At 40.4% G+C, this 144,179-nt stretch overlaps 2 protein-coding genes, 1 long non-coding RNA gene and 1 pseudogene across 7 annotated transcripts; 2 read left to right on the forward strand and 2 right to left on the reverse strand.

Annotated features, from left to right (window-relative positions):
• Positions 1–2,157: 2,157 nt before the first annotated feature.
• Positions 2,158–96,190, reverse strand: Poc1b (POC1 centriolar protein B). Of its 4 annotated transcripts, XR_015443510.1 has the most exons (13): positions 95,893–96,024; positions 95,524–95,608; positions 78,682–78,853; positions 74,516–74,695; positions 55,129–55,236; positions 54,889–55,004; positions 53,583–53,716; positions 51,277–51,345; positions 50,155–50,307; positions 39,803–39,883; positions 9,137–9,188; positions 7,932–8,150; positions 2,158–3,681 (listed from the first exon to the last, which is right to left on the reverse strand). XR_015443510.1 is itself a non-coding variant. In XM_013072306.3 (12 exons), exons 1-12 carry the CDS (start codon positions 95,905–95,907, stop codon positions 3,577–3,579), a joined length of 1,437 nt encoding a protein of 478 aa, XP_012927760.1. In that variant the 5' UTR covers positions 95,908–96,190; the 3' UTR covers positions 2,158–3,576. The 4 variants fall into 4 exon arrangements, 3 of the variants coding, with proteins under 3 accessions (XP_012927760.1, XP_087048706.1, XP_087048707.1); XM_013072306.3 differs by lacking the exon at positions 9,137–9,188 and having other exon boundaries at positions 95,893–96,190; XM_087192580.1 differs by lacking the exons at positions 9,137–9,188; positions 39,803–39,883.
• On the reverse strand, positions 9,195–39,796 carry LOC110349209 (large ribosomal subunit protein uL24 pseudogene; annotated as a pseudogene). Its single transcript, XR_015443515.1, has one exon. The product of XR_015443515.1 is annotated as a large ribosomal subunit protein uL24 pseudogene (transcript).
• Positions 66,803–69,173, forward strand: LOC106009397 (small integral membrane protein 3-like). Its single transcript, XM_087192582.1, has one exon. It carries the CDS (start codon positions 67,014–67,016, stop codon positions 67,341–67,343), a length of 330 nt encoding a protein of 109 aa, XP_087048708.1. The 5' UTR covers positions 66,803–67,013; the 3' UTR covers positions 67,344–69,173.
• On the forward strand, positions 94,967–118,620 carry LOC110349210 (uncharacterized). The gene is made up of 4 exons (XR_002395030.2): positions 94,967–95,055; positions 116,685–116,937; positions 117,037–117,256; positions 118,497–118,620. It is a non-coding gene; the product is annotated as an uncharacterized LOC110349210 (long non-coding RNA).
• Positions 118,621–144,179: the final 25,559 nt, after the last annotated feature.

Genomic DNA, 144,179 nt, shown 5'->3' on the forward strand with positions numbered 1-144,179 from the left:
GGGGACGGATGGTGACGGTCTTAGAACAACACCAAAAGGCTCAGGTAGCTAAAGGGACAGATGAGCAATGCCAAGCAGTGCAGGGGTGAAGACATCGGGGAGTGGGGTATGTTTGCCCTGCAAAGAGACCCCCAACCACCCTTTGTGCCCCTTTCAGCTCTAGTTCATTGTGGCCAGGAAGAATGCAGGGCCAATATTTGGAGATCTGATGTGCCAAGACAACTCAGAGATCTACATTTTAGTACAAAATCTCGGACTTGTAAATATCAGTAGAAAACTCAAAAGTTAAATCCAATTTTTTTTTTTTTTGGTACTGGGGATCGAACTCGGGACCTTGCGCTTGCGAGGCAGGTGCTGGAACCACTGAGCTAAATCCCTGGCCCATAAGTAAAAATAAGTCTATAAGCAAAACAGCTCAGCAGCTGAATGTGGGTCCATCTCATAGGCAGGTGACTTGCTTTATCTCTGCAGGCAAGTAGCTCATGTTCATCATAAAATCTCAACTTCCTTAGTAAAAAAGCAGAGATACTATCATATAAATAATCATGTATAGTGAGAAAGGTAAAGGTAAAGCATATCAAAGTCGCCTTCTTTCTACCTTGTAGTTTTTAGGTACAGACCAGAAACAATGTTTACCAAATAAATATTCCCAAAGATTATTTTGCACATTTTACCAAAGCTCACTAACTGAAATTTCTAAATTACTCTTTTCTATACTATTTGAAAAAATTAGTCTTCGAGATTAAAAAAAAAATCTATTTGTAAATGAGATGCAAACTACCTTTAGCATGTGAAGATAACTTAGACTGAGTCAGCTCTAGCACCCCGAGATTCTCTGCAGACAACACAGAAGGAACCCCAACTCAGGGCAGAGGGTCAGGCCCAGGACAACCAAATTTAAGCTTAACCAATCTGAAACTGCCACCTAGCCTTTAACTCAGCCCTGCAAGGCTACTGTCCCACTTTAACTATCAGATATTTTCTGTCTTGCTTCCTCAAATACCTTATAAAAGCTTCCCTTTGTGCTCCCTGGTGAAGCCCAGAGGAGTAGCAGCTTGGCACTGCCTGATTCATAAATTGCTGTCTGCTCAAAGAAATAATAAATGTTGAAGGTGATGGAAATGTTAATTTCCCTGATGTGAACATTACACATTGTATACCTGTACTGAATTATCATACTGTACATCAGAAATATGTACAGGGCAGGCACCCTTGAAGAGGCTGTTTTGAGGGCATCTGGGGACAGAGTTCCAGGCAGAAGGAAATGGGGGGCCCCTATGGCAGGAGGGCAATGAGTGAGGGTGACCCCTGGGAGTGGAGAGACAGATCACGTACAGTTAAGATCTGAGCTTTTGCTCTGAGTGAGATGAGAGGCCTGGAGGGATTTAGCAGCAGAGCCACATGCTGGACTCAGGCTCTGCAGGCACAGCTCTGGCCTGCTGGGTCAGGCTGGCTGAGGGGAGACCAGTTAGGAGGCACAGGCAAGAGATGACGGTGGCTGGGGCCATGCTGGGCTGGAGGTGGTGACAAGAGGGGAGTCGGGAGCACGCCAGGTCTTCAGCTTGAGCAAATGAAAGGGAAGGCTGCCATGCTATTGAGATGAAGGAAACTAAGGAAAGAGCTGCTGGGGATGCTGGAGGTGGCCAGGGCCGGGGAGCAGCAGAAGTGACTCTGGCCATGGTTAAAGATGCCTATTTAAGACAGCAATCAGGCAGTTGGATGTTCAAGTGGGGCCAGGATCTGATGAAGACCAAGGACACTGCTCAAGTGTAAAAAAAGGAAAATTATAAAATGATCCTCTTGAAGAAGTTTCAAGAGCTTTTCACTTATATCATCATTTTATATCACTTATAAAGTTCTGTGATGACTGTAAAAGTATGTGGCAACATCATGTTGTTAAGAAGTGGCCAAAGCTAGATCACTGGTTCCTAAAATGTAGGCCTCAGGCCGAAAGCATCAACATCACCTACAAGCTTATGAGAAATGTGAATCATGGGCCCCATCCTGCCTGGTGAGTCATAAACTCTGGAGATAAGGCCCAGAGGAGGTATGGGCAAACCATCCAGGAGATTGTTAAGTACACTGAAGACTGAGTGAGCCAGAGGAGAAGCAGTGTAGTGTTTCCAGGTTTTAAACACTTAAAAGAAAGGGAATTACTTTTGTTTTTAAAAGAAAAATCTCTTTATTGTTTGAAATATAAAAAAGAGTAAACAAAAGTTGGCATGACATTCTTTCTCAATGAAGTTTTGCAAGCTCTTGAAAATGTCTAGAAAATCACATTTAATATGATACAAAATGTATTTACAACATACAGTGATGATTAAAAAAAATTTCATCTCATAGGTACAACTAAAATTGCTTTGAGAAAAATTTCTAAATACAGATTCCCACATAAAAAATATTTTAATTTTCCTTGTTTTCTAAAATATAGCATTTTTCCATGTTAACAATAGAGATTATAGATGTGGTCTAGCTTCTCTCACCTTTGTTCTTGATACAGGTAAATGGAAAAGCAAGCAACAATTAACTTGCCTGCTTTTTAAGCTTTAATCTCAGTTTTGTTTAAGATAAAATAAAAGTCAATTTGCAACCAAGATCTTTAAAATGCCTGACTCATTTTCATTTAGTTTCAAATCATACTTCATTAAAAAGATAGACGATGACACAAATATATTTGGGTTTTTGTTTTTAAGGCATTTATTATGCAGCTGCCAAAATCACACATGCAGCAACATTTCTGAAGTGTGTGTATACACATGTGTGTATATTTTTAAATATAGTTGTTGTACTATTCTGGCTTTTTAGCATGTTGAAATCACACTAACATAATCTTTGTGGGCTGGGACCACAGGTTCAGTATGACCTAAATCATTCTGTGCACTCCTCTGTGACAGCAAAGCTAGACGGGCTACATGTGCTTCTAACTCTTCATTTTCCTTCTTGTTGGCCGCTGGAGAAAAAAATGCATACATAAACTACATGAAAGCCCACTGCCCTATATTGTGTATGTGCTTGTTGCTAATTAAAATACGTGTATTTATGCTATGGAAATCCTGTGGCCTAGAAATTCTTATTAGATTAACTTTTCAAAGCATTAGTAAGAGGATACTATTTTTTTTCTTTGAGCTGAAAGAAATAGATCAATAACTCATTCTCTACATTTAGGATGCTGTTTTAGAAGCAAGTGAGTTATTTTACTCCAAGAGTGTGCTCACTAAAGAAATACATTAATTAAGAAATTGCCTGAGTGTGGTACTTCTGAAATGATTGAACAATGAAATACAGAGATTTGGTTACTTTCCTGGCAGCGTTTGGACTATAAATGAAAACTGACATTTAAAATAATATGGGGGGAAATGCAGAGTCACTCAAATGCTTATCAGTTTATTACTGCAGTCATAACTGGGGATTTAAAGTACTCACTGACATTGATCCCTGTGTGGAAATTGTCCTTTATGGCTTTCTGGCCTTTTGTTCTGCCGCTCGCCCTCAGAGGAAACGTGCATGGTGTTTGTGTTACCTTCCTGAGGCCATGTCCTGTGTTCGCTTACTATACCTCCGCTCACACCTTCCCATTCAACTTTTCTGTTGGACGGCACCGAAAAGCTTTTGCTGATTTTCAAGGCAGTCTTTCAGCTTATCCTCTGTCAAAGTCAGTCGCTGCTCCAAAATTGAAACCGTCTGCAAAAAGGAGGACAAAATAATACCTGGTCACCTGGTGGTGAGGACAACAGTGCTGCTCTCCGCACAGGGGACCCTTTTAGAACTGGGCCATCAACCTTCTGCCGAAAAGTTGGCTCAAAAGTGAGCCCCCAAACTTGCTTTTTTTGCTGGGCTCTACCTCAGGACAAAGCACTATCGAGCACTTTGAGGAAAAGAAAAAATCTGATGCATAAGAGGAAAAAGAAGTAAGAGATCAGGCCTCTGCAGATGACTCTTAGGCCTGATCTCTGAAGCCCTCGGGCCAGGGGAGAGGCCACACACAGCTTTCTGAGCAGAGCCACAGATTAGACGGTGATGTGTGGAGTGGCAGTGGGAGGAAAATTCTTCAGGCCTGGCCCAGGTGCTGCTGAAATGCCATCGCTGGTCATTCTGTCACAATCCAGTCCACGGAGAGCAAGACCTAAAGCACCTCAGTCAGATGGAGAACTGATTGCCATTATTCCCCTCACCCAGAAGGTGGTAACAGTAGCTTACAGGGCTTTTGGGAGGACTGACCCAAGTAATTAATGTGCAAGGCTTAAGATGGCGCTGGGCACGCAGGACTCAATGGATGTAGGCTGTTCTAACTCTGCTCGTAAGTGATTACATAGACTCATTTAGAACATGTACATATATATGTATGGCAAATTTGGGAAATCTAATTTTTTGTGATACTGACTGTATTGCTTTTGGTCTTTTATGTCTTTTATTTCTTAAAAATCTTATTATAAAGAAAAGCACACATTATTCAGGAAGTCACACAAAATACACGTGTCATTTACTGAATTCTCATAAGAAAAACACATATAACTATCACCCAATGGCAACTTTGCATCGCTGTGCCAAAACATCTGAAAAAAATCAGCTGAAAGGAAAGATCAATTTTGGCTCATGGTCACAGAGGAGTCAACCCACAGTCAGCTGACTCAACTGCTTCTAGGCCTGAAAGACCTAGAAGACATCCGGGCAGAAGCAGTGGTGGAGGAAAGCTGCTCCCTTGCAGCAGCCAAGGTGAGCAGGCTGGAGAGAGGAAGGGGCCAGCGACCAGATATATTCCCCCAGGTCGCACCCCCATGATTCACTCCTCTCAACCGGATCCATCTCCTGCTTCCATCCCCTCCCAGTAATGCCATCAAACTGGGATCTCATCCATCAGCAGGAGAATCCACTAATGAAATCAGAACCTCAGGATCTAGTTGTGCCAGGCTACCAGCTACCAATCAAGACTTCGACACAACGAGCTTTTGGGGAGACATTTTAAATAACAAATAACCATAACCTTGCCAGCTATCCCAGAGCACTTTCCATGTGTCTGCTACAATCACCTGCCCTGGGTCACCTCCACAATGGCCTCTCTCCTGACTATAACCACTTTCTAGTATTTTCCTATGGTTTTCTCACATGTACATCCCTAAATACTACAATTTCTCTTCACCATCTTCAAGACCTGATATGTTTTTTAATCTGAAGGTACCTAACCTTTCCCTTCTTTCTCTATTTTTCTTTCATCATCTCTCTTTCTTCTCTCTCTCTCTCTCCCTTCTCCCCCCCCCCTTCCCCTCTACCCTCTTGTTTGTTTGTTTGTTTGTTGTGCTGGATTGAAACCAGAGCCTTGTGCATGCTATGCAGGCTCTGTACCACTGAGCTACACTTCCAGCCTTCCCTTTCTTTGTCTTGACTGTTTCTCTGTTGAAGACTCCATCCATCTGCCCTATAGAGGTTCTACTGGTCTGGATTTTGGGGATTGCACACTAATGGTGGAATCCAGTCTACTTTTCCATTCTCTGTACATTTTGTAAACTGGCAGCTGGGCCCAAAGGCTTGGTCAGATTACATCCCTTGCTATGACTATAGGTCAGTGACAGCGAACCTTTTAGAGCTTTCAATGATACGAACAGCCTGCTGTGGCATGTGTGCCATAGCTTTGTCACCACTGCTATAGCTGGGGGTCTAATTTTTCATTAGAGGGCACATTAATAATGTTTGATCATTTTCCTTTTAATATGTCAACAATTCAGTGCCTGGGTCTATTAATTCGTTAGGAATGAAAATGATATGATTCTATCACTAAAAATTTATTAATTGGGAGAACTGGTAAATAAGACACAGTTCCTTCACCTATTCCTTGGTTACCAGTGGCAGAGTTCACATAGGAAAGGCCAGATAAATGCTTCATTATATTAGCCAACAAGTTTCAAGGCAATGAAATGATTTCCCGTCTATATTCTGAAGGTAACTAGTTTACAGCTAGCAGTTTACCATTATTTGAAAGCTTTTACTTTCATATTGCATAGGCTATATCATGGCTAATTAAAAGCAATAGTGACGTGGGTAATGTTTGCTACCATATCTTGCGTGCCCACGATGTGCTAAGCAGTTTGCCAGGTACCTCATATATATTACTCCAGTTCTACACACTAAAGCTGATGATACATATACTGTCAACATTGTTGACTCTGGTTAACTCCACTTATCTATCATCTAAAATACAATTTCATTTTAATTTATTTCTCCTTACAATTTAGTACCGATAGTAATAAATACCCTGCAATTTACATGATGTTAAGTCATTTGTAATTAAAATGAATCAGAACATATTTATGTTACTTGCTAGTTGCCCACAGATTCACTGCTCCTTTTTGGCAAGTGTGCTGGGCCTGCTCTAATCTCCTTAGTATGCAAAAGGAATCCAGCTCTTCAAAATTAAAAATAAAAAGTCATAGAGAAATTTAATAAAGCTTAAAATGATTCATTTAACCTTGGATCAGGTAAAAGGGAGAAATGGGTCATGAAACTGAAGGAGAAGGGAATGGAAAGTTCATTTGGGAGATATCCTAATGTGGACTGACACTGATAGGCGACAGGAGATAAAGATGTCAGGGTGATGTGGGAATAAGCCAACTGAAACTAAACTGGGCATGAAGTTAAGAGAGTAGCGGCCTCTAAATGAAAGAAATGTCTGATAAATACAGACAAAATCACCTCTAGCACAAAATGCAAAGTGAAAATGGGTGAGTTTTTAATACAATTTTCATTGAGCAAATCACACAATGACTCCAAATTCTCACATGGCTGTTTCCTATAGCCTGTCAGACTCCAAAGCCACAGACGTATCTCTTAACTTCAAAAGTTCTGAGATGGTATCTATAGGACAAAAATATTCATTTAATGAGTGGTTCTCAACATTGGATGTAAAACAGAATCACACAGTGGGATTCAATGACTGACACCAGGGTCTTATCCCAGATGGATGGAAATGGGCCCTCTGAGGTGAGAGACCTGGGCACATAAACGCTTTTCAGCAGCCCTGCTAATACAATGCAGAGCCAGGGATGAGACTGAGGCAGGTGATTTCTACGTAGGAGCTATTTCAACTGGAAATACTTACTCTGGACGAGTAACTGCCATCTCTCTACTTTATACTTTAGCCTCTTTCTGTGTATCTTGCAACAATGTCTGCTCTGCCAAATGTCCAAAGAAAATCAACAGAAGACTTCTCCAAAGGACAGGGACAGCAGAGCTGGAGGAGAAAGCTGCTTTGTATCCATTTCGACATACAGCTTTCCTTATAGTACATCTGTATCTCTGACCAAGAGTTGGAAGCTTTTGATACATTATTAAGATGTACTGTATTCCTTCTTTGCAAAGGTAAATTGGCGTCAAAGAACTAGTTATGATTCTAAAATCAGAATGCAAAACCATCACCTCTGGAAGAAACTGTATCAATATAAGAAGCTCTGGAATGAGAGGAATTATATACTGGACCATCAGAATCTTTTAGAAATACTGAAAAACCATGAATGTTGCCAGTATTTCACACTAACCTGAAATGTTTACTTCTAATACATTTTCCTTATGGCTCTAAATATTTCTTCAGGAGTAGCCTAATCTGAACATACTACATCACAGATTCTAATGGGAAAATATTACTGCCTGGAACCAAATACTATATTGAGAGCATGAAGTTCCACTACTGTTCTTCATGGCCCACACTGCTATTCTGGCCCCCGGGGCCAGAGGCAGAACCGTGTATGTGCGCATGTGTGAGCATGCAAGTGGTCTCTGACCCTCTCCACAAGATCTAGCCTCAAGCAGCTCAGCCCGGCATGACTTGTTATATGACTGCCAGCTGGTGAAGCAAAACTTCTCCCTGACCCATTCGTTTTGCAACCTCCTATAACCAGGACTGTTTTGTCTATCTTATCCTGATGCAAAGCACGCCAGCCCACCTGTGTCAAAACATGGAGCTGTTCCATAATATGCTCCAAAGCGTCGGTCACGGCCAGTGGAACGCTTCTTTGACTCTCAGAGGGCAGGTCACTCATGTCTTCTGCTTTCTTTTTCACAGTTGTTGGTGAGCATTCTGGTGACATTAAGGAAGGGTTTGAGAAGTATCCACAGATCTCTTCACCCTTGTCTGGCAGAGTTCTAACAGTGGTTTCTGTTCTCTTTAATGTCATAGAAAAGATAAGAAGACTCATGTTTTCCAAACTTCAAAATGATACATATGTACAAGTTTTAAATATTTCACCTCTAAAAATTCCAGACTTGCACTGATTTATTCTGAACTACAATAAATCATGGAAATTGAAAATATAATAAGGAAACAAAGCTAATAGTGAACAGAGAAAATCCACAATTTTCCTTTTCATTGAAATATACTTTGCATGCATCTGTCTCAGGGATCAGGAGTTCTACCTTTGAAGAGATTGTCAGTTGCAGTTTAATTCTTTTTTTTTTTTTAGTACTGGAGACCGAACTCGGGACCTTGCGCTTGCAAGGCAGCTGGAACCACTGAACTAAATCCCCAGCCCTGCACTTTAATTCTTAATTTAAAAACAAACACTCACATCCATTAAGATAACTATTATCCAAAAAGCGGAAAATAACAAGTTTTGGTGAAAATGTGGCAAAACTGAAACTCTCAAGGCACTGTTGGTATAAGTGTAAAAAGGGCTACAAGTGATGTGGAAAACAGCTTGGAAGTTCCTAAAAAAAATTAATCCTAGGGCCAGGGATTTAGCTCAGTGGTTTCAATGCCTGCCTTGCAAGCACAAGCTCCCGAGTTCAATCCCCAGAACCAAAAAAAAAAAAAAAGAAAATAAAAAATCATAGATTTACAGTCTGATCTAGCAATTCCACTCCTAAGTATATATCCAAAAGAAATGAAAGCAAAGGATGAAACAAATATTTGTACGCCAATATTCAAAACAGCCTTAACTCACAATAGCCCAGAAAAAAAACCCCCAAGTATCCATCAACAGATAAATGTATTAACAAAATGTGCAAAAACATAATGAAATATTATTCAGCAACAAAAAGAATGAAATTATGGTACATATCACAGCATGGATAAACCTTGAAAACACTATGCTAAGTGAAATAAGTCAGACACAAAAGAACAGCACTGCATGGTTTCATGTACATGAGGTACCTGGAATAGGTAAATTCATAGAGGTGGCAACTGGGGCAGAAGTTTCTAGGGGCTGCAGGAAGGGGAGGAAGATAAGAGGATGATTATTGCTTAATGGGTACAAAGTTTCTGTTTGGGATAATAATAAGGCTGGAAACAGTGAGGATGGCTATACAACACTGTCAAAGTATTCCATATGCTGAAACTTTGGGCACTGTTTTCCTCAATCCTCTTTGCCATTTTTTAGGAGGATGAAAACTTTCAAATTTCCTTCTGTGTAGCCTTAGTAATTCACCATTTGTTTAAATGTAATGAAAACAAACTCAGAGTCTACTATTATTCTTCTTAGGAACTGAGAACTGAACCTAGAGCCTTGTGCATTCTAGGCATGTGCTCTACCACTGAGCTACACCCCTAGCCCCAAACCACAGCTTTGTGCTCTCCTTCCACTAAGTGCACCTGCTCTTGGTCTCTGTTTGCTGTGCCGGCCGCTGTTCTAAGGGCCAGGACACAGTGTGGACACTGCCCTCCCAGCGCTCACACTCTATAGCCTTCAGCTGTTTGGGAACTTAACCTACTTTTCTCCTTCAGAGATTTATGAACTTCTATATTTTGTCATAATTTTGTTTTCTTATTTAGCCAATTATATTTATCCTGGAAAGCCATCCTGGTCTTTGAGGAGCTAAGCACTGTACCCCTGAATCTCCCACCTCTGTCGGGGCATTAAGCTAAGATACCTGAAGGAGAATGCCCTGTTAGGGGATGAAGCACCCATCAAATTCCACACCCTCAAAACAACCCATTACTATCACTTGGAATTACTCAACTCCACCTAACAAAGAAAAGCCAAAATTACACTGAAAATGCCCAGAAGAAAGCCTCCTGGCAATCACCGGTGAAAGAGCGAGTTGCTATGAATGGTATTTGACACTGCTCATTAGTCATACTCTGAAGCCTCCGTAGTCTACCTCCTGCGGGAATGGGGATAACAACATGCAGCCTCGTCTGCAAGGTTCCCAGCTCTGAACTGGTGACGAGGGCTGCAACGGGAGCAGTGCAAAGGTGAGCGCAGAGACACCAAGGCCTCGCCGGGAATACCTGTCTCAGGTCCGTGTGCATTTCAGACCACAGGCAACCACCTCGCTCACGGAAGCCAACACGTGGGTGCTCACAAGCCTCCATCCTCACCCCTGGTGAACAGTCCCTGCTCCAAGGACAAGCTCTTCTTTTCTCATTGCTCCTGCCCTGCCACAGTGACCTTTTATGCTATGCTACCACAGACAGCTGAGTCCATCTCAGCCTCCGTATCTCACTTCACTGTTATATGTTCAGTGCCATGCTTCTGAGGTAGGGCCTACAGGAACACAGCACACTGGTGCTTCTTCTGTAACCGGTTAGAGCCTGCATCTATGCATCTGCTGCTCGTCTACCGCCTGTCTTCTCCAGCAGACCCTACCATGTCTGCTCTTCTTGCCACTCCACCCCCGAAGCTAGCATCACGTCTGCTATTTGGCAGGACCTTGAACATCTTTGAAAATGTCAACTGCTTACATGCAAATTTCACTACTATTCTCCCAGATGGAAACCAAATTCTCTATCAGTTGGTTTTGTTTTAGGTACATAGCATTGGGTGGCTGAGGCAGGAGGAACTGCCAGTTCCAGGCCAGCCTGGACAACTTAGTCAGACCCTGTCTCAAAATAAAAAAGGGATGGGGATATACATCAGTGTTCCCTGGGATCAATCCCCAGTATCACACACACATACACACAGGCACACACACTCCACAACATACTTAAGTATGTACATACATGGCCACAATATTAGTATCATACTGTAATAATTTCCATTTGTTCATAGGAAAAGGTCCTAATTTAGATAACAAACCAATAATTGAACTCTGAAGGTTTGCAGTCAGGATGGCTGGTGAAGAAAGGACAATAAGAAAATGGGGGGAAAAAAAGAAGAAAGAAAACGGGGGAGGAGGAGAAGATTTAAGGCAATCTAAGAAATAAAAGAGCTCCGATATAGATAGCCTTCATAATCATTTCCTTGTTTGGGAGCAGAAAACAAACACATTACACTTGACATAAGGAGATGAATAAAAAAGTGGAATAGAATGTGTTGAGGGAAAAAAGGACCAGATTGTCATCCTGCAACATCTATCTGCTTTTCTGTCTCTCCAAAGTGTTGGCATCTGCGCATTAGCAGATTCTTTCCCACCAACCAACCCTGCCTTTGCATCTTGTCTGTACCAGGGAAGAATGAGAGAGACAGCTTAGGAAGTTTCAATGTGTCAATTTTTTTTTTCCCCCAGTACCTGGAATTGAACTCAAGACCTTGCACTTGCCAGGGAGGTGCAGTGCCACTGAGCTAAATCCCCGGCCCTCAATGTGTTTATCCTTGAAATTAAACACAAACTAATGTTTAAGAGTCTCAGCTAACAAAAGTCCAGCAAACGAGTCTACGTTACCTGCTGCTAGATTCACTCTTTTAGTAAATACTTCCTGCACAATGACATAGTACTAAACATTTACCATTGATAAATGTGAGTACAGTGTGATGCCTGCTTTCAAGGATTCTTTGTTGTGGGGACTGAACTATGACAGGGCAGGGACTAGATCCACCACAGAGCCTGAGACAGGTCTGGCATTGCTGAGTAAGGAAGGAACACAAGCAGACAAAAGACTGTTGGACTGCAAGAAGAACAAGTGCTTCAGTAGTTCATAAAAGCAAGAACTCATACCCTGTCCCCCTTTCTTATCTCACTTCTATTGCACATGCTTGAAGAACAGAGTGAATGGTAAACACTCTGGATTTGTTCAGCAAGCGAGTGCTTCATGTGGTAAGCATCAGTGCTACAGCAAGGGCACATAAGATACGGCACCTTCTTCCATGAAGCTTAAAATTCTCCAGGGAACCACTCTGCCCAAAGCATGCTAGGGTGATCACCACCCTACGTTCTCCTTTGGACGAACCCATGATCATCATCTCAAATACAGGAAATGCAGCTTCGTCAAGGGCACAGAGTAAATCTGAATAGCTCAGAAATCCTTAGCTTCACAGGTTAAAAGCCTCACTTTCCATCCAAACAAATAAAATAGAGCAAAAATACAGGTTTGACTGACATCAGTCCAACAAAGTACTCTGAAAGTCACATGCTGCAGATAAATTATGCTTATCTAGTTCTTTAAATATCATGATTGATTTTAATCCATAAACCCTCATTTGTCACAATTTTTAAAAAATATGTTTCAATGAGTACATAGCAATTATACATATATATGGGGAACAGGGTGACATTTCAATACAGGCATAGAATGTGTAATTATCAGATCACAGCAATAGATGTATCTATCTTGTGAAGCAAGAATGAATTCTTTTCATTCATTGAAAGTTTTGGTAGTGTCAAACACATTTCTATTAGGAAATTAACTGGTCAATAATACAATCAAGATTCATACATCTATAGCCATAGCAATCCTAAGCAACAAGAGCAAACCAGAAGGTACTACAACCCTGGATTTCAAGTATAAAGCCACAGTGATTAAAAAAAAAAAAAAGCAGCATGGCACTGACACAGAAACACACACATCGATCAAGGGAATAAGAACTGAGGATGCAGAAATAACCCCAGGCACCTTTAGCAATCAGATCTTTGACAAAGGGACCAAAAACATACTGGAGAAAAGGCAGTCTTTAACAAATGGTGCTGAGAAAACTAGTCATCGAATACAGAAGAATTAATCTAGATACATACCTCTCACCCTGTACTAAAATCAAATCAAAATCCACCAGCATCTAGATATAAAGACATAATGAGTATGCTGGAAGATAAAATAAGTAACACTCTTGAAGACACAGGTATAGGAAGAACATTCTGAAAAGAACCCCAGTCACACAGGAAATAATACCTGGTTATTGGTTATTGTTAAATAACCAAATGGGACCATATCAAATTAAAAAGCTTCTGCAGGGCTGGGGACTTAGCTCAGTGGTTCTGCTGCCTGTCTCGCAAGCTCAAGGTCCTGAGTTTGATCCCCGCTACCAAAAAAAAAAGCAAAAAAAGCCTTCTGCAAAGCAAAGGAAGCAACCAACACGGTGAAGAGACAACTTGCAGAATGGGAACATTTTTTTTGCCAGCTACTCCTTGGCAGAGAACTAACATCTAGAATATATAAAGAAGTCAAAAAAAGTTAGGCTCCCCCAATAATAAAAGATCAAATAAAAAATGGGCAGTTGAAATGAATACTTACCAAAGAAGAAGTAAAAATGGCTAATAAGTACATGAAAAAATGTTTGGCATCCTTGGCCACTGGAGAAATGCAAATTAAAACAACATGGAGATTCCACCTTACTCCTGAAAGAATGCCTATCATAGAGAACTCAAAAAACAACAAATGATATCTACCAAGGTTGTAAAGAGAAAGGAACACTTCTATGTTGGTAGAAATATAAACTATTACAACCATTATGGAAATCAGTATGAAGTTTCCTCAAAAAACTAAAAATACAAATTCTATTTGACTCACCTCTACTTCTTCTGGATATCTTCGAATTATAGATATCATATTATAGTGCTACATTCAAACCCATACTTATAGCAGCACAACTCACCATAGCTAAATCTTGGAAGTGGTCTATATGTACATCAATGGATGAATGGGTAAAGAAAATGTGGCATGTATACACAATGGAGTTACTACTCAGACATAAAGGATAAAATTTGAGTCATTTGTAGGAAAATGAATGTACCTTGAGACCATAATACTAAGTGAAAAACATCAGACAGAGCAGATTAAACATCACATAGTTTCTCTTACAATAGTCACCCCCCCCCCCATAAATACAGATACAATGTAGGAGATGGGTGGAGGGGCAGGGAGAGGGAAGTAAAAACGATAAGAGTGACATTTTTTTTGTACTACTTCCCCAGTACGAATGTACTTATTATGGATCTTGAGCAAATATATACTAATAAAAAATTATTAGAAAGAAAAGATTCACACATCTAAAACTATTATGATCTATATAATTAACATGGGAGCATTCAAGATACTGTGGTGATCCATGAAAGCTCATACACTATATTTATCCCTTTTCCTCCTCTCCTCTTCCTACCCTTCTCAATGACCCACTGCCAGGCTGGCAAGTAGAAGTTCATTCCTGGTATTACTTCACTCCTGCAGGACTGTGTGCCAGCAACAGAGTTCTTATCATTCCTCATTATGCACACAGTATATTTGTGTTCCCTAGTGCATTATGACGCCCTTGGAGCGTCAACTTTTTTCCTCGGGTGCCTACATAGTGTAGGAGACACACAAAAAATATTAGTAATCTGACAGTATCTGGACAGCAGCATAAACCCAAGGTTAAGCTGATGCCATTGTTTCCTGAAAATCACTATCCCGAATGCCTTCTCAGAGGCTTCATGATCATTTCTTGATTTTTAGCCACTAAAAGCATATCTGATGGCTTCCAGTGGGATGGCATGGAGATTTTTCTGACAAATGTGAATGTAAAAAGCATTTCACTTGTAAAGATAATGAGTGGCTTGAACTTCAGATATATCTCTGATAAACTCGTTAGAGTAAGTCAGTTTTTATTTACAACTAACATCTCTAGTTTTGATTTAATTTGTAAGTGGAGAATAAAACAGATAAAAGGCAGGAAAATATCCAAAAGTGATTTTGACCATTATTGAATATTCTAAAATAGACTTGGGATGCTCATTTTTCAGAGACAGTGTGAGAAAAATACAAATATCAGACCAGGAAATTCAACTGAATGCCCTTTTGTTCCTTCTACCCCTGACATTCTCAGATATTCATTCTCTCTCTCTCTCTCTCATATCAAAAGTCTTTTGTTACTTTTCAAAGGAAGAATCTATCATTTATTTTCAATGACAGTATTTAGAATAGGGTCTAGAAACCTCAATAATCTCTATATGGTTTCTAAGATAATGAAGACCATAGTATGTTTTTGTTTTTTTGGGTTTTTTGGTACTGGGGATCGAACTCAGGTCCTTGCACTTGCGCAGCAGGCAGTGAAACCATTGAGCTAAATCCCCAGTCCCAAGACCACAGTATATGTTCAAACAAAAAATTTTTATTTAGTACTTATGCCAGGCAAAATTCTAGGTGTCAGATATGAGAGTATATTACTTTCTTAATTTTGCTATAACAAATTGTCACAGAATTAATGATTTAAAACAATGCAAACTTATTATCTTACAAGGGTAAGTCAGAAGTCCAAAGTAAGTTTTATAGGGCTAAGATCAAAGCAGTGGTAGAGCTGCACTACTTGTTCAGGGTCTAGGATAAATCCTTTCCTTCTGCCCCTTAGGACTGTCCACATCTTTTGGCCCATGGCTGCTTCAGCCCTACCTCTGCTTCCACGGTGCTATTTCTTCTCTAATTTTCATGCCGCCCTCTTTCCCTTACAAGGACCCTTGTCATTACAAGAAGCCCACTCAGATAAGCCAGGATAATCTCTCCATCTCAACATCTTTGACTCAATCACATGTACCGAGCTTCTTTTGCCATGTAAGGAAACATATTCACAAACTCTAGAATGAGGACATGAACATCTTTGAGGGATCACTCACTGTTCATCCTACTTCAAGGAGTTAATAATCAAGAAAGCCTACTCAGGGTTTATTCCAGTATGCAAAGAAGAAAAAAAAAATATATATATATAATGTAATACCGGATAGGATATGGGTTGTGAAGGAATAAAGCCAGGGAAGGTGCTAAGCTGCACTATAACTACGCTCACTCATGATATAATTTTTAATGGAGAAAGGACAGAGAATAAACATTGGACATTTACTCTTAAGTTTGAGGGGCCTATTAGATTTCCAAAGGAGGAAAGTCACTAATGTAATTGCAAGTATACGATTCTAGGTTTCTGTGGAGGGGTTGGGGATACAGGAATAAATTTGGGAGATACTGGCATAAAGATCTTTGTTATATATCTTTTCGATACTTTCACTTTCAATTCTATTATCCTTTTACACTCAAATGTTCTGCATCTTTTTGTTTGAAAGCTTATAAAAGGTAACTTAACTATCTTTTGCTTTCCACTACACTTGAGGACACATCTGTCAATCCAGCATAACTTGAGAGGGAGTCCATCTTCATTCTACAGGTTTAAAAATCTTCTCTTTGTAGTCAGTATTATGCAGTTTAATTGTGAAATACTGCTATCTTTTTAAAAAATTTCACTTACTATCATTATTAGTTGTTCTTGGTTCTTTCTCAAATTAGCCTTTTAGAAGTTTCTCCTGTTTTTGCTTATATTCTTAATTCTTTTTTCTTTAAACATTTAAAAAGTATCAGAAATTCAGCTGAGTTGTCAAAGAGAGGGCTGAGCTATCAGGCAGAGTGGCCAATTAAAGATCGGCCTAAAACGGAAGAGTTAAGCCTTCATCATTGTCTGGGGTGACAGAACCAAGTCTAAAATTGGAGGAAGTTTCCATTCTCTGTTTATTTCCCCCAAGGGATGCATATAGGCAACAGCTTGAGGAACCCTGGAACAAAAGGCCTTGCCTTAGTCATTTTCTCCTCACTGAGACACAAGACCTGAAGCCCGCAACTTAAAAGAGGACAGGTTTATTTTGGTTCATTTTTCAGTCCACAGTTAGCTGTCTCTGTGGCAGGAAAGGCATGGTGGAAGGGTCTGACAGAGGAAAGCTGCTCACCTCATGGTGTCCAGGAAGCAAAGGTAGAGGCAAGGAGCCAGGGAGGGAGATACGGGTCTGTGATTGCTCAAGGAGGAGCCAAATAAGAGGGAGCTGCAAAGACTCGAGAGGGCGGGAGGGGGAGTTGAAAAGATGGGCGGTGGGCCTCGGGGGTCCAGGGCTGTAGCCCAGAAGCCAAGTGAGGAAAGTTTCCAGGAGGAAGGAGGGACCGGGTGCTGCAGAGAGCCTCTATGGGAGTCTCAGTAACCATGACACCTGGAGGGCGAGACAGAAGCTTGATGCCCGTGAGTTCTGAAGAACAGAAGGCGAAGAAGTGATGTGAGTGAATCTAAGCTACTCTGGCAAGAAGACTTTTGCAATAAAAGAGAGAAGAATACTAAGCAGCTGGATAGGGATGAAGAGTCAAAAAAAGGTTTTGTTTTTAAAGACAGGAAATACATCACAAATATGAGCTGATGGAAAATACCAAGCAGAGAGAGCGCACTCATAACCCAAGAGTGACGGCATAACTGCTTGCTATATGGGCTAGGCAGGGAGTGGCTGAGCAACTCAGAGCTCTGTAGAAATAAACTGGAAACTAGTCAGCATGGCTGTCTAGTCAAATTCAGGTTCTTTAAAAATTTTTTAGCAGTTTTTAATGAATGTTGTATATAAGATCCATTTATTCCTGCATTTTCTCAATTCCTTCTTTCTTATATTTGCCCTTTTTCTTTTCTACTAGGTGAGATTTGGCTTTCTGTTCAGCATCTTTTTTTGTGTGGTCTCTGTATCATTTTAGCCTGGCTATGACCACCTTGCCGGGGTGAGTTCCCACACGGACACTTGTGCCATCTACCTTTTCCTGTAGTACCCATTTGGTGTGGATTCCATACTTCTTCCTGGAAACCTGCATTACTTTGCCAATCTGCTGCTTCATAGTATCCTCACACAACCTGAGTCTCATCATCCTCTCGAATGGGTACAGATCAAATGGAAAGAGGGGAGGTACAATTTTCCTGCGAATGTGGGAAGGTGCATTGAGATGCCTTTTATGGCTCTTGCTTTTTGGTCTGAAGTCACTAAAGGATTGAACATCATTTGGCCACCGCAGTTTCTAATTTCAGCTCCTTGGGTGTAGGTGTAGCGTAGACAAACCAACAGACTTAACATAGGCTGGGTTTTTTCTGGGTGAGGACAATAGGGGATAAAAGGGACAAGATTGTGGCTGTAATGTTGGACCATACAATCTAAGTTCAGTCAAAGAGACAGGCAGCACGGACACACGGAATGGGCAGTGAGGAGGAAGATGCTTGATGGATGGGAGGCCTCTTCTGAGGCTGATGAATCATCCAAGTGGGAGGACTCGAGGAAGTGGTGGCCGAAGAGTAGGAGGCTTTAAGCTGAGTTTACTATCAGCACAAAGGATTCAGATGGTCACCGAGTTCATCTGGGAATCCTGCCAAAGAGGATGTTTGATTTTTCAAAAGTGACTGAATGTTGCTCTATGTTGATTCTTTTCCTACGGTCAAGAGTCAGTGTTGTCAGGAATAGATGGACTAACCAGGGAAACAGAAGAAAGAGCTACAGCATTCCCAGATGGGGTTGTCACAGGACCACTGCATAGAATTAATTCATTCTCCATTTCTGAAAGTTTTAGAAATGTAGGGTGTTGATTCTAAAGGAGATAATCACATCACTTCTTTTATACATGCACAGTGTATCACGTATTTCTGAAAGAACATACTCATCTGATGAAGTCTGACTGATTCCAGAATAAAACCAGAGAATGTCATGTGAAATTTTTGTCTTCAAAACTAAATTTACAGAGCTGAAAAAAGTCTTGTTTGTCCCTCATGAGCCATCAATTTTTCTCAAAAACAAATTTAAAAATGCCTTCAAGCTTTGCACATAAGGTTTTATAAAGAGTTTGATTCTTCTTCTTCCAATCATATTTACAAATTTAAAATTCCTTTCCTTTTTAAAAAAATTTTGTCTTTTTGAGACCGAGTCTCACTTTGTGGCCTGAGTTGGCCTTGAACTCACTAGGTACTCCAGGCTGGTGTCAAACTCACAGCCTCCTGAGTGCTGGGGTTTCAGGTGTGCATCACCATGCCCAGTTGAAATTTTATTTTTAATACAAGACTTGAAAAACACACTCCAATGATGCTATCAATTAGAATATCCAAATGATTAATTTAGTCCTCTTGGAAATGATAGCTGAAGCCAAAAACTTACTATCAACATTGTCTTTAATCTTTATTCTCATTTTTATGGAAGTCATTAATAGGTATCATACAACTAGGACAAATATACAAAAATGTCCTCCTACTTTTACTTATTATATGATTAAGAAAACCAAGTTATCAATTCTTTAAAGGAAAATCTATCTCCTGATGTCCTTCGCTATACTAGACAAACCTTAACGATCAAAGTACTAACTACACCTGTGGAGGGCAGGGAGGAACAGTGACGCAGTAGTGACACAGACAGAGCGCTGTCTTTTCTGAGTTAGTCTGGAACTAAAGTGGATGCAGGTACCTGCTATTTTCAACATTCTGGGCAAATATCACACCACAAAGTTTCCTGTAAATTCAAAACGGAAAATAAACAGCCATTACTTCTTTTGTCAACCTTATTATTGTACCTCAAAGGGCAATCAGGGTGAGACAGTGATCCTTTTTATCTGTTTTACATAGCATCCAACAAGAGTCATTTATATAGCATGTGAAATGTCTAGGGCAAAAAGTTACCATCCACTTTGTTTTTTGTTTTGGTACCAGGGATTGAACTCGGGACCTTGCACTTGTGAGGCAGGCAGTGGAACCACTGAGCTAAATCCCTGGCCCTTGGCCCTCTTCACTGTTTTAAAAGGGTTTGTGGGACTTAGCTTAGTGGTAGAGGGCTGGCCTAGAATGCATGAGGTCCTGGGTTTGAGCCCCAGCACTACAAGAAATAAATAAGAATACAAAGGTCTCTGTGTTGTGTGAGAATCTAAATTCTAAGGTAGGCAATATCTATTATAAAATGACATTTTAAAAAGTGGTAATTTATGTTCAAGTAGGTATTACTTCTTGGAAAAACTAGGCATTTGATCCGGAAAGCCAAATTTGGTTTAGCTTTACATACATCATATCTCAGAAAAGCCATCTAAAGGCTTGGCATGGTGGTGCACACCTGTAGCCCAGCACTCAGGAGGCTGAGGCAGGAGGATCACTGTGAGTTTGAGGCCACCCTGGGCTACATATTGAGTTCAAGGCCAGCCTGAACTACAAAGTGAGACCCTTCTCAGACTCCTCACCTGCCCCTTGCCAAAAAAAAGAACAGAAAAGCCATCTACTCACCTTTCAGAACGCTGCCCCCTTTCTGCATGCATAACAGCAATCAAGTGAAATTAACACACAAGTAAGAAAGGCAACCTCATCGCCACACTGAAGTTTCTGAATGAGTTAGTAATCCTTGTCTTCTTATCTAATGGATAACAACTGATTTTTCAAAAGCTCCAAGCATGCTTTTAGAAATTCAATGAAAAGGTATAAAGTAACAAAGCAGGCTTCTTCCTCTATCTTAAGTCAAATGTAACCCACCCCTCTCTGATCTATATTCTTTCCTTTCCCCCTTAATGGATACCACCATGCTGACTATGGTATGTATCATTCCATAAGTCGTATCTCTTTCCTTTCATTACACATGTAGACATTCCTAAGCAATTGTATTGTTTTTGCATGTTTTAGAACTTTACACAAAATAGTATTATTTTCTATTGACCAACACTCTTAGATTTGTCCATGGTGATACATGTAATTTAGTTCCCTTATCTGTACTGCCAAATAGTTTTCCACTGGCTATTCCACAATTGATCTACCCCTTCTACTGTTATGTAGCAATGACTGCCTCAGTGAGCATTCTTGGATACAAGTATGAGATTTTTCTCCACAGTGGAATAATTAAGTCACAGTTTTGAGCCAGATGCTATTCAAAATGGTGGAATCAGCTTACTTTTCTACTAGCAGAAGTCTCTCTTTTACCCACAAAGTGACTGTCACCAATACCGGACTGTTAGACACACTAGATTTTGCCAAAATTATAGGCAGAAAACCGTACCTCATGGTTTTAATTTCATTGTCTGTTTCTTTGATTATTGGTAACCGGAGCATGTTTTATATATGTGTATCAAGGATTTTCTTTTTTGTTGGTACTGGGGATCGAACTCTGGTCCTTGCCCATGTGCAGAAGGCGGCGAAACCACTGAGCTAAACCCCTGGCCCTATGAAGGATTTTCTATACATAGCCTACTTAAATCCTTTGCCCACTTTTTAATTGGTCTATTTCTTGTTTCTTTAAATTTATATTTAATATTTATTCTGGATATTGGTACTTGGTTCTTTATATGTATGATACATTTCCTTCTGTGGTTTGTCTTTACTTTTATTCTATGAGTTTTCCTGATTTTCAAAAGTTATTTGTAATGTAACCAAATATAGCAAACATTTCCTTTATGAATTATTTTATTTTTATTAAGGAAATCCTTACATATCTATCCAGAATACCTAAATGTATTCTTCTGTGTTCTTTTAGAGACTTTCAAGTATTGCTTTCACATGAAATCTTTAACCCATCTGGTACTAATTGTGGTTAACAGACGATAACTGCATTTTATTTTTTCATATAGTTGATTTTCCTAGCAACATTTGTAGGCCAGTTCACTTAGTGACCATTCATCTTCACAGATCGACAAAGCCAAGTCCATCATATAATGATTAACCACATTGGTGTTTATACTTTCCACCATTAATTCTTCATTTCTCCCTGTAATAATACCATGCATAGACCTTAAGGAGTCTTCAATCCTCACATAATTATCTGATTATTTTTGGCCCTTTCTCTATCTAACCTTTATAATTAACTTTTAAGTTTCATTACAATCTTACTCAGCTGGAATTCACTTTGCCTCTAATTTGTAGATTTGAAGAGAAATGAAATCTTTACGGTATTGAACCTATCTACAAACACAGTATTCCAAAAATCATTGACCACTTTATAAATTTCATGTTTATTCTAACACAGAGGTTACTGTAGTATTCTTTGTATCATTTCAATTTTAATGCGTGCTGCAAAACACACACATACCATAACCACCACCACTTTTATATCCCAACAATGCACTGTATATAAAGCCAACCAAATGAAGTTCAAACTATGTCCTCGAATAATCATCCTTATTTTTATGACACATAAAGTTATCACAGAATCATTATTAGAATGCATTTTTGAAAAAATATTTATCAGGTTTCCTTATTCTCTGAGTTAAATGATACTGTCCCTTGGCCTTTCTTACAGTTCTTATTTTTTAATTCCTTAAAACTTTTGAAGTGCCAAATTCAACAGAAATGAGCTATGTGTTAAAAGTCATGAGACAAGTTTTAAAAATTATACAGAGAAAGTAAAAAACGTTTTTGCTCATTTGCATAAGGGTTCAGCTTCCTTACTGTGTTTAAAACTATGAAGAGGCAATTTTAAGGCAGGAATTCATTCATTTAACAGAGATACATTCAAAACCTGGCAAGCTATAGAGATTATCTTTTAAAGGACAAATATTGTATTTACTTATTCTATTCATTATTCAGCATAATGTGAATATTCTAGTAGGATTAATGATAACTGTGTTCATAGAGTAACAGTAATGTTTATTCATGGCTAGGCATTGAGACTCATTCTATTTATTATTCATTAAATAATTTAAAAATCAGAGAGTGAAAGCCTCTTATGTAGACTCAATATACAAAGCATGTATTATATTCATTGATTTTAACTTGCATTTGCAAAACAATAGTCTTTTCTCATTGTCTCTAAGTAGATGCAATCCACCCCTCCTCTATATCTCTTAATAATTCAATTTTGCCTCTTAAGGCAAAATTTTTGCTTGTATTCCTGCTATTTGTGATATCACATAATTATCTGTGATATTATATGATATGGTAGTTATATAAATGGGACACTGAGCTATGAAGACTTCATTTTATTTATTTATGAAAATTTATTGGGGAATACAAATGGGGACGAGGAATGGAGAAAAAGAATAGCTCCTGAGAGATAGGAGGGGTCCCGATGGGTTGCCCCAGACTCAGTTTTAAACCTTTCTTCTCTGCATAAACTGTATGACCTCTCTAAGTCTTACTCATCTGTGAAATGGAGATACTGGGCTACAGTATAGGGCTGTTTTAAGACTGAAGGTAAAGATTTAATCTGTAGCTCGTATTAAATTATCTGCCATCATCAGTATTGTACAATGTCCTCTTCTTCCTCACTAAATTCAAAACTGTACCCTTCTAGCAGGCAGAAGCCAGAGGTTACCTTCTTTCAGACAGCTGACAACACACGAAGTACATCTTGTGTAAGGCATACGAGTCATTCGTAAAATGTCTTGAATTAAAGATATTTCTTTACTTATTATGTTCCAAATTATTTCTCTTTCCTATCCATATGCCCAGTTTTCCATTTAAATGATAAGCTTTCTAAAGGCAAGTTAGAGTTCAATAAATAAATGAATGAGCCATACTAAATGAATTTTAACCAAGTCATAAATGAATAACGTATATGATGAGTTTATTTAAAGTAAAAATCACTGTTCAATCCCCTATTAAGAGATTTTCAGAAGTAGTTTTAAAAAGAAAAAAGGTTTCCACTTTCAGACAACTGATTGAAAATGTATATAATATCTTTAAAAAGTAAAAAATACCCAGCAGGCAAAATTCTGATATCTATTTAAAACTTTTGGCCCCATCATGTTAGTGCATGAAAAATGATTTACTAACAATCTAAAATCTCTTAGATCTATGAACTTCATCTCAAATGTTTAACCTTTTAATGAAGACTAAAGATTATATACAACTAAAGATTATATACACATCTCAAAAACTATGGCATAAAAGTCTCTACAAAGAATAGCTTTTCTTTTCTTCTCGTTTTTTTGAGACAAGGTCTCCCTATGTAGTTCTGGCTGGCCTTGAGCGCACTACGGAGCTCATTATTCTCCTGCCTCAGCCTCCTGAGTCCTGGGATTACAGGCATGCGCCACCATGCCCAGCTAAGAATAGCATTCTTAAATGGCTTATAAGTAGAGTAGTGTAACAAATATTTATCATAAATAACGGAACATATGCTATGATAATACTATGCTGTTTGTTTGAGAGAGATGGCATATTTTACCTCCATACATTTTTGTGTATAAAAGGCGGTGGGTGTTTTCCTCCCTTCTTATTTTGCTAGTAAAAGAAATTCAGAGACTAAAAGACAATAAAAATAACAACTGTTTATAAAAAATACTTTTTCTTAATTACCATGGGAAAAATAGCACAGAAAAATAACATTTGAATACTGACATAAAACTCAAAGGATACTTTCACTGATGTCATTAGTCAAGAGAATATGAACTTGAAAGTTATGGAGTCATGACAATTTATCTTCACTCAACACTTGTGCACACATGCAAATACACAGAGAGATGAGTGAGCAGGAAGTTCTTTGGTTTTTTCTGGTACCTGGGAATGAACTCTGGACCTTGTGCTTGGGAGGCAGGTGGCGGAACCACTGAGCTAAATCCCTGGCCCGGCAGGAAGTTCTTAAAGCAAACTCCTGATACCAGGAAAATGTCTACTGTACATAGCTATTAAACAAAATGTTTTTTCTATTTCATATTTAAGTTCCAGAATTTACCAAATAACCAATATTACTCAAATAAATGGTTTCTAATAATTCTTCCTAATGAATGATATGCAAGGAATGCAAATGATCTGCTTATCATAATCTTTATCACCTTTTCTATGGAACCACCATGTAGAGATCACTGTTTTGGACCTTGTGGTTTGATTGCTCAATTAAATGTTCTCAAATCTGTATTTCTAGACTGGATGCTCCATACCCAAGCCCCGTCCCTTCCTGCCTTGATAAACGGTGTCATTATCTGGCACCAGCTCCACACTTGGGAACTCTTCTAGACTCTGCCCTCCCCACCTACTTCCCATCAGTAAATGTAACTTATGGACTTTCTCTTCTGTATTTCACGAGTCAGTCTCTTCCTCATTCCCTATGTTATCACTGGATCGCTTCTTCACTTGCCTCCATGATCCGTACCTCCAGTCTCAGCTCCCTTCAGCCCCTTCTGTTTCACTAGAGAAATTGTCCTTTTTTCATTTTTTTTCCCCCTCCTGGTACCAGGGATCGAACTCACGACCTTGAATTTGCCAGGCCGGCAAGGCTCCACTGAGCTACATCCCTGGCCCCCCTAGAGTAACTGTTCTTAAACTTGAATCCCCTCTTCCCTCTCCTGGTTTGAAGGCCTCCACAGGTTTCGCCAAAGTCAATAAATTTTTCCTACTCTTACAAAAAAAAAAGGACATCTTCGAATGACATTTAAGGTATTTACCATTCATTCGCACCTCTCTCCCTGGAGTCCACCCACGGCTGTGGCCAACAGGAAATGTCCCATGCTCAGAATTCAGTCCTCTCTGAAGCCTTCTTACTTTTGTACTTGCTAAACTCTATCCTGTTCCCCATACTACCAGGCAAATTTTTAAAAGAATCAGCTTATGTGCCAGTGACTTCTAGAACACTCTTCTTTATACTTTTTTGACCCCACCCTAATTCTCCAGGGCTCAGGAATGGATGCCCACCCCCAGTCAGCCACACGTCAAACGCACCACACCTTCTCTTTATTTAACTACTCCACTAATCACTCTCATGGCAATTTAGGCACAATCACTATTGTTAGACTTAGTCTTTCCTTTGTACCTTTCTATTCTTTAATATTAACAGGTACTCAACAAATGTACTAAATAAAAGAACAGCTCTATTCTAGCTGACTCTTTTGCTCACATCCCTTCTTCCTCCACTCCCTCTTCAACCCACTTTATCCTGGTATATATCTGTATCATACCATCATAATGATATAGGGGGAACAGATGGAACTCCCAAACCCACCAGATATTCGAAATGCGAGTTTGTGTTCTCTAAAATCGAAGAATGAATTCTAGGAACAACAGAGGTTAAGAGTAGGAAAAATTTATTGGGAGAAAGAAAGCTTCTACCTAAGAGAGACAGAAGGGGGACTGGAAAGGGGGTTGCCCACCCACTCCAAGTTTCAGAGATGTTTTATACAGCAAAGCCATGTGGTGAGGTGGGTACAAAGTGGGACAAAACTGTAAGACCCGATGGAAATTTACAAGGTGGGCATGAGGTGGGACAAAACCATGATCGACCAATAAGATTACAAGTACGGTCACCCAGGTAATAGTGATTAAATGGCGGTCAAATGGGGGAGCAAGTCACAAGTCACGTAGTAAGCACACAAGGATTTTTAGTAAGAATGAGGGTCAGGGATATTTTCTGGATAGACTGGGTGAAGACCTAGACCCCCAACCCAGGTGACTGATACCTATTTAAAATATCAATCACTGCTATTTATCCCCAGGGGAGACACAAGGGTGTGCAGTTTCTCTCTTTTTACAATTCTGGCCTTCAGTGAAGGTGTCTTGATTGTCCTCCATGTTGCCTCCTCCTGAGCTGGCCCTAACTTCACACAAGATATCTAACTTACCTATCTGCAATAATAAGATCTCTTCGAAAAGTCACCAATAGTTTGTACTAAACTCAACAAACATTTTTCCATCTTGAGTTTCAGCCATGCTTTTACCATCTCTTAAAAAGCTCCTCCTCCCTTGGCTGCCACAACCACCTCGATCTGGCTTCGGTTTCCTCCCAGGCCTCCTCTGTCTCCTTCACAGGCTTACCTTCTTGTATCAGATCATTTTACTGAAATTCCTCAAGGCCCAGTCCTATTATGTTTAAAATTTTCTGAAATTAACATACCTATTTTTAGTTGACAGATGGTAGTTGTACATATTCATAGGTACAGTGTACATTTTGGTGTATGTACACTATGTGTAATACGGGTCAGGGTAACTATCTGTGAAGACAAATATCACTTATTTGTGTTGCTGAACCCTGTTTTCAGTCTGTACTCCCAGGCTATTTTATTTAAGCCTGGTGGTTCAATTACCACATACACGTACAATACTCACACATTCTTATTTTCACTCAAGATCTTTCCTTTAATCTCCAGATATGTGTATACTGTTGGAAATCTGCCATGTACTCTTCTTGGATGTTTAAAAGACACTTCAAACTCAAATATCCATAATGGAACTGGTAATTCAAAACTTGATCCTTTCAGAAAACCCCTACCTTAACGAGTGGCTTATCACTGTATAAGCTTGAAATTCAAGAATTATCCTTGACAACACCCGCTCTCCCCCTACTCACTACAAATTTTATCAATTGTATTACTAATGTACATCCCAAATGAATTGCAATCTGCAAAGAACAAACTGGGAAAAAGGTGTGGTGCCTGCCTATAAGCCCAGAACTCTGGAAGGCTGAGGCAGAAGAATCACAAGTGAGATCCTCACAATTTTAAAAAGAAAAGGGGTGGGGATGTAGCTCAGTGTGAAGGCCCTGGGTTCAGACCTGGCACACCACACACACACACACACACACACACACACACACACACGCCCACAGGCCTGGTCCCTTCTGTCCTCTGCAGGCGAGGCTCACAGTAACACCCTGCCCTACTCCAACCCCAGGCCCCACACCAAGCAGGGCAGCCTTTGCACCCAATGCCCCCTCTTTGAACTTCCCAGCACTACCAGCCCTCTCCCTTTAACTCCTATTGAAGTTCAGATCAGCATTTCTCACACTTTAATATGCAAGAAGCACCTGAAAGCATTTAAAACTGGGTTGAGTGGACTGGAAGACACAACACAGGTAAAAATGTAAATGTACAATTCTGTCCCTGTCATTCTCTAGTAGTATAACCTTGAGGAAAGATATTCACAAGACTTAGTTCTTTATCTATAAAAGCTGAAAATAATCACACAAATTGTTCATGAAATGATCAGCACAGTAGACATCACAGAATAAGTGATCAATAAATGGGAGCTACTAGTGCATGGTACTCTGATACTAAATGTCATTTACAATAAATTTATATAGGTAATATTAACCTTAGATAATGGACAGAGCAGGGCACAAGTTCATTTTATTGTACTTGAAGCTTCACATGGAAATGTCCAAGTGAACTATAAAATCTCCTTGAAAGTCCCACCTATGGCAACAAAATACAATACAAAATATAGAAACCTGGATTACATCATCAGTCCAAGAGACAAAGTTGTGAACACAGCACCCAGAGCTCTGAAACTATGCCAATTTTGAACTGAGGAATAATAACAGCAAGGGAGAGAAAGGCTGGAAAAGGTACCCTGGATTTTGCAAATAGTTACATAGTTGTCAAATCACCAAAAAAAACCCCCCAAAACCCCAAAACTGTAGGGAGCTTGGGCATGGCTTTGAGTCTTGCCCATAAGCTTTCCAACCCAGTAAGCTGAGGATATTTACTAAGAAAACAGCTGTTTAAAAATCAATGAAAAATAGGATGCACTGCATAAAAATCACACACAAAACCCGTTGTAAATTGATATTCTCATCTGCTCCACAAAGGAAACTGTACCAGCACCCACAAGAACTAACAGCAATAACAACACCAAAGGAAACCGCACACTCAATTCCTGCCACAAAGAGCATCCTCTTTTAAAAATGAACAAATAAAAAAGAAAAAATAGTCCTGGGCAGGGTTGAGGACCTAGCAATAGAAGAACAGTAACACGAAAGCCTAACAAGGGAGGTAAATCTATCATTCTGACTAGATTAAAGATATGAGAGATCAAACAATGTTCAGAGCAGGCAGCTATACCCACAGAGCCAGGCTTGTAATGAGCACGCCATGCAGCATACTTCCGGGACAATCAGTAAGAGATAAGTGCATCCTACACATAGTTCTTTTTATGAGGATTGTGACCCTAGGTCAAGGATTTGTGCTCACTAAAGTATGATACTTAGCAAGTGGCAAGAGGTAAAATGCAAAATCTTCACAATTAAATTAAAGTGCTGACTCGCAGTTTCCCAACAGAGTCCTACCCTGGAGTCCTCAATACTCAACCTTTTCGATTTTTCTTTTTCAACCAGAGACACGGATATCAGGCCTCTGTGGTCAGTGCACTCAGGATCATACATTCAGGATGCAGAGCGACACAGTATGTGTTCTGGGTTTCTCACCTCTTTGGGGAGTTGGGCTGGGTCCAGAGCTCGGGCCTGGGTTAGTCCAGTCTAGCCCTCGCTTGCTTAGCTCACTTCCTAACTGTGCAACCCTGGGCAAGTTGCCTGACCTCTTTAAGGCTAAGTTGTCCAATGAGAGAATCTATGTGCATGCTTAAATAAGGAGGTAAAACCCTAAACAGTACATTAAAAATAGTGGTTATTTTTATGGGAACCACAGGAATGTAATGAGAGTGCTCCTAAATCTGATTCAGTGAAAGTCTAAAGTACTTTGCTATAGTGCTACATTCCTAGATGAGCAACTTAAGGTGGTAAAGCTGGCAATTCCCTTCAAATTATAACTCATGGAAAAGCAGCCCACACTTCAACGGCAGTTTTGGGGGGACCAAGTGCAATCAATGTGAAGTTCATATAGATAAAGGGGAAGAATATTCCCCCCAAAATTTGAAGGAAAACAAAAGCACTATATTTTAAGAAATATTCTATAATTAACAAGGTATAAGAATGAATTAAGGACAAAACAAGAAGAGAAAAATCTCGGAAGAGAATGTGATATTTAATGAAGGTAATTCCAATCGGTGAGGAAATAATATGAATTCAGAGCACATTGTTAAATATAACTTTGTACTCAAAACTAAGTTAATATATTTGGAATTTAGGACTTTATTGTTAAAAATAAAACCTTAAGAATAGCTAAAGACATAATCTGGGGTTTGTGGAGGGATTTTCTTTGCATAGAATCCAAACAAATCATAAAATAAAAACAATAGTTTTCAAATAATGAAGTGAACCCTATCAATGGTCAGAAACAAAATTCAAGGGGACAGCATTCTGGAGGCTGAGGCAGGAGGGTCACTGGGAGTTTGAGGCCAATCTGGGCTACATGGTGAGTTCGGGGCCAGCCTGCACTACATAGCAAGACCCTACCTCAAAAAAACCTTAAAAAAAAAAAAAAAATTCAAGGGGAGATGGTAAACAAGGAAAATTTTGTAACATATGTCATTGGGCTTTTGAATTAAAATGATTTAAAGGTCAATTTAAAAACAAACAAAATAACAGGAAAATGAGGAAAGTTTCTAAATCACTAAAAAGAAAAAGAAATTAACAGCCAGGCATGATGGCACACACCTATAATCCCAGCACTCTGGGAGGTTGAAGGCAGGAAGATTGAAAGTTGAAGCTCAGCCTGGACCTCAGTGACTTAGTGAGACCCTGTCTCTAAATAAAAAGGGTTGGGAATACAGTCCATGCAAAGGGCCTGGGTTCAATATTTAATATGAGAGAGAGAGAGAGAGAAAGAGAGACAGACAGACAGACAGAGAAAGAGAGAAGGGAGGAAAGAAATTAGCTTGATAATATTTCTTGCTTATAAAACTTCAGGTGTTTAAAATATTAAGTGATTAAAAATAAATATACTTAAAAAAGAGTTCTCATCCTTTAACCCAGTAATGCCTTGTATAGAATTCCTTGGTTCCAAATCCATTCTTCGGAACTCTGTGGTCCAGAGCTCTGGGCTCTACAAACCGTGGTTTTCTCATCACTTGGCTCTGTCAGGCTCTGCCAAGGGAGGGCAAGAGGGAGACAGGCCAGAGAAACACTTGCTCCTCCCTGTCTGCTTGCTGTTCCCGCCAGACTCCTCCCAGCAGCAGCTCTTAGAGACTGGTACTTCAGTGCCAGTGGGCCAGTGGCCCTGGAACATCTGGATCTAGCTCCACAGGGACTGTCCTCTGAGCCCCTGAGGGTGGAGGACAAGGCCTCAGATGCCAGGCAGGGTGGTGCAGCCTGTAATCCCAGCACTCAAGAGCCTGAGACAGGAGGGTCGCTGTGAGTTTGAGGCCAGCCCAGGCTACACAGTGAGATCCTGTCTCAAAAACAAATAACATCAACAACAAAAAAACAAAAACAATATACTCAGAAGGAATTCTGCTGAATAAATACACACATTTTCTTCATTTACAAAATTAGAATCATATTATTTGTTATGTACTTTTTACATATGATATGTAAATTTTTCTTATGTTACAGGAAAGTATTTTTGTTCTGAAGTTATTTCAAACTTAGAGAAAAGTTTCAGGAATAATAAAAAAGATCTCATATAGTCTTCATCTGGATTGACCAATTTTGCTGCTTCTGCCATTTATCTATCCATGCATCTATCTAGGAAGGTTGTTTTGTTTTTTTGCTTTTTTGTTTTTCTGAATCTTTTGAGAGAAGTTGCAGACACCACACCCCTTTACCTCAATTACTACAGGGGATGTATCTGAAGGGCAAGACCATTTTCCTATGTTCTATGAAAACCAAGAAATTTAATTGATATCTAAAATTCAGAATACATTCAAAATTTCCAAATTGTTTTAATAATGTCCTATAGAGCAATTTTCCACTGGGCTGGGATCAAACCCAGAGTCACACTGCATTTATCATTAAACATAAATGACTATATAACATTCTACCTATTCATTTACTGTACTCTTATTTAATACTTTATTAAGAGACATTTGGCATATGTTCCTTGTTTTTAAAAATGCTGGAATATGCGTACTTGAAATCTTTGTGTGTACATTTTATTATTTCTTTAGGATGATTTACTATAGAACGTTCAGGGTCCAGCAGGAAAGCAAAAATAACAACAATTATTTCAAAAGAGATTTACTACAGGGAGTCACTGGAAGCCTTTCACAAGTCTGGAAGGGTTAAAGGGAGCGCTGAGGTAAGAAGCGATACTGGCTCCTTGAAACAACTACAGATCTCACTAGGTTTGGTGAACAAAAGAAAGGGGCTGGATGATTAGAAACCAGAGTCCTGGCAGGCTGTTGCTGAGCTGAATGGTTTGTTCATAAGGAGAAAAGAGGAATGTTCATTAAAAAGACATTCTGAAAAAGAAGAGGAAATGCTTCACATTCCTTTTCCATCTCCTCTTCAGCTTAAACAAACAAATAACTCTTATGTGCTTCAGCAAGATACTCCAAATAAATATGGGAGAGGTGAAAGAATTTTGTCACCATAAACACTGACATCCACCAAAACTCTGTAGTGATTTGGCAAACAGTTTAAAAAGTGCATGTGCTATAAAGGCTGAGCTTTATAGTGACTGTCACTACCTCAAGCAAAAGACAAACGTAACACTGTAGGAATTAGGAAAAGCCAGGAAATCAAATTATCTTCAAACACTGGTTAATTATAAAAGTCAACTCAAGTCAATCTGAAATTTAAGTGACGGGGTTGATGGGTTGATTTAGCACAACACTGTACACAGTTTTATCTGTGCTTGAGGAAGTACGGCTGTTCGCATAGGACAAGTCTACCAGTACCTCACTGCCTCAAAAAGTAGAAGCAAGGAAACTGAAAGGGACAGAACTAGGCAAGAAGCTGCACTGGGCCTTAGTAGCTAGTTACCAAGATTCTGAGGTTTTAACGCTCTCCAAAGTCCTAAGATATTTTAAATAACTCGACTTCAAAAGGCACAAAGAACTTACTGAAGAGTTTACTTTAGCAGACTTGCTGACTACTTCCCCCAAGTAAGGCACTGTCAAGGGGCTAAAGAAAGGTGCAGGGCTGCTTAGCTTTACACTATAAAGCAGCACCAAATAACTCAGAACCAGATAGGCAGAGATGCAGAGGCCAGCCGAAAGCTAAGGTCACCACTTTCCCTGACTCCAACAGCCGCACGAACGCCATCTGGCTCCCAGTGAACTGTCCTGGGTGGCAGGAAGCTCTTCCGCCTGACAGTCCAGGAGACAGCAGCGTGCACAGCACTGCCCCAGAGATTTCCGGTGTGAAAAGCTCACTGCTGTTCTTGCATTCCTCAGGATGCATGCATTTCTTCTCATCTCAGAGGATGTTACTCTTCCGCAGGAAGAGGAAGGAACCAGTTGTTGGTGGGTGCGTGGGCTGAGAGCTGCTGGGCATTTTGAGCATGCCCCAGTCTCAGCTGTGGGAACTGGGGGTGCAGCGCGGATCCCCAGGGCGGGCTGTCAGGATGCCTGTGGCAGTTAGGGGTCCCGGCTTAGCTACACAGTATCTCAGGAAACTGGCAGACATTAACACCTGGGACTTCAACACCTCCAGTTCCCAGAGAGGTGCTGATTTTCTAAAGGAAACCCGAAAAAGCTTACACTCCGTCGGGCTCCCAAATAGAATGCTTTATAAAATCCTTTCATAAAATCCTTTTTTCCCCCCAACACATTTTGTACAGAAAAGTTGAAGTCTTAAAAATCATGTCGGTCAGCAGGAATAAGGATCAATTTCACTGCCTAAACTATTATTTAACTAGGACAATTTCTAAATATTTAACTAGCATAAAGTTTTTTGTAAATTCATTAAGTTTTCCTTCCCTGTGACTTTGAATCCTAAAGGAAAGGAGCTCAAATTAGTTAAATTTTCAGTATGTCTTGATTAAATACTTGGGACTTTGTTATTTTTGTGATTTTTATTAAGGAGGATGTTTAATTTGGAGAAATTTAAGAAAATCTCTGACCTACTCTATTGTAATCTCTTTTTCCAAGGACACCAACTTAGTGAATTTTATAGGTCACCAGATCTGTCTTTAAACAAAGATGCTACGTTCCTTTAAGACTAAAAATTTTAGTTTAGTGTTTTTTAAACATTCTTGAAGCCTGTTTTTTTTTTTAAGCCTCAAAATCACAACTGTTACTAATTTGTATAACATATGGGTCATGATATGCTTCAAAAGCAAAAACTGGACTTGGAAATTGTCTCTTTCCCATCTCTAATACTTTCTTTCCTCTTTCTATTTTAAAGATTGTAGCTGAAAAAATACGTACATATATATTTAAAACATATTTTCTATCTCTACATGGAAGGAGAGCTGTAACAATGTTACTTTCCATTTACTTATATTTCTTACTTTTAAAATGTCTTTGACAATTTAATTACTTCCCATCTTACTATTTTAAAGAGGATGCTTTTAGATTATTTGTCAACTCTTATGAAGAATTCATCTGCTACCCCTATTAAGCACCTTAGAATTTACTATCATTTGAAGTTAAGAGCAAGTCTCTTAAGGAAGGCAGGATCTTTAAACTGAGGGAAGCACAAGCCAGCAAGTCTGGATCCCACTAATGCCTAAGTGCATTTCCTTTCAAACTCTCACAGCAGAGAATGACAAAGATGAGCCACGGAGCCTGTGCCAGAAGACACCAGGAGAATGGCTGTTTCCTAAAGTTTAGTAAACAGCCACAGACACAAACACCTCCTTTCAGAAGTCCTGCGTTACACTTACAAGTCAAATGTGGCCTTATGGACTGCTGTGAAGCTTAAAGACTGCAGGAAAGGTCAGCATACAAAAAGTAGAGGAACCAGGAGGTTTGTGCGACATGACTTTTATCAACTTTTCTAGAAAAGTGAAGGGGGAATTGGGGACAATCAATTGCATATGCCATTTTATACCTTTGAAGTTAAAGATTTTAGTTTTGAGACATTTAAGTTTGCATACACTGTGTTCTTTCAAGTAAGTCTTTCCAAATCTTTGCTTATATAAGCAGTTAGAACTGAAATAACTCTGAACTAGTTACGCAATGTTGTCTGGTAACCAGGATGCACTGTTGCCACAACATCCACAAAGCCATTCTTTCTGTTTCTGCAAGTCTACTCTGTGTCCACCTAGTCTGTCAATACATTAATATTTTTCAGGTAGCATATAACATATGACAGTCTCCACGAAAGCCAACTGATCTTTCTCTTCCTAAAAATAGGTGAATGCAAAATTCTTTCGGAAAGAAAACCAATACACTTTGCTGTAAAATGCAAATCTAAATGACATTTGGGAAAGAGTACACTTCCCAGAGTCACGGAAACGGCAGAGTATCTCTTGCAGCGATTTAGCTGATCATCGCTTTTCCTGATCCTACAACCGACGACAGGAAAACCGTGATTCTTTTTCTTTCAGCAGTTCCTCTGCCAAAACCAGGCAGAGCCAGGAGATATTCTCAGCTGCCCTGAGATTACTCAGGGCTACACCTTACTGTCCCCAGGGAAAGGAGATAGGGAATCCCACAGCTGACATCCAACCTGTCAGGAAATCCTCTGGACTCGGCCTTCAAAATATATCCACAACGGCTCATTTCCCCGCCTCCTCCCCCACCTCGCCCTGGGTCAAGCACTATGGCCTTAATGCAGATTATTTCATTAGGGACCTAATTAGGCCCTCTGCCCCGCCCCAGCCTGTTTCACACTGAAGTGTAGTGAGCCTCTTAAGGCCTAAGTCAAATCATATCCCTCCTCCACAGAAAACCCTCTGGTGGCTCCTCTCTGCTCCTGCTCTCCTGGGGTGCCCGTCCCAGATGGCCACTTGACTTGCTCCCTTCACCCCTCCAGTTCTTTATTCAAATGTCACCTGTCACATGACCCTGGTTCCACCACACTATCTAAAACTGCAGCCTCTTCCTATCCTGTTGTTTTTTTTTTTTTTGGTACCAGGGATCGAACTCGGGACCTTGCTCTTTCAAGGCAGGTGGCAGAACCACTGAGCTAAATCCCTGGCCCTTCCTATCCTTTTTCCATCAATCTTCAGTGCTTTTTTCACTTTTGTGTTTTTTTACTTCACTATAAAGTTTTTTTAATCTGTGAATTGCCTGTTTCCCTGACTAGAATGTTTCGGAATGCAAGTTTCTCAGGGACAAATGTTATTGTTTTGTTCATTTTTTCCAAGCTATGATTGTGACTGGCAGACTAGTTATTTAATAAACATTTATTGGGAGACACATATGTATATGTGTGTGTACCCCTCACTTCTACCCCATCTGCCATTTGTTGAGTTATGCAATGTAAAGACCCCATGGGAACTAGACCAATGCACTTGTATTATCATGGTATACATTTTCAGTTTCTTCAGAGGTATCTACTTATACTCTGCTTTTCCTCTCTGGAATGATCTTATCAAAATCACACCCATTTCTGTCAGCCCGAGTACTGATCAGATGTTCTTCTAGAGAAGTTTTAAAATTTCGTATAGCTCATTAATGATCTGTTTTGAATGTTCTCATTAACAACCTTTCACTGTAGTCCTGTACACTTGGCAAAAGTGCCTTGCAATTCATACTTGTTTCTTACGTGGGTTTTTGCCAGCCTAGGGCACGTGTTTCTGGAGGTTAGGCCACCACCTAGACACCCCTTCAGCAGCTCACAGAATAGCTTCATGCGCAAGTCTTTATTTTCATGGCTGGAGTAACAAAAGACTCCCTTATCCTTAGATTTTTTTCCTATAATGTAATTATGAGTTCACAGTTTATTGTAAAAAAAATAATTTGACCTGAACTACTGCACCTTATTTAAAGAAAGCGACACACATTCATACTCTACACAGTTGCCGGCATAAAGATGAGGACATTGTGTCACCTCTCTGAGAAGGATTCTGTGTTTGGAGCATCAGACGAACAGCAGCAGGATTACCAACTGCATTTTGTTCAGTTGTAGGAAAACAATAATGAATCAAATACATCAAAACCTAAGAATATAATTTATCTAAAGGTAAAGTTTAACAGTCCTAGAGTATTTTTAAAATTACTTTTGATTAAAGCAAGTTAAAGCATAAAACTTATATGTACACATATAAATATTCACACACACATATATCCCTTATATGTTATCTATATATCCCTTATCATCTATCTCTCTCTATATATCATATATACATATCCCTTTGAGGATGGGGTGGGGAAGGGGTTAGGTACACCCCTTGTAGCCACACTACACATCAATGCTAATGTGAAGTGTTTTGTTTCTAGGGGGGTGATAGGGACTGAACCCAGAGACTCACTCTACCACTGATCTACACCCCTAGCCTGCCCTAGTGACAGAACCCTGGTCTGATTCCAACTAAATTAATGAAAACACTCAAAGGCTCAAATGGAATCTTGAAGTCGATAATTTTTAGAAAATTAGTACAGTATGTAATAAGTGACTTAATCAAAATAAGGTTTCCGGGACTTGAGAAGATCAATATTTTTAAACTATGTCTATATGATAGCCAATATATCTTCTTACAGAAAGTTTTTAAATTAAGCTTTAAAAAGGCAGGTTGTTAAGACATCAGAGCATAGATAAGATACAGTAAACTTAGGTCTCAAAATCATCCTGAATACAATTCAAATGAGAAAAGAAAGAGAAGCCAACTATTTCTTGCATGATATAAAACCTGCTTTTATTATTCTGAAATATTTGACAAATTAGGGTTTGAAAGGTAATCTTTTATGTCTCACCTTGATGAATGAGCTTCTAAGGTACAGTTTTTCCCATCTGTAAAAGCCAAAGAAACTCCCAAAAGAAATAGAAACCCTATTAACAAAAACTATCATTAAAACTGCTCTTTGTTGTTGCTGTTTCCAAAATTTCTCTGGGTTTTTTAATTAAAATCACAGACAAAGTTCACAATAAAAATATTTAGTGCAACTGTGCTTCAAGCCAAAGCTGAAACAAATCTCTTTTATAGTCATGTCTGATTTGAGGGCCTGAAGCAGAAGAAAAACAGTCAATGTAGAGACCACAGATTAAAAATTACTTCATTGATGGAAAAGCAAACGGTTAAAAAATTAATCTCACAAGCTTTCTAATCAATGATCTCTCTTGGATCTAAAGGAAAGATACATACAATGAAAACCTTGAAAAGCCCTTTAGAGATGCTCTATGAAACTCAAAGGACTTTACTAGCATCTAGCATCTGCGTCTTCAGAATGCACTGGTAAAAACCATGCTGGAGGCAAGTGGTGATCACTCTGATTATAAAAGAATCTATCTGGATGGGACTTCATTAGCCTAATCCCAAACCTACTTAGAGTAAACAAGACTTCAGTTTCCTGTTTCTTGTTTGCTTGCTTTATTTTTATACAGTGGCAAGTACACAACTCAAAACTGACAGTAGAGTCTTTCCTTTAAAGTTATCTAGTGGAACCACATGAAGTCACTGACATTAGGTTTGTTTTTGTTAGAAAATGACAATTTCATATAATTCAACCTAATATTATCCCTTCTGTGAATAACTGTATTTCTCAATCTTATTATTCTGATTTCTAACACAACTGCTAAACTTGTTGCATGTTTACCACACAGAATTGTCACCTTGAATTCTCACATAACCATATTCCTTAAGTTAAAATCCTAAAACACAGACTAGCTGATGTTGGCACATGTGGATTACAGTCAAAAACGAGACACCCTGGTGCCTTGCTAGGTGGCAGCTATGCTCACCTCCTTAGCACTCTCTGTCAAGAATGTGCAAATTCTTCCGATCTCGAAGACTGGCAGAGGGTTAGTATTAAAAGGCAGAACAGGTCTCAAAAGGTAGAACAAAAGCCCTTTAGAGATGCTCTGTCAGGAATTACTCAAAAATCAGGAAACACTCCAGTGTAGTCTACTGATTACCTCACGACATGTGACATCTCATCAATCGCCAGTCTTTTGCTTCCTTTCTCTACTAGGCAAAACCCCCAACTCAGTGGGATTTGTAAACTTCAGCGGCTGCATTTTGAGTCATTCGCTGAACATATGCATTGCACACCTACTTCTAAGCCAAGCACTGTGGCCAGTTTTAGATATCTAATCAATTCTGAAGTCCTAGGGCTTCAACTCAGGACCTTCACACTGAGCTACACCCCCAGCCTATCTATCTACTTATTTATTTGCAATTTTTGAGAGAGTCTCATTGCTAAATTGCCCAGCCTGGGCTCCAACGTGAAAATTCTCCTGCCTCGCACTCCTACAGTGCTAAGGTTGCATGTGTGTGCCATCACGCTATGCTTCAGCTTTTCATTGTGTGCAGCAGTGCTGCAGAGATGCTGGTAAGGAGACCACAGAGCAGCCTGAGCGCTGTCACGAGAGTCCCAGACTTCCTCTGAGGATGAGCCTCTTGGCTACCTTTTTTTAAAATTTTGAGACAGGGTCTCACTAAGTCACTAAGCTGCCCAGGCTGGGCTTGCACTTGGGACCCCCTCGCCTCAGCCTCCCCAGTGCTGAGACTACATTCATGTGGCGCTGGAAATGGTCCACATCTGGCATTTTGTTTTTGCTACTGAAACATCTCCTGAGACGAAGGAGGCTTCTCTGATGTAGGATTAACTCTGAAAGGACCCTTAACAACTGGAGTAGTTTCCAGTATAACAGACTCACAATGGATTAGTCCTTCACAGAATTCTACAGTAAATACTGTTCTTGAGATCAACAGAGAGTTTGTAATGTGATTAAAAACTTACCCAAAATATTTAACTAAAATGACAGCAGGACAGCAGTGACATTAAAGGCCACACTGTTCTTCCCATTTGTTCTTACAACTAGTTCTGGACTCAGCAGCATAACTGGCTATGGCAAGAACTTGAAAAGATTAAGTCAACTTCTAAACTGAAGGCTAAAACTTTCAACCTTTGAAGCCTTTGAACACCAAGTTTTATAAACAAAATTATAAGCATTAGAAATACTTCTTAATCTCTGGACAACCCACCAAGAGATTAACAAAGGGAGACAGATGATTGCTACTCCTATAGCTTCCAAGCAGAAGTCTGGAAGTTGACATCTCTGAAAGACGGAAAGCAGGGAGCAGCGCGTCCTGAGGCAGCACGCGCAGTGTCACGTGGGTGGCGCTTAGATCAGGCAGCGGGTCCAGATTAGCCTGAGCTCCCTCCCGCACAAAGTTAGAGCTGTTTTAGAAATTGGCGCTGCTCCACCTTGTGGTTGTTTAGATGTATTACAACTTTGGCTGTACAAGGTCTTTCTATCTTAAAGTACTAGTTTAGCGCACATTTCCTCCTCTTCCTCACACACTTTTTAAGGAAATAGATTGTGCCAAATAATTAAATACCACCCGAATGTTAAAAAAAAAAAAACTTACTGTGGTAGAATCAAAAGAAAAGATGTCCACAACAGGAGGAGAAGAAATCTGCAAATCAATTACCTCGAGCTTTGGATTAATCTGTGTGTATACATAAAAAAAGTTAATATGACATTTTTATACCATAAGAAATTAAGTGATATTTACGAAAATCTAATCCTAATGTATCCTAAAATTAAAATACATTGCTATAGTTATTAACATAGATAAAAACAAAATATTAACCTACCAAATTATCATTGTATAAGGAAAGATTATGACAAAGTTGAATTTATTTCAAGAATGAAAGATTATTTTTACATTAGAAAAATCAACGTAATTTACCTATAAAGAAACATTTAACATAAAATAAAATGACCCACCTCAAAAGATGCAGAAAAAAATCCTAGCCAGTTTATTAAGACAAAAAAGGAAATAAGTGTTAAGATGAAAGAACTAGAAAAGAGAAAATAAAATGCCATTTATATATAAAATGTTTACTCATGGAGAAATCCCCAAAATATATATTGCTAAATCACTGGAACTTGTGAGAACATTTAACAAAATTTGCTAGACCTCAAATCTCCACTCAAAATCAACTGTATTTCTGCATCCCACCATAGTTAGAAAATGTAAATTTTAAAACGACATTGTTTACGATACCATAAAAGTTATAAAACAGAACAAACATACAAAGATCTGTAAGACCTCATGGGGGAAAAAAGCACAAAACTTGTGTTAACAGTGAAGAAAGCTCCAGTAACAGAAAGCCGTATCAGCACGAGCACAGATCACTGTACAAATGGAAAACACGTGCAGCAAAGACCAGCAGGACACAAATTAATAAGGGAAGGCTGATTTGTACTTGAGGTCACTACAGGGATCCCTGCCTAATGCTACATAAAAGGCAAGCACTGGCTAAATTAGAAAACTAAATGTGATGCTAAAACCGTAAAGTAAATTAAAGTAAATGCATAAGAGTATCTTCATAACCAGAGGCTGAGAAAGACAAAACTGCAAGAGCAAAACCATTAAAAAAAAAAGATGTATTTGGTTACAGAAAAGTTCAGGATTTCTCCTTAATAATGGATACCACAAAATGAATAATCAGACATGGAACAGGAAGAGATGTTATGATCTGTAAAAGGTAAAGAGGTCAAATATCTCAAATATACAACAAAGGTCTTCAAACAAATGTAAAAAGAAAAGCAGCCCTAAGGAAAAATATTATATAAGTGAAAACCTATCAGTTAATCAGTATATGAAGAGATGCTCAGAAATATTAATAATGAAAAAAGTAAAAATTAAAGAAAAATACCATTTAAAACCTATCAGACTGCAAAAACAAGAAAGTTCAACAATGCCAAATTGCTTATAAATCATTTCTAACAGTCAACCCTTCCACCCCAAACTAGAAATACTCAAATGTCTATTAATAATAAAATGGATTATAGGAACCACAACTGTGGTAAATTCATTTGAATACTATGCAGCAGCGAAAATGAATGAAACGCAACTCTGCAACATGAGTGTATAAATTCAGAATTCATATACAAAAATGTCAAGATTTCAGTGTTAAATAAAAAAAGAAGTTACAGAAAAATATATCTGATATGAAGTTCAAAACCACTGATTCAAAGATAGAAAAGCAAAGGAACAATTACCTAGAATGATGACTACCTCTGAAAGAGGTGATTTCAAAATTCAGAGACTCAAAACATAAAAAGCAACATTCAAACATCAAAAATACAAGAAGTAGGGCCGGGAATTTAGCTCAGTGGTTTTGCTGCCTGCTGCGCAAGCGCAAGGACCCGAGTTCGATCCCTGGTACCACAAAAAAAAAAAAAACCCAGAAAAAAACCAAGAAGTAAACAAAAGGCAAAGAAATAGCGGGACTGGACCAGGGATTTAGCTCAGTGGTTCCAGCGGCTGGCTTGCAAGTGCAAGGTCCCAAGTTCGATCCCTGGTACCAAAAAACACAAAAAAGAAATAGTGGGACTTTGTATCAAATGAACGTACCAACAATAAGAATACTGATGAGCCTCAGAGAGGAGCCTGCTGACTGCTTAAGACAGCGAGAAAGGCTTCCTATGGTCAAAACTTGGCTGAATATGCCTCCTCAAAAAAACATTTTTTTTTTTTTTAGAAAACCAGAGATGGGGGTGAGAGCCCTCCTCAGCAGAGGGGAGAGCCGCCACAGCACTTGTGCACAGGGGCAGAGCAGAGGCAGTTACAGACGCTGGCCAAGTCAGACTTCATAGGAAGCAGGAAACGCAGTGCTCTAAAGTGGGCTCTGGGCGGCCGTCCAGGGTCTGGTGTGGGCTGGGCCGAGGGGAAGGGCGGAGGAAAGCGCTCATCATAGTGGGTGGAGGTGAAGTTTTAGAAACAGCTAAGAGCTTTGTAACTGTCCAGTCAGATGCGCAGAGGTGGAGGTGCACCTGCGGGTAACCAGCGTGTGACAGTAAGGGAGGGTAAATCTGTGCAGTGTGACAAGGGACTGCCAGCCCAGCCAGCCAACGCCTCTACTTCCTTCCACAAAGAAGAAAACAAGCACAGCCTCCTCTGGTTTGCTCGGAGCCTGCAGTTAAGGCAAAAAACGAAAACCAAAACCCAAAACAATCCCCAAAACCTGAGGGGACCTATTGTCCTTCCAATCTTAGGCTAGCTGTCCAGAGAGCCGAGCCTGCTTGCAGATATTTTCCCTCTTGTATCTACTGCCACCTAGTGTAGATATGAAAATGTTTACCAATGAAAATAAAATTTGTTTCACCATCGGAATTTCGAATTGCTCAAAAAAAAAAAAATCTAAATGACATGAAATGGACAAATAAGTATCTCTCATTTAAAAAATCCTAGTATTCTATGCATAAGGCAACTCCTAAAGTAAGTAACAAATAGTATTTTCATGCACTATGGCATGAGTTGCAGCAAGTGGAGTGGGATGTCGTGAGAGGCTGTGTTCTTGCCAGCGGAACAAGGGCGTGTAACTGGGACTGCGTGGCTTCAAAGGCCCCGGCCCCGCCCCGCCCTGCAGCCCACTCTGGGGTTCTCAGGCTCCCCACAGCGAGGAGGCCATGAACACCAACAGCTGCGCTAAGCTGCCCGCAGGCCTCCCCTAGACCGCAAGCTTCTGCGCGCCAAGGCTCCTGCTCACCCTGCTCACCGCTGAGCGCTGAGGCTAGGACAGCGTCCAGCAATTGGTAGTTTCACATCTGTTGACAGTTGGTTTCTATTATACTGAAGTACAGTATTACATCAAAGTGGTTAAAATACAGAATGAAAGCAGAGTGCCTGGGTTAAAATGTAGTGCTGACACTTGCTAGATTTAATTTACATATGCCTCAATTTCTCAGGTGGACAAAAATGGTACTTTTATAGAAATTTTGAAATATTAAATAACTTAATGTAAAACATTTAGAGTAACAGTATAAGCATATATCTCAGAATCAAAACACAAAATACCATTTTTTATCCAAAATGGTAATGATTTAAATCTCATTTAAAGACTGAGATAAAAACTGTACCTCAGTTTTGAAGACTTAAATTGATCAGTTGTAGTTTTTCACAATGAATCATCATCAGACCTTTTACAAAATATTATACAAATATTTGGTTAAGTTAAAGGACATGTTCCTTTCTGCTGAGTACCATACAAAATTTCATGTACAGATTTACAGATTAAGGTAATCTCAAATGGCCATTATGAAACTGAAAACCATCAAAACAATTTTTTATTAATAAATACGGCTTAACTAAGTGTCCTGTCTTACAAGATTCTGCAATCCTCCGAGTAGCTATTTCCATGCCTTACTGTCACCAAGGTCTATCACTGCCCCTTAGAAGGCTCCAGGGTCTTCTTAAATATGCAGAATGGGAAGGGGCCATGGAGGAGAATGTCACGCACATACATTAAATTGTTCTTCTGAAAGGAAAATCCGGTTTTCCTGGGCTAGGACTGGGCATTCAGCTTGGGACAGTATGAAGGAGACAAGGTGAGCATGAACTGGTGACATAGTGGAGGACAATGTGGGCTGGTTAAGATCTCCTGTGTAAGAAGGACAAGGAGAAGGAAGAGGATGAGCAGGAGGAGAGGGAGGGGCAGGACAGCATTTCTGTTGTCAGTGCTTTTAATTAACATAGAGTGTCGGGGCCAGGAACCTACCGAGACTGTAGATGGACAGAGGGACCCGCAGAAAGGACACAGAGGAGTCCGTTTCACACAGTAGGGATTCAGCGTCTCATACCTTATTCCACATGGACTTTTCTTTTCATGTATTCTAAAGAGCAACTTAGCTAACACTGGCTCTGTCCACGCAGGAATTATTTATACATGTAGTCAGCTGTTGCTCAAGATCTGGGACTCTGAAGGATTCTCCACCTACAAACAAGCAAAGCCCTCAAGCCTGGCAAGTGCATGGCTTTTGTAAAACATCAAACAATTTCATCCAGAAGATTGAGATTAAAAACTCAAATGAGCCTTATAGAAAACAAAATATAAATCACAGGAATGCTATCTTGCTTCAAGCTCAGGAATCCAACACTCATGATTACCACAAAAAGACAAAGTAAAAGAAAGAAATTACTTCACTTAGATGCTATTTATTCCACATATTTTAATATTTATTTTCTTTAAATCATGAATACTTAAGTTTTCACAGTTTCTAAATATTTCCAAAATAGCACATGCAAGCTCACGTTCCTTAAAGACTAATTAGATCTCTTTGTACCACCAGTGGTTCAAGCCGGCAGGAATGTGTTAAACTTTTGCTTTAGTATGAGATTGTTTTTAAATGAACAACTGTCCATTTGTTCAAATATAGACACTTTCTATTTCACATCACAGGATGTGATAGTCTTTTATAAAAATAACTCACACTATACACCTAATTTAGGTAACCATGAGTGCTTACAGATAATTTAAACTGAGTACATAAGGTTCACTTCCTCAAAGCCACAAAAAAAAATAAGTCGCAACAATGCCCAGCATTCTGTACAGTGTAACTGACCTCTAATTCTACAGCAAAAAGTCAGTTTTTAATTGAATTTTTAAGTGTATATGTGAACAATACAATCGAGAGTGGCTGTGAACGGCCTGGGTCATCCTGACCTAGCAATACAAAGCAACCTAGCTTGTTTTACAGCTTCCTGTCTGGGCTGTACAGTCAGGGAAGAGCTACTTAGACAACTTGTTGACATTTTAAAGAAAGTCTAACTCTCTTAAATGAGCTGAGGCTGACAGTAAGTCACAGAGAAATGGCTTGAGTCTCTGCTGTGGTAGCTGATATCATGGAAATACCACTGGATTAGGTGGCCAGGCTCAGTTGTCAGCTCTACACCCACCGCTGTTAGGGTGACTGAGCAGGTGACAGGGCAGCAGGGAATCTTCTCCTGATGAAGCCCTGCCAGCCACAGAAGTGTGAAAATAAAAAATACCAAGAGCTGGGAAAAATACCCAGCTTTGGTAACACAAGAAAAGAATAAACAAGTTAAAATATGTTTCACATTTATTTTATATGAACATATGTGATCACAGGAGATCAACAGTACACCTATAATTGTATAGACTGAAGAAAAATGTGATGAGCAATATGTTATATTCCTTCTTTCAGACAATAAAAGAAAAAGTGAAGATTTAATAGTAGCATGAACAAGTAGTAAAGCATAATGGTTAATACCTAGAAGAACTGGAAGATTGTCAAAAGTAAGAAATAATAAAAGCTGTAGCAAAGAACTGAAAATCAACACTACCAAGGAAAAACCATAACAGAATCCCCAAGATATGGCTGGATTAAACAAAAATGTAAAAATAATCCAAACAATGTAAAAAAAAGGAGAAAAAGAGATACATATGTACACCCAGAGAGCCTGGGACTAAGGGAAGTGCCTGAAATAACAGAAAAGACCAAGACAAAGCAAACCAAACTTAAAGAAGTGACTTGGGTAGGTGACATGGAGACCACAGGAAGCAGATTTGGGACATAGCCGGAATAGTGAATGAGGCTACCATGCATCTTTACTTAGGAGTAAGTCTCAGAGCTCAGAATACCTCCTCTGAAAGCAAAGCTCTGCAATGATTAACAAAAAAAAATCAGATAAACATGTAATAATTTCTTATATCAGCTCTTAGGAAAGGGTTTAAGAAGAATCAAAGAAAATGGTAATTGATAGGCTAACATCAGCTCAATACCCAGCAAAGATGAAATTCTCTTTGAGGAGAGAACACTTAAATCTACAAGATTTAAGGGAATTTGCCAACAAAAACCTACAGTTAAGCTGGTCATGGTAGCACATGCCTGTAATCCCACCACTCTGGAAGGCTGAGGCAGAAGGACCACAAGCTCAAGACCAGTGTAGGCAACTTAGTGACTTAGCAAGACCCTGTCTCAAGCAAAGGGATGGGGGGAGAGCTGGGATATAGCTCAGTATGAAGGCCCCAGGTTCAATTCCCAATACTGTAAAAAATCCAAACAAAAACAAACCATAAAAATCCTATAGTTAAACAGAAAATATATCTAAAAATATATGTAAGGGAGAAGGTGAGCTGGTCCCAGAACCCGGAAGGAAGCTCCCCCGCTGCCATCCCAAGCTCCTAGGGCAGAGAAGCTGAGCCAGTCCCAGCACCTGGAAGGAAGCTCCCCCGCTGCCATCCCAAGCTCCTAGCGCAGAGAGGGTGAGCCGTGTGGGCGCCAGAAGCACTGCCCACCATGGAAATGAGAAGACATGTAAACAAGCCTCAAAAACAGACTTCTGGATCACCTACAGCAACACCAAAGGGAAAAGAGATGGAACAATCTGATACTCAACCACCTGGACTCTCTGAACTGGCAACAAAAGAGGATCTGGGAAAAATGAAATCAGAAATAATTACTCAGATGACAGCAAAGATTGCATTCATGGTGCAAGACATGATTAATAAATCTAGAGAGGACACAGACAAAAAAATAGAGCATCTGAGGAACATGATGGAATCCCAACATAGGAAACAAATGGAATCCATAAAACAGATGCAAACAGATTTCCAGGAGATTAAAAACTCCACTGAAAGTCTGCGCAGCAGAATGAACCAATGTGAGGACAGAATTTCAGATATAGAAGAAAAGATTGCAATTAGTGACCAGGAAAAGAAAAATTGCTTTAAAATTGTAAAGGAACACGAGAAATCAATCCAGCAGCTGCTAGACGATGCAAAGAAGAATAACATAAGACTGATTGGAGTCAATGAAGAAAAAGGAGAGAGTGCAGATGACATAAAAAAACTGTTCACAGAAGTGATGGCAGAAAACTTCCCAAGGAGGAGAAAAGAATTTCACATACAGGTAAGTGAGGCATATAGGACTCCAGCTAGCCTTGATCAAAAAAAAATCTACACATAGGCATATAATAGTTAGGATTCCAGAAATCCAACAGAAGAACAAAATTCTACAAGCAGTGAGAGAAAAGAAACAAATCAAATACAAAGGAAAGCCCATCAGAATCACAGCAGACTTCTCAATGCAAACCCTCAAGGCAAGAAGAGCTTGGAGTGATGTATTTCAAGCCCTAAAGGAAAACAGCCTCCAACCCAGATTGATGTACCTTGCAAAACAATCTTTCAAAATTGATGGAGAAATAAGATACTTTCATGATAAAGAGCACCTCAGGAACTTCATGAATATCAAACCGGCACTCCAAAACATTTTAGACAACACCCTAGGAAAAGACAATGAGGATCACAACCCCAGAAAACCCAGAAGAATGAATCCCTTGGGCGTGACAAATTAAACGCAAAGGGGGAGAATCCAACAAAAAGAAAAAGTCATGACAAGGCTTTTAAAACTCCAACAAAAAGAAAAAGTCATGACAAGGCTTTTAAAACTTTTAACTTCATCTCCCTAATGAGTGTATAATTCAATCTTGTTATTGTACTGATTAGTATTTTTCTGATTCTAGAGTTGCACACCTTTCCTTGTGTTGTACTGGCTATTTATCATCTTCTTATGTCTACTTTTCAATTGGGTTGTCTATTAATGAGCTCTAAGAATTCTTTATATATTCTGCTCATAGGTTATATGCATTGTAAATATGGTCTGTTTAAGGACTACTTTTCATTTTGATGATGTCATTTAAAGTTCTAAATTTTGATGGAATCTCATTTATCAATATTTTTATTTTATACATCATGTCTTTTGTATCCTAGGTAGTTCTTGCCAACCCTGAATTCATAAACATTTTCCCTTATAATTTCTTCTTAAAGTTTTATACTTTTAGGCTTTCATATTTAGGTTCATAGATCCCTTCAAGTTATTTTCATGTATGGAAATAAAGGGCTGAGGTTAATTTTTTATATGTGGATACCAGGTGTTCTAGTGCCGTTTGCTGAAAACACTATCTCTTCCTTGCCTCTTGAATTGAGTTTATATTCTATAAAATGCTAATGTTAAATAATCTTTCAAAACTCAGTGGACCATATATGTGTGGTTCTATTTCTAGATTCTCTGTTTTATTCAAATGATCTATATGTCTTTCCTTACACCAACACTGCCTTGATTACTGTAGCTTTAGAAGAAGTCTTAAAATTAGGTACTAAGCGTCTTACAACACTGGTTTTTTTTCTTTTTCTTTTTACTTTTCCAGATCCTTTGTACTCCTATGTAACTTTTAAATTTCAATATCCATTTCTTCATTTATAGCAAGTATACACAGACCTGAATTTTTATATATACCTTGTGTTTTCTAATCCTGCTAAATTCAAATACAAGTTCTAGGGGCTCCTAGAGATTTCTTAGTATTTTCTCTGTAGATGATCATTTCATCTACATATAAAGATTTTGCTTCTACCTTGCCAATCCTATCCTAATTGTGTCATTTTATTGCCAGACTATTTTGGTGGGGCCTAGGTTTCAAAGTTTAATGAACAGATAAAGAGTAAGCATATCTGCCCTTGTTCCCCACCTTAAGGAGAAAGCATTGTTATCTTCTCCATTCATATGAGGCGTTCTCACTGGAAGTATGGAGTACATGTCTTTAATCTGTTGAGAAGGTTCTGTTCTACTAATCTCCTAATAGCTTTTACCATGAACAGCTGTAGAATTTAGTCCAATACTTTCTCTCCAACTAGTGACAGGATCATATGGCTTTTTCCTTTCCTCTGTTAAAATGATGACCTTTGGGGGTGGATCTTCCACTGATGAACCAACACTGCCATCCCTATAACAAAACCACTTTCTACATCCTGCCAGATCTGACTTCTAATAGTTTGTTTTGTTAACCAAATTTCTGTCTATGTTCATACTTTTTTCTTCTATTATCTTTATCCAGTTTTAGGATTAGCACAATGTTGAGTACCTAAAATGAGGGGAAGTGTTCCTTCTTTTTTCTGCTTTAATTGTTTGATATAATTTATCAGTTAAAATGTATATGAGCCTGCTGTTGTCATATAGGTAGGTTTTCAAGCTAGGAATACACTTTCTTTAATAGGTGCTATTCAAATTTTATATTTCCTGAAGAGTTAGTTTCATTAATTTGTCTTCCAAGGTACTTCTTAGAAGTTGTCAAATTTATTTCAAAACAGATTTTTTGTAATATGCTTTCTATATCCTTTTAAATTTTGTAAAATCTGTGGTAATGTCTCCTAGATCTTGATATTGTAATTTAAAAATGCATAATTCATATTGTGTAACAGTAAGTAAAAGGCCTAAAGGAGCAGGGGAAGTGGGAGGGATAGGGGAAAGGAAAAAAGGGAAAAGAAAAATATGAGAAAAAGAAAAAAATGGAAACAAAGTCTTTGCAAATAGGGAAGGGTGGGGGGGGGTGAAGAGAGGGCAGGGGAAGGGGAAAAATAAGAACTAGGATACTCATGTAAAGGTACAAGATCCCAATGATGAATGGAACTGTATTTTATACTGAAAATGTACCAATAAACTTAATGGGGGAAAAAAAAATATATGTAAGCAAGAAATAAAGTAGTCTGTTATTAGATTTAATGCCTAAATCTTTTATTTTTACCGTTCATAAGAACAGTTTTTGTTGTGAAAGGATTTCAAGATACCTATTTCAAAACTGTGCTAAAAATCCTTGCCCTTTAATATTGTTCTCTTGACATTCATCATGTGACCCCCTAAAAATAGCTAGAGTATGACGCCGATGAGACTTTGGGGTCACTAGAGGCCTTTGATTTAATTTCTTATTTCCTATTACTGATGACACAATTTCTTAGCTTTACTTCCAGACTTCAAGAAGTGAATATAAAAGGCTTTTAACATTATTACACACTAGCATATGTACAATAGACTTTGTCAATGTGCTGCTGCTTTAGGGTAGAACCAGGTTTTATATACTTTTAATAGCCCATAGTGTATATAGAAATGTAGGACAAACATGTATAAAATACTCACTTCAATAGTCTCAATTTTTCCCGCATGAGGATGTGGTGTTCTTGGATAGATATCAAGAAGATGTGGTGGTGAATCAAAATGCAGTCTTTTGAGATTTCTTTTATTAAGATCTTTACAATGCAATGTATCAAAGTTAGTCCTCCATAATAAGACCTATAAAAAGTCAGCAATATTGGCATTTATTGACTTGCACATACAAACAACAGAACTGCATTTAAAAAAAATATAAAGACTCACCCCTCAAAGTAGTCAGAAAGGTTAACACAAACATATATATATATATATTTCAGTAATGTTACCAGGGCATTCTGTCACTGAGCTGCATGCCCAGCCCTTATTACTCTTCTAAAACAGGGCCTTGCTATGTTGCCCAGGCTGGCCTTGAGCTTGCGATCATCTTGCATCAGCTTTCAAAGTAGCTGGGATTACAGGCGTGTGCTACCACACAGGCTGGTCATCCACTTTGTTCAATAAATCTGTGCAATTTGAGCACTCTGGGAGCTGAGACAGGAGAAATGCATGTAGGAGCTCAGCCTGGATTACTTAGCAAGACCCTGTCTCAAAATATAATAATAGTAATAAAAGTACTACTACTACTAATAATGATAATAGCAACTCTGGGAACGTAGCTCAGTGCCAAGGCCTTGGGTTTAATCTCTAGCACTGCAAAATCAAACAAACAAATGAATAAATGGATAAATAAATAACATAAATCTGGCTCTGGATGACTTTGGTCATTTCGAGTAAGTACAGATTTGCCTCAAATGATTTAAACTGGCCAACTTCAATAAGCTTAATATTTGAAGAAACAAGATATACAGATAAAAGGAAATAATTCAAGTAAAAGAGCTGCTCCCTGAAACTGGCTATCAAGTAAGTATGAGCTTCATGTATAATTAAGTGCAAAAATGAGCAAAAGAAAATAATTCCTGAATTAAAAACTATTTGAACTGGAACTATTTCAGCTGTCAAACAGCAGACTTCCTGTCACTAAAATAAAACATAAACCCACTGATAATCATCTTAACATACACGAACTAGCTGGTTATAAAAATCTTAGCTGAGGTCAAAGATTCCTTTATAAAAGTCAAATTTCAAATCAGAGTTGAAAGGTGTACAAACCTGTGTATCTGCACCTCCTGATGAAAACATCTCCCCACTTTTTGAAAATGTGACACTAAAGACAGGTCCCTAAGAAATAATGGGAGACAAAACACAAGTAGTTGGTGGTGCTTCCTCATAGCCAAAAGGACTGTGGGTATCAACTTTTCAACCTAATTTATGTATACTACTTATGCAATAAGACTGATCAAACACAGCTAGTTGCTAGCAACTGATGCTAGCAAAGATAATCAAAGAACCAACCCCATTATATTAGAACACAAAGATGTTAAACAAAAAGGAATACTTGTACTAAAAATCAGTAAAAAAAAAAAAATAAGGTTTTCCTCCTTTAAAGAAAAGTTTGTGCATGTGGAAACTGGTAATAATTTCTGACTTTCTGTAGTCAACCAATCAACTATTAGCAGGACTGAATGATAATTATGTAGGTGATGGGAATAAGGGTGCATAAACAAAGGCCACCTCCTGACCACAGCAGGCTCCTCTGAGTTCTCCCATCTAAAGTTGTTAACAGCAAGCCACTAAAAATTTAAGAGCAGGACATAGGAGGAAAGCTGTGATTGGTGAAAATCAGGACCACAATTATGAGAATGATGAATTAGAGTAAGAATGAGTGGTTGCAGGCCAGTTAGGAAGTTGCTGTAATTATCTGGGTAGGAGATAATAAGAACTTGAAATTCAACTGAGAAATTACTGTGGTGCTGTACTTGGCATAGTCACCAGATGAACAGCCTATAGGTCAGTTTTTTCTATCAAGATAAGAGGGATTATTTCTCACCCTAAAAATACTAATATACTGTTTATTTTTAAAATACACAAGAAACTAACCTACACAAGAAAAGTTTGGGGAATAACATTTCAAATTTCAAGTAGATCATCCCCCAGACTTGGGTTATTATAGCTTCAGAACAGCTTCATGTCTAGGCTATGAAAAGTTTCATCTTCATGTGTAGTTTTTTCTCCTAAAATATTAGGCTTGTTTTTTCCTCTTGCTTTGTACTTTCATGGATATTTCAGTCCTTGGCCACTGTTATTGATTATGTTTACTCGCACTCAATCCATATGTGTGCATATATCTGAGCTGCTGAGTGTATTTCTGCTGCACCCCAACACTGCTGTAGAACAAATGATAAAGCTAAGTGGTAAACGAGGCAGGATATACAGAGGTAGAAAGAGCCCCTTCTCTTGAAGACCACAAAGTCCATTCTATTTCTAGACATAAACAGCTTATATTTGGTTAAAAGCAAGTACCTACTACATTTAAAAAAAACAAGTGTTCTAAAAATTCAAAGTAGCTCGACTAACCACAAGGGAGGAATAGTTATATAGCTCATATACATGAAAAATGTCTCATTTGTCTTCCTCATTTGGTTCTAAACCAGGTGAGAAATAAGACAAAGGAATGAACCAAAAATTCAGCTTTCCAATGGGTTCTGTAGATCGGATGCTCAGAATGAATCAGGTTTAAATATTCAACCGAGGTGAAGTATTACTAGGGAAGGGCAAGTCTGTGCATAAGCAGCAGCAGAGGAAGACGGCAAGGAGAGGCTCATTGCCAAGCCATGATGAGAGAGAGAGAGAGGGAGAGGGAGGGGGAGAGAGAGGGGGAGAGAGGGAGGGAGAGAGAGAGGGAGGGAGAGAGAGTGGGAGAGAGGGAGAGAGAGAGGGGGAGAGAAAGGGAGGGAGAGAGGGAGGGAGAGAGAGAGGGAGAGAGAGAGAGAGGGAGAGAGAGTGGGAGAGAGGGAGAGAGGGGGGAGAGAAAGGGAGGGAGAGAGGGAGGGAGAGAGGGAGAGAGAGGGAGAGAGAGAGAGAGGGAGAGAGAGGGAGAGAGAGGGAGAGAGAGAGGGAGAGAGGGAGAGAGGGGGAGAGAGGGAGAGAGAGGGAGAGGGGGGGGAGGGGGGAGAGGGAGAGGGAGGGGGGAGAGGGAGAGGGAGGGGGGAGAGAGAGACTGTCAAATTTCTCCTTCTAAGTTCAGCAATCAGATTAGCGAAAGGCGAAGAGTGAGGGGAGTGAGCAGCTGTGTCAGCCTCCGCATGAGGGGAAATCAGAAGTAAGAAATAAAAGTAATCATCAGCATTTACCCAGTCAGCCTGAGCTATATATGCTGAAGGCAGCACTGTTTAATTAATGGCCACTGGAAGACACTGATTTTGACAAAATAATATAAAAACATAGTTTTGAAAGTAAAAATTTTTAGTGCTAGCAGCAATTTGTGCTATACTTGGAAAAATAATATAGGCATATCATAAAATGGATCAAACTTTAAACATATATTATTTAAAAAGTAAAAATCTCAGTGTTAGTACCGTATGTCCTTGAAGTGTATATATAAGTCTTCCTTCTAAGAGATCCAGAATCTTAAGTGTACCATCCGAAGAGGCAGTGAGGAGATAATTACCCGAAGGATGGAATGATATACAATTAACTCCACCACTGTGAACTAATTTGCAGAAAATAAAGGCAAAAATTCAAGCAACAACAATTTTTTACTACCACATGATCTTTAATGCTTTGATAAATTGCTTCAATATAATTGTTTTTCTTTAAAATCTTAAGTTTTTTTCCTTCAGAGAACAATTCTTAATTCTAAGGATGCTCTTATGTCTCATTAGCAATATTAGTTTGAAAATTATAATCAATTAGAGGCAATGGCTCACTAAAATGAATAAATACTTTGGCATTATATAGCTTGTGGTGAATGAGACTGTGAGGTGAAGATAATCTTGTTGACCACATAAGTATAAAGTCTTTGGCTATATTACCAATATAATCAAGAGTCGATTACTACCAGCTCATATAAGGTATAGAACCTGGCCTCAAATCTAATAAGCAATTAGGGACTTGCAATTAAAAGGTGATGAATGGGGAGATACACATGAAGAGCACAGACATTCTGGTCACTGGGTTTGAGAATCCATTTCTGGACATCATCCTGCCAATAGGAGGCACTGCAGTGCAGACAGCAAAAGTTTGTTTTTCCATGCGCTTTTGTCAGCAGAAAGACCAAAGTCAGTTCTATCAATTATTTGAGCAAGTTATCCTGCGTATGCCTCAATTTCTTTATTTTTGTAACGAGAGTAATAATGATACCTATTAAAAATCTTCTGAGGATTTAGCACAGCACCTCCACACAGTAAACACTGAGTGATGGCTATTATTAGTTATGTGAAATAACATGAACTTAATGTAAATTCAAAAATAAACCAAGAAAACGATTTCACTTCCCTTTTAGTTTTAATACACAGACACTGGCATGGTAAGAAGTTGTTTTCTACCAGTTTTAACACTTACTTAGGCTCAAATAACTTTGTAATTCAGAATTCAGAGCCAATTTCTATCCTTGAGTTCTTTTACAATGCAGGTAACCGGTTTGAAAATCCCACAGTAACTTCTTTTACTGGCCTCAGTTCATTTTTAAAGTTGCTTTGCCTCCCTCTCCCCTCTCGTTCCTGCTGTTGATGAGCAGGGGCTAACTATCCTGTTCTCTATCTAGTCAGTCCAGATGCAGCTCCTGACCCCACCAAGAGAAGCAGACCACAACACTAAGCAGAACCAGTCTTTCCCAGGGCAGCCATTCAATAACTCAAGTTTTTGTTAAGAGGAACTGTTTACCTTGATAATGCTGGAGTAATTTGTTCACTCTTATATCCCAGATTTTCACAGTATGATCAGATCCTGCTGCAGCTATGCATGTACCATTAGGGTTGAAGTCCACATAATTTGCAAACCTACAAAGAAAGAATAAGATAACCTTATGTAGCAATTGCATCAGTCTGATTTACCTAAATTGTTATAATGAAAGGTCTTCTCAGCAAACTGACAGATCTGGATGTTCAAAACCAGTGGACTTACCCTACGGAGTCTGAGAAGTTGTTAACACACTGCTTATTTGTGGTATCCCAAATTTTAACAGTTTTATCCTCACTACATGACACAATTAGTCTTCCATCAGGTGAAAATCTGGAAGACAGGAGAAAGAAGATTCTACTTGTGAAAGGCTCCCAACAACTATCACCCCACACCTCCATGGCACATGGAAGGCAGGCTGCACATACGAAGCATCAGAGGCCCCTGCTGCCACCATGCAGCCCACAAATAGCAAATTACACAGGCTACTAAAAGATCAAAATGTGCTATGCAGACTAATGTTTCTTTTTATTCTTTTATTGAAATAATTTAGTCTTATGGCTTTTGCCCTAGGTTTTTCATTCAGTTCTACACTCCTTCTGAGCCAAGTATCTTGTATTTTTTTAAAAAGTACCCTATTTCTTCTATATCTATCATTTTCCAGTGTTATTCATATGATCCAAAGAAGTCTTTGCTACTCATCTTACCAACTCTGTAGTGAAGGTTTTGTTAGAAAGGGACTGGTGGGCTGAGAACTAAAATTTAAGTGACATCACCAACAAAAGAACCCAGCTCCCCAGCCTGTCACTTTCCGAACTTGGGGAGGACAGAGAACTCCAAAGTGCTGAAAATAGGACAACTCATTCAGACAGCACAGAAGTTTCTTCACGGATAAAAGCATCATCCACATGGCCCATTAAGACACAAATGAGAAAAGTCTCAGACACCTCGTCTACTGCTTTTATGCTGTCTCTTCCTCTAACATCCTTTCCAAGTTCCTTTCTTTTTTAAGTGCCTTTTAAAAATAGAACAGAGCACCAAACAAAATGAAAAAAAATTTTAGACTATTAGGAAACCACAAACAGTATTTTTATTATTAACATTTTAGCAATACAAAAAACCAAAAAAGACAGATTCAGGTCATAGGCTGACTTTATTTCAATTTCATTTATAACTTCCCTCTACACCCAAAGTTCACATTAGTGTAAGTCATCATTTAAGGGTGTGGAATATAATTGAAAGTTTTCTTTTTGTTCTCCCTCCACACACCCCATTCTTAAGGCTGACCTAAAAATAATTCTTCTTGATGGAAACTTTAAATTTGGTATTTATGGACTCACCAACAGAGGAAAAAAAATTAAAAAGACATACAGAAGCATAATTCTTAGTGAAATAATCTTTGAAAATTCATGAATATAAGCTCACAATTTAAAATCTTCCATGCTAATTTATTCTGATTTTACAATAACAATAATGACTACTCTTTTCCTCCATAACATTTGTGAGAAAGATTCAAATATGGAGGACAGTATTATAGAAATGCTCCAAATAGAAGAAACTAATTTTACATAGTCTCTGGGGGAAAGAAACTCAAATACTCATGAAAATAGTTACACAGTAACTAAACAACTAGTGCAAGCAATCAAATTGTGTTTCTTAATCTATCTTTTTAAAAATCAATGTATTTTAAAATGCCAAAAATATTTCTAAGAGATGATGTGAGTCTTACATTTTAAGGAAGCAATGATGAAGAAAAGTGTTTAATAAAGTGGAATGACCCGATGATAACAAAGTACAGAAACGCTTACCCTCTGACTTTACTGGCCAAGCCCTACCACTACCACCTTCATTGTCATCTTACCCATATTATTGAACACATATGTTCCAGAGTGGCTTCTAACACTCTACCTACAGCACCTGATTTACTCTTTGAAATAACCCTATCAGCAAATGCCAGAGCTTGACTCGGTCTACAGATGAATCAGCTGAAGCGCATAAAGGGACAGTACCTGCCAGGGCCACACACCTACTTCCACCAGTATTTGGCATGGACTTTATTAGGGAAAACACCAGGTCTCTTTACACACTGAACAGGACCCACTGGTTAATAAGACACGATTAACTTGCTTGAAATGGACAAGGACAGCCACAGAGGCACTTCATTTCACCACTTCACCTTCTGTGGATGCCACCTTCTTCTGGGCTGTGGGAAGGATCCGTGCACAGCACATGGCACTTAGCTTGGACACACAGCTCAGGGGAGCTGTCTGCAGCCATCTAGCCTTGGGCCTGGCCTGCACAGTGTCTTTGGGCAACTCCAGGGCAGGAGCAAATGAGAGGGGGTTCCACTCTGCCTGCTGGGCCAGCCTCCATGGTTATCAGACAGCCTTCTTTCTTTTTGTCCACCTCGGTGTAAATCCCAGAAACACAAACGCCCAAAGTCAGGAACAGCTGAGGACAGGAATCCATGGGCCAACCCTGGCTTCCTTGTGGCCTGGATGCTGGCAGTGCCATCTCAGCTGCTGCTACCTCTTGCTGGGGGCTGCTTCTTCTGGCCTCACCCAACCAGACATGGAGGGACTACTGTCAGGGGCCCTGGTGTTGCTGGTGCTGCTCTCAAAGGATGAGAGGAAATTGTGAATGGTTTCCTGTAAAATTTGTCTGAGTCCCTCGCCTGTGTTCTGTTCAGAGATGGCTGCCAGGATCTGCTGTCAGGACCCATCTGTCTGGATGCCCAGCTCCTGCAGGCCACCATCAGTGAGTGTGAGGAAGGCTTCCATGTCTACCTCTTGTTCCTCAAAAATGGGCTGGTATTTCTCAAGTGGTAACTTCTTACGGATTCCGGTCAGTTCATCCTCATCTGTGATGGTGCTGCTGCTGGAGCCCCTGCTGCTCTTGGACTGCTGATGGGACGAGGAGGAGGACACCGAGGACTCGGCAGTGTGGCCCTTGGGTGAGGGGAGGCTGTGAGGCAGGGGGAGGCGCTTTGGAGGCAGCTCAAGTTCCGGATGGAGGCTGTTTGCTGGTCTCCAATTTCTGCCTGCTGCCAGGAATGCTGCTGTCTGCAGGAAAGACCAGGAGCTCGGATGGGCTGGACCCTGGTGCGGGCCCCATAGGACTTGACTGTTGACTGGGCTTCTGTTCTGATAATCTGGCTGCTTTCTTCCTCTGGGCAGCGATCTGGGACAAGACACTGTCTACGCTGCCACCTGAGCAGTTATGAAGCTCTGCTCCATGCCTCCTCACACCTCCTACTGCGCTGGAGCCGCCGGAGGAATGAGGTGAGTGGTTGAAGCTTCCAGAATTGGCAGGAGAGGCTGGACTCCAGATTTCTACCAGGCTGTTTCCACAGTCACACTTCTGAAACACTCTGCTTTCATCGCTGGTAAAAATGAAAGTTTCTTCTACTGGCTGAATGTTTAGAGCCCTGAAATGTCTGGGTGGCTATGTAAACCACACAAAGTTCTAAAGGGAAGGAAACCACGAGGCAGCACCCTGCGGGTGGGGGCTCCCAGCTACTCTTTAACAACCATCTGTGTGCACTGCTGTCTGTTGTTGCAGAGTGCATGGGGGAAGATATTTACTCAGAGTCAAAGATTTACCAGACACCTGCCAGTACTGGTACCGGGCCCTGCCCTGGACAATAGGAATATAACTGGGAACTAGACTGATAGGACAGATCCCTGCCATGGTGAGGGTGTCATTCTAGGTGAGGAGGAGGAGACAGGACACACAGATAATGTACTTTTAGTGATACAAAAAAACATTTGCAACAAAAATGGTTTCTATTTGTCATCAGAAACTTGGTAGAACAAACAGGATTTTTAAAAACTTGTGAATAAAGAAAAGCAGGTTATTGTCACTAGCTAAAAATTCACCCTGAGCAGAAGGGTCATAGCCTGGGAGTAATTTCCCAGCAACACAGAAATGAAGGGGTTATGCGTCCCAGAAAAGGGGAGCATGCAGGTCATAGGCAGGAGGAAGCTGGTGGTGGAGGAAGGGGAATTTGAACCTCCAGCCTAACACTATCAAAGAGAGATTCAGACTAAGGCCCTTCCCTCCTCTCTTGACACTACAATATAACTCCTGCATGTCTGTGCCCTTTGGAGGGACTGAAAGTGAGATTGTCATTGCTATTTCCTCTTCCCTTTTATGTGTAATTAAGAGAAAGCAAAAATAAGTTAGCGTCAAAAGAAGAGGCTCCCTTTACCTTCACTTTGATGAGGAAAAGTTAGTCCTTTCTTTATTGTCAGGGCTCAAACAATATCTAACAGGGCTTTTAATTTTAAGAATGCTAAGAGAATATAAAATTGCTACTAAGAATTAATAGCTTTCTGATTCTAATTTAATACCACTCAACAACCTTATAAAGCTTCCAGAGAGTGTGTCACCAAGGTGGATATTAGTCAGCAGTGACTAATGGGTCAGCAGACATGGACTGTCTGAATGGTGACTTGGAAGACTGTGAACTACTACTGAATCCCTTCATATTTGTTGGTACTAGTTCCAGAGAATTTCTTTGGACTTCTTTCTAGAAAAGCTGGTTCATATGTGCTTGAGAGTAGCCCCAATTATTAGATGGGAGTTCTTTAATGTGGAGTCTATGGAGTTCCTAAATTTGTATGTAAAATTTTAGGTCTATATCCATAGCCAGAGTTTTTTCTTTCACTAGCAAACTAAAAGGGTCCAGGAAGCATGTAAAGTTTTAAGGTACTTTCATAAGAAATCCAAGACTCTCTCTAGCTTGCTTTGTTTGTTTTGGTACTGGTATCAAACCCAGGGCCTCTGGGATGCTAGGTAAGTGCTCTACCACTAAACTATACCCTCATCTCTGGCTATTTCTTATTAAAATATACTTGCTACAAATACATTTCCAGCCTTCAAGGCTCTGAGACCAAACAGGGTAGGCACCATTCCGTGTCCCATACAAAATAAATCATTTGCGTGAAGAACTCTGAAGCCAGCTGCTCTTCAATAGGGGGAGGAAGCAGTCAAAAGCGGTGAAATAAGACCGCTGAGCGAGTTCAGTCCTGAATTCTAGGACTAGTTCTGCAGCTGCCCACCTGTGACCATGTGACACTCACCACCACACTGGCCAGCGTTTTCAATTTGTATAATGAGGGTGTTTGGATTGCGTTCAGATCTAAAATTTGCATATACACATTAAAAAATCTGGCAGTCTCAGAGACTGCTTTGATAGGATTTGGTGTATACATCCTGAAGGTGAAGTTCAAAGCAATAAATATGTTTATCTTTTTTTAAAGAATTGGTCATCATTAAAAGAGAAGCCATCTGTTGACTGCAATAAAGGATTCATTCCTGCAACTGCCAAGAGACAAAAAGCAAATGAAAATGATATAACAGATTAAGGGAGTCATGAAACATGCTAACTGCTTGTCAGGTCACTTACTATTTCTATGCCCTGACTTCTCTGCTGGACCTCCACCTATGCGTGCCGCCACACACAGGAAGTCTCTTCCTGGGTACTCTGCAGGCTCCTCCTTTCCTGAACTTGTCTGAGTCTGGACTATCTTCCTCCCCAACTGCTCCTTCGCCACAATTTTTTCTCAGTGAACGGTTTCTCAACCCAGAAACCTAGGTGTCATGCTTGATTCCTCTTTCCTTCCCACGTCCCCATACTGTGGTCCATTATCAGGTCCTGTCTCCAGTCACGATTGGCCCTGAACACCTCCATTCTTCACAAGCAGGAAAAGTGACCTTTCAGTCTTAAATCATATTGGGTCCTTTACCTGCTTAAACCCTTCAATGGTTTCATATTTTTCTTGGGCAAAATTCAGACATCCCTCCTACTACTCACAATAGGTCTTCTGGGACCTGACCGGCCTCTTATCTCTTCTTCATCATCCCACTCTTCTTGTCATAAACACATCTTCTCTTAGGTCCTTGTTCTTTTTTTTTTTCTTTTTTTTTTTGTACTAAATTCTTTTATTGGTACATTGTAGGTATACAACACAATTACATTTCTCATTGGGAATTGTACCTTTACATAATGCATCTTGGTTCTTATTTTTTCCCCATTCCTAGCCCTCCCTTCACCCCCTCCACCCTTCCCTATTTACAAAGACTTTATTTCCATTTTTTCCATTTCTCAGCATTTTTCCTTTCCCTTCTTTCCTTTCCCCTGCCCCTCCCACTACCCCTACCCCTTTGGACCTTTTCTTCCTATTTTACATTATCGATTATTCATTCTAATCATTGGTACATTTTAGGTATACAATATAATGACATTCATCATTGGAAATTTGCACCTTTACATAGTCTCTCTTGGTTCTTATTTTTTACCCTTCCCCTGCCCTCCCTTCAACCCCTCCAGTCCTCCCTATTTACAAAGATTTTGTTCCTATTTTTCCATTTTCTCATATTAATCCCATTCCCTTCTATCCTTTCCCTTAGCCCTCCCACTTCCTTCCCCTTTGCCCCTTTTCTTCCTATTTCACATGACCTATTATACATTTAGTCCTTATTTACACTTTCAGTTTCTCACACCAGAGAAACTATTCGGTATTTACACATCTGTGTCCTATTTATTTCACTTCAGAGTATCGTCTTAGGTCCTTGTTCTTGTCCCAGGTATTGCATCACTGTTCTATCTCAACACAGAGCCTGGAATTGAATAGGTCTTGTCAATATTTAGCAGGAAAGAAAAACTTTTAAAGAAACTGACTATTACTATATACAGCCAATGAAAGTTAATATTTAAAATATTTTCCATATACTAAGAAAAAAATCTATTCAATGTAATGGACAGCAATGTGAAGTACTTAAAGCCACAGAACTGTGTGCACAAGGATGGTTAAAATGGTAAATGCTATGTTAGTTGGGGTAACTGACTTGTGATGGTCGGACTTAGTTTTGAACTGTATGACAGCACAAAAGTGATATGCAGGCAGTAGGAATGGTACCTCAGATTCTGACCTCTTCCTGAGCTAGTGTGGCAGTGAGCTGCAGTTCCTACTCAGCAACCTGACCACCAGGGGAAACAACAATATGGCATAATGTGCTGCTACACTAGGACGTTTAGTAGGTTAGATACATTAAATGTACTTTCAGCTTAACACTATTTCCAACTTATGGCGGGCTTACTGAGGTACAGCCACCTTAAGTGGAAAAATGCCTCAGTATTTTAGCATCATTAAAAACAAAAAACTGCACTTCAGAAGGTCAAAAGATCATTTGCAATACTACAAATAACTGAAAATTAAAGGCAGATTTTTACCCTAAAATTAATGCTGGAAAACCAATTAAGAGTGGAAAAGTTCTCTCATTCTTAATCTCTTTTCCACCATAAAGAAGGATATTATCACATAAGGTACATTATTTTTTAAAACTAGAGGGTTACAGGGGCAACCCATTTTCCAGTGCCCTTCCTGTCTCTCTTAGACAGAAGATATCTTTCTCTCAATAAATTTTTCCTACTCTTGAAAAAAACAAAACCAAAACAAAACAAAACTACATGGTTACAACAATTTAAATTTTGAGAAAAAACTTGTTATTAAAAAGAGATGATATTCTTTAACTATATATAAATTTCAAGTAATAAATGTGCTCTTCATTAATACTTCAAGAAAAAGTATGTTTTTAAAGTTGGGAAATATAAAAAATTTTAAAATTCCAGAATCACAACAAAAATCACATTTAATGTTTTATGTGTGCTAGGTACCTTATCTTTTCTTCATGCCTAGGTCAGTTGTATTATAATCATGAGTTCTGCATTTTTCCCTCACATGCTGTAATCATGGCCATACAATAATTTGGGAAAATTGGTTATTTCTAAATTCTCATCGCTGTGAATTATGCTGAAAGCCAAAACTTTTAATACAAAAGAACAAGATAAATTACTTGTTGAGGAATCATTGCAACCAAAGTTGATACTTTTCCAAATTGATTTCTAAAAAGATATTAATTTATATTTCAAAAGCATAAATATATTTCCCAATAGATGGGCTATGTTAAAATATTTCTGTAAGTTAAGATGCATGGTTATAAACAATCGTTAGCCCAGAGAACTAAATGATACTCATTTCCTCACACTAATGGGCACCATTTCCGTGCCACGTGGAGTTAGTGTGGGCTCTAGAAGGAACATCCCAGAAAGTACAGGGCACAGACACAAAGAACTGTCATTACTTAACTCCATGCATACAGTTAAAAACCAAATACTAAATGGAGAAACAACTGCTTTACTAATTCTCTACATTTACTTAAATACACTGTTGATGCACTGCAGGAAGAGTAGTATCATTTGGACAATTTCTAATGTTTAGTTGTTGAATCATGTACAATCAACAGTGTGAAATAAAGATCCAATTTTATATTTTAAAAATAAAAATCCAGTTTTTCTAACCATATATTACATAGAGCATGTATTTCCCTACTGGTTAGAAATGCTTTGTCGTAATTTTCCATAGGTATGCGTCTGATTCTGCTACCTCCATTTTCCTAATCCTGTACTCTTATCACCATATTTTAATTACTATAATTTTATGGAATGTTTCAAGGGCTGGTTGGACAAGTTTCTTCCAATATTTTTTCCCTGTCAATTAATTTGGGCTATTCTTACACACTTATTATATTCATGTTGAACTTGAAATTAGTTTGTCAGGTTAAATTAATTCCTTTGACAGAACTTCCAGTTCCGGCCATGGGGTAGGGGAAAGTAATGGCTATCAAACTTATTCTCCAAATAAACAATCATAGAACTAGGCAATATGTATGAAGCAATTGTTTTTAGGCACTAGGCAAGACACAGCACAGGGCTGTGAATCTTGAGGGATGAGCAATGTATAAGATGAACATAAAATCCATCCCACATTTCTCCCTGGGAGCACTTTCTAAGGAATGGTACAAGAAGGAGAAGCCAAAGGAGATGGGAGTCACACTGGGCAGAGGAAATAAATCCATTCAGAGGTGCTGGAATTCAAAGGGATGCAATTTTGAGGATAAGGTATGAAAGAGAAATTAGAGAGTAGAACCCCTAAAACTTCTCTCTAGCAGTCCTCCTAAGTCTTTGGTCAACAACAAAGATCCCCATGCACAGGGTAACAAAACTTGGCAGAGAACAACTACTGGGAGGCTATGAGCTGAACAAAGATTACAGAGGTTACATAGTACTGAGAGATGTTCAAGTTCTGTCCCAACTTTGCTGAACATGCCAGGTATTTAGTTGAGACCCTAGAAAAGGCAAAGTGATACTACAGGCTATGAGTAAAGGACATTCTAAATCCACTTGACCAAGGGTAAATAGTCCAAGTGTCAACAAATTCTAGCTGTGTCAGGAGGAAGTTATTTTCTTACCAGAATAAAATTCAATACTCTTTAGACAATAATAGCACAATCTGTATTTTCAAATATTTAGCAATAGTTGAGTATGCAATAAAAAAAAAAATAACAGGACATATAAAGAAGAAAAAATTCACCTAGAAATTGCAGAGATGTTGGAATTAGTAGGCAAAGATTGTAAAACAATTATTATAAATATGTTCAAGGAATTTTGTTTTTTTGAGAAAGAGTCTTGGCAGGTCTCAAATTCCTGGGCTCAACTTATCCTCCTACCTCAGCCTCCCAAAGAGCTGGGTCTACAGGTGTGCACCACTGTGCCTCACTCATGTTTGAGGATTTAAAGGTAAAGATGGACATTATGAATGGACAAATAGGGACTCTTACCAGAGGAATGAATGTTAGGCTTGACAGCAGATTGGACGCTAGACACACAAAAAACTAGTGAACTTAGGGAAAGGCCAATAGAAACTATGCAAACTAAGTACAGAGAGAAAAAAAAAACAAGTTTAAAACAAGTGAACAAAGTCAATATACTGTAACAATATCAAGTGGTCAAATGTGAATTTAGAGTCTCAAAAAAGATGAGAAATTAAGAAAAATAAATGAAGAAAATACAAAGATCTTTCCAAATGTGATGAAAAATATCAGTTCATAGATCCAAATAGTTCAGTGACTAAAAGAAAAAAATGTAAAACCATTCCTAGGCACCTTGTGGTCAAACTGCTAAAAATAAAAGATCTTAGAGCAGTAGAGAAAGATTAGTGCATACAGGGAAATAACAGTAAAAATAACTGCTGCCTTCACAAAAAAAAGCCAGAAGAGAACAGGATAATGCCTCAGTCCACACTCTGTAACTAAAGACCACAGACTGGGTAGCTTGTAAACAACAGAAATTTATTTCTCACAGTTCCAGAGGCTGGGAAGCCCAAGCTGGCAGTTATTGCCTGGTGTTGGCCTGGTATCTTCTCATTGTGTCCTTACATGGTGGAAAAGTCAGGAGTCTCTCTGTGGCCTCCTTGGCAAGGACATGAATCTCATTCATGAGGTCTCTGTCCTCAGCATCTAATAGCAGGAGATCAGCTTGAAACTGCACTGAGAAGGCTATAAATATTAGTGAATTGGCTTATATATTGGCTATTGTGAGTCAATCCAAGGCCTACATGTGATTTGTCAAATGAGCCTTTGGCTGGCATATGGAGAAAGAATTCCCTATGCCAATGGTTACAATTGAGATCTCAACGATCCATGAGATTATGACATCTCTAATGGCAAGGTGACACTGCAGCTGAGGATTTATGATTCTATGCAGCTGCTCTCACAGATCAAACTTAAGTAAAGGTAACACCTGTCATTCACACACAAATACATAGTTTCTCCTTTTTCTAAGCCTGGTTCATTAGTGCCTTAGCCTGCTGTTCCTTTCATCTGCCTTTTGTGCCCGCTACTATGTTGTATAGACAATAAATACTAACTAGTCCGGAGATTGTGGTCTTAGTGAGAAAGAGCTAAGATCAATTCCTGGCCCCTTAGTAATAAAAACTTTATTCCTTATTCTTTGTCTATTATTCTTTCATCTTCTGCTGTACCCTCAATCAAGTGGTCGGGATCCCCTGACAACTATCTGGCATTCTTTGATATCTAATCATTTCCAAAGGTCCCACCTTCTGACACCATCACCTCTGGGATCAAGATTTAAGTACATGAATTTTGAGGGACACAAGTATTTGGACAGAGACGGTTAATTTTAGGTGTTAATCTGACTGGATTAAAGAATATTTTGAGGGACTTGGGATTTAGCTCAGTGGTTCCACTGCCTGCCTCTCAAGCAGAAGGTCCCAAGTTCGATTCCCGGTACCAGAAAAAAAAAAAAAAAAAGGAATATTTTGAAACCTGGAAAAGTATTATTTTGGGGGTGTCTAGGAAAGCATTTCCAGAAAAGATCAGTATGTAGGCCTGAGTAGGCTGGATGGGGAAACCACACTTAATATATGGAGGCACCATCTAGTTTGCCAGGAACCCTAAGAAAACAAAAAGAGAAAGTAAAGTGGTTCTTCTGGAGAGCAGGAATATCATGTCTTGCTTTGAACATCAGAAGTCCAGGCTTTCTGGGTTTGGTCTCCAGGACTTATACTAGTGATCCCCTTTCAGGGGTGATGGAGTTACACCTTCAGCTTTCTTGGAAAGTTCTAAGGCCTTTGGACTTCATTGAGTAACACTTCTCAGCTGCCATAATCATGTAAGTCAATTCCTTGATATATCTCCTCCCTATATGGACACGAGTATCTTACTGGTTCTATCTCTCTGGAACCTAAATATAAGGACCATAGCAAATGACATCTTCATAGAGCTAACAACCTAAAACTACGCTTCTCAGCAAAAATATCCTTTGTAAAGGCTAAACTAAAAGCTGAGAGAAGTCATCAGCAAAAGACTGGCACTATAGAAAATGGTAAATGAAGTTTTTCAAGCTAAAGAAATGACACCAGATGGATACTTGTATCCAGATAAATGAATAAAAGAGTGTTAGAAACGCCGGGGTGGAAGGGAACCCGAGACTCCGGGCTCTTTCTCCTGAAAGTTCCTTTCTCCGCAGCAGTCGGCAAGGGAGGCCAGCGGAGCCCGCGTAGGGTGCTGAACCCAGGTCCCGGCCACTTCCGCAAGTCTGGAGGAGCCAGGCACGTTCCCGGCTCCGGGGGGCTGCTTCCGGCGGCCGGATCCCGTGCGTGCCTTCGGACCTGTAGAGGAGCCGCTGGTGGTGTCTGTGCCGGAGCTTCGCCAGGGTGGCACCGCCCAGCTGGGAGCGGGGCAGCATGGACGCTATCAGCCAATGCCCTGCAGAAGCTGTGCTTCCCAAGCGCATCTTGGATATCTGGGTCATTGTCCTCATCATCTTGGCCACCACTGTCATCATGACGTCCTTGTTGTGCCCAGCCACTGCAGTCATCATCTATCGCATGCGGACTCATCCGGTCCTCAGTGGGGCCTCTGAGAACCATCCAAGAGGTCAGGCTGGGGATGAGGCCGCAGGTCCCTTCTCCCAGCCTGTTCTCAGAAAAAGTGGGATGGAGCTTCAATTAGACCTGTGTTCTGATTTTGATTCTGCAGCTGGCCAACTGTGTGAATTTGGTCAAGCGACCTAACTCTTGAGTTCCAGGTTCCTTATCTTTCAACTAGGGATCAGGATCCTCACCCTTCCTACCTCACAGGGCTGTGTGAGTCAAATGACTCAGCGAAGGTGAAAGCTGTTTGTGAGCCGCAAGGCCACCACAGGCCTTGCATTAACACTGTGTGCTGAGAAGCTTTGAAGAACCAAAGAACCTAAAGGCTGGTGATGGCCTTAAAGGTGGTGAGGGGGATGCTGAGAGCTTTGCCAGTGCTCCTCAAAGGAAAACAAGTAAAGCCACTCTGTCCTCATTCCAAGGGACCAGCAGCGCACGGGCTCAGTTATTTTCTTTGGATTGCTGCTCCCTCAAGTTTTGTCAGTTGGGAGAGGGAGGGCTGAGTTTGACTGAGGAAGTGAGGTGGACAGAACCTTCCAGAACCTTCTCTGTGCCAGAGTTTCTGCCTGATGCAACCCAGAGGAGGGTCCCGCCATTACCTGGCGATGATAAGGAAGCTGGGGTGATGGGCTTCTTTCTGCATTGGCGTCTCAGGTTCCTGTTAACACTGACACTCAAGCAATATTGGAAGAGGCAGGGCGGCCAAGTATGGTGGCCAGCTTTCCGGACCTGCAGGCCCCATCCCTTATGTATGCCACTCTAGAGATGCTGTGTCACTGTTTCCCAGCCCCTGATGTATTTGCTTCACATGTACTGCCCACCCTCTCCCCCACTGGCACTGCAGCCAATCCAGGGTGCTTATATTTCAGGAGATACTCCCAAGGCATTTGGGACCAATGTAAGTAATGATGGTTATTTTAGATGCTATGGTTTATGTTTCTATAGAGATATTTCCAGACCACCCAAGCTCTCTGTACCCAAATCAGAGGCATTCTAAAATTTATTAAATTATGGTACAGGATAGCACAGATAGAAGAGTATTACTGTGCAAAAATGATGCTTTTCCTTGACTTTATTTCATTGGTATACAACCAATTTCCAATAACGTTAGAATGAGCATAAAAAAATGTTAGAAGTAGTAAATATGGAGATAAACATAAAAAACATTTTTTGTTATTTTCCTAAAGAGAAAATTGGCTGCTTAACATACAGTGGGGTTATATCATATGTAGAAGTAAAGCTGTCAAAAAGTGGGTAATGGAGATGTATTTTTCTAAGTTCTAACACTATATATAAAATATCATAAAATAATTCAAGAGTAGACTGTGATAAGTTAGGATGCATTCTTTAACTGCTAGAGGTACCCATGAACAGAAATAAGACAGAGTAAAGCTAAAATGTCAGCAGAGGAGATTAGGTGGGATACTGAATCCAAAAGGAAAGGAGAGTACAGACACCAACGGACAGGACAAACAGAAAACATCAGTCTGCTGGACTTCAATCGAATCACAGCACTAGCTACATAAATTTAAGGGCTATGGGTGCAACCACTGTGGAAATCAGTACGGAGATAGCTCACAGAACTAGGACTGGAAGTCCCACTTGACCCAGCTATTCCCCTGCTGGGGATCTTCCCCAAAGAATTAAAAGAATCATACCACAGTGATATATGTGCACCCATGTTTATAGCGGCACAGTTTGTAATAGCTAAAGCTTGGAAACAGCCCAAATGCCCATCAGCTAGAAACTGGATAAAGAAGATGTGGGTTTTTTTATAAAATGGAGTACTACTCAGGCATAAAGAATGAGAAACTAGACCTTTATAGCTAAATGGATGCATATTGAGGCGATACTCTTAAGCGAAATAAATAGGACACGCATGTGTAAATACCGAATAGTTTCTCCAGTGTGAAAAACTGAAAATGTAATTAAGGATTAAAACAAATATTGATAATTTGAAATAGGAAGAAAAGGTCCAAAGGGGTAGGGGTGGTGGGAGGGTAAGGGGAAAGGAAAGAAGGGAAAGGAAAAATTATGAGAAAAGAAAAAAATGGAAACAAAGTCTATGTAAATAGGGAAGGGTGGAGGGGGTGAAGGGCATACAGGTAAATGGGGAAAAAATAAGAACCAAGATACATCATGTACAGGTACAGACACCCAATGATAAATGTGATCATACTGTATACCTAAAATGTACCAATAAAAGAATTTAAGGATTAAAAAAGAAATTTAAGGACCATGAACTCCACTTAAAAAGCAGAGATTGCAGACTCAACTACTTAAAAATAAAGTTACTCTCCGATAGTCAAATACATAATATATATTCAATACCTGAGAGTAGTTATATACAGTAGCAATCCCCAAATCTATGTACAAATGTATGAAATGACTTTTCAACAGCACTTCATGGGGACTTCAACATAAGCTCTAGGTGAAAGAACTGGAATAGGAAGGTAGTTAATAGTTGATATTAATTGACACTTCACCTTCATTAACTTTACTCTTCATAATGACAGCATGAGGAAAACACTTCTATTGTTCCCATTTGACAGGTGTAGTCTGAGGCCCAGAGAAGTAAGTTATGTGGCCAGAATCACATGCCAGGGAGCTCATGCTCTTAACTATGCTGTGCCACTTCTCTGCTGATGCCACTCAACTGTACTGCATCACTGGAAGGTAGGTACCATATCGACAGAGCAGTGGCGCCCAGCAAAGCGAGAGGCAAAGGTAAGACTGTCTCCGTCTTGGTGAGGAGAGAGTGCCTGATGTCAGACTTGATCACATAGTTTTCTCTCAGGAATGCGTATGTGGAGGAAATGGGCTCATCTAGCTATCCAAACACAAGGAGACAATCCATGGAGAATTTTTTAGCAAACTACCTTTGCTCTAGTTCTGGGGCTCATGGAGCAGACCTCTGTTTATATCTGACTCTGCTGGCAAAGTTGAAGGCCCTAACTAAGGCATGCAAAAATTCTACATCCCTGGGCAGTTAGCATTGTCATTATCAATAAGTAAACTGGCACCTGGTTTATGTTTCAGACTGCTAAATTTATTAAGTATGACTCAGTTCCTGGTGAGTGTTCTCACCTCTGGATATAGAGTGATAACAGGGTTTTGAATCACATAGGGTTTTGGAAGTGAGTCCTGGATTAGCATCACCTAATGAAAGCTAACTCCTCAGGAAGATGCATAAAGAGCCTGGGAGGCTGAGATTGAGTGGCCAATTAAGCCAGCTGGACATTTGTCTCAACTGTCTTCTTCTGACTGCAATAACATGAGCTAAGAAGAAAGAACTGCAATAAAGTATGAGAAAGGATCTGTAACCATGCTGTCGAGCACGTATGTGGAAAGAGACCAAAAAGAGGAAAACTGTATTAAGTTGAACCAAGAACACTCCTCCAGAGAGGCCTCTGCAGAGTTTCACATGAATGACTCACTCAAAGCTGCAAGAAAACAACTGATAAAAAAAAACAACCCTCCCTCAGAAACATACGTGCCAGCAAGATAAAGGCATTCTATAAAAACAAGGTGTGCCGAGTAAGCTTGTCAGTCTGAACAAGAGTCAACCAAAATGGACGAGGACAGCAACAGCGCCACATAAACATCTCTTCGTAACACACATGTCCAGCACTCCTCGTTTTGCTTAACAGATCCACAAAAATGACTGCTCTGAAGAAGCCTGTGAAAACTACCACCGAGGTTATCTGCACAGTAGAGGCCAACCCTTCCCTTCAGCCCTTCAACTGCAGCTCCCCGTGCTCACCCTGCACCTAGCACTCCAGGGGGATCCTCACAGCACATCTGACTCCCTCTCCTGACACCCACCTCACCAGCTCCCTCGACTCATGCAGGCTATGGCTCACACGTCAGCCTGGTACCTTTGTTTGTAAAAAAAGCCTCCCCGCCCAAGCTCATCACTCTCTATCTTGTTACCCTGTATTATTTCTCTCCTGAGCACTTATCATTACTACATCTGTTGTCTGTCCCTCTTTAGTAAGGAGGCTCCATAAGAGCAGGAATTTTGTCTGTTTATGACTTTACTGTGTCCCTTACCTGTAAAATTTAGCCAGTGCTCAGCAAGAGAATAGAATATGAATAAAATACTTGTAATTCAAAGTCTAACAGGGAAGAGAGGCCCAAGCTGACACACAGACCTCCTAAACAGCACAACATATGGGCATCATGGAATCTTAATAAGCTTGGCCTGGGAGAGTGCTGAGCCCGTGTGCAAGAAGGGTGGAAACTGAGGGCTCCCAGGAATGGAGGCTCAGAGCCCCGCCCAGGGTGGGGAAGGCTCAGAGCAGCTGGCTGCCTGCTGGAGGGCTTGCACAGCTGCAGCCAGGAGAACGGTGAAAGGGACAAAAGAAGGACAGCTAGCAAGAGAAAGGCAGGGCACACCTGCCGGGGGCAAGGGGTCACTGAGGGGTTTGAACCCGAGAAACAGCAGGAGCAGAGCTGCTTTCTTACAGATGTAGGAACAGGGAATGGGTGGAGATGCAGGTAAATCTGTGGCAGGGAGAACATTTAAAAGGTTACCGATAAAGGGCTGACGATGCCAAGAGTAAGGCAGTGGGGTGGGAGACGGAGATAGCACAGGGGTCCTGACTGGGTATGAAGATCGTACTTTCCTAAAGCTGCACCAGTACCACCCCCAAGCTTCTTTTCTGGGGGAAAAACAGCAAAAGGGAATATTTCCATGCTTCTGTCTCTCTCTCTCATACTCTCAGGTATGGCTGTTTCCAGAAACCAAACCAGGTTAGACATCAATTCACTCTGTCTGCATCTCACATTTCTGCTTTCCTCTGAATCAACATTATTTCCAGGTCAGTTCTTGGCTAATAGTTCCCTCACAAGCCACAGGCTTAAATAATCCTAAAGAGGAAAGATTGGCCTTTCCAACCAGACTCACTCCTGTAGGAGAGAGATGCTACGTTCCCACTGGCAAGACTGAGCTTCGAGCCCACTGATGAAAGACAGGGCTGCTTCAGCCCATAACACAGAGAGGGAATGTGGGGAAGGCTGGTTCTGGGGGGAAATGCGACTTGGCTAAGGAAACAGGAAGACATGCCAGGCAGCCTTCCTCTAATTGATCTCTGGTTCCAGTTTCGTCTAACTGATGGTACCAGCCAGAGAAAGGCAGCCTCATAGTACTGCTAAATCCCAAACAGTGTGAACCCCTATTTCTCATCTGCATAACAGCCCTAATTACCCCCAGTTTCCAAAGAGGCTAAGGCAGGGAATTAACTTGCCTAAGAGCACCAATATGGGGCAAGTAGCATATGACCAAGATATTAGGTCATCTTGTCCCACTACACTTCCTGTGTCCAACCCCAGCTGAACAATTAACATTCCCAGAGTTCTCTCAGTGGTTTACTGTTGGTTTCCTCCATGCTCTTCACACCCAGCAAAATATGCAGTGGCCTCTTCTTTCCCTTCCCCTCCTTCACTCTGGGCCTGGAATGTCTTTCTTGACTTAGCCTCCCAAAAATGTAGTTTAATGCCTCATTTAGATATCTCTCATCATCCTGGATACCACTTTCCCACAGGATACAACATCTTATAATTATTTAGTACCTATTTTATCCATTGAAATGTAGGCTCCTGGAGGCCAACATTCTGTCTTCCATCTCTATGCACTTAACACAGATATGTGTACATAGGGGGCTGTGCTTATTTAAAGGACTATTTTGAAGACTGAAATTTTACATTATTTTGACTTTTCATAAGTTTGTCTTACATTAGTTTTATAGTTTAGAAAACATTTATATTAGATGTAGATGGTTCAGTACAAGGGCAATGAATGAAATACCTCCTAGAATTTATTTCCAAGAAAAATTTTCTTACATGAACAACTTGACAGTATTCCTTATTATCAGAAAATAAAAACCATGTAGGACACCATCATTTCATTAATACTTCAGTGGCAGGAAACAAAGGTGTTATGACCTATATCTAGATGTCCCCACAAAGCCTCATAAGCTCATAGATGGACTTTTGTGAGTGACTGGATCCTGAGTGTGTAATACTGGATTAGTCTGCTGATTGGTTTCGCACAGTTAAGGCTGATGATGGACTTACTAAAGACTCACTCTGGGTGTGGGTGGCACTAACCAATAGGCTTATAGCCTGGATGGAATAAAAAGGGACAGGAAGGAAGGAAGGAAGGAAGGAAGGGAAGCTGCCTCCTACCTGTCATGCCATGGACTGTTTCTTCTCTGCGATGCCCCTCTGCCATGCTACCCTTCCTTGATTCAGGCTACTATGGACTGAAACATCTACAAAATGTGAGCCAAAATAAATCTTTCCTTCTTTAATGTGTGGGTGTTGAGTATTTTGTCTTAGCAATGAGAAACTATGACCACTGGCTAATCAGCACACCAAATTGGCACTAGACAAGGTTACATGGTTCTAGATAGAATCATCGCTTCATTTCCTCTACTGAATGATGTACACATAGGTCTGAGGATTATTGTGAACCACCTTCATTTTTTTTTTAGAAGGATATAGAAGCACACAGAACGCATTGGTTACATAACAGCTAGTATTAATAAAAGTATAAGTAAAACAGTCTAATTGCCTAAATCAATCAATATTCCATTCTTTTTAAATTGTTGGGCTCCCCGATGAAGGATGTGTATGATTGGCTGTAACTTCAAACTCTCTCTAGAATCCAACCATTTCCCGTAATCTCCATTGCCCCTACCTTGTTCTGAGTAGGGACACCTCTGCTTCTGGCAGGCTGTTTCCCACACTGCAGTCAGGGCAATTCAATCCCATCAAAATGTCAGCTGGGAGAGGAACCGCTTAGATGGCATCTCACCTCACTCATAGCTGGGCCTTGAGCTGGCCCAGGTCGGCTGGGCCTCTCCTACTCTGCTCCAGTGCTCTGCTTCATGCTGTTCCTCACATAGCCACTTGGGTTCCACCTCCTTTCACAAATTTCTTCAACCTTCACTCGCTGTCCTCTAAGTCTGCTCCAAGGGCCACTCTCTGGGAGGCAGCTCCTGAGCAGCCTTATTAAAACTGCAGACCCCCTTCCAGCCCCACTCTTTCTCTGTAATACTCATCACTATCTGACCTACTGTAACTACTGTCCCATTTGTTTATCACCTGTCTCCTAGGGTGTAAACTCCATGAAAGCAGGGGGCTTGAGTATTGTTCACTACTGATCCCAGACAGCAGCCACATAATAAATACTTGCTGAGAGAATGAATGAATATGCCCTCAGTCCCTTTCTGGAGGTGAGGGGCAAACATGGTTGTAGCAGGAAAAAAAAATGTGGAGGTCAGATTAATGAAACTTTCTGTACTTACTTGGCACAGCGGACCCAGTGTGTGTGTCGGTACAAGGAATATAAGAAGCGCTGGCGGTTCATGTTCCATACTTTGATGGATTTGTCTTCAGAAGCTGTAACCAAAAACTGACCATCGGCTGAAAAGTCCACACTTCGAACTGGAGCTGTGTGAGCTTTAAATTCTGAGGATTTCCCTCTCCTGAAAATAAACAGTTTAATATGGATAATTTACTTGATTTAATTATAATCGATATTGAGTCAGTATACAGACTTTGAAACATACACAATAGGTTCTCTTGCAAAACCTAACAGAAGTACGAGAAGGCTGTACTCGTCACTGATGTTTCGTACTGGTTTGGTTCATGAAAAACACAACTGACACCTAACAAGAAACACCAGGTTGTTCCCACCCAGGAATGCATTTGCTACTATTTAGCTGGAAGCTAGGAAAACAATGTGAATAAGTCTCTAGCATGTATTTTAAGTTCCTATTGTCTCCCCAGAAATGGCAATCCACAGAAGACCCAAGATTGATGAAATCAGTATCCCCATGGCAGTGTTTTAAAATCAGGTCCCTCGGAAGGGGTGGCCTGGCAGGCTGGGCTGGGAGGAGGAGCCATCCTGTGCTATTTACCTTTACAAAGGATGCCCCTGGTTGACCCTGCTTTCCTCTTCCCCCATGCTTCCACCCCCCAGGAATGAAAACTGAGACCCTGGCACATACGTTAAAGTCTTGCTCACCTTACAGGCCCAATCTTACTTGCACAAACAAAACACAGGGTGAATGGGAAGAAACATGCTGTACTTTGACATTCTGAAATTTCAGATACTTTTTTTTCTTGGCTAGTGAGGGGAAAAGATAACTGAAAGGGAGAGGGAGAAAGTAACTTGAGGCATTTAGAAGAAGCAGAAAAACTGTTAAAATAGGAGCAGCCTAAGTAGTGCTGGAGTTACAAGGTGACATTTGGAAACCAGTACTTTGTGTCAGTGTTCCTCAGTTCTCGTGACACTTTCATTTCACACTACATCCGTGACTTAGCAATTTCCCATTTAGAAAATGATATTTATACCTGTGATAGCTCATGGGGAAAACTGGCATAACTGTCTAAAAGGACCAGGTGAGAGAAGTTAGGATGTACATACACCCGTCTCTGACTCTCAGATGGTCACACTGGTGTCCCAAACACCTGCACCTCACCCTGCATTTGCTATCTTGGTTGGTGACAGCAATAGCTGCCTGTCTCCAAGCCAGAAGCCTGGATGTCACACTCAGCTCCTCCCCATTCCTCGCTCTCATATCCAGTAATTCAACAAACCCTACTGTTGCCACTTCCTAAATATCTTTTCAATATGCCTCTTCTTTCTCTCCCAGCTCTGCTTGCCTTAAGGAAGATGGATCCTCAACATCCTTCACCTGGATTATTGTAAAAGCCTCTTAACTGGTCTCGTTGCTCTAATTGTTTGTCCCCTCCAGTCACCTACATACTGTGCTTAGCACCTTGCTAAAAACTCCAAGCATATCAAGCCTGGTGCAAACGTGTCACTGCTTCCTCCAGCATTGAGGGCAACGCCCAAGCGCTATGGTGAAGACCGGCCACTGCACTGAACTTTATACTCAGATCAGCCACAGTGCTTTAAAGGCCCTGTGTCTTTGCACTTGGCTTCCTCAGGCTGAACTATTTCCTGTCCCCAGAAGCCCCTGACCAAGCCACACAGGCTTAATCACTTCCTCTCTCACATAGTAGTTTTACTTTACCATATTAAATAGAGACTTTTAAAAAACAGACCTGCTTTCTCCTATTAAACACTAAGTATTTTGAGGACAGGAATGATGATTTATTCACCTAGGAAGAATCAATACTTAAAGGTTCTAAGATCCAATCTGGGTTTCCCTTTGCCTGTAGAAGGCAAAGGTGACTTTATCACTAATCTCCATCACATGGTATATGATAATACATCAGAAATAACGAAAATTACTATTAAATGAGAATTAGGACGGAACAGTTAGGACTAGTTGAATAAGGTCTCAAGGGAAATTTTTTATTGAATAGAAAGCAGGAGTGTAGTTTGGCCTGAATTCAAGTGTAAGTCCTAGAGAAAACAGTGAAAAGCCTTGGCATCTGCAATGAGCAGGAAGCCGCGACAGCCAGTCAGTACCATGCAAATCTGCCTTGATCTTTACTTCTACATTTCACACACACACCACCCCCAGCTACTCTGCTTCCCTAACCAGGGGGGCCTGTCTCAACAAGAAAGCGCGTAAGAAAGCGAGACAGCAGTGCATGGCATTTGCTGTGCACCGGCTTTCTCCTCCCTTCAAAACTGGGATGAGGTTGTGAGGCCCAGTCCTGAACACGTCTCGCAGTCTCCGCTTTGACTCTCCTGGAATCCAGCTGCCCCACTTCGAGAGTCCAGTCAGGCCACCCCGCTGGAGGGAGGGCACATGATGGACCAAGGCATCTCAGCCAAGAGCAACGCCACCCCCCGAGGTGTAAGCGAGTGCTGGACCTGTCTGGCCCAGGGGCCAGTTTAGTGAAGCTGCGTGGGTAATCTCCACCAACACCAAACAGGGAGAAGAACCATCCAGACAACCAATAAAATTGTGAGAGGTGACAGCTTTTGTCTTAAGCTACTAAGTTTGGGGATTGCTACTCAGTGACAGATAACTGATCACTGATACCCCAGCTTCCTTCTCACTGCCAGGATCCACTATTGCCCTGCCCCCACCATGACAAGATTTAGAACGAGAAACCAGAGACATCTGCATAAACACAATCACTGTAGGTAGACTGGCCACTGCAGACTAATGATCCAGTGTGCTTTTTGGTCATCTATCCTTATACAATTTGTTTATGAAGATTTCCTTGAATCAGTAATGGGAGACTAAGGGTGAGCTGTGTACTGAAGATTAAAACAGGGCTGGGGACGGGATATAGCTTTTCAGTAAACACTTGCGCCACATGTGCAAGGCCCTGGGCATGATCCTGGGCACTGCAAAACAAACAAATAACAAGTTAGTCCTAAATTCTCAATGTTAAAGATTTTGGAACATGTTTCTTCTCTTGAACCCCAAACCGGTCTCTTCCCCCTCATAGTTCTCTTCTTAATGCCATGCACATTATCATTATTCTCTCAAATAGTTTTTACTACCATCAGGATAAAAGTCAGACTTCTCAGCCTGGATTTTTCCCTTGGGTGGTGGCAGAAAAAGGTGCTCTTGGCAGAGGAAGGGCCCTGTGAGCGATCTTCATGTGGAAGTGACTGGGCCCTGTTAGTCACATGCTGCAAATCAGATCCTGCCACAGTGGAATCAAGAAAAATGCCCAAATTCCTATCCTCTGAAGTACTTACAGAGGGAAATGATACGATGTACAGATTTGTTCTAAAAATACTCCAGTAAAAAGGAGTGGGAGGATGGACAAAACAATACTGGCAGAATATTGAGATTAAACTGAGTTTAAACTGTTATGTGAGTGTAGTGGGCAAGTCACAATATTCAGTTTTTTCACGTACTGTTGAAAATTTACATACTTAGAAGTTTGAAAAAAAACTTTCTTTAAATCAGGTTCCATAACTGTTTCAAACAGGCTATGAGCTGGGATTTGAAAAGTCTTTTATGGAGAGATTTGTTATAACAGGATATTACCTTAACAGATGCAATGATTTATACTTTTTCAGAAATTTTCTTTAACAAGAAAATGCTGGAGCCTTCCCAAAATTATACCAATCACAGAACAGTTTTGATATAGGAGTTTTCAACAGATATCCACAGACTCCCAAAGGATAGATGAAAGGGTACTGGGAGGTTAATAAACTGTACACTTTGATACATGCCACCGTGTATCTTCTAGGAGAGACAATCTAAAGCTTACATCAGATTTTCAGAGACTGCTAAGCCACTGCCACCACATCCCCCAAAACACCTAAACTTTGAGACATTCTATGTATTATTTCCATGTTAGAATCAGTTTTCTAAAAGAAGACACAATTATGAGTTTAAAATGAGGAAAAATTTGTATGAAACATTTTGACTTTAAAACAAGGGCAGTACACCTTGCATGTGACTCAGATTAAGTGGATAATTGGGGAACTCAGGCATTCCCAAGGAGTGCATTAGGAGATGCCAGACTCCAGCCTTCTTTCACATTTCCAAACCCAAAGCAGATCAAATGTTTTTTCTCTTACTTATCAGGAATCCAGAGTCTAACGGTTCTGTCTCGTGAGGCAGATGCCAAGAAGTTTCCATGTGGAGAAAACTGCACGCTGGTTACAACATCCTTGTGACCCACATATCTGTAAGCTCTAGCTTGTGGCTTCAAATTCCATAGCATGAGAAAGGTGTCCCAAGAGGCAGTAGCTATTAAGAAACAGAAGAACAAAACCTCTGTTAAAATGCAAATAGGCATGTCTTCACTACAGTGGGCAGCACGTCACATAGCAAGGGGTCCCAGTAACGGAGAGGCTGGAGGTCCAGAACAGGGCTGACCACCTACGAGCAAAAACATTTTTTAAGGACATTCAAAGCTATATCACAGATCTGCAAGCTTGGTTGTGTCCTGTGAAAACACACAGCAGAGTTACTGGCCCCCGCATTCAGTTAGAGCTCAGGTACTATTTACTAGAAGGTGGTAGCACAATATGACAGAACACACGGGACCTTCAGAGTAGATTCTGTCTCCCACCCTGTATGGCTGGGAACCTCTGTGTCATGCGTACGAAATTTCGGTGCATGCCAGGGATCTAGGCTGAGTGCTCCTCACGAGAAGCTACTGTCTGATGATCTGAGGTAGAGTGAAGTGGTGATGCTAGCACTGGGAAGTGGCTGCAAATACAGATGAACATAAGCAAAGAGGTTGTCTGCAGAGACAATAATAAATCAGTTGCTTGCAGACTCAGATCAAAACCTATCAGCAAGTGGGAAATGACAAGCTGCATCTGGTGGCAGTCTTTACGTTAGAATCTGACACTTTGGTCGGTGTGTGGCCCAACCATTATTTTATGTACAACTTCCAGCTGCACCAATTTCCTGCGCTGCACACTTGCCTCAGTCACAGTTTTGGTAAACCCATAAACTATCCCTATAAAATGAGTAAAAAATATCACTGGAGAGCTTCTCTGAAAAGGGGGAAAGACCTAACGATGAGTTAGCAGAAGGCTCTAAGACTGACAACAAAAAGAAAGCTGCCTACTAAAGAAAATGCCAAGAGTCCTACTTAAATTACGGATTTCACATTCTCTAAGCCTGCTTTGCATACTATGTGGTGAACAACTACTCAATGAAGCCATGAATCCTTCAAAACTCCTTCACCACATGGAGACCACGCCTTGCATAGAAGATAAGCCTCTGGAGTTTTTCAAAAGAAAAAAGTTGCAAACGCAAAGAACAGAACCAATTATCGAAGGCAACCACTCCATCAAATGTGTCTGTACTGAAAGCATCACTTTTAGTGGCTGACGAGTCCACTGATGCTGACAAGGCAACAATTCTTGTTTTTGTGATATATTTTTCAGGAGGATGTGCATAATGATATATTATGTGCACTTTTCTTGCCAACCCACACCAAAGCTGCAGAATGATTCAAGTCTTCAAATGATTACCTATCAGGAAAGCTGAACTGGTCATTTTGTGTTGGTATACGCATAGATGCAGTGGCTGCCATGTCTAGATGGCTTTCTTATTTCACTACTCAGGACAAAGAGGGCACTTCAGAATATGAGTCTCTACTCAGTGTCACCATAAAGGCTGGTTAGCACTCCCCTCTTTTAAAAAAATGTACAAAGAAATGATGTTCCATCACAGATAATCCAAATTATAAAATATTTATATCACAGTATGACTTATCTGGGACTAATGTAGACAAAACAATGTGTGTATTATACTTCAGACCCTATTTGAGTTTTATATATTATACTGCAAATAAAATATATAAAAGCAAATAATACATAATCCCTTCTCTCGAAGAATCACAGTATACTAGGGGAGATATTAATATATATGCACAGAACACTTTTTAAATTATTTTCTCATTTATGTTAGCTGTGATGATTAGATGGTTCTTTCTGAGCAGAGAACTGAGTGAGATGAGTGGAGAAAGAGGATTCAGTGGAGAAGGAACTGCATGTGCAAAAGCCTGAACTTGGAAGTGCACTTGGAAGACTGAGGAACACAAGGAGGTCAATGAACTAGAGAGAGGACAGGGGGAGAGAAGGGTCAGAGGGCAGCTGAAAGAGGGCACAGACATCAGGCAAGCAAGGCATGGTGAGAGTACATATTTTATTCTAGGTGCAATGGAAAACCAATTGTAGGATTTTGAAAAAGGGGAAATCTCATGATCTGCTTTGAAAAAAATCACCATCCCTGACATGAGATGGTCTTTTAAAAACATGTTAGGTTAACTGGATATTCATAAGAAGTATGACTCTTGACACTTCCATTTTATATTATATACAAAAATTAATTCTAAAGGGTTACAGATCAAAATGTAATAGGTAAAACAGGCTTTGCAAAGAAAACAGAATATCTTCATGACTTTGCAGGAAGGAAAGATTAAACAGGACATGAGAATCACTACAAAAGAAGACAATGATAATTTATAGTACACTAAAATTAAGAAATTTTGTTCACTGAGAGAAATCATTAAGCAGGTGAAAAGCAAGCTGCAGAGTGGGAGAATATATTTACAGTACACATGTCCAAAGCAACAAAGTGTGCTTTAACAGAATCTATACATTTCCTACAAATCAGTAAGAAGAAAGTACATGGCCCCCAAAATAGGCAAAGGAACTTCATAAAAGAAAATATCCAAATGGCCAATTATCATTATGAAAAGGTCTTTAATTCCACTAATCACCAAGAAATGCAAATTAAAATCAAATGAGCTATCGCTGCATGTTTATCAGAATGGTTACAATGAAAAGATCAATAACTTCAAGTTTTGTTGGGGATATGGAACAACTAGAACTCTCATCGTATGCTACTGGTTATAACCACTTTATCTACTTTGAAACATCTGCTGAAGTTGAATACACACCTATCATTTGACTCAACAATTACACTCCTGCTAGATACTCAACAGAAACTTTTATATATGTTTAGCAGAAGGGATATGCATTGACATTTGTGCCAATACAATTTAAAATACATCAAAACTAGAAACCCAAATATCCGTCAAAGTAAAAGGGATAAAGTAAAATTCATGCTGTACACCTCTCGTATAAATTTCATTTATATGGTGTTAAGAAGCAGCAGAACTAACCTATGAAGTCAGATATAAATGGGAAGACGCTGTGGATGATAGGGAGGGGCCAGTGGCTGAAAGGGAGCACAAGGGGACTTAACAGCATGATGCTAGTTGAAGGAGTGTCCCCAAGGTCTTGGTTGCCAGCCTGTGGTGCTACTGGGGAGAGGGGACCTGAAGAGGTGGGGCTCAACTGTAAGAAGTCAGGTCACCAGGGGCGTGGCTTGAAAGGGGTATTGGGACCTCTGCCCCTTCCTCTCACTTTGCTTCCCAGCCACTGTGAGGCTAGCAGTTTCCTCTGCCATGCACTCCTGCCATGATGTACTTGCCTTGATACAGGCCCAAAAGTGACAGAGCCAAGCAACCACTGACTAGAACTGCTGCAACTGTGAGCCAAAATAAACCTCTCCTTCTTCAAAGTTGCTCAGCTCAGGTATTTTGCCATCGTAATGCAAGGGTGACCATATGGCAGTATCACCATGTTGGATTAAATGGGTATGACAGAGTGCAAAAATAATTAAGTTGTACAACTGAGATCTGTACAATTTTTTTAATACATTTCTATTCCTCAATAAAACATTTAGAAAAACCCCAAAACTGTCAGTCTAGTTGTTGTGTAGAGAATATACATAGGACATTGAGGCAGAACTGGAGAAGGAAATCAATTCAGAGGCACTGGAATAATCCAGTCAGGAGAGGGGAGTCTGGACTCAGTCTGAGGCTGAGGAAACAGGAGAAGTAGTTGAAGATGAGGAACATGTAATGAAGAACCTGTGCGGCTTGCTAATGGGTTTGATATCAGGGACAGAAAGAGAACCAGTAAAGGTGCCAAAATTTTGGACTGAGCACCCAGGTAAATCTTAATGCCATTTAATGAGATGAGAAAGGCCAAAAAAGAAGAGGGTTGGGATGAGGAGGATGAGTACAAATCAAGAGTTTGTTTGGGGACATAGTAAGTTTGAGATGTCAATTAGACACACAAGCGGAAATCTCACGCAGGGAGATGGATACTGCCACCTGGAGAGCAGAGAGAAGTTTTGACTATATACACTGTGGTGGCGGGGAGAACAAGCTGTAAATTAGACTCAGGTGAGGTGGTGCTTCAGAGCCCTACACTTACGACACACCTGAAGCAGAGCTGTCCCATTACAACAGTGGCTCAGGGTGCACTCTATGCTTTCTTCTAAATCTGATAAACAACCAGGGGGAGGAGGGAAACTACTCAGGTATAAAGATTCCAATCTTACTAAAAAACTATGAAAACCAGTCAAACTTTTTCTCCATATTTCCTTAACGTTCTTTCTTAGGAAAGAATTGTCCAACCCCAAACACCAACACCATTATAAAGAAGGCATTTGGTTATTGATATCAATGGTGTACTGTGTCAACTTAGATTTGCTTTCAAAGTTTCCATGTAACACGCCTAATATAAATAGTACCACATAATTTAAAATGGCAAAGCCTGCAACACTCATCATCAAACTGGTCTTTTTGGAGATAAAAAGTCAAACAGAGAGGAAGATAAGAAAAAGCTTAGCCAGCAAATCTACCAATGTAAAAGATATTTATATTTATTTTCTGTGTATTTATATATTGTTTCAAGAAATTCTTGTGAGAACATAAGAAAAAACAAAGCCCATGCTCTGCTAGGCTACCACTTTAATCTCTGGAGGAGACAACACAGGAAATACTGAGACATGTGACTCAGAACTCCACACTGTCCCAAAGGCCAGCAGTTTTTGTGTCATCTTAAGTATCAATAACTTTCTTTAGTCAACCCAAGCACTCTCACTCACTGATTTAACCTAAATCAGCTATGGTTACTTAGAGATCTGTTCTGTCAAAAGTAGTTTTCTAAAAAGAAATGGCATTGTCTCCAGTTGTTGTGAGATTTGTGAAATTATTTGGTTTTCAATAATAAGAATCCGATACAGAATTCCAGTATTACAAGAGTACTGAAGACAACCTTGTTCTACACCTTGGCCACCTGGTACCCTTCCTAGAAGTAACCTGCATTACTATCTTCTTGGGAATCCCCTTTTGTACTTATATAAATAGGTGTTCCATTCTTGTTTTTGGTTGTTTGAGACAGGGTCTTGCTTAGTAGTCTAGGATGGCCTCGAACTCACTATGTAGCCCAGGTTGGCCTCAAACTGAGATCCTTCTGCCTCAACCTCCCAAGTGCTGGGGCTACAGGCACACGCCACCACGCCCCACTTCATGTGCCCCACTTCTTTTATATCAGTGGTAACATACTAATACTCGCTCATCTACATTTACCTCGCTGCTCTCCTCTTATTCAGCCCACTTAGTATAATACATATTGGAGATCATGTTTTGTTACACACAAAGTTACCTCATTCTGTTCCCCTTCTATTTTTAGTAATTTTTTATACTTTAAACTTATAGTAAAATTACAAGAAACTCCCACACCTCCCCTACTCTAGATTTTGTTATTGTTTTACATGTTTGTCCTTTTCTCTCTATATACTTTCACATATGTATATTTTCTTAACCATTTGCAGTGAGATTAGAAACATAATACTACTTTCCTACTCGGTGATTTGTCCTTACCAAACCTGTGGTGGCTTGGTCTGAATGGAACAATGTTAACGGGTGGTGGGGCCTTGAGGAAGCTTTGGGGGTCCTGAGGGATCTGCCCTCAGAAACGGATTAATCTGCCCTACACATGCAATGTTTGGCATTCAACAAAGAGAGGATGACCCCCCCCACCACCAGTAGACACACAGACACACACATAGACACTGTCTCTGTGCCCACCTCTCTGCTCAGCAACTTCTCGGAAATCCTGCCGCACAAACATCAGCCCCAGCAGTCGGAGCCCAGCTCGGGGGCTGGGGCCTGCGGTGCAGGGCTTGACAAGCATGGGGAAGGGCCTGGGTCCTATCCCAGCATCACACACACACACAAAGCACCATGATTTCTGAGCCAAGAAAAACATTAAAAATACTCAAACAGGCTACATGTGTGTGTGAAAACACCAACAAAACCCAATGTTCTGTAAAATTAATATGCACTCATAAAAAATTAATAGTCAGAACCCAGAACTCTGACATCTGTCTCCACAGCCTGGCCAGGCTGTCCCTGCTTCAGCTCACACTCTGCTGTGCTGCAGGAAAGTGCAATGCCTGAAAACAACTACCTCATATATTCTGCTTAGTTTTACAGGAGTTTTCAGGCACCAATTACTGTCAAGGCAGGAGGAAGAAATTTGTTTTATTCTTCTTCATAGCTACATAGTATTCCACAATACAGCTATACCTTAAATTATTTAATCAGTCTACCCTATTTAGAATGTTTGTAGTCCTGTGCATTTTAAAAATTGATGCTGTGATGTACACGTGTCATTTCCACATGCAAATATATATTGCGATAAATTCCTAGAAAAATTGCTTGGTTAAAGACTATGTAGAATTTGCTAAAAAAAAAAAAAAGTCTATGTCTGTAATATAGTATTTTATATAACCTTGTACATTTGAATTATATTCCCTTTCAGGTTTTTTCATTTTATATCTAATCATTCAGATTACCTTCACATAGAAGTCCTTGGGTGTTTTCAAATTATTTCAGAAAACCTCCTTTGTGTTTTTGATTTCTACGATGTCCTATTCTAATTACTGGAATGAAACACAATTTTCCAGTCTGAAAGTGCCAAAACTTACTTTCTGCTGCATTTCCAGCCTCATGCTGGCGTTTGGGTTGCGGAAGAAACATTGGATTCCCTTCTTAATGAAAAATAAACAAGGAACTCTTCTAAAGAAGTCAATGAAAAGGAGTTCTCTATAAATATTTTTAAGAAAGGAAAACAAAAACATAATCCGTAGGCAGACACATTTATAAATCCAGACGGAAGGCAGAGAAAGGCTGCACGATAAAGTGACAGTATTCCAGCTTGGACTGGACAAACTTAACACTTTGATACCATCAGAATTAGTCATACTATCCAGTCTCCCCATAATAATATTTACGTGATGGCACTAATTTAAAATTCCTCTTCTCTGAATGAGGACGTAGTTAAGCATGTTTTCTTTCTCTCTGATACTGCATAATTAACTTGCCAATGTAGTTAGGGTCTAAAGGAGCTGTGGGTACTTTAAAAAATAATCTTTAGCAATGAGAATCTGGAAGAACTGGATTTAATTTATCCAATTCCATGTATCTTTGAAAGATGGCAATATCCATAGCACAAACCTTACTGAGTTATTATTACAGATGATATATATGTCTATGCCATAAGCATTCTTTTACTTAATTCTAACAACAAGGAAGGTAAATATCACTAACCTTATTTTCATCAATGAAGAAATGAGGCTTCATGAGGTTAAGTATTTGCCTGGGTCATGCAGGTGGAAAGTGATACAGCTTGATTTTTAACCCAATTTATGACTCCAAAGCCTGGGCTTTTAACCAATAAGAAGTACTTCTCAGAGTGCTGGGGATTTATGGACTATCTCCACAAGAATTATTTCGAACACTGTTAGAAATGCGTATTTCTTGGAAAACTAGACATTCTTTGAAATGCGACCCAGGAATATGAGCTTCTGACAAGTTTCTGAATTCTGATGCCCATATCAACTTGAGAAATGCTGCGCTTTATTACTACCTCTCAGGAGTACACTAAATTTATTTTTCGCATTTGAGAGTGATTTTTTAAAAAGCTGTAACAAGAGAAGCTCAACACAGGTACTATACAGGTTGCCATCAAGAACCATAATTGAAAACTAAATTTTGGCATACTTTCATCACGGTTTCAGTGTAGGAAAAACAACTCTAAAATTCTAAATTTTACTGTTCCTCTTCCAGTTTTAAAAAAAAGAAGAAATTGATTTGCTCGTTCTCTTCATTTATTCTATAAACTCTCCACACATTACACAGGAATTGAGTCAATAATGGGGTAACCTTGAAGGAAAAGAAGGGGGGAAGTGACAAATTCATTGCTAAAATCACATGCTTTAAGCTGAGACTTCTACAGTACAGTTCACCCTGCAATCCAGGACAAAAATACTTTTGGACTATTAATGCTTGTTTAAACTTGAACGCTCTGTCTAGGAGGCCAGAGTGACTAACCCAACAGCAAAGAGTCAGACTTTAAACTGGCAGGGCCCACCCAGGAGCAGCTGTTTGCTGGCCTTCGGGTTTCAGGCAGATTACCCAACCTTCAGTTTCTGCATCTACCCAGAAGGATGACAACCCTCCCCCTCGCCCTTCCCTTCACTTTCCAAGCAGCGTCTGAAAGCCAGGCGCCCGGGCCCTCCAAGAGGCTATGGGCTGCGGGGCCCACCACGCTCCACACTGCTTCCTCCAGCCACAAGCAGGGGTCTAAGCCTTACGTCTCCGTGGTCACCAGTCACGGTGCAGCCTGTGCTCTCGGTAGCTCTGTCCTACCCCTCTCTCCTCCCGCAAAGCCCCGCAGGCCCAAGGAACCCCCACTGGACGCTCTCCAGCGTAGCCAACACCCTGATGTCTGGAAGCTCCTCCTCCTCAACCTTACAAACCCGACCTACTGTGCTTGGGAACACCGCGGGTCCTGAACCGCTCTCAAGCAGACTCATTCTGCTTCACACTTCGCCTACTTCGGGTCACCCCGCTCCTGGCACTCTTCATTCGTTCAACAGATGCCTGACCTCTATGTCACGTCAGGCATTGTGGGAAAAGAGAGTAGGGCTCAAAACAGACAGCATCTCTAAATCAGGAGTTTGAATTCGAGCTGGGAAGCAGGCAAATAAATAGATCGTATACACAAAGCGGATGAAGAATGTTGTTTAGCTATATCTTTCAAGTGGATACATAGTAATTATAAGTATTTACGGGCATTTCAATACATGTATACAATGTATAATAATCAGTTCAGGGTAATTGGCATATATGTCACCCCAGACATAGCATTTCTTTGTGTTGGGACAATCAAAATCATCTTTATTAGCTATTTTGAAATATTCATTTTATAATTACAAATTGTGCCAAGAAACATGAAAGATAAAGCGGGAAGTCCTAATGGGAGTTTTGTGTGTGGAACACTCGGGTAGACACAGTGCTCAGCTGCACAAGGAGTCAGCCAAGTAGACGGGTGGCGAACATTTCAGACTGGGAGAAACAGTCTTTCAAGACTTCTTCCACGCCTCTTTGGCAGCCCCCTGCACGGACACATCTTAGCTCTCGTCACCAGCAGACCTGAACATTTACATCCCAGGCATTCATCAAAACCCACAGTGACAGCTTGCTTTCTTTATCCATGTCTTGCTCAGTAGCTTCCACCTCACCCTGAACTCCAATTCACACTGACCTATGTTCTCCACTGAGGCTGCTTTCTCACCTTAAATATTCGGTTTATAACAAACACACCTCTTAGACTTACGTCCAATCCCTTGAGTCTCCTTTCTTTCTTCAGATCCCCATTGCAAAATCCCAACCACTTTACATTTTCTGAGACAATACCTGCTCCAGTGAGAATTGCTGGACACTCCTCCCCCACGGACTGATTTGAAACACTATAAATTCATGATCACTAACTCAACATGTGGTCTTCTACACGCCAAAGTACTATTCAAATCTCTATTTGTTCCCTCCCCTCTCTAGTGACCATTTAATATCTTTTCTCTCTTCAACATTTCTAACCCTCTCTAGCCTTGGCATTCATGACACCCTATGTCATGGCTTTTCTTCTTATCTTTCTGATTATTCCTTCTTAGATTCTTTGGCTATCTCTTTTTCTGACCTGAAGCCACTTGGAGCTACTTGGGGCCCAGACATGGGCCATTTGCTGCCATTGATCTAAATCATCCTAGATGATCTCATTCCTTCCCATGACTTTAAATATCAATCTGTGTGCTTCTAACCTGCAAACCTCTCGTGCCCTGACTACCACTCCAGTCTGAGGACTGCTATGCTTATGTGAACCACTGTCATCCCTGCTGCCGTTACTGTCACAGCTCCTAAAATACTTAACTAACGCTTCAGTCTCCTCACAGTAGCCAGAGGGATCTTTCAGGGGTGTAACTAAGATGTATTATGTACATGAACCAACTCCCCACAAGGAACAGAACCATTATGTACCGTACAAAAAAAACCCCTGAAAAATAAAGTAACAGTTTTCAACAATTTCCACAGCTCTCAAACTAAAATCCCTAGTTTCCGGTGGCGGCTGTAACAAATTACTGCAAATGTGGAAGCCTAAAACAACAGCAATTTATTCTCTAGCAGCTTTGGAAGCCAGAAGTGCAGGTGCTGGCAGAGATGAACTCCCTGCAAAGGCCCAGGAGAGATCCCCATCCTCCCTCCTCGCCCGACCCCACTGTCCCATCCCCACGTCCGGCTTCTCATGGCCTCCCCTTGGTCTCCTGTTTCTCTTTTAAGGGCATTTAGGGCCCACCTGGATATTTCAGGGTTACCTCATCTCAAGATCCTTAAAGACCTTCTTTCCAAATAAAGTCACATCACAGGTCCCAGGAATCTCACACAGACATGTCTTTTGGATATTTAATACACTACGAGCTCCAAGCCCTGCCTGAGCTGCCTCTGCCTACTCGAAACTTCATCTCTCCCTCTTCCTTACCAGGCTGTACTCTCTGGCATTCTTTCACTCCCTTGATCTAGAATAACTTCCACACTTGGTCTTTGCCTATACTACTCTCTCTCCAGTCTTCACCTAGCTAACTCCTTCTTGAGGTCCTTCAGCTGCCCCTCACTTCTGAAGAGAATTATTCTTTGACCCCATACATTTGAGTATGGGCCCTTCTTTCGCAGCGCTGGACTGTTTCCCTACAAGTACGTGGTACTTACACATGGCTTTGTAGGTTTATGTGTTCATATTTGCCTCCACCACTGGACCGTGAACTCTTCATGCCACCCGAGGAAGCACATCTGTTCTGTGCACTTTTGTATGTCTACCCAGAGCATATGGTGACATCTGGCACACAGTAGCTTTAACTAAGCAATGGGATACTAAGTAAATAGAGCCTTTACCCTTCCTGGCTTGAACAGGATTAGATAAATGCAAATAAACGTGTTAGAGTGCTGACCAGACAACAGGACACTGCCAGCCTGAAGTGTCTCTGTCTCTCCCTGCCCTGCCTTGCCCTGCCCTGCCTGGAAGGGTGGTAGGGCTCAGCACAGGAGAAGACCATCAACTACTCCTGGGGAGCTAGAAGGCTTCCGCAGCCCTTTTGTGCCACGGGCAGCTGTGCAACACAGGAACTCGCCCTACCTTCTAGTAACCTCTGCCGCCTCTCCAAAGGGACTGACTGAGGGTTCTCTCCTGCGCTCGCTCTCTCCTTTCTTAATTTTGCAAATCATAAAGTATCTGTAGTATTGTATTATAAATAATAAACCCTGATGGCTACTCTAAAATCTAGCATGCAGAGAGAGAGGCAGGAAAACCTCTTCTGGAAAACCTGAAATTTCCCCACTTTTTTTTTTTAAATTCCTGAAGTATTTTTGAAAATTGAGATATAGCTCATGTAACATAAAATTTTACTCTTAAAGAATTCTGTGTTTGGCACCAAGTTGTGCAGCCACTGTCACTAATTCCAGGACATGCTCATTACTCCCCTCACCCCAGGAAAATCCACCCCGCTCCTTAGCAATCATGCCCTCCTCCCCTGACCTCAACTCCTGGCAACCACCAAGACACTATTTTCCAGTCTTGTTTTACATTCATGAAGCGGAAACACAGAGATGAGGTCATCTGCACAGAGCTGCAAGTCACTCAGCAAGAGAACAGGGTTAGGGAAACCCATTTCCAGTAACTGCCAAGCAAGTATGAACCAAGAGGAGGTGAAAATACGTTTCATACACCTGCACACATCCTGTACATGCCCACGAGACACCTGAGAAGCCCTTTGCCCGGCCACTCCCAGGTGGTGTCGAGCCAGGGAGAGGTACAGGAGCAGGACAAAATCACTGAGGAGAAACAGATGCTACTGGGGGAGAACTGTGCCGATGAACCACTGTGGATTATAGGACATTTTTCTTTCAGGCCCAAAGTTCTGAAATTAGTGTTTGCGTGCCCAGCTGCTAGCTTGCTTCCTTTTATAGTAGCTCCAATGGGTCCCAAAGAGCCTTGCTCATTCTGCGTGTTCCTCAGTAATTAATGCAATAACAGTGCTAACATCACTTTATAGTATCTACTGGTTAGTGACACCGAGGTATGCAAAGTAATTCGGGAACCTTGATTTTCTTATATTCTGTCTGCATTTTCAAATAAGCAAAAGAATTAAAAGCTTAACTTACCTCTGTTAGGATTATGAATGTGTACACAGGAACTGTAATCTCACAGATTAAAGTCAGCAGAATCCATTTGCAAAAGTAGGCACACATTTTATTTTGTATGTCTTAATCAGCATTACAAATACCATTAATCAAAAGGGGGGAAAATGGAAACTGCTCATCACACAGAAAAAAAAAATCAGTTTAAGAGAGATCAATTTGAACTTTAGTATTCTCTGCACTCATTCAAAAATATTATTAAAACAACTGAAAAAGACAAGTCAAAACTAAGTATTTTATTACTAAAATTGAGACCCTACAGCAACTAAGAGTGCACAACTTAAATCTCGCCTTGGATCTAGCAAATTTTGATTTGCTAACATATAACACATACAGAAGAGCCTACCCCTGGATGAATAAACAAATTTTTTTTACAAAAAAGTCATTTCGAGTTATCGAGATCCTTGTCATTTACAAAAATGACTGCTAAAAATGTTTATATAGATAATCAATCTATTCACGGAATTCATCACTAAATGACACAGTGAACATTTAAGGTGGAAACTAATTGCCCACCAAATATTTTATAAAACTACTATCAAGCATGTAAATTAGCTTAAAAGGTCAACTCTTAATTGTCTACAGTAAAAGAGAGCTTTGGTACCAATAAATTAGAATTAAAGAATCAAAATACATTTTGTATGTGGCACTACAGTGTAGCTTTGGAATTAAATTGGAACTTGCCTAGATATAAAACCATGAACATCCCCTTCCTTTGTTAATGAACACTAATACGAGGAATGAACAGACTAACCTCTCTGAATTGTCGACAACAATTAAGGCACTAGCCTAAAATATTTTCCAAAGACGATTACTATATTCAAGTGAGCTCAGCTCACTTGAAAACATTTTTTTCCCCAGTGCTGGGGATCAAAACCCAGGTCCTCATGCATGCAAGGGAAGTGCTCTACCACTGAGCTATGCTCCCAGCCCTCACTTAATTTTTAAAATTATTTCTTTTTTCCAGGTTTACAAATGTACTGAACATTGCTCAACTGTTCAACATTACCTGTGTTAAAAGTGAAGGGATTAAAAAGTGTAGAATTTACAGTGACTGAGTTCAATAAAGGGAGAATATGCAACTTTTCAGAGCTAGAAAGGATCTTCAAGATCCGATCCAACACCCATTGACAAGGAAACTGAGGCCCAAGCACATCAAATGACTTCATCAAAGTCACACTCCTTGGGTGAGCCTGTCCTGCATCCATCATTCACAAATCTACTGAAAGCGCCTAAGTGTCAGGCTGCTAGGTGCTGAAAACGAGCTAGAAGGCAGTACTCAACACTGCCAAAGCAGTCTTTTTGCCCTTGTAATCTTAACATAAATCCCGACATGTCCAAATCAGTATGAGCTCACAGAAGAGTGCCACAGCCTTTGTACAACTGGGCTCACTTTCAGTTTCACACATTTTAGTTTTGTTGTTTTTTTTTTTTTTGTACCGGGAATCGAACTCGGGACCTTGCGCTTAGGAGGCAGGCGCCAGAACCACTGAGCTAAATCCCCGGCCCTTCACACATTTTAGTAAACACAGCTGGGTTTAACTTCAGAGAGGCTCAATTGTGTTTACTTTACATGATTAAGCATTAACAAGGGAGGCACAGTATTCTGAATGAATTTCTTTCTAGTACATTCATAACTTAAGGAAGTGCAATCAGAAAATGCCCTACGCTCATAAGCAAGTTCACAGAACAGCTTAAAAAATCAGAGCTGTTCAAGGTATCAATGTATAGATCAGTTAAGTCCAACAACTGGAGATTACAAAGTGTGGAATGTAAATATCTCCCCATTTCATTCAGTCAGGAGTATAGCTTTTTGAGATGTCTGTATGTTAAGATTTTCAAACTCACATTCAAAGAAATACCCTCTTCCAATGACACCATGTATCCTTTCACAGATTTATCTAAACCAAGCCTTCCCTCCTTAAGATCAACTTTCTTTGATTTGTAGTTGATTAAGGGAAAATTAGTTTTAAAAACACCTAAGATTTTAGGTGTTAGCTAAAAGAAATGCAAATTCTGTGTAATCAAAATAGCAATAGTTCAAAACGTACATTAATTTAGATTTTACATTCTTTAATATGAAGACTGGCACTTAAGTGTTTTGTGTGTCTCAATTCACAGTAAACTTTCTGAAGAAGTAGGAGACACACTGACAAAGCTCTCAAATGAAACAACCCATAAGTAAGGCACTTTGAGACATTAAACAGCAGCATTCTGCCCACCCAGCTTCAGAAACATTCCAAAACGAGCCTCAGCTTTCTAGTGCTCTCACTGTTGGGGAACTTCTGACAAACCCCAGCCTCCAGTCAGGCTCTGACTTTCCTGAAGCTATTGTTAGCTCCAGTGAAAGTGCCCTTGGGTCCTTCTACTTCTCAAACCTCCAGATTTGATTTTTATCTAGGGCCTCACAAGTTCTCATCTGTACATCAGGCCGACCCTCAGCTGTCCGGTAAGCACTAAGACAAAGTCCTGAGTGTGGATGAAAAATGGTTCCATCTTCTTTAAAATGCCAGATGATGTTTACTGGAGCAGGGGACCCATCTCTGGGACAAGTCTGCATTCCTACATAAGTTTTTTGCTCAGGAACCTCTGCACACAACTCAGTCACCGAATTAAACCGTATTTCTTTGTTTGAAGTATATTCAAAGAACTGGTTACCTCCTTGACCATGGCATCCAAACAGTGAGAGGTTAGCCCCGGTGGGGTTGTTGTCAGGAGAATTATAATCTAAGCATTCGGAAGAGATCCCCAAACTGCGAATAGCCCCGTGCCAACCTGGCCTATCCTCTGGTACGTGTAAATTCGAAAACACGTTTTTCAAATACCAGTCAAAGCTTTTGCATCTCAGCTGTTTTCGTAGTAATTTTCTTTCAGAGATATCGCCATAAGCTTCCTTCCGTGCTGGAGGGTTTCGGTTGTAGAAATGCTCTTTGTAGTCATCCATCCACACTTCTGCTGCCCGTGCAGTGTTCTGCAGGAAGTTGGGGCGGGCGTACGGCGCCCGCTTGGGGAACACGTGGCCCACGTGGGAGCACGGGTGGATCTCCAGCTTTCCACCGCACTGCCACACCCTGAAGGACAGCTCCAGGTTTTCACCTCCCCACACTTCCATCCCAGTGTCATACGTCCCCAGGTACTCAAAGTATTTCTTGCTGACAGCAAACAGCCCTCCAGCCATGGTGGGAGACCTGATGGGGTCAATTCTTGACGTCCGCCTGTCCCTTTCCTGCTTGGGGACAGAATGCCACTGGAATGTTAACCGCCAGTCAAACCCACCGATCATGGGTTCCCCCGTTTGCATGTAGAACTCAAAAGTATTCCAATCAATCGTGTCTATAACCGGACAAACGACTGCTGTTTCATCCCTCCCTATCCTTTCCAGGAGCGGCTCCAGCCAGCCAGAGTTACACTCACAGTGACAATCCAGGAAGGTGAGGACATCGCCCGTGGCGAAAGTGGCTCCGATCAGACGGGCCCGAACCAGGCCCTCTCGCTTATTGGTTCGGATCAAGCGGACTCTCTCTAGGCTGCTGATGTAAGTTTCCAGTTGCGCCTTCAAATACACTCTGTCGCTCAAGTCATCCACCAAGATGATCTCCTTCAGAAGGACAGCGGGAGAAGTTTCCAGTACGCTGTGAATGGTGCGGAGCAAAGTGGACCAAGCTTCGTTATAGAAAGCGATGACGACCGAGGTGGTGGGGAGTCTCCTGTAGTCGTACGTCTTGGATTTACACTCAGACATTCTCTTATCTTCTATGTGGCGGTGCAGGGAAATCCTGTCACTGAGGTAAATGTTGATGGCATATCTCTCAATGAGTTCCTCCTGCTGCTTCAGTTCACCCTCGCCGAGCTCGAGTTTGCTCGCTCTCCCCCACTCGCCAAGGGCGTGGGAGTCTGCGGGGGGCTTCCCGTAAAGAGGTCGGGACAAATCTTCTTCCCCTTTCTTAAGGTGGGCGAGGCGCCTGGAGCCCTGCTCCGGAGCAAGGCCGCCTCCGGGGGCGGCGTGGAAGGCGGACACCGAGATCTCCAGCAGGAGGTAAGCCACGGTTAAAAGCGCGAGCAGCACGCAGCTCCTGCCTGCCCAGGTCCACCTCCCGGGCACCCGGATCCTCATGGCGCGGGCGGGCGGACGGGCGGACGCGGCCCCCAGCCGGCGCGCGGGAAGCGCTGCGGGCCCCCGGCTGCGGGCAGGGTGAGCTTCGCGCAGCCCCCTCCTTCCGTGGGGCGCCCGGGTCCCCCGGCGTCACCTGAGAGCGCCCCGGCCCGCCGCCTCTGCTCTGCCGCTTCCTCCGGCCGCGCTCGGAACTTTTCCCAAACTCCGCGGCCAACACCCCGCCCGCCCGTCCTCCCTCCCGGGCCACACGCCCGCAGCCCGCCGCGCCCCCTGGCGGCCGCTCGGGGAAGCGTCTCGGGAGGGGAGGCGGCGGCTCCCGGCCTCGGGCGTCCCGGGTCCGCGGCGCGGGGCGGAGGCTGCGGGTCACGGAGCGAGAGGAACACAACTTACCGAGCCGCTTGCCGTCGGGGCTGAAGTGCGCGGAGGTGACGGCAGCCCCGTGGGCCCTGAAGTAGCGCTCCAGGCAGGGGTCCTCCTAGGGGAGAGCGGCGGGCGTCGCCAGCAGGCCGGGCCCGCCCGCCCAGCCCGTCCCCCGCGGGAGCTCCCGGGGCTCCGCAACCCCCCCCCCGGAAGGCCCCAGGACTCGGCCGCGCTCCGTCTGCAACCCTGGACTGGGCGGGACAGCGGGCGGCCGGCGGGCTCGGCGCTCCCGGGCGCCCAGGGCGAGGCCGGGGCCAGGTCTCCCCGGGGCGCCCGCACGTGCCGACCCGGCCCTCGGCGGCGGGAACCGCGAGGCAGGGCTCCCCAGCCCGGCCTTACCGGGGCGGAGGCCATGCAGGAGCGGGGGGGCGTCGGGGAAGGGCACGGGGCTGGGAGGGGTACCGTGCGGCACCCGGAACCGTCTGCGCAGAGCGGCAGCACCTGCCGGTCACTACAACAACGGCGGGCCAGGCGAAGCCCGCGCTCCAGGCGTGGCCAGACGAGCCCCGAGACGCGCCCGCGCGGGAGGCAGCCGGCCTCTGCGGGCGGCCGGGCAGCGCCGAGTCCGGTGCGGCCACACTCCGAAGCCAGTGCTCACTAACGCTAACGTCCCCGTCAGCGTCTGGCCAGGAAAGAGATAATAACCAGGTCAGGCAGGGGAACGGTGGAAGGGAGGGCGTTATGAGCCTGTGATCGATGCAATCAGAGTTCGATTATACGTTAAAGAGACCGCGCACACTTGTTTCCAGCTGGGCCCCCTAACAGAGGTGGCGAACCTGTGGCACGCATACCGCAGCGGACTGTTTCTACCATCCAGGACTCTAAAAGGTCCGCCATCCCTGCTAGGGCTTAAGACTGAGAAGGGAGCTTTGATCTGAAAAGAAAAGTTGGTTAGTGGTTAATATAATGAAAGAAACTAATCCCTGGAGGACAGATGTGAATTTTTTAAAAGGTCTACACACTTTCTGTTGTGTGATGCAGATACAGATGCTGGATACACCTGAGGAATGAACATTTCATTCAAATGTGCATGGATTTCAGCGTATCTGCTGTGTGTTTCTACTCACCTCTTCTCATTGACGTCTGCTTTAGGGTAGTAAACACCAGGACTTAGAAACATATGGTTGTAAAGCTCTAGGTAGGCTACATAGTAACTGTAACCATTTCTCCTGTAGGCTTTCCTACACATAGTATCATTTGTGCTTCACCAACATTATGAAGTTGGTGGTGTTACAAAATGTTATCAATGTTCAAAAATGATAAACTTCATTCTCAGATAATCTTTTTAAAAACTTACTTTTATTGGTACATTTTAGGTATACAATATAATGACATTCATCATTGGAAATTTGTACTCTTACATAATCTCTCTTGGTTTTTTATTTTTTCCCCATTCCCCTGTCCTCCCTTGGACCCCTCCATCCCTCCCTATTTACAAAGACTCTGTTTCCATTTTTTCTTTTTCTCATATTAATTCCACTTCTTGCCTTTTCCCTACCGCTCCCACTTCCACTTCCCCTTTGCCCCTTTTCTTGCTATTTAACATTATCTATTATACCTTTTAGTCCTTATTTACACTTTCCCTTTCTCACACTAGAGAAACTATTTGGAATTACACACTATTTCACTTAAGAGTATCGCCTCAATGTGCATCATTTAGCTATAAATGTCTCCAATTTCTCATTTTTTATGGCTGAGTAGTACTCCATTTTATTAAAAAAAAAAACACATTTTCTTTATCCAGTCTCCATTTGATGGCCAATTGGGCTGCTTCCAAGGTTTAGCTATCACAAATTGTGCTGCTATGAACAGGGGTGCACATATATCACTGTGGTATAATTCTTTTAATTCTTTGGGGAAGATACCCAGTAGGGGAATAGCTGGGTCAAATGGGACTTCCAGTCCTAGTTCTTTGAGGTATCTCCATACTGATTTCCACAGTGCTTGCACCAGTCTACACTCCCACCAGCAGTGGAGCAGTGTTCCTCTTTCCCCTCAGCCCCACCAGCATTTGTTATTGGTTGATTTCATGATAGCAGCCATTCTTTCTGGGGTGAGGTGGAATCTCAGTGTGGTTTTCATTTGCATCTCTTGAATGACCAGTGATGTTGAACATTTCTTCATATGTTTATTTGCTATTTCTGCTTCTTTGTCTGAGAAATGTCTATTCATTTCTGATACCCATTTTTGGATTGAGTCTTTAAATTTGGGAGGTCTGATCTTTTTAAGTTCTTAATAGATTCTAGATAGTAGACCTTTGTCTGAGGAACAGCAGGTGAAGATTTTTTCCCACATTGTGAGTTGTCTCTTCACACTGTTGGTGGTTTCTCTTGCTGTGCAGAAGCTTTTTAATAAGAAGACATCCCACTTGTTGATTGTTTGTGGTAGTTCACGGGCAATTGAGGTTTTGTTCATAAAATCTTTTCCTACACCGATGTCTTCAAGAGTTCTACCTAACCTCTGTTCTAGCTCGTTCAGTGTTTCTATTTTAATATTTAGATCTTTAATCCATTTCGATTTTAGTTTAGTGCATGGTGAGAGATATAGGTCTAGTTTTAATCTTTGGCAAGTTGAAACCCAATTTTTCCAGCACCATTTATTAAAGAGGCTATCTTTCCTCCAGGAAGGGTGTTTGGCTCCTTTGTCAAAGATGAGGTGGCTGAGTGTGTCTGGAGTTGTTTCTACCTCTTCTAATCTGTTTCACTGGTCTTCAGGTCTGTTTCTTTGCCAGTACCATGCTGTTTTTATCACAGTAGCTTTGTAGTATAGTTTCAAGTTGGGGGTTTTGATACCCCCTGCCACGTCTCTGGTGTCTAGAATTGTTTTTGCTATTCTAGGTCTCTTCTTGTTCCAAATGAGTTTTTGGATTGTTTTCTCAAGGTCTGTGAAGTATGCTGCTGGAATTTCTTTTTGTTTTTTATTTTTTTGGTACTGGAGATCGAACTCGGGTCCTTATGCTTGTGCAGCAGGTGGCAAAACCACTAGGCTAAATCCCCGGCCCAATTCTTTTTTTTTTTTTTTTTTTTTTGGTACCGGGGATCGAACTCGAGACCTTGTGCTTGTAAGGCAGGCGCCGGAAACACTGAGCTAAATCCTCGGCTGGAATTTCAATTGGGATTGCATTGAATCTATATAGCAGTTTTGGAAGTGTGGCCATTTTCACTATGTTGATTCTTCCTACCCAGGAGCAAGAGATGTCTTTCCATTTGCTGATATCATCTTCAATCTCTCTTTTCAGCACGCTATAGTTTTCAGAGAAGAGGTGCTTGATTTCTTTTGTTACGTTGATTCTTAGGTATTTCAGTTTTTTGAATGCTATTGTGAAAGAGATTGTTTGCCCTATTTCTGTCTCAGTGAGTCTATTGTTCATGTAGAGGAAACCTATTGATTTTTGTGTGTTGACCTTGTATCCAGCTATTTTACTGAATTTGGTTATTAAGTCTAGAAGACTTTTGGTGGAGTTCTTGGGGTCTTCTATATAGAGTATCATGTCATCTGCAAATAATGACAATTTGACTTCTTCATTTCCTATCTTTATTCCTTTTATTTTTCTCGTCTAATTGCTGTGGCTAATGTTTCCAGAACTATATTGAACAAGAGTGGTGATAGTGGACATCCTTGTCTTGTTCCTGATTTTAGTGTGAAGGATTTCAGTTTTTCACCATTTAGTATGATATTGGCTGTTGGTTTTTCATAGATGGCTTTTATCAGATTGAGGTAGAGACCATCTATTCCAGTTTTTTATAGGGTTTTTATCATAAATGGGTGTTAGATTTTGTTGAATGCTTTTTCTGCATCTATTGAGATAATCGTATGGTTTTTGTCCTTGGCTCTATTGATATAGTGTATTACATTTATTGATTTGCATATGTTGAACCATCCCTGCATCCCTGGGATGAATCCCACTTGGTCAGGGTGTATGATCTTGATGATCTTCTGCATTCTCTTTGCCTGTATCTTATTAAGGATTTTTGCATCTATGTTAATTAGTGAGATTGGCCTATAGTTCTTTTTTTCAGTTGGGTCTTTCTCTGCTTTGGGGATCAAGGTGATGCTTGCTTCCAGGAATGAATTCAGGAGTATTGCTTCCCTTTCAATTCCATTGAGAGTTTAAACAGTAGTGGCAGTAGTTCCTCTCAAATGTCTTGTAGAATTCAGCAGTGAAGCCATCAGGACCCTGGCTTTTCTTAGTTGGTAAGTTTTTATTTACATTTTCAATTTCATTGATTGATAGTGGGTTGTTTAGAATTTTTAGGTCTTCTTTGTTCCACTTTGGTAATTCATACGTGTCTATGAATCTGTCCATTTCTTCTGTGTTGTCCATCTTATTGGTGTATAGGTTCGCAAAGTAGGTATTGATGATCCTCTGGATTTCTGCTCGGTTCATTGTAATTTCATCCTTTTCATTCCTAATTGCATGGATTTGGGCCTTTTCTTTCCTTTTTCTGATAAGGTTGGCTAAGGGTTTTTCAATTTTCTTTATTCTTTTGAAGAACCAACTCTTGGCTTCATTGATTTTTTGTATCATTCTCTTAGACTCCATTGAATTGATTTCTTCTCTGAGCTTTATAATTTCCCCCCTTGTATGAGCTTTGGGGTTGTCCTGCTCTTCTTTATCTAGAAGCTTGAGGTTCAGCATCAGGTTGTTTGATTGGGTTTGCTCTGTTTTCCTAATGTAAGTATTCACAGCTATGAATTTCCCTCGTAAGACAGCTTTCATTGTGTCCCATAGATTCCAATATGTTGTATTGCCATTGTCATTTAATTGTAGGAACTGTCTGATATTTTCTTTAATTTTCCCTGTGACTCATTGGTTATTCATAAGTGTGTTATTCAGTTTCCATGTGTTTATAAAGTTCTTGTGGTTTCTTTTACTATTGATTTCCAATTTCATTACACTGTCATCTGACAATATACAGGGGATAACTTCAATTCCTTTTTACTTACTTAAGCATGTTCTATGCGCGAGTATGTGGTCTGTTTTGGAGAATGACCTGTGTGCAGCTGAAAAGAATGTGTATTCTGATTTTGTGGGGTGAAACACTCTTTCAACATCTGTTAAGTTCATTTGTTCAAGAGTTTGATTGAGTTCTAGTATTTTGTTGCCTATTTTTTGTCTAGTTGATCCATGTATATGTGACAGTGGGGTATTGAGGTCCCCCACTACTAGTGTGTTAGTGCTTGTATGGTTTTTCATGTCCATTAATTTTTTTTATATAGTTGTGCGCACTAGTTTTTGGTGCATATATATTTATGATTGTCATCTCTTCCTCTTGGATTGTTTCCTTTACAAGGATGTAGTGTCCTTCTTTGTCTCTCTTAATCAGTGTTGATTTGAAATCCACTTGATCTGCAGAGAGGATAGATACTCCTGCTTTTTTGTGTGTTCCTGTCACATGGATTATTGTTTTCCACCCTTTAACTTTCAGTCTATGAGTTTCTTTTTGAATTAAGTATGTTTCTTGTATGCAGCATACTGTCGGATCTTGCTTCATGACCCATTCTGCCATTCTATTTCTTTTGATTGTTAATTGAGACCATTCATATTGATGGTTGTAACTGATATATATTGACTAATCCTTGTCATGACTTTTCTTTTTGTTGGATTCTCCCCCTTTACATTTAATTTCTTGTTTTGCCTGATGGATTCATTCTGCTGGGCTTCCTGTGGTTGTGATCCTCATTGTCTTTTCCTAGGATATTGTCTAAAATTTTTTGAAGTGCTGGTTTGGTATTCATGAAGTTCCTAAGATGCTCTTTTTCATGAAACTATCTCATTTCTCCATCAATTTTGAAAGATAGTTTTGCAGGGTACATCAGTCTGGGTTGGAGGCTGTTTTCCTTTAGGGCTTGAAATACATCACTCCAAGCTCTTCTTGCCTTGAGGGTTTGTGTTGAGAAGTCTGCTGTGATTCTGGTGGGCTTTCCTTTGTATGTGATTTGTTTCTTTTCTCTAACTGATTATAGAATTTTGTTCTTCTATTGCGTTTCTGGAATCTTAACAATTATATGCCTATGTGTAGATTTTTTTTGATCAAGGCTATTTGGAGTCTTATATGCCTCCCTTATCTATATGTCAAGTTCTTTTCCTCTGCTTGGGAAGTTTTCTGTCATCACTTCTGTGAACAGTTTTTTTATGTCATCTGCACTCTCCTGTTTCTTCATTGACTCCAGTCAGTCTTATGTTATTCTTCTTTGCATCGTCTAGCAGCTGCTGGATTGATTTCTTGTGGTCCCTTACAATTTTAAAGAAATTTTTCTTTTCCTGGTCACTAATTGCAATCTTATGTTCTATGTCTGAAATTCTGTCCTCACATTGGCTCATTCTGCTGCATAAACTTTTAATGGAGTTTTTAATCTCCTGGAAATGTGTTTACATCTGTTTTATGGATTCCATTTGTTTCCTATGCTGGGATTCCATCATGTTCCTCAGGTCCTCTATTTTTTTTTTTAATCTGTGTCCTCTCTAGATTTATTAATCATGTCTTGCACTATGGGCACCATCTCTCCTGTTATCTGAGAAATTATTTCTGATTTCATTTTTTCCAGATCCTCTTGTTGCCACTTCAGAGAGTCCTGGTGGTTGAGTATCAGATTGTTCCATCTCGTTTCCCTTTGGGGTTGCTTTAAGTGATCTGGGAGTATGGTCTGTGTCTTCTCATTTCTTTGGGGTTTGGAGGGTGCGGTGCTGGCGCCTGCGCAGCTTACTTCCTTGGTGCTTGGGCGGCAGGGGATCAAACTCGGGACCTTGCACTTGTGAGGCAGGCGCTGTCTTAGATAATCATCTTAGCGGCTATACTGAGATAGGTTTTCCAAGTCCACATCCCACCCCCCCATCCTTTTTTTCTTTTTTAAACCCTACCTTAAAGCATGAAGGACAAATGTTTCCTTCATGCATTGAGCCAAGGTTTAAAAAAATTACATAAAGATTCCTGGTAACAAAATTGCGTGGTAGACCACAACCAGTAAGATACATGTTCTAGGCAAATAAAAGGTATTACATGCGGTAATTACAGGTTCGCTGACTAACTGTACAGCAACTGCGTTTAGTTTTAATGACTACTGTACAGAGCAACTAAACAGGTAGAAAGTGGCTTTAGATTGCAATGCAGTATTTAATTAAAGTATGTTTGTTAAATATCTACTGCATGTCTGGCCTTGAGGGATATAAAGATAACTGAAGTATTTTCTCTGCCCTCAAGAACTCAGCAATCTAGGTTGATGAGTGTGAGTGTCATGTCAGTACACGCGGTGCTGATTTAGGGGCGTTATTCTCAGAGCTGCTTCAACACACTTCAGGTGGGATTTAGGTCTTGCAGATGTAAGAAGGTCCTTAAATGATTGCTATGGAGTTTCGGCTATGTGTGTTAAAAAGTATTGCTTTAATCTACAATTCGAGATGATCTATTAAGAGTATTGATACCAGGACTAGGGAATGTAGCTCAGTGATAGGGCACCCACTTATCTTTCACAAAGCCTTGCACTCCATCCCCAGTACAAAAAATAAAGTATTAGGACTCTAAGCTTTGCTACTTATTCCTGATCTGGGTATTACTTTTTTTTTTCTCTAAAGGTCTGGCTTGCTTGAAAAACAATGCTGAATTTTAGTGGGAATGTAAAATGCCATAGCATCCTGGCAAACTGTTTGATAGTTCCTCAAAAATTTAAAAATAGAATTACTGGGGCCAGAGATTTAGCTCAGTGGTTCCACTGCCTGCCTCATAAGGGAAAGGTCCCGAGTTTGATGCCCGGTGCCAAGGGGGAAAAAAAAAAAAAAAAATAAAAATATATATATATATATATATATATATATATATTTACTTATGATACAGCAGTTCCACTGCCAGTTATAGCCACAAGTGTTGAAAGCAGAAACTCAAATGGATACTTGTATACCAATGTTCATCGCAGTGTTATGTACAGCAGTGAAGAAGGGGAAACAAGGCAAATAAATATCCAACAGAATATTGGGCAAATGAAATGTTATATACATAAAAGAGAATTTTATTTAGTCATAAAAAGAATGAAATTCTATATATCAGGTGGAACTTGAAAATCTGTTAAGTGATGATTCCATTTATTTAAGGTTCCTAGAATGGGTGGATTCATAGAGACAAAATAGAATAGATTACCAGGGATGCAGGTAAAGGAGAATGGGGAATTACTGTTTAATAGTACAGAATTTCTATTTGAGATGAGGGAGTTTTACAAATACATTTTTGAATGTGCTTAATGCTAGGTAATTGTACAGTTAAAATGATTAAAATTGTAAATTTTATTTCATGTATGTTCTGCAACAATAAAAAACATAGTAATGTTGAAAATGAGGAGTAATCATTAAGACCTCAGATCTCTCATGCCATGAGATGTCTAATATTGGATACAACAAATTAAGAGAAAATGGAAGAAAAAGATGTAAAAAGTACCTCAAAAGAAAAGAAAAATTAAGTTTAGATTTTTTCCTAAGCTTTGAAAAGTTTTACTTTTTCCCCAGTTATCAAAGAATACATCTTTTAAAGATAGTCAAATCAGGAAGACAAGAGACAGAGCAGGTCATAAATGAACATGTATGTACTGTAAAACATTACATGTGTACTGCAGATATGCAACAGCTATTTATTGAGTCCTTGCTATATCTCTTACCACAATAATGCTGTATCTCTTCTCACAATAATGCTATGTAACAACCAGTCGTAAGATCTCACTGGTGTATCACCATAAACAGGAAAGAAAGAAAGAAATTTTAGTTCAATAGATGGGGGCGGGGAATTACTGATTGTATCACCACATACAGTTGATCTTTAAAAGTTTGTCACGTACCTAAGATGTGTTCACTACATCCTAGGTAACTTATACATGTTGACGTCTAATATCATAATAATCCTATTAGACAGGTGCTGCTATTACCATTTCCAGTTACAGATGAGAAAACTGATGTGCAGACATTAAGTTAAAACTTGTCCAGGGAACATGGCTACAAGTGGCAGAGCTGAAATTCTCAGATCCCCAGCAGTCTGCCCCAGAGTCTACTCTTTAAATCGCTCAATCACCAAGGCTTTCATAATAAATTTTACAAAACTAAAACTATCTCCTTTATTTTCATTCCACAGCCCTCATTTATTATTCAGAATTACACCTTCTATGGTTCTTTTCCACATCGATTTTGTTCTTTTTTGCATTTTTTCACCTGTGCAGACAGCAGCAGCTCGGAGGTGGACGTTTAGAAACATGGCCACAGTTGAGGAAATACTTTCTAACATCACACCTACTTCACTTCATGCAGTTCCACTTACTGCAGAGGTTATTCTGGCTTCTTCAGATTGCAAACGATAGGGATGTAGCCACAGCCAGGAACAATATTTGAAAACTTACAGGGTATTATTGGAAGCCACGTATGAGGTAGAACAAATGGGCTTTCAGTTAGTCCTTTCCAGGTCTCCCTCAAGTTGGAAATTGAATTTATTCACCTGAGCCCCTCTATAATTCTTAGTTCAGAGCGTTAGAATTTATCTTCAAATTTGGAAGTTCAGACCGCGCAGAAACGCCACCTGCTGTTCATGTTCCTGTATGGCATGCGGATTAAACATTCTGCAGCTTAATTTAACTCTTCTTATGTACAGAGGCTGCTCCGAAGTGTAGGAGAATACACAGAAAGGAAAAGGGCAAAATTGATTCAAATCCCTAAAACATTAAAATTTTTGAAGTCTAAGAGTGATTGAATTCAACATCCACTCTCCAAATCCTACGAACTACATCCTCGTGGTACATTTTAAAATCTTTTTTTCATATGGTGTCTGCCACTCTTTGGGTTTTCTTCTGTCTCCTGGAGTATTTTTATAACCCTTAATTGCTTTCTGACTTTAAGACTCTCCCTGCCTGGGTATCCTGCTCACTGTCAGCAAATACATAAAAATTGTTAGGGTAGCTTGCTAAAAGCACATTTTCTTGGGCCTTAACCCATGGGTTTTATTTAGAAAGTCTAGCGTGAATACTAGAAATCTGTGTGTTTTTAAACAAGCTTTATAGATGATTACGAGATACATCATTATCTAAAACACTGGGCATATCACGCTACAGATCTTTAAAATGGACTTTACACTTAGAAATCCCTCAAACTAAACCCTGTTTCCTGCCTCACCACACACCTTTTCTGTGCTGGTACTTAAGACACTTCAGTCAGTTATGCTCTTCCACACTGTCTCAGTTACCTTCTCATTTCTGGGACAAGATACCTGATGGCTATCACCGGAAGGAGGAGAGGTTTCTTCTGGCTCACAGTTTTTAAAGGTTTCAGTTGATAGTTAGCTGGCTGACCTCAAGGCAGGAGGGGCATAGTGGGAGGGTCTAGCAGAGGAAAGCTGCTCATATCATGGCAGGCCGGAAGCAGAGAGAAAGGGGAGAGTCAGGCCCACTTCCTATCAGCACATCCTGCTGTGGAGCCATCGGTAGGTTAGCTACCTGATGAGGACAGCACTCTTACTATCCAGTCACCTTCCACAGCCCCGTCTCTGTACACATGACTCTTTTAGACATTAAATTCTATACCATTGCACACATTTTGGAGCTTTTGCTAGAACCCTCCTTATGCTTGTGAATACCTGTTCTACTCTCTTGCCCCAACTTCCACACAGAGAAACCTACTTCAGGACCCAGAAAGGTATATTCATGTAAAAATATCTTTCTCTGGACCCATTCACCCTTACAATATCATAACCAAGTTCTTTCCTTGGGCTCCCATAGTACATTGCTTAGAGTTCTGCTTGGCTCTATTGTAGGACACTGCATTACATCTATATTATGTTTATGTGTCTACCTGCCCTCATTATAATGAGAGGTTGATAAAGACAAAAACAATGTGGTCTTCAGTTTGGTATCGTCTTGTAGCACACAATCCCTGACTAATAGTAGAGGTACTGAATGTGCTCTTTATTTATTGAGGACTTACAGTGTGACTGCCAATTCTATATTCAGTGAAAAGATCCACAGAAGAAATAGAAAACATGATTGTTGTCCTCAAATAGTTTAAACTCTAATTGAGTCTTGAGATGAGACTAATCACATGAAACAATCAGTGAAACCAGTCACTGTCAAAGCTACGTTATATAAAGCAGTAAGTCCATAGTAATAGAAATCCAAATATCTATATAGTGACCATATTGTTGTATTTCTATAGTGCCAAATATACCTAAGATACTTGACTGGGCTTTGGAGGTGTTCATATGAAGGATTGTATAGGAGAAGGAGGCCTTCAATTATGATCTTTTTAAGTGCTGCATCTTAAGCATGCTAGGCATGAGCTACATCCCCAAGCCTAGTTGTGATTTTTTTGAAAAAACAAAAAAATGATGACATTAATGTTTACCTGGGAATAGAGAAGGAAGGAAGGAGTGATTACTAATGAGAAAGGGGCTCATTTTGGGGGTGAAAAAATGTTCTAGAATTAGGGTTAGGATTGGGGTGATAATTCTACAATTTGATGAATGTACTAAAAACTACTGAGTTAGTGGGAATTAGAATCTCTTGAAGGGCTTGTTAGAATGCAGATTTCTGGGTTGCATCCCAGAGTTTCTGTTTCAGTAGGTCTGGAATGGTTCCAGTGATTTGTTCCTAGAAGTGATGGGTATTCTCCAGCTGAACCATCCTATTCTGTGACAAGCAGCAGACTAAATAAAAAGCAGGGAGGAGAGAAACAGAATGCACAATGGTGTTTCCTGAGCCCAGGGCGAGGGAGGGAAGCAGTTATTGTTTAATGCATATGGAGGTTCAGTTTGTGAAGATGAGAAAGTTCTGTGGGTGGATAGTGGTGTAGTTGGAAAACAGTGCTGGTGCATTTAATGTGTCTATACTCACAGATGGTTAAATGGGAAATGTGATGTTATATGTATTTTGCTATCATTAAAAAGTAGGGAGAGGTGTGAAAGAAAAGAAGGTATATGAATAACAGTGTTACTCATGGGATAAACTTCAGTATCATAGAGGCTCCTGTAGGAATGAAGGATTCTGGAGTTGCTAGAGTAGTAGTAGGAATATAATGAGAGAGATAAATATTTTGCAGACGTGAAATAACTAAAGGGAGGGCCAGAAAAACTGTGATGCCATCGTTGGCACTAAACCAGTAGTACCTGTTGACAAATGGTTATCCTACCTGTCCTGAGAAACAGATATCTCCTTTTCTAAGGTCCAAATTGTGGTTTAATTTTTAATATTTTACAAAAAGCTGTAACTTTTGCTGTCTCAGCAAAAATAAAATTATGATAACAATTCACTTTACCTGGCCAATTCCATATACTTTGACAGCTATGGTAAGTTTCCACTTAGAATATTTTCTTCCTTTCTGACTAGGTGATCATGTCTCCTCCCCTTCCCATCTGAGTCATAAGATTATTTACTGCAAGGTCCATTGATGTGAAGGATCACTAGGATGTCCCAAGTGACTACATGAAAGAAATGAAAGTGAAGACAGAATTGATGAAAGCTGCCCGGTCTTGGCTGCCATGTCACCACTCCTAGACCGTCCTATTTCCTCTGTGGCACCTCCTTTCCGCCACTCCCTGTTCCATCACTGTGTTCAGTTTTCTTCATAGCCCTTGCTGTTCCCTCTGTCTTGAATGTTCTTCTCCAAAATCTTTGCCTGACTTGTCTTTCCGATCATTTTGTTCTCTCTTCCTTTTCTAAAATGAGTGCTCTTCTTATTCTCTAGCACATCACGCTCACTCTTATTTTTCTTCAAATACATTTCTCTCCCAAATAAAAAATGGGCCAATAATTTGGATAGATAGTTCACCAAGAATATTTGTGAATGGCCAATAAGCATATGAAAAGATGTCCAACATTATTAGTCATAGGGAAATGTAAATCAAAACCATGATGAAATACTACTTTATACCCACTAGCATAGCTTTAATAAAAACAGATAATAACAAGTATTGGAGAGGATGTGGAGAAGCAGAATGATAAGCCTAGTAAACCTTTATTCTTTATGAATCACTCAGTGTATGGTAATGGTTACAGTAATGAAAGTGGACTAAGACACCCACTAGATGCTAGAACAATGAGTGGCATATAGTAGGTTCCCAAAACAGATTTGTAACTTAAAGAAACAATGAAAGAGAAAGAGATCTTACTGTTTGAAAGGACTACAAAGAGTTTTTGGTTTGTTTGTTTGTTTAATTGAGTTTCAGTAACGTATTACAGTAGAGCTGTGATTTTAGTAAAAGGAAACTAGATTCATTTAAAGATTATTTCTTCTAGGTATGAAAAAAATTCCAAATTAAATTCTTCCCAATGTAATTTAGCAATATATTTTAAACTTGGTCATTCTAGGTTTCTTCCCAATTATAAAAATTGCTGTAGTTAATGATCTTACAGCAGGATGATTTTCTTTTGTATTCATATCCTTATTTTTTAAAAAGGCCTCCAGAAACTTTTATTCTGTAACTGTGGTCACTTATTGGTAGCCCATTCTCTGAGGCTAGCCCACAGACATAATTTTTTGGCCACTTAAGTGTTCAAACATTTAAAAAAAATGTAAACACCTACTGATGAGCCAAATTTTCAATTTGATTTAATCTGTTATTGTTGTACATAGCCTGTTTCACATATTTAAATGATTTTTCTGCTCTTTGTATCACTCATGAAGGTCTAAGTATGCTTCAGGAACAATCAAGCCCATGATTTTAGTGGCTTAGAACAAGAAAGTATGTTTCTTGCTCCATTACACCTCTATCAGAAGTCAGCTGGGGGTTAGTTCGCGTCTTTCTCTTCTGCTCTCCAGGAAATTGTGTGTCAGGGAAGCCACTATCAGGATAATTTTGGTGCCTGGAGCAGATGGTGCCCCTGGAGGCTTTGTGAGGTTTTATTGACTGAAGAGTCTCGTGTCTGGTAGAGAAATATAGGTCTCCAAAGAGAAATGAGTGAAAAGTTATGTAGACTAACTCAGGTTTGGATAAATTTACGTTAAATGTAAAATACGCCTTTTATTAATTTGACAATATCAATACCCTTCTCATAGGAAAATTAAGAAATGGGTGTGTCAGTTTCTCAATCATTTTATACCCAAACTTCCTGAAGATTAATAACACTCAAACCTTTCATAAGTCATAATCTTTGTTTCATTTGGGGGGATGGAGATTGGAGGCTTGAATGTTTGTTTGTTTGTTTTTGGTTTCTTTGTAAATAAAGGTCTCACAGGTGATTCTGGCATTCTGCTGCAAAGTCTCGTGTCCTCATCCCTACAGCTATAGCAATTGTTGACTTGGAGATTCACTCTTTCCCAAGAACAGAGTCAAACTGAAGATCAGAATTAAAACATTAAAACCAAGTCCTTCATAGAGGACTCAACTATGTTTGTTAATATATTAATGCATTTTGGAGTCAAGAGGAATAAGTAACTGGGAAGAGAAAAGCCTTGAATAGTAGCCTGGAAACCTCCACTCATCTCCATAAAATAAATTCAGTCCCACAGAGGAAATACACTGCAAGATAGTGTTCAACAAGAGTTGGATCTTTATCCCTCTGTCTTCTGACCATCCTAATATTTCGTAGTCACTGTCTTACCAGAGGAAGGAGAAGAGATGAAGATCAAAGGCCTCCACTATGGTATTGTGGCTTCCCCAGGCCAAAGAATTCAGAGCCCAATAGAGAGAGGAGCCACAGGAAAGAATAGAAGAAGCTGTTTGATGATTGAGTTAGTAAGACATGTGGATACAGGCTGCACTGCCTATTACTGTGGAGGCAAAGTGGAAAACTGTGTACCGAGGTGTGTTTTCTGGGTCTGCGTAGCCCATGGCATGACACTAGTACCCTGGCGATTGCAGAGACTTTACGGGCTGGGTTGTTGTGAACTATGCGATTTAATTTGATAATTTAAATCAGTGGTTCTTAAGCAGTGACAATTCTGTACTCCCACACCAAGGGGACATTTGGCAGTGTTTGGTTATCTCAACCAGAAGTATGTGTGCTCCTGGCACCTGGTGGATCGATCAAAGATGCTGCCAAACACTACAGCACCCAAAAGCCAACGCAGCTGAGGATGAGAAACTCTGCCCTAAACGAATGTTCTTAGCACAAGGCCTGGCATCTGTTAAATGCTCGATAAATGTTGATTCACTATGGGCTAATCTCCTAATGTTCCTAAAGAATTAATTGGCAATTCCTTAAATTTACCATATGTAACCAAGTTTTTCCATTATAAGACATACTTATTAAATATTGCTCTTTAAAAGGTAATAAAAAGAATAAAACTAGAAAAAGAAACATATTTAAGCCAGATGACGAAAGCCTTTTCTTTTTTAGGTGCAGGGGGTTGAACCCAAAGCTTCATATATACTAGACAAATGCTCTGCCACTGAGCTACACTCCCAACTTCAGGATATTTTTTTGAATTGATACTATTCCTTTCCACTGATTACTCTTACTGTGGTATAGGAATCCCAATTGTTCATCACAATTGTATTTGGTACAAATAGAATCAAAATAAAAAGTTTTGAAGGATCTCTCAAACCAACTTAAAAAATAGCCTTTTTAGTTTTTTGAAATGTTATGAGATGTGATTATATGTATTTTTTTTCCTAAGAAGCTGTTATCAAATCATGGTACACGTCAGTTTATGGCATCTTTTTGTTTTGAGATTGGGTTTCACAATAATATTATCCAGGCTGGTCTTGGACTCCTGAACACGAGTGATCCTCCTGCCTCAGCTCCCCAAGTGCTGGAACTACAGGCGTGTGCCCCACGGTATTATAAACTCATAAAAAAGTGGCATACTGTGTACTCATCTAAGCTCCTAAGCTAGAATTTCAGTTCAGGGTGGCCCCTCAAATAACCATAAATGACACTCCTCTTGAACTGTGCTCAGTAAGAGATTGCTGCTTTTCATTCATCTTGTGTACCTAATGACATTCTCTATGAAATATAATTTTAGCCCTTGGGATTTATCAATATATTCATTCCACAAATCGGGCAGCAGTATATTAGGCATCAGACATGTAAGAGATAGATAAACATAAATAAAAGGGTGGAGAACTCTTCTGTTATGCCCAAGTGCATAATAAAAATGCCTAGGAAAGGGCTGAAGATACAGCAATAGTCTCCAACATTTTTGGTACCAGGAATGTGTTTCATGGAAGACCATTTGTTCCATGGACCCCAGGGAGAGAAGGATGGTTTTGGGATGATTTGAGCACGTTACATTTATTGTACACTTTATTTCTATCATTATTAAATTGTAAAATATAATGAAATAATTATACTAAAATAAGGGTTGGATTCTGACTTAAAGCCCACCACCAGATGCAGCTGTACAGTTGACGTACATCAACTCACTTGCCACAATAAAGCCTTTCCCAGATGCAGCTTAGTTGTTACTTGCCACTCACTGATGGGGTTTCGATCCGAGTCTAAAACCAACTGATTAGTTATGGTCTCTGTGCCTTCAGCCTCTCTGTAGTGTTAATCTGTATTTGTAACTGCCCCTCAATGCTAGCCTCACTGCCTCAGCTCCACCTCAGAGCATCAGCCATTAGGTTCTCATAAGGAGCATGCAGCCTACATCCCTCTTGGGTGCAGTTCACAGTAGCATTCATACTCCCATAAGAATCTAATGTTGCCACTGAACTCACAGGAGGCGGAGCTCAGGCAGTAATATGAGTAGAGGGGAACAGCTGTAAATACACATGAAGCTTTGCTTCCTAGCCTGCCACTTACTTCCTGCTATGTGGCTTGGTTCTTAACAGACCATTGACCAGTGTACTGGTCCATGGCCCAGGAATTGGGGACCCCTAGAATATAGGGTTCTGTAGCTCAACTGCATGAATTGTACTGGACATACTGTACTGCCACTACTAATAGTAATAAAATCACTGTCTTGCATTAATATTTGCTAAATCCAGCAATTCTGGCTGAGTTCAAACTAGAAAGTACATTCTTTATCTAAAGAGAGTAGTGGTTATTCAATCGCAGAAACTATTAGTATGAAAATATAGCCCCAGTCTTAGCTAATTATTGAAATTATAAGAAGCTGGAAATATGGAACTTTGGTTAAGAATCTTCTTAATTTTTAAAAGCTGTAAACAGATTTGGAAAGATTTTTAAACTATGTGTGCCATGGCGGGGGGGAGAAAGAAAGTCATGTCTGTGGATTGTGATGGTGTTTATGTGAGCTTCAAAATAAGACACTGCCTTCTCACCTGAATGAAGAAACATTTGAGCCACACAGATTCCGGGTAGATTAGGATCAAAATATCAGTGTTGTAACAATAAAAGTTCTGGCTTCAGTGTACAACCAAATTGGGTTGCTAGTAGACCCCGTACTGAACTAACCCTTCCCCAATCCAGCCTTTCACCCCAGCAAGACAGTTTATCCTCCAGCCCACAGAGCAAAGTAGATATTCCTTGGAGAGAGAGGGGGGAGAGAGAGAGAGAGAGAGAGAGAGGGAGGGAGAGAGGGAGAGAGAGAAGTGGGGGCTGATCTAAGCTCCTAGGCTCCCGTTTTCTTTATCAGATTAGGAATTTTTGAAATATTGCCTGGGAATATGAAAACGGAACCTACTGATATGTTAGGCGATTCATTATCACCAGTTACATAATCCTGCTGCTGCTGACTAACTCTTCAGACAGCTCTGTGTGACTCTTCCAGACTACCCAGATAGCTCAGTCCTATGGGAGGGCAAAGAAAATGAAGGAAAGATCAGGATCATTGCTCCTTGGAAGTCCCCCCGTACGGAAGCCTGACCTAGATTGTAAGTGATCCCATCCCCAAGTAGTTGGATTAGATTCATGAATCCCCAGTTGTGTTCACTTGTCTCAGCCCTTGACTTTCAATATTGATAGCTCAGTAGAGGGATTGATGCAATGCATTAAGTACATTGATGTGCTACTAGTGCTTTGATGAATAACTCAGTATAGGGCCAGGAGAATTCTATGGGGGTAAGGTAATACTCAGGTTAGGGAGTAACAGAAGACTTTCCTGCCTTGTTGTCTCAACTTCTGTGGAGTCCTCAAGACAATAAATAAGTGGTCACCAATCCAAAACTGGACATCTGAAATGAATAGACACTTCTCAGATGAAGTAAAAAAAGCAAATAAATATATGAAAAAAATGTTCAACATCACTGGTCGTTCGAGAAATGCAAATTAAAACAACACTGAGATTTCATATCCCTCCAGAAAGAATGGCTATCATCAGTAAATCAGCCAACAGCAATGCTGTGGGAAAAAAGGAGCACTTCTGGATTGTTGGTGGAAGTCTAAATTGGTATTATCACCACAGGAATCAGTATGGAGTTTCCTCAAAAAACTAAAACTAGAGGTTCCATTTGACCCAGCTGTGCCCCTTCTAGGTATCTTCCCAAAAGAGTTAAAAGCATCGCACTAGAGTGATATATGCATACCTACATTTATAGCAGCACAATTTATAATAGCTAAATCTTGGAAAAACCTATATGCCCATCAACAGATGAGTGGATAAAGAAAATGTAGTATTTATACACAAAGGAGTGCTACTCTGCCATAAAGAAGGATAAATGAGTCATTTTTAGGTAAATGGATGCACCTCGAGACCATAATTTTAAGTGCAATCAATCAGACACACAACTTTAAATATCACATTGTTCCTCTTGTATGAGAAATCCAACGGGTAAATGAGCAAAATGGAGTATACATATTGGGAAGTAGGAAGAACATGTTCAAATGGGAAGAGGGACAAGGGAGCCAGGAGATGAAAGGGAAGGAAAGGAAAAAGAATTAAAAGAGGAGAATGGAAGAAAAAAAATGGAAACAAAACTTTTGTGAATGGAGAGGGGAAGAAGGGTTGAAGGGAGGGGAGGGGAATGGGAAAAAAAAGAATTGAGATGTATTATGTAGAGGTACAAATTCCCTATGATGAATGTGATCACTATGTATGGCAAATATGTACTAATGGAAATAAATAAAAATGAATGAATGAATAGGCAGTTACTTCTCCAGTTCTAATGGGCAGGGCTGAAACACTCACCCAGGACTTTTGAGCCCAGGGCAGCAAGCCCCCTGCTTCCTGTGGTTGGAGTTGCAGGGGGTTAATGTAGAGTAAATTTGAAGTTTGACTATTACTCAGAAATGGGCTTTTAAAACTGCTGAAACTATTTTGTAATCAGAAGTGACTGGAAGACATTTTATTGTCAGCAAAAGCAGTCACAGGGCCTCTGCCCTCCCACTTTCATCCCACTGAGATTCCATCCGGAGACAGGGTAGAAGTAGCCCTTTAGGTGAGTTTGAATGGGTAGAAGAAGAAAATAATTAAAGTGTTTTAAAATAGCTTCCTGTGAATGTTGCTTTCTCATTAACTGAAAATGTTACATATGTTTTTAGTTGGTGTAACTGAAAAAAACCACCTTAAATGAGCTTGCATTACAGGTTTGGGCACGACTTGATCAAGGCCACAGCTGTGTGTTCCGGGGCTCTTGACTGCCTTCTGTCCTTGCTCCTTTCTCCCTCAGACTGGCAGTGTCCTTGACAACAAGGTCCTGCCAGTGTGTGCAGCCATATACTCCCTGCTCACTCTTGAAGAGAACAGTATCAATTCCCACAGCCGAAGGACAAAAATCCTTAGCTTCCTGGTGGTAGACCAGAGGTACGGAAATCCCCATGACCAGGAAATGTGGGGCACCGGTTAAACGAGGCCTGTGTTAATGAACCCAGTCAACAGAATATAATTAAACTACTCGAGAGGCTCCATAGACACTACAGACAAGGTGAGACCAACCCACATACACAGCTGCTACTGAAGAGGATAGAAATAGGAGGGAAAAATGGAAACAGCTTCTGTAAATAAGGAGGGGAAGAGGGGTTGAAGGGAGGGGAGAGGCATGGGGAAAAAACGAAGCCAGATATATCACGCACAGGTACAAATTCTCTACGATGAATGTTAGCATTATTTATATCTAAAATGTACCAAAGAAATAAAAAAAATCGCGAAGGTGTCAATGAAGTGGAGGAAAAGTATGTCCCAGGGATCAAGAAGGACTGGGTAGAAGGCTCGGCCTTTGAGCTGCAGAGGAAAGGGGTTGGGGCTGAGTCCGGCCGGGATGGAGGGTGCCTTGCGAGTGGGCTGGTCACAGGACAGTAAAGGACCCTGCAGACGGAAATATGACCGGGAGAATCCTGTGTGAGAAGCAGCACGGTTGATGTGCTAGAGACTAAGTAGTCGGTCTATAAAGGCCCAGGGTACCCGGGAGTAGGGGAGACAGAAGACGGCGGAATGGAGAAATCTGGATATGGTATCAGTCGAACCCGGCAGGCATCAGATGGTACGACACTCTCAGGCAGGGTAATTCGGAGAGGGTAAGCGAGGTGAAGCAAGCAGCTGTTTACAAACCATTGCCTTCCCGATCCGGAGGAGAACGCGGGAACCAACACCGAGCTACCCGGGACTTTGCCGGGGGTCAGCAAGGAGGATCTGGGACCTCCGGTGCAGGGACGCTGCCTGCTCTCGGGAGCCTGGCTTGCAGGGGTCTGGGAAACAATATCCCAACGTCTCTCCCCTTTGTCAATACTGGTGGCTTTCAATCGTTTAACTAAAAAAGGGAAAGGGAGTCCACCGGGACAATCGCCACAGATCAGTATCCTAGATCCAAGAACAGAGTGAGAAAGAAGTGGGAATTAGACCCAGAGGAACAAACAGAAAATACTCGCAGAGAAGGAGGGACAGACGTTTGGGGAACTAACAGAAACTGATCCTGAGGCTGGAGCGACGCCAGGGGAGGTTTGACGGCTAGGAGCAGTTCTGGCCTCTAGAGGGCATGCAAGGATCGCGCTCGCCTTCTACCCACGACCCAAGTAGGAGAAAAAGGGATGCTGCGGAGGGAAACACTCAAGACAGCTCTTGGCTAGGGGACAGGGCCAGAAGAAAAGGGATTGCCTCTGGAATGGGAGCTCACCCCTCTGCACTTAGATTCATGGCACTTGGATTGATTTTTAATAATAAAGCTAATACTTAGGGTTTAGCATGTGCTAAGTTCTTGACTCCCATCCAGCACAGCCCTTTAGTCTAAAGTACCATCATAATTATGTTTTAAAGAGACGGAAGGAGCCTGGATTTAAACCCACTTACACAGAGCCACTCTCTGCTCCTTTTTGCTCCCATTCTGCTGGTTTAGCCAACCTAAGAAAACCAGGGCAAGGCCCATGGAGAAGAGACCAGGGGATGCTTGCTGGTAGGACTTGTGTTCCTTCAACAATCTTCAGCGCATATTCAGAGACTGAGCACTCACTACCTGCCAGACTCAGATCGGGGTCCAAGGACACCCAGGTGAACAAGGCAGGAGGCACCGCGGTGCAGGAAGAGCGTGGCTGAGCCCACTGGAGTCCTGGATCTGCTTTATACTATCTGTGAGGCCCAGGAAACGTCACGTAAGTCACTTAACTCCTTGATTGCTTGGCCCTAAAATATACATAATAAGAAAATGCAAAGCACTTAGAACAATACCTGAAAGATTGTTCATGTTGCAGAGATGTGTGCTGCTGTTCTACCTAAACACCATCCACCATTGGAGCTGCTTCGGGAGAGAGAGACAGAGGAACAAGATCAGTTCTTGGCCAAACGCAAGGGAGCCCAACCAGCCACCCTCCTCCTTCAGCAAGGCCTGAGGCTGTAAGACCAGAAGGACTTCTGGAGGCTTCACTCTGTCCAGCCCAGCTTTTGAGTTTGGGCTCGAAGCTCTAATTCAGGGTGACAGTTTTTTTTGTCTGGCGATTCAACTCTGACCAATTGATGCTGGCTGTTTAGGCGAGATTCTCAGACTGTGAATAGATCGAGTAGAGAGAGGAGGCCATCTGAGGTGAATGATAGCTGAGCAGGGACATGGTTCTAGACCAGTGTTCTTTTACCGGGAATGTCCCTTCTGCAGCACTAGCTGGGTGGGACGTGGAGGTCCTGAATATAGCCACAGGTTTAGGACCACCTATGCCAGTTTTCCCAGGACTGTCCTCGTCATAGCACTGCAAGTCCGATGTCCTGGGAAAACCCTCAAATTTGGTACAGCCCAGCTTCATGGGCTTTTTCAGGCCTACAACAATTTTTAAAACATAAAACAAAATAACTATGAGCTCCGACCAGTGGCAATCATTCTTTCTTGGCCAATTTCAGCCTGTGAAAATGCATCTCACTCAGGCCTATTGTACTGTGCCAGCTTTTATTGGCTCAGAATTTCCCCCACTTCACAATAGCTGACCTCTGTCTGTCTCCTCTCTCAGCTATTTTCCCTGATGTGTCCATTGAAGTCTTAGCAGGAAACAGATGGCACCCTCAAAAGGGCTTAGCTGAAATGAATTTCACATGGGGATTATTTACAGAGGTGTAGGCAGGGTTAATGGAACCAACAAGGGCTGAGGATATACTGAGGGATTAGTCTTTACTGCTGGAGGTCTGCAGGGACAGGGGAGGACATGCTGTCCCCAGCCTAGAGAGGCCACCATGCTGGCATCTGGAGCCTCTGCCCGAACTGTGGTGAGGCATGGAAAAGTAAGGAGGAAATCATCAAAATCCCTACCTTGCTAGCCTCCTGCCCTCTGGCCTCTTGTAAAGGTCCAGAAAAAGCAAATATAACAGCAATTTGATAGGGACAGGGTTTAATAGCCTCCCAGGCCACAGCACATGACAGAGGAAAGGACAGATAAGAGATCTAAGAATAAGCATTGGGCCACCTTGTTGTCACTTGGCTTCCTTCATTCAAGCCCCTCTGTTGGCTGAAGGAGCTCAGGACCCCGACCCTGGGAGAGCACAGCTACCATATAACCCAGGGGTAAGAGAGTCCAGTCATATTCTGTCCTGGAACCTAAACTGCACCATTAGTCATGACTGGGGTGCAAGACCCAGAGAAAGGAACAATTAGAATAAAATAAGGGCCGCGGTGCAGCAGATCTGATCTGATCCTAACATCCTTCTCCCCCCAATCATTCCATGATTCCAGGCGCTAGCTGGCTCCTTGGATGTGAAGCTAGGTGTTCCTCCTCAGTGGGGTGAGCCAAGCCTTCGCTCACACAGGCTTCAGGTCCTGAGTGTCCCTGCCTTCCGTGAGTCGCTGCTGTTTCCCAGTAAGTATTACTGTTGGCCACGGGAGTGCCATGAATCCGATGGGCTCCAGGTGCAGGGCTGGTCTCATTTTGTAGCAATAATTCTACTGTCTACCTGCGAATGAACATCAATCACAGCGGTCTATACAGACACCCATTTCTCTGCCCTTTGATCAATAATGCTATCACATATGGAAGTGCTGGCAGAAGCATAGACAGGAAAGGGAAGTTTTTCTCCAGAATATGCAATTATTCCCGTGAAGACAAATCACTGCCCATTCCATAATGAAGCAGTCTGATATAATCAGCCTGCATGGCTCATGCCCCTAGGAAATGGTGACAAATAAGAGCTCAGTGTGGGCTTCTACTTTTAGAGATTCAGATGCTCAGCAGTGCAGTCGCTACATCAGCAGTGGTGAGAGGAAATCCACATTCTTGCTGTCATATGTTGCCTCTATTCTGCTTCCCCTGACCTCTCTCTGTTCGTGGACTTTACTCCAAGCATAGACATTTCTCATCTTAACTCTATTCGCACTGCTGTAATGAAATACTACACGCTAGGTCGCTTACAAACAACAGAAATTTATTTCTCACCATTTTAGAAGCTAGGGGGTCTAAGATGGAGATGCCTCCAGATTTTGCATCTGTTGTGGGTCCACTTGCTGGTTGTAGATGGCACTTTCTGCATTCCCACATAGGGGAAGGGACAAACTCTCTGGGGCCTCTTTCATAAGGCAGGAGTCCTATTCATGAGGGCCCTGCTACTTCCCAACAGCACCACCTCCTGGTGCTATCATATTGATTGGGTTTCAAGACATGAATTTTGAGGGGATTAGAAATATTCAGGCCCTGGCAGCTGGGAAGGAGGCTCACTGACCACCCAGGTAACCTGGGCCACTCCTTACACAGGCTTCTGTAGAGTAGATGTCCTGGGGGAACGTTTGCATGGGACTCTTCAGATAGCCTCAGAGAGTGTAGACTTTCTGAGGTCCACCGTATAACTTCCATTCTTGGCACCAGTCTTTCCAGTCTTGGATAAGTTGACCAACCCATTATCCACTGTCTAGGAATTTCACGAAACCTTGGGTTATCTCTGATTTCAAGCTAAGTGGCCCACCAGATGTACTGCCTGAGGGCCTGTCTCTTGGGAGACTTCACTCTGACTTGCAGGACTGCCCTGTACAGATACATCCTGGAACCAGGAATTGTCCCCGTCTTTCTCAGTAAGTGGTCATAGGAAATTCCCCATGACATCAGAAGCATGATGTGAGGGAAAGCCGGGAAGCAGTAAGAAGTCTGAGTCATCTGCTGATGCAGAAAAGTGCTGAAAATAGACCTGGGAGGTGAGGGGATAGAGAAGAACAGCTCACTCACATATGTGCAGTTCTTTACCCTCAAGTTAAAATAAAATGATTCTCCAGCAAGCTTCCTCTTACTTTGCATAAGAAAAATCCTGATAAATATAAAAGCATGAATATAGCAAGCCAATAAAGGAATATCTTAGCACTGGGCATATATTTCTGACAAATAGTATATATCACAGTACTTCCTAAATATACTTGAGGTAAAAGTAGATATGGCTGATATCTATATTCAGTGGAGATTTTTTTGCCAGGAAGTCTATTTTGAAGTGAGAATTTATTATAAATTCCTTCTGTTTGTTGTTGTTGTTGTTTGTTTCTTTCTTTTTTGAGGCAGGGTCTCACTGTGTAATTCAGGCTGGCCTTAAACTCACCATGTAACCCAGGCTGGCCTTGAGCTCACGGCAATCCTGCCTTAGCCTCCTGAGTGCTGGGATTATAGGCATGCACCACCATGCCTGGCTGGTTTTTGTTTTTGTTTTTATAGTGAAGTGTGAAAACCCAGACTAATTATATAAGATCAGTTCATGCAAACAATAATGAAACCATGGGAATCACATTATAAATTTTAAATAAAATGTGGTTAAACTAATCAATGAAATTATTTGTCAAAAAGGAAAGCAAGAGGAGCATCTGGGGTAAGAATGTTGTATTTTCTTCTCTGAGTATTGGTTACATGGGTGACTTGGTTTTGTAAAATTACCACAAGCTCTGCATTTGTGATGGATGTAATTTTCTGTGCATATGTTGTACTCCCATAAGAAGAAAAAATGGAACGTACTTCATTGATGCTGACTCTCCTACAAACATTTCCATGAACTAGAAACCAGATGAGAAGAATTCATGAAGTATTGCACAATTGGTGTATTCTGCCACTAAAGTGTCAATCCATCAGAGACATTTATTGAAGGCTCAGAGTAAAAGAAATTGATTTAGATATAGGTTATCATTTTATGGGGAGAATAACATACCACAGTAACAATTCATTCACAAAATAAAAGTTTACTGAGCTCCTACTATGTGTCAGACAATAATCTAGACACTTGAGATTCTATGAAGGATCAAAGTCTGCAGAACTCTTTGTTCTTGTGGAACCCATGCATATTGAGAGGAGGTAGTTAATCGACAACAAACAGTGAGTAAATTGCTTATGTTAGAAGGTGATAGGTCTACTCAAGAAAATAGAGCAGGTTGGGGATCTTCCCCAAAGAATTAAAAGAATCATACCACAGTGATATATGTGCACCCATGTTCATAGCAGCACAGTTTGTGATAGCTAAAACTTGGAAACAGCCCAAATGCCCATCAACTGGAGACTGGATCAAGAAAATGTGGTTTTTTAATAAAATGGAGTACTACTCAGCCATAAAAAATGAGAAATTGGAGACATTTTTAGCTAGGTGGATGCACATTGAGGCGATACTCTTAAGTGAAATAAAAAGGACACACATGTATAAATGCCAAATAGTTTCTCTGGTGTGAGAAACTGAAAGTGTAAATAAGGACTAAATGTATAATAGGTAATGTGAAATAGGAAGAAAAGGGGCAAAGGGGAAGGAAGTGTGAGGGCTAGGGGGAAAGATAGAAGGGAGTGGGATTAATATGAGAAAATGAAAAAATAGGAAGAAAATCTTTGTAAATAGGGAGGACTGGAGTGGTTGAAGGGAGGGCCGGGCAAGGGTGAAAAATAAGAACCAAGAGAGACTATGTAAAGGTGCAAATTTCCAATGATGAATGTCATTATATTGTATACCTAAAATGTACCAATGATTAGAATGAATAATCGATAATGCAAAATAGGAAGAAAAGGTCCAAAGGGGTAGGGGTAGTGGGAGGGGCAGGGGAAAGGAAAGAAGGGAAAGGAAAAATGATGAGAAATGGAAAAAATGGAAATAAAGTCTTTGTAAATAGGGAAGGGTGGAGGGTGTGAAGGGACGGCTAGGAATGGGGAAAATACAAGAGCCAAGATGCATCATGTAAAGGTACAATTCCCAATGAGAAATGTAATTGTGTTGTATACCTACAATGTACCAATAAAAGAATTTAATAAAGTGCAAAAAAAAAAAGAAAAGAAAAATAAGAAAATAGAGCAGGTAATGGAGAGAAGGTGTATTGTGTGTGGAAGACTGCAATTTTAAATAGGATGTTCACGTAGGTGCCACTAAGAAGGTAGTACTTAGTCAAACTCTGGAGGAAAGGATATCAGCCCTGTGCATAGCTGGGGGAGAGTGGCTAGGCAGGGGCAATGGTAAGGTGGGAGACTAACTTATGAGTTCAAGACAAAGAGGCCAGTGTGATTAGGGCAAAATGAGTAAAGGAAAAGGGAACCGATGTGCAGGGAGAGATGTGCAGACTATTGTGAAGTTTTGGATTTTATTTATTTTTTAAATGAATTTTATTGGTACATTTTAGGTATACAATATAATGACATTCATCATTAGAAATTTGCACCTTTACATAATCTCTCTTGATTCTTATTTTTTCCCCCTTCCCCTGCCCTCCCTTCAACTTCTCCATCCCTCCCTATTTACAAAGACTTTGCTTCATTTTTTAATTTTCTCATATTTAATTCCATTCCCTTCTTTCCTTTCCCTTACCCCTCCCACTTCCCCTTCCCCTTTGCCCCTTTTCTTCCTATTTCACATTATCTATTTTACCTTTTAGTCCTTATTTGCACTTTGAGTTTCTCACACTAGAGAAACTATGCAGTATTTACACATGTGTGTTCTATTTATTTCACTTAAGAGTATTGCCTCGGGGCCAGGGGTTTTGCTCAGTGGTTTCGCCGCCTGATGCGCAAGCGCAAGGACCCAAGTTCGATCCCCGGTACCAAAAAAACAAAAGCGTATTGCCTCAATGTGCATTCATTTAGCTATACATGTCTCTAATTACTCATTTTTTATAGCTGAGTAGTACTCCATTTTATTTGAAAAAACCCACATTTTCTTCATCCAGTGTCCAGTTGATGGGCAATTGTGCTGCTTCCAAGTTTTAGCTATCACAAATTGTGCTGCTATGAACATAGGTGCACATATATCACTGTGGGATGATTCTTTTAATTCTTTGGGGAAGATCCCCAGCAGGGGAATAGCTGGGTCAAATGGGACCTCTAGCCCTATATCTTTGTGGTATCTCCATACTGATTTCCACAGTGGTTGCACCAGTCTACATTCCCACCAGCAGTGGAGCAGTGTTCCTCTTTCCCCACAGCCCTGCCAGCATTTGTTACTGATTGATTTCTTGATAGCAGCCATTCTTTCTGGGATGAGGTGGAATGTCAGTGTTGTTTTCATTTGCATCTCTCAAATGACCAGTGAGGTTGAACATTTTTTCACATGTTTATTTGCTATTTCTACTTCTTTGTCTGAGAAATGTCCATTCATTTCAGATGCTCATTTTTGGATTGGGTCTTTAAATTTGGGAGGTCTGATTTTTTAAAGTTCTTTATAGATTTGAGATAGTAGACCTTTGTCTGAGGAACAGCAGGTGAAGATTTTTTCCCCCATTGTGGGTTGTCTCTTCTCACTGCTGGTGGTTTCTCTTGCTGTGCAGAAGCTTTTTAATAAGAAGAGATCCCACTTGTTGATTGTTTGTGCTAGTTCACAGGCAATTGAGGTTTTGTTCATAATATCTTTTCCTACACCAATGTTTTCAAGAGTTCTACCTAATCTCTGTTCCAGCTGGTTCAGTGTTTCTGTTTTAATATTTAGATCTTTAATCCATTTTGATTTTAGTTTTGTGCATGGTGAGAGATATAGGTCTAGTTTTAATCTTTGGCAAGTTGAAACCCAATTTTTCCAGCACCATTTCTTAAAGAGGCTATCTTTCCTCTAGGGAGGGTGGTTGGCTCCTTTGTCAAAGATGAGGTGGCTGAATGTGTCTGGCATTGTTTCTTCATCTTCTAATCTGTTCCACTAGTCCTCAGGTCTGTTTCTTTGCCAGTACCATGCTGTTTTTATCACAGTAGCTTTGTAGTATAGTTTCAAGTTGGGGGTTTTGATACCCCCTGCCATGTCTCTGTTACTTAGAATTGCTTTTGCTATTCTGGGTCTCTTCTTGTTCCAAATGAATATTTGGATTGTTTCCTCTAGTTCTGTGAAATATATTGTTGGAATTTCAATCACCATTGCATTAAATCTATATAGTAGTTTCGGAAATATGGCCATTTTCACTATGTTGATTCTTCCTACCCAGGAGCAAGGGATGTCTTTCCATTTGCTGATATCATCTTCAATTTCTCTTTTCAGAGTGCTATAGTTTTCAGAGAAGAGGTGTTTGATTTCTTTTGTTAGGTTGATTCCTAGGTATTTCAGTTTTTTGGATGCTATTGTGAAAGGAATTATTTGCCCTATTTCTCTCTCAGTGAGTCTGTTGTTCATGTAGGGGAAACCTATTGATTTTTGTGTGTTGACCTTCTATCCAGCTATTTTACTGAATTTGGTTATTAAGTCTAGAAAACTTTTGGTGCAGTTCTTGGGGTCTTCTATATAGAGTATCATGTCATTTGCAAATAATGACAATTTGACTTCTTCATTTATTCATTTTATTTCTTTCTCTTGTCTAATTGCTGTGGCTAATGTTTCCAAATTTATATTGAACAGGAGTGGTGATAGTGGACATCCTGGTCTTGTTCCTGATTTTAGTGTGAAGGATTTCAGTTTTTGGTCATTTAGTATGATATTGGCTGTTGGTTTTTCATAGATGGCTTTTATGAGATTGAGGTAAAGACCGTCTATTCCAGTTTTTTGTAGGGTTTTTATCATAAATGCATGTTGGAATTTGTCAAATGCTTTTTCAGAATCTATTGAGATTATCATATTTTTTTTGTCCTTGGCTCTATTGATATAGTGTATTACATTTATTGATTTGCATATGTTGAACCATCCCTGCGTCCCTGGGATGAATCCCACTTGGTCAGGGTGTATGATCTTCTTGATGATCTTCTGCATTCTGTTTGCCAGTATCTTATGAAGGATTTTTGCATCTATGTTCATTAGTGAGATTGGCCTATAGTTCTCTTTTTGGGTTGGGTCTTTCTCTGCTGCAGGGATCAAGGTGATGCTTGCTTCCAGAATGAATTCGGGCATATTACTTCCCTTTCGATTTCACTGAAGAGTTTAAACAGTAGTGGCAGCAGTTCCTCTCTAAATGTCTTGTAGAATTCAGCAGTGAAGGCATCAGGACCCCACCTTTTCTTAGTTGGTACGTTTGTAATTACATTTTTCAATTTCATTGATTGATGTTGAGTTGTTTAGAATTTTTAGGTCATCTTCATTCAACTTTGGTAATTCATACATATTTAGGAATCTGTCTATTTCTTCTGTATTTTCCATCTTATTGCCATATAGGTTCTGGAAGTAGGTATTGATGATTCTCTGGATTTCTGCTGGGTTCATTTTAATTTCATCCTTTTCATTCCTAATTGCATGGATTTGGGCCTTTTCTTTCCTTTTTCTGATAAGGTTGGCTAAGGGTTTGTTAATTTTGTTTATTCTTTTGAAGAACCAACTCTTGGCTCATTCTCTTAGTCTCCATTCCATTGATTTCTGCTCTGATTTTTATAATTTCCTCCCTTGTACGAGCTTTGGGTTTGTCCTGCTCATCTTTTTCTAGACGTTTGAGGTTCAGCATCAGGTTGTTTAATTGGGCTCACTCTGTTTTCCTAATAAGAGTATTCACTGCTATGAATTTCCCTCATAAGACTGCTTTCATTGTGTCCCATAGATTCCAATATGTTGTATTGGCATTGTCATTTAATCGTAGGAACTGTCTGATTTCTTTAATTTCCTCTGTGACCCACTGGTTCTTCAGAAGTGTGTTGTTCAATTTCCATGTGTTTATAAAATTCTTGTGGCTTTTTTGCTATTGATCTCCAATTTCATTACACTGTGGTCTGATAATATACAGGGGATAACTTTAATTCCTTTGCACTTACTTAAACATATTCTATGAGCGAGTATGTGGTCTGTTTTGGAAAACAGCCCATGTGTAGCTGAAAAGAATGTGTATTCTTTTTCTTTTTTTTTGTTACCCGGGATCGAACTCAGGTTCTTGTGTCTGCACAGCAGGTGGTGAAACCACTGAGCTAAATTCCCAGCCCAAGAATGTGTATTCTGATTTTGTGGGGTGGAACACTCTTTCAACATCTGTTAAGTTCATTTGTTCAAGAGTTTGATTGAGTTCTAGTATTTTGTTGCTTATTTTTTGTCTAGTTGATCTATCTATTTGTGACAATGGGGTGTTGATGTCCCCACTACTATTGTATCAGTGCTTATTTGATTTTTCATGTCCATTAGTATTTGTTTTATATAGTTGTGCGCACTAGTTTTTGGTGCATAGATATTTATGATTGTCATCCCTTCCTCTTGGATTGTTCCCTTTTGCAAGGATGTAGTGTCCTTCTTTGTCTCTCTTATTCAGTGTTGATTTGAAATCCACTTGATCTGCAAAGAGGATAGGTACTCCTGCTTATTTTCGGGTTCCTGTCACATGGAGTATTGTTTTCCACCCTTTAACTTTCAGTCTACGAGTTTCTTTATGAATTAGTGTGTTTCTTGTGTGCAGCATATTGTTGGATCTTGCTTCTTGACCCATTCTGTCAGTCTATTTCTTTTGATTGGTGAATTGAGACCATTGATATTGATGGTTATAACTGATCCACTTTGACTTATACTTGTCATGACTTTTTCTTTTTGTTGGATTCTCCCCCTTTGCCTTTAATTACTTGTTGTGCCTGATGGATTCATTCTGCTGGGCTTCCTGTGGTTGTGATCCTCATTGTCTTTTCCCATGATATTGTCTAAAACTTTTTTGCAGTGCTGGTTTGGTATTCATGAAGTTCCTAAGGTGCTCTTTGTCATGAAAGTGTCTTATTTCTCCATCAATTTTGAAAGATAGTTTTGCAGAATACATCAATCTGAATTGGAGGCTGTTTTCCTTTAGGGCTTGAAATACATCACTCCAAGCTCTTCTTGTCTTGAGGGTTTGCAATGAGAAGTCTGATGTGATTCTGATAGGCTTTCCTTTGTAGATGATTTGTTTCTTTTCTCTCACTGCTTGTAGAATTTTGTTCTTTTGTTGGGTTTCTGGAATCTTAACTATCATATGCATATGTGTAGATTTTTTTTTTTGATCAAGGCTAGTTGGAGTCCTATATGCCTCCCTTATCTATATATCAAGTTCTTTTCCCCTGCTCGGGAAGTTTTCTGCCATCACTTCTGTGAACAGTTTTTTTATGTTGTTTCCACACTCTCCTGTTTCTTCATTGACTCCAGTCAGTCTTAAGTTATTCTTCTTTGCATTGTCTAGCAGCTGCTGGATTGATGTCTCATGGTCCCTTAGTATTTTAAAAGAAATTTTTCTCTTCCTGGCCACTAATTTCAATTTTGTGTTCTATATCTGAAATTCTGTCCTCACATTGGTTCATTCTGGTGTGTAAACTTTCAGTGGAGTTTTTAATCTCCTGGAAATCTGTTTGCATCTGTTTTATGGATTCCACTTGTTTCTTATGTTGGGATTCCTTCATGTTCCTCAGCTCCTCTATTTTTTTATCTGTGTCCTTTCTAGATTTATTAATCATGTCTTGCACTATGGGCAACATCTCTGCTGTTATTTGAGAAATTATTTCTGATTTCATTTTTTCCGGATCATCTTTTGTTGCCAGTTCATGGAGTCCAGGTGGTTGAGTATCAGATTGTTCTATCTTGTTTCCCTTTGGGGTTGCTTTAGTTGATCTGGAAGTCTGGTTTTGAGATTTGTTTAAGTGTCTTCTCATTTCAACAGGGTGGGTTGGGGGTGTGCTGCTGGCACCCATGCGGCTCACCTCCTCGGCACTGGGAGCAATGGTATGGTGGCCCAGAAGGTTCCTCCTAAGCACTGGGGGCAGCTCTGGTCCTTGCCACTGGGGGCAGTGGTATGGTGGCCCATAAAGTGGATTTTATTTTTAATGAAATGAGGTGCCATTTTTAGGAATATGAGCCAGAGAGGGGCATGAGATGGCTGATTGCGGCTATTTGGAGAAAGACTGTAGAGAAAGAATAGTAGTAGTTGACCGAGCAGGCATGAGGCTATTGCAGCAATCCAGGTGAGAAGGGAGGTGGGATGGACCAGCTTTATAGTGGCAGATATGCCAATAATCTCTCAGGAAATTCTCACTTAATCAACAGGCTGTTATCTGTTACATGTATGCATTTAAATGTCAGGATAAACATGTAGATGTGAACATTAGTTTCTTCTAGCTGAAGACAACAAAGAAGACAGCATAAAGTAGAACCAAGTTCTGAGGCCTGGAGTACATCAGTAAGACAGAAAGAAGGAACATCCAGTTCTGTCCTAGAGTATTTCAAGCCTGGGACCGGAGTCATTGATTTAACACTGCTTACTACTGTAATAATTACCTCCCAGGAAAATAAGCTCAAGGACATTTTTCCAGCTTCTGTGCCAAGCCATGATCATGAGTAATTGTGCAGTACCCAGCACTTCCGAATTATTGCAAATTGTTGAGTGAATTATTTCAGGACTTTGGGAACAGGCTGATAATCTCTCAGTGCTTGAGAGATGATATTTGAAGTAGATCCCAGCTCCCTCCCCTTTGGAACCTCCAGGAAAACTGGGGGCAAGGTGTGTCGAGACAGTTCCTATTTGGGACTGAGCTGGAAACCAGCAGACGGCACTGTGCAATGCACCTGTTCTTTCGTGATGAACTTTTTCTGGATAAGTTCTACCCTTCAGAGCCTCTAACCCACAGATTTCTTGGACTAGGTCATCTCCTCTGTGAAGAACTCACTGCCTCTGTTTACTGAAGCCTCTTCCTGAAGTCACTTCTTCAGAGAGGCCTCTTATCACCATTTCAGCCCATAATACATTAGCCTTCCCTTTATCATTCTCTTTATAGCACTTACTACTTCCTGCTAGTATATTATATTTATTTGGTTGTTTGTCTCTCCCACCAAAATGTAGTTTCCTTGAGCCAGGGACTTCTTTTATTCTTTCTCTGTCTTCAGTATATAGATCTAGAGCAAAACATTGCCTATAGCAAGCACCTCAATAAGTGTTAGTATATGAATGAATTACAGTACCTCTGTCAGGCATGGCCAAGATATCATTTAGCCAAATAACACTATGAGTTTTGTACCATGTGGAAGGACTAGTACACGGCATCAGTAAAAGAATGGATGATCCTAACACACAAAATCCTGCAATCTGGTTGCTCTGTATTAGGACTGTTAGGCTGATAGCAATTCAGTACCCAAAACTCAAAATCTGAAGCCTGCCAAGCTCCTGAGAGGAAGGACAGTGCATTGGGCAATAACAACCCTCTTTTTAGCAGAGATTCCAGGGTGTTTCCCATGAGAGTCATCTCCGGGCAAACACAGCATGTTTCAGTTTAAATTTAGCTTCTCATTTGGGATGAATAGTCTGTATCTCTGTTTTAGAACCTGTGCCAGGAAATCCTTTTCTCACCTTTAGCCCTTGAAAAGTGGAAGCAATGATGTTTCTGACCTTACCAGGAGCAGGACGGGAGTCTGTTATAAAGGCATTTGGAGGATAGCATCTTTTTACTTGGATTATTGCAATAGCCTCCTGTCTGGTTTTTCTAGAGAAAATGGATTATCAGAAGACTCCCAGTTCAGGACCTTATGTTTTTGACTAAACTCTAACTTTGAAAATTTCCCAAAATAAGCCCTTCCACACACACACTCACACACACACACACACACACACAAACACGTACACCCTAGAATTAATAGATTTAGACTGAAACCAACAAACACAGTGGCACATTGTGTAGAGTTCAAGCTGTATTGTGACCTAAGTCCATGAACACAAATAGAACAGAAACAAGAACTCAAAGTAGATATTTATGTGGCCAGAAGTTAAGACTATCAAGCACACATAAGGCTATAAATGAAAAGGAAAGAAGATAAGCAATAAGAAAGATTTCAGGGTCTCACATCTCAGCCCTCTACTAGGGAGTAAAAGGATTTTATTTCTGTCTTCAGCGTAGGCTTGGGCAAACCCAAGTCTTGCTCTTTGTGGTGGGCTTGTGAGCAGGGTAAGTGGAAAAAGGGAAATTCCTGGCAAGTTCAGGCTTGGAGATGGTACAAAAAACCCTCAGTAAGTATAGTTTGTTTCCTTCTTTCTTGAATCCATACTAACTTGCCCAGTAAAACTTTCTTTAGTCTTTTACTGATTCCAAAACTATTTTAATTTTTGCCTTTCACTTCTTATTTCCTTTCCCACAGATGGTACTGAGTAAAATAAAAGCCTGTAAAAGTAAAGCTTAAAAGACTTTCTTTCCTTTTTTTGGCTTTAAAATATTTCACATGACTACATGATACTCCCACCTCATCCACCCACACTTACATTTTTCTTCTTCCTAGCTTTAATAGTCTAAACTTTCTGTTAAGAAGGAAATTTCGAATAAGAAACTTCATCTATCTTCTTCTTATTATTATTCTTTTTTTTGCCTCTTAAAGGAGTTTAAAAAAATATTGAAGTGGTTCTGATTCTAGCTACAGTGGAGTAAGCATACTCACTCCATCCTGCTCTCCCACAGAATGAAGCTCTAAAACTGGGCAGAATTATGTAGAATATTTTAGGATTCTAAAAAGGAAGTAATAGCAGGGAGATTGGAGAAGATGAAAATGGTGTGTCTATCACTCCACCACCACCACCCACGCCCCCCACCCCGTTCCTTGGAATGAACTCAAGTCTGCATGAAACTCAGAGAGAGCACTGAGGCATGGACAGAAGGGACTCAGGAGACTTCCTCTAATTCTGGTTCAAAGGGTGAGAATTTCCAACACGCAGAGAGAAACCATTACTTTAAGATTGCTTTCCTTTTCTTCAGTCTTTCATATACTTTATTTTTATTTTTATTTTTTTCCTAAAATTCTTTTATGGGAACATTTTAGGTATACAATACATTTACCTTTATAATTGGGTACTTCTACCTATACATGATGTATCTTGGTTCTTATTTTTTCCCCATTCCCTGTCCTCCCTTCACCCACTCCACCCTTCCCTATTTACAAAGACTTTGTTTCCATTTTCTTCTTTTCTCATAACTTTTCTTTTCCCTTCTTTTCTTTCCTCTTCCCCTCCCACTTCCCCTACCTCTTTGGACCTTTTCTTCCTATTTCAAATTATCAATTATTCATTTTAATCATTTTAATCCTTATTTACACTTTCAGTTTCACACACTAGAGAAACTATTCAGTATTTACACGTGTGTCCTATTTATTTCACTTAAGAGTATCGCCTCAATATGCATCCATTTAGCTATAAATGTCACTAGTTTGTTGTTCTTTATGGCTGAGTAGTACTCCATTTTATAAAAAAACCCACATCTTCTTTATCCAGTTTCCATTTGATGGGCACTTGTGCTGTTTCCAAGCTTTAGCTATTACAAACTGTGCCGCTATAAACATGGGTGCACATATATTGCTGTGGTATGATTCTTTTAATTCTTTGGGGAAGATACCCAGTAGGTGAATGGCTGGGTCAAATGGGACTTCTAGTCCTAGTTCTTTGAGGTATCTCCATACTGATTTCCACCGTGGTTGCACCAGTTTACACTCCCACCAACTATGGAGAAGGGTTCCTTTTTTCCCACACCCCCGCCAGCATTGTTATTGGTTGATTTCTTGATAACAGCCATTCTTACTGGGGTGAGGTGGAATCTCAGCATTGTTTTCATCTGCATCTGTCAAATGACCAGTGATGTTGAACATTTTTTCATGTGTTTATTTGCTGCTTTTACTTCTTTTTCTGAGAAATGTCTGTTCGTTTCACATGCCCATTTTTGAATTGGGTCTTTAAAATTTGGGGGGGTCTGATTTTTTTCAGTTCTTTGTATATTCTAGATAGTAGTCCTTTGTCTGAAGTACAGTGGCTAAAATTTTTTTCCCACATTGTAGGTTGTCTCTTAGCTCTGTTGGTTTCTCTTGCAGTGCAGAAGCTTTTCAGTAAGATGAGATCCCAGTTGTTGATTCTTTGTGCTAGTTCCCATGCTGCTGAGGTTTTGTTCATAAAGTCTTTTCCTATTCTAGTGTCTTCAAGAATTCTATCTAAGTTATCTTCCAGCAAGTTTAGTGTTTCTGTTTTAATGTTTAGATCTTTAATCCACTTTGATGTTAATTTAGTGCATGGTGATAGCTATGGGTCTAGTTTTAATCTTTGGCAGGTTGAACTCCAGTTTTTCCAACACCATTTATTAAAGAGGCTATCTTTCCTCCAGTGAGGGTGGTTGGCTCCTTTGTCAAAGATGAGGTGGCTGAGTGTGTCTGGAGTTGTTTCTGCATCTTCTAATCTGTTCCACTGGTCCTCAGGTCTGTTTCTTTGCCAGTACCATGCTGTTTTTATCAAAGTGGCTTTGTAGTATAGTTTCAAGTTGGGGATTGTGATACCTCCTGCCATGTCTCAGATGCCAAGAATTGCTTTTGCTATTCTAGGTCTCCTCTGGTTCCAAATGAATTTTTGGATTGTTTTCTCTAGTTATGTGAAATATATTGTTGGAATTTCAATTGGCATTGCATTAAATCTATATAACAGTTTTGGAAGTATGGCCATTTTCACTATATTGGTTCTTCCTATACAGGAACAGGGGATGTCTTTCCATTCTCGTATATCCTCTTGATCTCTTTTTTTCAGAGTGCTGTAGTTTTCAGCATAGAGGTCTTTTGCTTCCTTTGTTAGATTGATTCGTAGATATTTCATTTTTTTTGGATGCTACTGTAAAGGGAATTGTTTCCCTAATTTCTCTCTCAGTGAGTCTGTTAATTTGTGTACAAGAAGGCTATTGTGAGATTCCACCTCACCTCAGGAAGAATAGCTCCCATCATGAAATCAACCAATAACAGATACTGGCAGGGCTGTGGGGAAAGAGGAACTCTGCTCCATTGCTGGAGGGAGTGCAGACTCATGAAACCACTGTGGAAATCAGTATGGAGACAACTGAAAGAACTAGAACTGGAATTCCCATTTGACCCAGCTATTCCCCTGCTGGGTATCTTCCCCAAAGAATTAAAAGAATCATATCACAGTGATATATGTGCACCTGTGTTCATAGCAGCACAATTTGTGACAGCTAAAACTTGGAAGCAGCACAATTGCCCATCAACTTGACACTGGATGAAGAAAATGTGGGTTTTTTTCAAATAAAATGGAATACTACTCAGCTATAAAAAATGAGTAATTAGAGACATGTATAGCTAAATGAATGCACATTGAGGCAATACGCTTTTGTTTTTTTGGTACTGGGGATCGAACTCGGGTCCTTGCGCTTGCGCATCAGGCGGCGAAACCACTGAGCAAAACCCCCGGCCCCGAGGCAATACTCTTAAGTGAAATAAATAGAACACACATGTGTAAATACTGCATAGTTTCTCTAGTGTGAGAAACTGAAAGTGTAAATAAAGACCAAAAGGTATAATAGATAATGTGAAATAGGAAGAAAAGGGGCAAAGGGGAAGGGGAAGTGGGAGGGGTAGGGGAAAGGAAAGAAGGGAATGGAATTAATATGAGAAAATGAAAAAATGGAAACAAAGTCTTTGTAAATAGGGAGGGATAGAGGGGTTGAAGGAAGGGCCGGGGAATGGGCAAAAAATAAGAACCAAGAGAGATTATGTAAAGGTGCAAATTTCCAATGATGAATGTCATTATATTGTGTACCTAAAATCTACCAATAAAATTAATTAAAATAAAAAAAGAAGGCTATTGTTTTTTGAGTGTTAACCTTGTATCCAGCTACTCTACTGAATCTGTCAATTAAGTCTAGAAGTCTTTTGGGTCTTCTATGTAAAGTATCATCAGCAAATAATGACAGTTTTACTTCTTCCTTTCCTATCTTTATTCCTTTTATTTCTTTCTCTTGTCTAATTGCTGTGGCTAATGTTTCCAGAACTATATTGAACAGGAATGGTGATAGTGGGCATCCTTGTCTTGTTCCTGATTTTAGCGTGAAAGTTTTCAGTTTTTGACCATTTAGTATGATGTTGGTGTTTGGTTTTTGTTTTTGTTTTTCTTTTTATTTTGGTACCTGGGATGAAACTTGGGTCCTTGAGCTTGCACAGCAGGTGGAGAAACCACTGAGCTAAATCGCCTGCCCTGCTGTTGGTTTTTTAATAGATAGCTTTAATCAGGTTGAAATAAAGACCTTGTATTCCAATTTTCTGTAGGGTTTTTATCATTAATGGGTGGTGGATTTTGTCGAATGCTTTTTCTGCATCTATTGAGATGATCATGTGGTTTTTGTCCTTAGATCTGTTAATATAGTATTTTACATTTATTGATTTATGTATGTTGAACCATTCTGGCATCCCTGAGATAAATTTGACTTGGTCAGGGTGTATGATCTTCTTGATGACCCTCTATATTCTATTTGCTGGTATCTTGTTGAGGATTTTCTTTTTAATTAAATTCTTTTATTGGTACCTTGTAGGTATACAACACAATTACATTTCTCATTGGGAATTGTACCTTTACATAATGCATCTTGGTTCTTATTTTATCCCCATTCCTAGCCCTCCCTTCATGCCCTACACCCTTTGCTATTTACAAAGACTTTATTTCCATTTTTCCCATTTCTCATCATTTTTCCTTTCCCTTCTTTCCTTTCCCCTGCCCCTCCCACTACCCCTACCCCTTTGGACCTTTTCTTCCTATTTTGCATTATCGATTATTCATTCTAATCATTGGTACATTTTAGGTATACAATATAATGACATTCATCATTGGAAATTTGCACCTTTACATAGTCTCTCTTGGTTCTTATTTTTCACCCTTGCCCGGCCCTCCCTTCAACCACTCCAGTCCTCCCTATTTACAAAGATTTTGTTCCTATTTTTCCATTTTCTCATATTAATCCCATTCCCTTCTGTCCTTTCCCCTAGCCCTCCCACTTCCTTCCCCTTTGCCCCTTTTCTTCCTATTTCACATTATCTATTATACATTTAGTCCTTATTTACACTTTCAGTTTCTCACACCAGAGAAACTATGCAGTATTTACACATGTGTGTCCTATTTATTTCACTTAAGAGTATGACCTCAATGTGCATCCACATAGCTATAAATGTCTCTAATTTCTCAATTTTTATGGCTGAGTAGTACTCCATTTTATTAAAAAACCATATTTTCTTTATCCAGTCTCCAGTTGATGGGCATTTGGGCTGTTTCCAACTTTCAGCTATTACAAACTGTGCTGCTATGAACATGGGTGCATATATATCACTGTGGTATGATTCTTTTAATTCTTTGGGGAAGATCCCCAGCAGTGGAATAGCAGGGTCAAATGGGACTTCCAGTCCTAGTTCTTTGAGGTATCTCCATACTGATTTCCACAGTGCTTGCACCAGTCTACACTCCCACCAGCAGTGGAGCAGGGTTCCTCTTTCCCCACAGCCCCACCAGCATTTGTTCTTGGTTGATTTCATGATAGCAGCCATTCTTTCTGGAGTGAGGTGGAATCTCAGAGTTGTTTTCATTTGCATCTCTTGAATGACCAGTGATGTGGAACATTCTTTCATGTATTTATTTGCTATTTCTACTTCTTTGTCTGAGAAATGTCTGTCCATTTCAGGTGCCCATTTTCGGATTGGGTCTTTAAATTTGGGAGGTCTGATCTTTTTAAGTTCTTTATAGATTCTAGATAGTAGACCTTTGTCTGAGGAAGAGCAGGTGAAGATTTTTTCCCAGATTGTGGGTTGTCTCTTCACACTGCTGGTGGTTTCTCTTGCTGTGCAGAAGCCTTTTAATAAGAAGAGATCCCACTTGTTGATTGTTTGGGCTAGTTCACGGGCAACTGAGGTTTTGTTCATAAAATCTTTTCCTACACTGATGTCTTCAAGGGTTCTACCTAACCTCTGTTCCAACTGGTTCAGAGTTTCTATTTTAATATTTAGATCTTTAATCCATTTTGATTTTAGTTTAGTGCATGGTGAGAGATACAGGTCTAGTTTTAATCTTTGGCAAGTTGAAGCCCAATTTTTCCAGCACCATTTCTTAAAGAGGCTATCTTTCCTCCAGTGAGGGTGTTTGGCTTCTTTATTGAAGATGAGATGGCTGAGTGTGTCTGGCATTGTTTCTGCATCTTCTAATCTGTTCCACTGGTCCTCAGGTCTGTTTCTTTGCCGGTACCATGCTGTTTTTATCCCAGTAGCTTTGTAGTAGAGTTTCAGGTTGGGGATTGTGATACCCCCTGGCATGTCTCTGTTACCTAGAATTGCTTTTGCTATCCTTGGTCTCTTCTTGCTCTAAATGAATTTTTGGATTGTTTTCTTGAGGTCTATGAAGTATGCTGCTGGGATCTCAATTGGAATTGCATTAAATCTATATAGCAGTTTTGGAAGTATGGCCATTTTCACTATTTTAATCCTTCCTACCCAGGAGCAGGGGATGTCTGTCCATTTTCTGATATCATCTTCAATCTCTCTTTTCAGAGTGTCATAGTTTTCAGAGAAGAGGTCTTTGATTTCTTTTGTTAGGATGATTCCTAGGTATTTCAGTTTTTTGGATACTATTGTGAAAGGAATTATTTGCCCTATTTCTCTCTCAGTGAGTCTGTCATTGGTGTAGAGGAAAGCTATTGATTTTTGTGTGTTGACCTTGTAACCAGCTACTTGACTGAATTTGGTTATTAAGTCTAGAAGACTTTTGGTGGAGTTCTTGGGGTCTTCTATATTGAGTATCATGTCATCTACAAATAATGACAAGTTGACTTCTTTATTACCTATCTTTATTCCTTTTATTTCTTTCTCTTGTCTAATTGCTGTGGCTAATGTTTCCAGAACTATATTGAACAAGAGTGGTTGATAGTGGACATCCTTGTCTTGTTCCTGATTTTAGTGTGAAGGATTTCAGTTTTTGACCATTTAGTATGATATTGGCTGTTGGTTTTTCACAGATGGCTTCTATCAGTTTGAGGTAGAGACCATCTATTCCAATTTTTTTGTAGGGTTTTTATCATAAATGCATGTTGGACTTTGTCAAATGCTTTTTCTGTGTCTATGGAGATAATCATATGGTTTTTGTCCTTGGCTCTATTGATATAGTGTGTTACATTGATTGATTTTCATATATTGAACCATCCCTGCATCCCTGGGATGAATCCCACTTGATCAGGGTGTATGATCTTCTTGATGATCTTCTGCATTCTGTTTGCCATTATCTTAGTAAGGATTTTTGCATCTATGTTCATTAGTGAGATTGGTCTATAGTTCTCTTTTTCAGTTGGGTCTTTCTCTGCTTTGGGGATCAAGATGATTGTTGCTTCCAGGAATGAATTTGGGAGTATTGCTTCCCTTTCAATTTCATTGAAGAGTTTAAACAGTAGTGGCAGCAGTTCCTCTCTAAATATCTTGTAGAATTCAGCAGTGAAGCCATCAGGCCTGGGCTTTTCTTAGTTGATAAGTTTTTAATTACATTTTCAATTTCATTGGTTGATATTGGGTTGTTCAGAATTTTTAGGTCTTCTTCGTTCAACTTTGGTAATTCATATGTATCTAGGAATCTGTCCATTTCTTCTGTGTTGTCCATCTTATTGGCATATAGGTTCTGGAAGTAGGTATTGATGATCATCTGGATTTCTGCTGGGTCTGTTGTAATTTCACCCTTTTCATTCCTAATTGCATGGATTTGGGCCTTTTCTTTCCTTTTTCTCACAAGGTTGGCTAAAGGTTTGTCAATTTTGTTGATTCTTTCGAAGAACCAACTCTTGGCTTCATTGATTTTTTGTATCGTTCTCTTAGTCTCCATTGCATTGATTTCCCCTCTGATCTTTATAATTTCCTCCCTTGTATGAGCTTTGGGGTTGTCCTGCTCTTCTTTTTCTAGAAGCTTGAGGTTCAGCATCAGGCTGTTTAATTGGGCTCATTCTGTTTTCCTAATATGTGTATTCACTGCTATGAATTTCCCTCATAAGACTGCTTTCATTGTGTCCCATAGATTCCAATATGTTGTATTATCATTGTCATTTAATTGAAGGAACTGTCTGATTTCTTCTTTAATTTCCTCTGTGACCCATTGGTTCTTCAGAAGTGTGTTGTTCAATTTCCACGTTTTTATGAAATTTTTTGAGTTTCTTTTGCTATGGATCTCCAATTTCATCACACTATGGTCTGATAATATACAGGGGATAACTTCAATTTCTTTGCACTTACTTAAACATGTTCTATGTGTGAGTATGTGGTCTATTTTTGAGAATGACCCATGTGCAGTTGAGAAGAATGTGTATTCTGATTTTGTGGGGTGGAAGACTCTGTAAACATCTGTTAAGTTTATTTGTTCAAGAGTTCAATTGAGTTCTTGTATTTCATTACTTATTTTTAGTTTAGTTGATCTATCTATTTGTGACAGTGGGGTGTTGAGGTCCCCCACTGCAATTGTATTAGTGCATATATGACTTTTCATGTCTGTTAGTATTTGTTTTATATAGTTGGGCGCACTAGTGTTTGGTGCATAGATATTTATGATTGTCATCTCTTCCTCTTGGATTTTTCCCTTTACGAGGATATAGTGTCCTTCTTCATCTCTCTTAATCAGTGTTGGTTTGAAATCTGCTTGATCTGCAAAGAGGATAGCTACTCCTGCTTTTTTTTGGGTTCCTGTCACATGGAGTATTGTTTTCCACCCTTTAACTTTCAGTCTATGAGTTTCCTTTTGAATTAAGTGTATTTCTTGTATGCAGCATATTGTTGGGTTTTGCTTCTTGACCCATTCTGCCAGTCTGTTTCTTTTGATTGGTGAATTGAGACCATTAACGTTGATGGTTATAACTGAAACATATTGACTTATCATTGCCATGACTTTTTCTTTTTGTTGGGTTCTCCCCCTTTCCATTTAATTTCTTGTCATGCCAGATGGGTTCATTCTGCTTTGCTTCCTGGGGTTGTGATCCTCAATGTCTGTCCCTAGGATATTGTGTAAAATTCTTTGGAGTGCCGGTTTGGTATTCACGAAGTTCCTAAGGTGCTCTTTGTCATGAAAGTATCTTATTTCTCCATCCATTTTGAAAGATAGTTTTGCAGGGTACATCAATCTGGGTTGGAGGTTGTTTTCTTTTAGGGCTTGGAATATGTCACTCCAAGCTCTTCTTGCCTTGATGGTTTGTGTTGAGAAGTCTGCTGTGATTCTGATGGGCTTTCCTTTGTATGTGATTTGTTTCTTTTCTCTCACTGCTTGGAGAACTTCATTCTTCTGTTGTGTTTCTGGAATCTTAACAATTATATGCCTATGTGTAGATTTTTTTTTTGATCAAGGCTATTTGGAGTCCTATATGCCTCACTTATCTGTATGTCAAGCTCTTTTCCCCTGCTTGGGAAGTTTTCTGCCATTATTTCTGTGAAGAGATTTTTTATGTCATCTGCACTCTCTCCTGTTTCTTCACTGACTTCGATCAGTCTTATGTTATTTTTCTTTGCATCATCTAGCAGCTGCTGTGTTGGTTTCTCATGTTCCCTTATAATTTTGAAGCAATTTTTCTTTTCCTGGTCACTAATTGCAATCCTATCTTCTATATCTGAAATTCTGTTGCCACATTGGTTCATTCTGCTGTGTAGACTTTCAATGGAGTTTTTCATGTCCTGGAAATCTATTTGCATGTGTTTTATGGATTCCATTTGTTTCTTATGTTGGGATTCCATCATGTTCCTCAGCTCCTCTCTAGATTTATTAATCATGTCTTGCACTAGGGGCACAATTTCTCCTGTTATCTGAGAAATTATTTCTGATTTCCTTTTTTCCAGATCCTCTTTTGTTGCCAGTTCAGTGGGTCCAGTTGGTTGAGTATCAGAGTGTTCCATCTCATTTCCCTTTGGGGTTGCTGTAGGTGATCTTGAAGTCTGGTTTTGAGACTTATTTATGTGTTTTCTCATTTCGACTGGGGTGGGTGGCTGTTAGCACCTGCACAGGTTACCTCCTCTGAGCTGGGTGAGGTGGGACAGGGGTGGGGAGCAGCGGTAGGGATGGTGGCTCAAAAGCCCTTTCCTATTGGCTGGGAGCAGCGGGAGGGATGGTGGCTCAGAAACCCCTCCCTCTGGGCCGGGAGTGGTGGGAGGGATGGTGGCCTGGAAGTCCCTTCCTCTGGGCTGGGAGCAGAGGGAGGGATGGTAACCAGAAAGTCCCTTCCTCTGGACCAGGAGCAGTAGGACGATGGTTCAGAAGCCCCTACCTCTGGGCCAGGAACAGCGGAACTCAGTACCTTGGTCTGGTGGTCTGGTGTCCTCTGAGTCTTTGTAGTGTGGAACCTGTTTGCAGCGGGGTGACTCGGTGTCTTCCACGTGACTCAGAACCTCGGCAGGGTGTGCACAGACCTTCCTGTGTGCAGCGGGCTGATTTGGCGTGTTCTGTGCGACTCAGGACCTCGGTAGTGTGTGGGCAGACCTGCCTGTCTGCAGCGGGGTGATTCGGCGTCCTCTTGTTGAGGATTTTTGCATCTATGTTCATTAGGGAGATTGGCCTCTAGTTCTCTTTTTTGGTTGGGTCTTTCCCTGTTTTTAGAATCAAAGTAACACTTGCTTCCAGGAATGAATTTGGAAGTATTGGTTCCCTGTTAATTGCACTGATGAGTTGAAAGAGTAATGGCAATAGTTCTTCTCTAAATGTCTTGTAGAATTCAGCAGTGAAGCCATCAGGACCTGAGCTTTTCTTTGTTGGTAAATTTTTAATTATGGTTTCAATTTCACTGATTATAATTGGAGTGTTTAGAATTTTACATCTTCTTCATTTGACTTTGTCAGTTTGTATTTATCTAGGAATCTGTCCATTTTTTCTGTGTTTTCCATTTTATTAGAGTATAGGTTCTCACAGTAGGTATTGATGATCTTCTGGATTTTTGTTGGATCTATTGTGACTTCACCTTTTTCATTCTTAATTGCATGGATTTGAGCCTTTTCTTTCCTTTTTCTGATATGGTTGGCTAAAGGTTTATTGATTTTATTTATTCTTTCATAAAACCAACTCTTTGATTCATTGATTTTTTTGTATTGTTCTCTTAGTCTCCATTGCACTGATTTCTATTTTGTGAGGTGGAACACTCTGTAAACATCTATTAAGTCCATTTGTTCAGTATCTTGGTTCAGTTCTAGAATTTTGTTGTTGACTTTCTGTCTAGATGATCTGTCTATTTGTGATAGTGGGGTATTGAGGTCCCCCACTAAAATTGTATTAGTGCTTATTTGGTTTTTCATGCCCATTAATATTTGTTCTGTATAGTTGGGGGCATTCGTATTTGGTGCATATATATTTAGGATTGTCATCTCTTCCTCTTGTATTATTCCCTTCACAAGGATGTAGTGACCATCTTTGTCTCTCTTAATTAGTTTTGGTTTGAAATCTGCTTTGTCTGCAAATAAGATTGCTACCCTTGCTTTTTTCTGGGTTCCTGTTGCATGGAGAACTGTTTTCCATCTTTTTACTTTCAGTCTAAGAATTTCTTTTTGAGTTAGGTGTGTTTCTTGTATACACCATATTGTTGGATTTTGTTTCTTAATCCATTCTGCCAGTCTATTTCTTTTGATTGATAAATTGAGGCCATTAACATTGATGCTTATAATTGATAGATATTGATTCATCCTTTTCATGATATTTTACTGTTGTTGGGTCTTTTATTTTTATTTTTACCCCTTTCCCTTTAGTTTCTTGCCTTGCCTGGTGGTTTCACTCTGTTGGGCCTCATTTAGTTTTGACCTTCATTGTCTTTTTCGAGGATGTTTTTTAGAATTGTTTGGAGTGCTGGTTTGGTGTTAATGAAATTTCTCAGGTGTTCTTTGTTGTGGAAGTATCTTATTTCTCCATCAATTTTGAAAGATAATTTTGCAGGATACAACAGTCTAGGTTGGAAGTTATTTTCTTTTAGGGCTTGAAATACTTCACTCCAGGCTCTCCTTGACTTGAGGGTTTGTGTTGAGAAGTCTGCTGTGATTCTGATGGGCTTTCCTTTGTAGGTGATTTGTTTCTTTTCTCTAACTGCTTGTAGGAATTTGTTCTTCTGTTGGGTTTCTGGGATCTTGACTATTATATGTCTAGGTCTAGATATTTTTTTGATCATGGCTAGTTGGAGTTCCATATGCCTCACTTATCTGTGTTCAATACTGTACCTCTGTCTGGGAAGTTTTCTACTATTCTGTGAACAGTTTTTTTAATGTCATTTGTACTTTCTCCTGCTTTTTCATGGACTCCTATCGGTCTTATGTTATACTTCTTTGCATCATATAGCAGGTGCTGGATTGATTTCTTGTGGTCCCTTACTATTTTTAAGAAATCTCTGTTTTCATAGTCACTAACCGCAATCCTGTCTTCTATATCTGATATTCTATATCTTCTATATCTGATACTCCATTCATTCAATCTACTTTGAATACTTTCAATGGAGTTTTTAATCTCTTGGATATCTGTTTGAATCTTTTTCATGAATTCTATTTCTTTCCTATGTTGGTCGATCATGGTTTCCATTTCTTTCTTATGCTGGGCATTCATGGCTTCCAGCATGGTTCTGAGCTCATCTATTTTTTTTTTATCTGTTTTTGTTCTGGAGCCTCTAATCATATCTTTCACTCTGCTCCCCATCTCTGTAGTTATCTGGGAAATTATTTCTGTTTTGAATTTTTCTAGAGCCTCATTCATCTATTTTGCTACTTCCTGTTCAGTTCAGGATGTCCAGGTGGTTGATTATCAGACTTTTCCACCTTGTTTCCCCCAGAATTTGCCTTTGGTGGGGTGGAAGTCTGGATTTGTGCCTTGCTTAAATGTCTTCTCATTTTTGTTTTTGGTATCGTCATTGGTTTAATTCCTGGGTTGATACTTCCAAATTGCTTATTGTAAGTATCTTTGTTGCTTGTATTTAGAACCCTTATGGAATGATTTCTTCTCAGAGGTGTCTTCCAGATATATCTAGTGTTTAGGTTCTGAGTCTCTAATGACTATGAGGCTATCTCATTTTCATTATACCAGGAAGGACAACTGGTTAGATCAATCACAACACCTTAGCCCAAGTGATACAATCAGCAACACCATAGCATCAAACACAGCTTAGAAAAGTGACAATTTGTAGTAGTTATTAATCTATCACCTTTAAGTGTGTGAATTAAATAAAAATTGAGGACCAGCCCAACATATGTTTATAGTGAATAAACTCTTCAATAAAGCAACTTTACCCTTTGGGATGGGGAGTTAGAAGGAGTTGGGGAGGGAGGGATAGATAGGTAGAAGGATAGGGAAAGGTTAGCAGTGAGGCCATAGTACACAGGAATATAATGCAAACTCTAAGAAACTGTTGAAGACAAGAGGAAAAGACATAATGAAAGAACAAAGATGAGAACAGAACAACCTAACAGCAATAAGGAGGCTAGAAACTGTATTTACTTTCCTTCAAAACTAATGACAGGGCTGGGGATTTAGCTCAGTGGTTCTGCTACCTGACTTGCAAGCACAAGTTCCCAAGTTTGAACTCTGGTACCAAAAAAAAAACCAAAAAAAAAAAAATCCCCCCCAAAAACTAATGACAGTTGAAAGAAGGAAAAAGAGAAGAAAAGAAAAACAAAGAAGAAATCTGAATTAGGGCCAGAACAGGAACAAAAAGGGAGATGAAGCACAATGTGGGGCAGTGAGAGAATGAGTGAGATAGAGAAAGAAAAGAGAAAAGAAAAAGAAAAAAAAAATTGAAAACAGTAGAAAAAAATAAAAATTAAAAATAAGAGCAAAAAAAATAATTTGGAAAATAAATAAAAATAAAAATGAAGGGCCTCCTTCAGTGTATGTCTCTGCTGTCACAATAGACAACGTGAGCAGCAGTGTGCAGATATAAGTCAATGAGCCTCAGCAAGTCAGTCAGAGACCCGTGAGATTCAGGCTGATTTCTGGCTGCTAGTCCCAAGTTGAGCTCCCTGTCCTCCTACAGGGTTGAACTCTGCAAGCTTCTACTGCAGGTTCCAGGTTCTGATGGGAGATGATGATCCATCCAGCTTACCAAGTACGGTGGTCTGGTGTGCCTTTATTGCACAGATACTCTTCACTTTTCCAGTGGGCTTCAATTTTCATCAAGGAGCCTGAGAGAGGCCCTCTTTCAGTTGTTCACTTCTGCTTTATCTTCTGGAGCTCAGGACAATGGCCTTTATGACCTGCCTGCAAGGCTAAGCTGGTCGCTGCGGGGCAGGGCACGGGCAGGATGGAGCCTTGCTCCACTTGGCTGAGATCCTCACTGTCTGCTTGCTGGTCGCTGGGTGG

The sequence above is a fragment of the Heterocephalus glaber genome, unplaced genomic scaffold (genome assembly GCF_053883595.1).
Source record: "Heterocephalus glaber isolate CG9 unplaced genomic scaffold, H.glaber_assembly_v1.0 deba00001572, whole genome shotgun sequence".
Lineage (NCBI taxonomy): Eukaryota > Metazoa > Chordata > Mammalia > Rodentia > Bathyergidae > Heterocephalus > Heterocephalus glaber.

Coding starts and splice junctions, on each gene's coding strand:
- LOC106009397 (XM_087192582.1), top strand. CDS start 67,014: ATGGACGCTATCAGCCAATGCCCTGCAGAAGCTGTGCTTCCCAAGCGC.
- Poc1b (XM_087192581.1), bottom strand. Junction 95,010..95,523: donor CCCCGACGGCAAGCGGCTCG/GTAAGTTGTGTT, acceptor CCGCCCCCGGAG/GCGGCCTTGCTCCGGAGCAG.